At 47.9% G+C, this 144,179-nt stretch overlaps 2 protein-coding genes, 1 long non-coding RNA gene and 1 other non-coding gene across 4 annotated transcripts; 2 read left to right on the forward strand and 2 right to left on the reverse strand.

Annotated features, from left to right (window-relative positions):
- Positions 1-19,446: 19,446 nt before the first annotated feature.
- Positions 19,447-23,777, forward strand: LOC141063238 (oocyte zinc finger protein XlCOF29-like). The gene is made up of 2 exons (XM_073557305.1): positions 19,447-19,591; positions 19,721-23,777. The coding sequence occupies exons 1-2, from the start codon at positions 19,514-19,516 to the stop codon at positions 19,952-19,954; spliced, it is 312 nt and encodes a 103-aa protein (XP_073413406.1). The 5' UTR covers positions 19,447-19,513; the 3' UTR covers positions 19,955-23,777.
- Positions 23,778-28,531: 4,754 nt separating this feature from the next.
- Positions 28,532-82,813, forward strand: LOC141063239 (uncharacterized). Its single transcript, XM_073557306.1, has 4 exons — positions 28,532-28,631; positions 28,715-28,809; positions 29,008-29,098; positions 79,041-82,813. Exons 1-4 carry the CDS (start codon positions 28,547-28,549, stop codon positions 80,393-80,395), a joined length of 1,626 nt encoding a protein of 541 aa, XP_073413407.1. The 5' UTR covers positions 28,532-28,546; the 3' UTR covers positions 80,396-82,813.
- A 5,938-nt stretch (positions 82,814-88,751) lies between these two features.
- LOC141063240 (uncharacterized) lies at positions 88,752-100,215 on the reverse strand. Its single transcript, XR_012224848.1, has 3 exons — positions 99,805-100,215; positions 90,366-90,519; positions 88,752-90,277 (listed from the first exon to the last, which is right to left on the reverse strand). It is a non-coding gene; the product is annotated as an uncharacterized lncRNA (long non-coding RNA).
- A 20,263-nt stretch (positions 100,216-120,478) lies between these two features.
- On the reverse strand, positions 120,479-120,561 carry TRNAL-CAG (transfer RNA leucine (anticodon CAG)). The gene has a single exon. It is a non-coding gene; the product is annotated as a tRNA-Leu (tRNA).
- Positions 120,562-144,179: the final 23,618 nt, after the last annotated feature.

Here is a 144,179-nt window from a genome sequence, read left to right on the forward strand (position 1 = left end):
AATGCTGAATAACAGTCTACACTGCATCACTAGAGCCTTATACAGGGGTATAATGAGGCCTCACTGTACAGGAGAGACCGGAGCGAGGAGCAGAGGCCTGATCACAAGAGCTGACAATCTGAGGAGACAGGAATGCTGAATAACAGTCTACACTGCGTCACTAGATCCTTATACAGGGGTATAATGAGGCCTCACTGTACAGGAGAGACCGGAGCGAGGAGCAGGGGTCTGATCACAAGAGCTGACAATCTGAGGAAACAGCAATGCTGAATAACAGTCTACACTGCGTCACTAGATCCTTATAAAGGGGTATAATGAGGCCTCACTGTACAGGAGAGACCGGAGCGAGGAGCCGGGGCCTGATCACAAGAGCTGACAATCTGAGGAGACAGCAATGCTGAATAACAGTCTACACTGCGTCACTAGATCCTTATACAGGGGTATAATGAGGCCTCACTGTACAGGAGAGACCGGAGCGAGGAGCAGGGGCCTGATCACAAGAGCTGACAATCTGAGGAGACAGCAATGCTGAATAACAGTCTACACTGCGTCACTAGATCCTTATACAGGGGTATAATGAGGCCTCACTGTACAGGAGAGACCGGAGCGAGGAGGAGGGGCCTGATCACAAGAGCTGACAATCTGAGGAGACAGCAATGCTGAATAACAGTCTACACTGCGTCACTAGATCCTTATACAGGGGTATAATGAGGACTCACTGTACAGGAGAGACCGGAGCGAGGAGCAGAGGCCTGATCACAAGAGCTGACAATCTGAGGAAACAGCAATGCTGAATAACAGTCTACACTGCGTCACTAGATCCTTATAAAGGGGTATAATGAGGCCTCACTGTACAGGAGAGACCGGAGCGAGGAGCAGGGGCCTGATCACAAGAGCTGACAATCTGAGGAGACAGCAATGCTGAATAACAGTCTACACTGCGTCACTAGCTCCTTATACAGGGGTATAATGAGGCCTCACTGTACAGGAGAGACCGGAGCGAGGAGCAGGGGCCTGATCACAAGAGCTGACAATCTGAGGAGACAGCAATGCTGAATAACAGTCTACACTGCGTCACTAGATCCTTATACAGGGGTATAATGAGGCCTCACTGTACAGGAGAGACCGGAGCGAGGAGCAGAGGCCTGATCACAAGAGCTGACAATCTGAGGAGACAGCAATGCTGAATAACAGTCTACACTGCGTCACTAGATCCTTATACAGGGGTATAATGAGGCCTCACTGTACAGGAGAGACCGGAGTGAGGAGCAGAGGCCTGATCACAAGAGCTGACAATCTGAGGACACAGCAATGCTGAATAACAGTCTACACTGCGTCACTAGATCCTTATACAGGGGTATAATGAGGCCTCACTGTACAGGAGAGACCGGAGCGATGAGCAGAGGCCTGATCACAAGAGCTGACAATCTGAGGAGACAGCAATGCTGAATAACAGTCTACAATGCGTCACTAGATCCTTATACAGGGGTATAATGAGGCCTCACTGTACAGGAGAGACCGGAGCGAGGAGCAGGGGCCTGATCACAAGAGCTGACAATCTGAGGACACAGCAATGCTGAATAACAGTCTACACTGCGTCACTAGATCCTTATACAGGGGTATAATGAGGCCTCACTGTACAGGAGAGACCGGAGCGAGGAGCAGGGGCCTGATCACAAGAGCTGACAATCTGAGGACACAGCAATGCTGAATAACAGTCTACACTGCGTCACTAGATCCTTATACAGGGGTATAATGAGGACTCACTGTACAGGAGAGACCGGAGCGAGGAGCAGGGGCCTGATCACAAGAGCTGACAATCTGAGGACACAGCAATGCTGAATAACAGTCTACACTGCGTCACTAGATCCTTATACAGGGGTATAATGAGGCCTCACTGTACAGGAGAGACCGGAGCGAGGAGCAGGGGCCTGATCACAAGAGCTGACAATCTGAGGAGACAGCAATGCTGAATAACAGTCTACACTGCGTCACTAGCTCCTTATACAGGGGTATAATGAGGCCTCACTGTACAGGAGAGACCGAAGCGAGGAGCAGGGGCCTGATCACAAGAGCTGACAATCTGAGGAGACAGCAATGCTGAATAACAGTCTACACTGCGTCACTAGCTCCTTATACAGGGGTATAATGAGGACTCACTGTACAGGAGAGACCGAAGCGAGGAGCAGGGGCCTGATCACAAGAGCTGACAATCTGAGGAGACAGCAATGCTGAATAACAGTCTACACTGCGTCACTAGCTCCTTATACAGGGGTATAATGAGGCCTCACTGTACAGGAGAGACCGGAGCGAGGAGCAGGGGCCTGATCACAAGAGCTGACAATCTGAGGAGACAGCAATGCTGAATAACAGTCTACACTGCGTCACTAGCTCCTTATACAGGGGTATAATGAGGACTCACTGTACAGGAGAGACCGAAGCGAGGAGCAGGGGCCTGATCACAAGAGCTGACAATCTGAGGAGACAGCAATGCTGAATAACAGTCTACACTGCGTCACTAGATCCTTATACAGGGGTATAATGAGGCCTCACTGTACAGGAGAGACCGGAGCGAGGAGCAGGGGCCTGATCACAAGAGCTGACAATCTGAGGAGACAGCAATGCTGAATAACAGTCTACACTGCGTCACTAGCTCCTTATACAGGGGTATAATGAGGACTCACTGTACAGGAGAGACCGGAGCGAGGAGCAGGGGCCTGATCACAAGAGCTGACAATCTGAGGAGACAGCAATGCTGAATAACAGTCTACACTGCGTCACTAGCTCCTTATACAGGGGTATAATGAGACCTCACAGTACAGGAGAGACCGGAGCGAGGAGCAGGGGCCTGATCACAAGAGCTGACAATCTGAGGAGACAGCAATGCTGAATAACAGTCAACACTGCGTCACTAGATCCTTATACAGGAGTATAATGAGGCCTCACTGTACAGGAGAGACCGGAGCGAGGAGCAGGGGCCTGATCACAAGAGCTGACAATCTGAGGAGACAGCAATGCTGAATAACAGTCTACACTGCGTCACTAGCTCCTTATACAGGGGTATAATGAGGACTCACTGTACAGGAGAGACCGAAGCGAGGAGCAGGGGCCTGATCACAAGAGCTGACAATCTGAGGAGACAGCAATGCTGAATAACAGTCTACACTGCGTCACTAGATCCTTATACAGGGGTATAATGAGGCCTCACTGTACAGGAGAGACCGAAGCGAGGAGCAGGGGCCTGATCACAAGAACTGACAATCTGAGGACACAGCAATGCTGAATAACAGTCTACACTGCGTCACTAGATCCTTATACAGGGGTATAATGAGGCCTCACTGTACAGGAGAGACCGAAGCGAGGAGCAGAGGCCTGATCACAAGAGCTGACAATCTGAGGAGACAGCAATGCTGAATAACAGTCTACACTGCGTCACTAGATCCTTATACAGGGGTATAATGAGGCCTCACTGTACAGGAGAGACCGGAGCGAGGAGCAGGGGCCTGATCACAAGAGCTGACAATCTGAGGAGACAGCAATGCTGAATAACAGTCTACACTGCATCACTAGATCCTTATACAGGGGTATAATGAGACCTCACTGTACAGGAGAGACCGGAGCGAGGAGCAGAGGCCTGATCACAAGAGCTGACAATCTGAGGACACAGCAATGCTGAATAACAGTCTACACTGCGTCACTAGATCCTTATACAGGGGTATAATGAGGACTCACTGTACAGGAGAGACCGGAGCGAGGAGCAGGGGCCTGATCACAAGAGCTGACAATCTGAGGACACAGCAATGCTGAATAACAGTCTACACAGCGTCACTAGATCCTTATACAGGGGTATAATGAGGCCTCACTGTACAGGAGAGACCGGAGCGAGGAGCAGGGGCCTGATCACAAGAGCTGACAATCTGAGGAGACAGCAATGCTGAATAACAGTCTACACTGCGTCACTAGCTCCTTATACAGGGGTATAATGAGGACTCACTGTACAGGAGAGACCGAAGCGAGGAGCAGGGGCCTGATCACAAGAGCTGACAATCTGAGGAGACAGCAATGCTGAATAACAGTCTACACTGCGTCACTAGCTCCTTATACAGGGGTATAATGAGGACTCACTGTACAGGAGAGACCGAAGCGAGGAGCAGGGGCCTGATCACAAGAGCTGACAATCTGAGGAGACAGCAATGCTGAATAACAGTCTACACTGCGTCACTAGATCCTTATACAGGGGTATAATGAGGCCTCACTGTACAGGAGAGACCGGAGCGAGGAGCAGAGGCCTGATCACAAGAGCTGACAATCTGAGGACACAGCAATGCTGAATAACAGTCTACACTGCGTCACTAGATCCTTATACAGGGGTATAATGAGGCCTCACTGTACAGGAGAGACCGGAGCGAGGAGCAGAGGCCTGATCACAAGAGCTGACAATCTGAGGACACAGCAATGCTGAATAACAGTCTACACTGCATCACTAGATCCTTATACAGGGGTATAATGAGGCCTCACTGTACAGGAGAGACCGGAGCGAGGAGCAGGGGCCTGATCACAAGAGCTGACAATCTGAGGACACAGCAATGCTGAATAACAGTCTACACTGCATCACTAGATCCTTATACAGGGGTATAATGAGGCCTCACTGTACAGGAGAGACCGGAGCGAGGAGCAGGGACCTGATCACAAGAGCTGACATTCTGAGGACACAGCAATGCTGAATAACAGTCTACACTGCGTCACTAGATCCTTATACAGGGGTATAATGAGGCCTCACTGTACAGGAGAGACCGGAGCGAGGAGCCGGGGCCTGATCACAAGAGCTGACAATCTGAGGAGACAGCAATGCTGAATAACAGTCTACACTGCGTCACTAGATCCTTATACAGGGGTATAATGAGGCCTCACTGTACAGGAGAGACCGGAGCGGGGAGCAGGGGCCTGATCACAAGAGCTGACAATCTGAGGAGACAGCAATGCTGAATAACAGTCTACACTGCGTCACTAGCTCCTTATACAGGGGTATAATGAGGACTCACTGTACAGGAGAGACCGAAGCGAGGAGCAGGGGCCTGATCACAAGAGCTGACAATCTGAGGACACAGCAATGCTGAATAACAGTCTACACTGCGTCACTAGATCCTTATACAGGGGTATAATGAGACCTCACTGTACAGGAGAGACCGGAGCGAGGAGCAGGGACCTGATCACAAGAGCTGACAATCTGAGGAAACAGGAATGCTGAATAACAGTCTACACTGCGTCACTAGATCCTTATACAAGGGTATAATGAGGACTCACTGTACAGGAGAGACCGGAGCGAGGAGCGGGGGCCTGGTCACAAGAGCTGACAATCTGAGGACACAGCAATGCTGAATAACAGTCTACACTGCGTCACTAGATCCTTATACAGGGGTATAATGAGGCCTCACTGTACAGGAGAGACCGGAGCGAGGAGCAGGGGCCTGATCACAAGAGCTGACAATCTGAGGAAACAGCAATGCTGAATAACAGTCTACACTGCGTCACTAGATCCTTATACAGGGGTATAATGAGGCCTCACTGTACAGGAGAGACCGGAGCGAGGAGCAGGGGCCTGATCACAAGAGCTGACAATCTGAGGAAACAGCAATGCTGAATAACAGTCTACACTGCGTCACTAGATCCTTATACAGGGGTATAATGAGGCCTCACTGTACAGGAGAGACCGGAGCGAGGAGCAGAGGCCTGATCACAAGAGCTGACAATCTGAGGAAACAGCAATGCTGAATAACAGTCTAAACTGCGTCACTAGATCCTTATACAGGGGTTTAATGAGGCCTCACTGTACAGGAGAGACCGGAGCGAGGAGCAGAGGCCTGATCACAAGAGCTGACAATCTGAGGACACAGCAATGCTGAATAACAGTCTACACTGCGTCACTAGATCCTTATACAGGGGTATAATGAGGCCTCACTGTACAGGAGAGACCGGAGCGAGGAGCAGGGGCCTGATCACAAGAGCTGACAATCTGAGGACACAGCAATGCTGAATAACAGTCTACACTGCGTCACTAGATCCTTATACAGGGGTATAATGAGGACTCACTGTACAGGAGAGACCGGAGCGAGGAGCGGGGGCCTGGTCACAAGAGCTGACAATCTGAGGACACAGCAATGCTGAATAACAGTCTACACTGCGTCACTAGATCCTTATACAGGGGTATAATGAGGCCTCACTTTACAGGAGAGACCGGAGCGAGGAGCAGGGGCCTGATCACAAGAGCTGACAATCTGAGGAAACAGCAATGCTGAATAACAGTCTACACTGCGTCACTAGATCCTTATACAGGGGTATAATGAGGCCTCACTGTACAGGAGAGACCGGAGCGAGGAGCAGAGGCCTGATCACAAGAGCTGACAATCTGAGGAAACAGCAATGCTGAATAACAGTCTACACTGCGTCACTAGATCCTTATACAGGGGTATAATGAGGTACCACTGTACAGGAGAGACCGGAGCGAGGAGCAGAGGCCTGATCACAAGAGCTGACAATCTGAGGAAACAGCAATGCTGAATAACAGTCTACACTGCATCACTAGATCCTTATACAGGGGTATAATGAGGCCTCACTGTACAGGAGAGACCGGAGCGAGGAGCGGGGGCCTGGTCACAAGAGCTGACAATCTGAGGAAACAGCAATGCTGAATAACAGTCTACACTGCGTCACTAGATCCTTATACAGGGGTATAATGAGGCCTCACTGTACAGGAGAGACCGGAGCGAGGAACAGAGGCCTGATCACAAGAGCTGACAATCTGAGGAAACAGCAATGCTGAATAACAGTCTACACTGCGTCACTAGATCCTTATACAGGGGTATAATGAGGCCTGACTGTACAGGAGAGACCGGAGCGAGGAGCAGGAGCCTGATCACAAGAGCTGACAATCTGAGGAGACAGCAATGCTGAATAACAGTCTACACTGCGTCACTAGATCTTTATACAGGGGTATAATGAGGCCTCACTGTACAGGAGAGACCGGAGCGAGGAGCAGAGGCCTGATCACAAGAGCTGACAATCTGAGAACACAGCAATGCTGAATAACAGTCTACACTGCGTCACTAGATCCTTATACAGGGGTATAATGAGGCCTCACTGTACAGGAGAGACCGGAGCGAGGAGCAGAGGCCTGATCACAAGAGCTGACAATCTGAGGAAACAGCAATGCTGAATAACAGTCTACACTGCGTCACTAGATCCTTATACAGGGGTATAATGAGGCCTCACTGTACAGGAGATAACGGAGCGAGGAGCAGGGGCCTGATCACAAGAGCTGACAATCTGAGGACACAGCAATGCTGAATAACAGTCTACACTGCGTCACTAGATCCTTATACAGGGGTATAATGAGGCCTCACTGTACAGGAGAGACCGGAGCGAAGAGCAGAGGCCTGATCACAAGAGCTGACAATCTGAGGACACAGCAATGCTGAATAACAGTCTACACTGCATCACTAGATCCTTATACAGGGGTATAATGAGGCCTCACTGTACAGGAGAGACCGGAGCGAGGAGCAGGGGCCTGATCACAAGAGCTGACAATCTGAGGACACAGCAATGCTGAATAACAGTCTACACTGCATCACTAGATCCTTATACAGGGGTATAATGAGGCCTCACTGTACAGGAGAGACCGGAGCGAGGAGCAGGGACCTGATCACAAGAGCTGACATTCTGAGGACACAGCAATGCTGAATAACAGTCTACACTGCGTCACTAGATCCTTATACAGGGGTATAATGAGGCCTCACTGTACAGGAGAGACCGAAGCGAGGAGCAGGGGCCTGATCACAAGAGCTGACAATCTGAGGACACAGCAATGCTGAATAACAGTCTACACTGCGTCACTAGATCCTTATACAGGGGTATAATGAGACCTCACTGTACAGGAGAGACCGGAGCGAGGAGCAGGGACCTGATCACAAGAGCTGACAATCTGAGGAAACAGGAATGCTGAATAACAGTCTACACTGCGTCACTAGATCCTTATACAAGGGTATAATGAGGACTCACTGTACAGGAGAGACCGGAGCGAGGAGCGGGGGCCTGGTCACAAGAGCTGACAATCTGAGGACACAGCAATGCTGAATAACAGTCTACACTGCGTCACTAGATCCTTATACAGGGGTATAATGAGGCCTCACTGTACAGGAGAGACCGGAGCGAGGAACAGGGGCCTGATCACAAGAGCTGACAATCTGAGGAAACAGCAATGCTGAATAACAGTCTACACTGCGTCACTAGATCCTTATACAGGGGTATAATGAGGCCTCACTGTACAGGAGATAACGGAGCGAGGAGCAGGGGCCTGATCACAAGAGCTGACAATCTGAGGACACAGCAATGCTGAATAACAGTCTACACTGCGTCACTAGATCCTTATACAGGGGTATAATGAGGCCTCACTGTACAGGAGAGACCGGAGCGAGGAGCAGAGGCCTGATCACAAGAGCTGACAATCTGAGGACACAGCAATGCTGAATAACAGTCTACACTGCATCACTAGATCCTTATACAGGGGTATAATGAGGCCTCACTGTACAGGAGAGACCGGAGCGAGGAGCAGGGGCCTGATCACAAGAGCTGACAATCTGAGGACACAGCAATGCTGAATAACAGTCTACACTGCGTCACTAGAGCCTTATACAGGGGTATAATGAGGCCTCACTGTACAGGAGAGACCGGAGCGAGGAGCAGGGACCTGATCACAAGAGCTGACATTCTGAGGACACAGCAATGCTGAATAACAGTCTACACTGCGTCACTAGATCCTTATACAGGGGTATAATGAGGCCTCACTGTACAGGAGAGACCGGAGCGAGGAGCAGGGGCCTGATCACAAGAGCTGACAATCTGAGGACACAGCAATGCTGAATAACAGTCTACACTGCGTCACTAGATCCTTATACAGGGGTATAATGAGGCCTCACTGTACAGGAGAGACCGGAGCGAGGAGCAGGGGCCTGATCACAAGAGCTGACAATCTGAGGAAACAGCAATGCTGAATAACAGTCTACACTGCGTCACTAGATCCTTATACAGGGGTATAATGAGGACTCACTGTACAGGAGAGACCGGAGCGAGGATCAGGGGCCTGATCACAAGAGCTGACAATCTGAGGAAGCAGCAATGCTGAATAACAGTCTACAATGCGTCACTAGTTCCTTATACAGGGGTATAATGAGGCCTCACTGTACAAGAGAGACCGGAGCGAGGAGCCGGGGCCTGATCACAAGAGCTGACAATCTGAGGAAACAGCAATGCTGATTAACAGTCTACACTGCGTCACTAGATCCTTATACAGAGGTATAATGAGGCCTCACTGTACAGGAGAGACCGGAGCAGGGGACTGATCACAAGAGCTGACAATCTGAGGAAACAGCAATTCTGAAAAACAGTCTACACTGCGTCACTAGATCCTTATACAGGGGTATAATGAGGCCTCACTGTACAGGAGAGACCGGAGCGAGGAGCAAGGGCCTGATCACAAGAGCTGACAATCTGAGGAAACAGCAATTCTGAAAAACAGTCTACACTGTGTCACTAGATCCTTATACAGGGGTATAATGAGGCCTCACTGTACAGGAGAGACTGGAGCGAGGAGCAAGGGCCTGATCACAAGAGCTGACAATCTGAGGAGACAACAATGCTGAATAACAGTCTACACTGCGTCACTAGATCCTTATACAGGGGTATAATGAGGCCTCACTGTACAGGAGAGACTGGAGCGAGGAGCAAGGGCCTGATCACAAGAGCTGACAACCTGAGGAAACAGCAATGCTGAATAACAGTCTACACTGCGTCACTAGATCCTTATACAGGGGTATAATGAGGCCTCACTGTACAAGAGAGACCGGAGCGAGGAGCCGGGGCCTGATCACAAGAGCTGACAATCTGAGGAAACAGCAATGCTGATTAACAGTCTACACTGCGTCACTAGATCCTTATACAGGGGTATAATGAGGCCTCACTGTACAGGAGAGACCGGAGCGAGGAGCGGGGGCCTGATCACAAGAGCTGACAATCTGAGGAAGCAGCAATGCTGAATAACAGTCTACACTGCGTCACTAGATCCTTATACAGGGGTATAATGAGGCCTCACTGTACAGGAGAGACTGGAGCGAGGAGCAAGGGCCTGATCAAAAGAGCTGACAACCTGAGGAAACAGCAATGCTGAATAACAGTCTACACTGCGTCACTAGATCCTTATACAGGGGTATAATGAGGCCTCACTGTACAGGAGAGACCGGAGCGAGGAGCAGGGGCCTGATCACAAGAGCTGACAATCTGAGGAAACAGCAATGCTGAATAACAATCTACACTGCGTCACTAGATCCTTATACAGGGGTATAATGAGGCCTCACTGTACAGGAGAGACCGGAGCGAGGAGCAAGGGCCTGATCACAAGAGCTGACAATCTGAGGAAACAGCAATGCAGAATAACAGTCTACACTGCGTCACTAGATCCTTATACAGGGGTATAATGAGGCCTCACTGTACAGGAGAGACCGGAGCGAGGAGCAGAGGCCTGATCACAATAGCTGACAATCTGAGGAAACAGCAATGCTGGATAACAGTCTACACTGCGTCACTAGATCCTTATACAGGGGTATAATGAGGCCTCACTGTACAGGAGAGACCGGAGCGAGGAGCAGGGGCCTGATCACAAGAGCTGACAATCTGAGGAGACAGCAATGCAGAATAACAGTCTACACTGCGTCACTAGATCCTTATACAGGGGTATAATGAGGCCTCACTGTACAGGAGAGACCGGAGCGAGGAGCCGGGGCCTGATCACAAGAGCTGACAATCTGAGGAAACAGCAATGCTGAATAACAGTCTACACTGCGTCACTAGATCCTTATACAGGGGTATAATGAGGCCTCACTGTACAGGAGAGACCGGAGCGAGGAGCAAGGGCCTGATCACAAGAGCTGACAATCTGAGGAGACAGCAATGCAGAATAACAGTCTACACTGTGTCACTAGATCCTTATACAGGGGTATAATGAGGCCTCACTGTACAGGAGAGACCGGAGCGAGGAGCAGAGGCCTGATCACAAGAGCTGACAATCTGAGGAAACAGCAATGCTGGATAACAGTCTACACTGCGTCACTAGATCCTTATACAGGGGTATAATGAGGCCTCACTGTACAGGAGAGACCGGAGCGAGGAGCAAGGGCCTGATCACAAGAGCTGACAATCTGAGGAGACAGCAATGCAGAATAACAGTCTACACTGCGTCACTAGATCCTTATACAGGGGTATAATGAGGCCTCACTGTACAGGAGAGACCGGAGCGAGGAGCAGGGGCCTGAGCACAAGAGCTGACAATCTGAGGAAACAGCAATGCTGAATAACAGTCTACACTGCGTCACTAGATCCTTATACAAGGGTATAATGAGGCCTCACTGTACAGGAGAGACCGGAGCGAGGAGCAAGGGCCTGATCACAAGAGCTGACAATCTGAGGAGACAGCAATGCAGAATAACAGTCTACACTGCGTCACTAGATCCTTATACAGGGGTATAATGAGGCCTCACTGTACAGGAGAGACCGGAGCGAGGAGCAGGGGCCTGATCACAAGAGCTGACAATCTGAGGAAACAGCAATGCTGGATAACAGTCTACACTGCGTCACTAGATCCTTATACAAGGGTATAATGAGGCCTCACTGTACAGGAGAGACCGGAGCGAGGAGCAAGGGCCTGATCACAAGAGCTGACAATCTGAGGAGACAGCAATGCAGAATAACAGTCTACACTGCGTCACTAGATCCTTATACAGGGGTATAATGAGGCCTCACTGTACAGGAGAGACCGGAGCAGGGGACTGATCACAAGAGCTGACAATCTGAGGAAACAGCAATGCTGAATAACAGTCTACACTGCGTCACTAGATCCTTATACAGGGGTATAATGAGGCCTCACTGTACAGGAGAGACCGGAGCGAGGAGCAGGGGCCTGATCACAAGAGCTGACAATCTGAGGAGACAGCAATGCTGAATAACAGTCTACACTGCGTCACTAGATCCTTATACAGGGGTATAATGAGGCCTCACTGTACAGGAGAGACCAGAGCGAGGAGCAGGGGCCTGATCACAAGAGCTGACAATCTGAGGACACAGCAATGCTGAATAACAGTCTACACTGCGTCACTAGATCCTTATACAGGGGTAAAATGAGGCCTCACTGTACAGGAGATACCGGAGCGAGGAGCAGGGGCCTGATCACAAGAGCTGACAATCTGAGGAGACAGCAATGCTGAATAACAGTCTACACTGCGTCACTAGATCCTTATATAGGGGTATAATGAGGCCTCACTGTACAGGAGAGACCGGAGCGAGGAGAAGGGGCCTGATCACAAGAGCTGACAATCTGAGGAGACAGCAATGCTGAATAACAGTCTACACTGCGTCACTAGATCCTTATACAGGGGTATAATGAGGCCTCACTGTACAGGAGAGACCGAAGCGAGGAGCAGGGGCCTGATCACAAGAGCTGACAATCTGAGGACACAGCAATGCTGAATAACAGTCTACACTGCGTCACTAGATCCTTATACAGGGGAAAAAATGAGGCCTCACTGTACAGGAGAGACCGGAGCGAGGAGCAGGGGCCTGATCACAACAGCTGACAATCTGAGGAGACAGCAATGCTGAATAACAGTCCACACTGCGTCACTAGATCCTTATACAGGGGTATAATGAGGACTCACTGTACAGGAGAGACCGGAGCGAGGAGCAGAGGCCTGATCACAAGAGCTGACAATCTAAGGAGACAGCAATGCTGAATAACAGTCTACACTGCGTCACTAGATCCTTATACAGGAGTATAATGAGGCCTCACTGTACAGGAGAGACCGGAGCGAGGAGCGGGGGCCTGATCACAAGAGCTGACAATATGAGGACACAGCAATGCTGAATAACAGTCTACAATGCGTCACTAGTTCCTTATACAGGGGTATAATGAGGCCTCACTGTACAAGAGAGACCGGAGCGAGGAGCCGGGGCCTGATCACAAGAGCTGACAATCTGAGGAAACAGCAATGCTGATTAACAGTCTACACTGCGTCACTAGATCCTTATACAGGGGTATAATGAGGCCTCACTGTACAGGAGAGACCGGAGCAGGGGACTGATCACAAGAGCTGACAATCTGAGGAAACAGCAATTCTGAAAAACAGTCTACACTGCGTCACTAGATCCTTATACAGGGGTATAATGAGGCCTCACTGTACAGGAGAGACTGGAGCGAGGAGCAAGGGCCTGATCACAAGAGCTGACAATCTGAGGAGACAGCAATGCTGAATAACAGTCTACACTGCGTCACTAGATCCTTATACAGGGGTATAATGAGGCCTCACTGTACAAGAGAGACCGGAGCGAGGAGCTGGGGCCTGATCACAAGAGCTGACAATCTGAGGAAGCAGCAATGCTGAATAACAGTCTACACTGCGTCACTAGATCCTTATACAGGGGTATAATGAGGCCTCACTGTACAGGAGAGACTGGAGCGAGGAGCAAGGGCCTGATCACAAGAGCTGACAATCTGAGGACACAGCAATGCTGAATAACAGTCTACAATGCGTCACTAGATCCTTATACAGGGGTATAATGAGGCCTCACTGTACAGGAGAGACCGGAGCGAGGAGCCGGGGCCTGATCACAAGAGCTGACAATCTGAGGAAACAGCAATGCTGAATAACAGTCTACACTGCGTCACTAGATCCTTATACAGGGGTATAATGAGGCCTCACTGTACAGGAGAGACCGGAGCGAGGAGCCGGGGCCTGATCACAAGAGCTGACAATCTGAGGAAACAGCAATGCTGAATAACAGTCTACACTGCGTCACTAGATCCTTATACAGGGGTATAATGAGGCCTCACTGTACAGGAGAGACCGGAGCGAGGAGCAAGGGCCTGATCACAAGAGCTGACAATCTGAGGAGACAGCAATGCAGAATAACAGTCTACACTGCGTCACTAGATCCTTATACAGGGGTATAATGAGGCCTCACTGTACAGGAGAGACCGGAGCAGGGGACTGATCACAAGAGCTGACAATCTGAGGAAACAGCAATGCTGAATAACAGTCTACACTGCGTCACTAGATCCTTATACAGGGGTATAATGAGGCCTCACTGTACAGGAGAGACCGGAGCGAGGATCAGGGGCCTGATCACAAGAGCTGACAATCTGAGGAAGCAGCAATGCTGAATAACAGTCTACAATGCGTCACTAGATCCTTATACAGGGGTATAATGAGGCCTCACTGTACAAGAGAGACCGGAGCGAGGAGCCGGGGCCTGATCACAAGAGCTGACAATCTGAGGAAACAGCAATGCTGATTAACAGTCTACAATGCGTCACTAGATCCTTATACAGGGGTATAATGAGGCCTCACTGTACAAGAGAGACCGGAGCGAGGAGCAGAGGCCTGATCACAAGAGCTGACAATCTGAGGAAACAGCAATGCTGAATAACAGTCTACACTGCGTCACTAGATCCTTATACAGGGGTATAATGAGGCCTCACTGTACAGGAGAGACCGGAGCGAGGAGCAAGGGCCTGATCACAAGAGCTGACAATCTGAGGAGACAGCAATGCAGAATAACAGTCTACACTGCGTCACTAGATCCTTATACAGGGGTATAATGAGGCCTCACTGTACAGGAGAGACCGGAGCGAGGAGCAGAGGCCTGATCACAAGAGCTGACAATCTGAGGAAACAGCAATGCTGAATAACAGTCTACACTGCGTCACTAGATCCTTATACAGGGGTATAATGAGGCCTCACTGTACAGGAGAGACCGGAGCGAGGAGCAAGGGCCTGATCACAAGAGCTGACAATCTGAGGAGACAGCAATGCAGAATAACAGTCTACACTGCGTCACTAGATCCTTATACAGGGGTATAATGAGGCCTCACTGTACAGGAGAGACCGGAGCGAGGAGCAGAGGCCTGATCACAAGAGCTGACAATCTGAGGAAACAGCAATGCTGGATAACAGTCTACACTGCGTCACTAGATCCTTATACAGGGGTATAATGAGGCCTCACTGTACAGGAGAGACCGGAGCGAGGAGCAAGGGCCTGATCACAAGAGCTGACAATCTGAGGAGACAGCAATGCAGAATAACAGTCTACACTGCGTCACTAGATCCTTATACAGGGGTATAATGAGGCCTCACTGTACAGGAGAGACCGGAGCAGGGGACTGATCACAAGAGCTGACAATCTGAGGAAACAGTAATGCTGAATAACAGTCTACACTGCGTCACTAGATCCTTATACAGGGGTATAATGAGGCCTCACTGTACAGGAGAGACCGGAGCGAGGATCAGGGGCCTGATCACAAGAGCTGACAATCTGAGGAAGCAGCAATGCTGAATAACAGTCTACAATGCGTCACTAGATCCTTATACAGGGGTATAATGAGGCCTCACTGTACAAGAGAGACCGGAGCGAGGAGCCGGGGCCTGATCACAAGAGCTGACAATCTGAGGAAGCAGCAATGCTGAATAACAGTCTACAATGCGTCACTAGATCCTTATACAGGGGTATAATGAGGCCTCACTGTACAAGAGAGACCGGAGCGAGGAGCCGGGGCCTGATCACAAGAGCTGACAATCTGAGGACACAGCAATGCTGATTAACAGTCTACACTGCGTCACTAGATCCTTATACAGGGGTATAATGAGGCCTCACTGTACAGGAGAGACCGGAGCAGGGGACTGATCACAAGAGCTGACAATCTGAGGAGACAGCAATGCAGAATAACAGTCTACACTGCGTCACTAGATCCTTATACAGGGGTATAATGAGGCCTCACTGTACAGGAGAGACCGGAGCGAGGAGCCGGGGCCTGATCACAAGAGCTGACAATCTGAGGAGACAGCAATGCTGATTAACAGTCTACACTGCGTCACTAGATCCTTATACAGGGGTATAATGAGACCTCACTGTACAGGAGAGACCGGAGCGAGGAGCAGGGGCCTGATCACAAGAGCTGACAATCTGAGGAGACAGCAATGCTGATTAACAGTCTACACTGCGTCACTAGATCCTTATGCAGGGGTATAATGAGGCCTCACTGTACAGGAGAGACCGGAGCGAGGAGCAGGGGCCTGATCACAAGAGCTGACAATCTGAGGAGACAGCAATGCTGAATAACAGTCTACACTGCGTCACTAGATCCTTATACATTGGTATAATGAGGCCTCACTGTACAGGCAAAGACCTAGAACAGATTTCTATTTAAAAAAAGAGCCGTCTCTTTATGGTGAGCACTGCCAAATGAGAGGGATCACCAAAAAGAGCCGAACTTCCCATCACTACCACTGAGAGTCTTCACTTCGGATATCATGTGACCCCTGACTCCTCCCCTCCTGTGCCCTCATCACAGGTCCTGTGCACAGAGCAGTCATATATGTGGCGGACACTCCTGGATCTTCTGCTTTCTGGGCCGGTTCCTCCTGTGAGTCCTATTAACCCTTTCGCCCCCTGTATTCTCCTTTCTGACAGGACAATATCTGAATTCGGATAGTGTGACAGGAATTTAAGCAATGTGGAAGGAAAAAATGACAATTTTACTTTTTTCCTCACAAAAATGTGACTTTACCACAAAATTGGCAGCGTAACAAATCCTTATTTTCCCCACTGTAGTTTGTAGACTCCATATACAGATCCCTTAAGTTCGAAAAGAGCTGAATTCCCCACTTAAGTTATTGCATTTTGGAAATTGCCCCCACTGGGAATTTATCTACAGGTAAAGGCCCAATTGTGTCTCCATGGGGGTTGTGCTCACAGCCCAACATCGTGTCGCATCCAAAGAAATGCCACCCCACACCATTACTGACCACTGCCAAACCGGTCATGCTGAAGGATGTTGCAGGCAGCAGATCGCTCTCCACGGCGTCTCCAGACTCTGTCACGGCTGTCACATGTGCTCAGTGTGAACCTGCTTCCATCTGTGAAGAGCACAGGGCGCCAGTGGTGAATTTGCCAATCCTGGTGTTCTGTGGCAAATGCCAAGCGTCCTGTATGGTGTTGGGCTGTGCGCACAACCCCCATCTGTGGATGTCGAGACCTCAGACCATCCTCATGGAGTCAGTTTCTAACCATTTGTGCAGACACATGAACATTTGTGGCCTGCTGAAGATCATTTTGCAGGTCTCTGGCAGTGCTCCTCCTGTCTCTCCTTGCACTAAGGTTGAGGTAGCGGTCCTGCTGCTGGGTTGTTGCCCTCATACGGCCCCCTCCACATCTCCTGGTGTACTGGCCTGTCTCCTGGTAGCGCCTCCAGCCTCTGGACACTACGCTGACAGACACAGCAAACCTTCTTGCCACAGCTCGCATTGATGTGCCATCCTGGTTGAGCTGCACTACCTGAGCCACTTGTGTGTGTTGTAGAGTCCGTCTCATGTTACTACGAGTATGAAAGCACAACCAACATTCAAAAGTGACCGAAACATCAGCCAGAAAGCATTGGTACTGAGATGTGGTCTGTGGTCCCCACCTGCAGAACCACTCCTTTATTGAGGGTGCCTTGATAATTGCCAATAATTTCCATCTGTTGTCTATTCCATTTGCACAACAGCATGTGAAATTGATTGTCAATCAGTGTTGCTTCCTAAGTGGACAGTTTGATTTCACAGAAGTTTGATTTACTTGGAGTTATATTCTGTTGTTTAAGTGTTCCCTTTATTTTTTTGAACAGGGTATATAGATAGAGAGAGAGAGAGTTTTTTTTTTCTTTGTGTTGGAGGGTCCAATTCCAGCTATTGTTGTGGGATCTGTGATTTCTATCTACTCCACTGTGTACAGGATAATAGAGTATAATAAAGTAGTTATGGACGTGACGTAACTAACATTGTGCAGTGACTCTGCTTTCCATATAGTGATGGATATTTCTTGTTGCTGAAACTGATTTTTTTTCACTTTAAACCTTTTTTAAACCCCTCTGATCAGTGCGATCACACAACATACAAGCCTCTGATGGCTCAGGTGATGCCCTGTACTACTGTAGTGCCGTGTATCATCACTGCCTGTCAGTGTAATACTAACGGCCCCATACGCATGAGATCAGAGTTGGCTGAACGGTCATTTGGCAGACGGCGATCTCTCCCGACTCCCCCAGCTTTCCTGTGGTCTGTATGAGAGAGTCGCCTCCAGACTCCTCTAGCGGAGGATTATCTACAGGAAGAACAAATGGATTATCCTCTGAAATTCAGGATGCCAGATCCTTCTCTGCCCTGACATCATCTGTCGGGAGGCCCCCAAATACATTATATGGTCGGCCAAATCCTCCGAAATCAGTGCTTTCATGGAAAATTAGTCTACTGTGTATTGGTGGGTTATAAGGTAACTTATTGGACGCTGCCTCTGGCCCGGCCTAATAGACCTTCATACATTGCAGCCCAGACCCCATTATTAGGCATGTAAGTATCGGAGTAACTAGGCCGCCCCATACTATCGAGTACTTGGAGGCGGGGGCATTCAGCCAAACTCTGTCACACCTTCCTAGATGCCATGTTTGCTTTTCACTGCAGTAAGTGGTTAAACTGTCAGGGTTTTTGTTGCAGCCTCATCTGTGCCGTCCCTGCGGTGTACATCTATGTTCTGGGGCCCAAAAGAGTTAATTTGTAAAAAAAAATGTTTCACTTGTTAAAATATATTAAAATGTGTCTTCTGCATTTTTATGTTTTTATTTTTATTTTTACAAGAATTGTTGGAGCCAATTTTCTTGAGAAACATTTTAATATCGGCTTTTTCTGGAGTTTTTCTTGTAATATAGGAAAGCCTAAGGCCAGAAATAATCCCCATAAATCACTGTACATGGAGACTTTGGGATCAGATCATTTCTGTCCGTTGTGATTGTGGAAACTAAAAATCTCTTCTAAAAGCCTCAAACTTCTGTGTGTGACTCAGAGCTGAGATCTAACGTGAGAGAAGATTCCAGTGCGGGGAAGACGGGAAACCTTCATATAGACGGCCGGTGGGGATGGAGGCAGTGACCGACTCTGGTCAAATCTGTCTCTAGAGCCGCAGTAGAAGATGAAGATGTCGTCCTCATCATGAAGGAGTTATTTCTCATGTCGCGTGTAATGAATATCTCCTGCAGTATTGCTAATGCCGATTCCAGTGTCGGTAATGAGACGAGAATTCACGTTATGGAAGATGAGTCTATGAGGAACGTGTTCAGCTGCCGACTCCGAGGAGGAAACTGCTTGTTGTCTGTGGCCTAAATATATAGGTTTTATTAGTAGATGTCAGGGAAGAAAACTAAACCCTGTAAGATAATAAATCTCCTCATATGTTTCCCTTATTATCTCCAGTAATTGTATTATTACACCAGATTCTTATGATGTTACATCGGATCATCTTCTTCTCATTCAGGTCTCTACAATATCGGATCCTCTCAGTGAAGATCTTCTACAAAAGAGAATTTTTCCTGATTTACCCATCAAGGATGGATATGGACAGAGACAAGATGGCGGAGAGGATATTACACCTCACCCTAGAGATCCTCTTCCGTCTCACTGGAGAGGTGAGAGATTCTGATGATGTCACATAACATCATTCTTATCTATGGGAATAACAGATGGACAGAACTGGAGAGGTGAGGACTCTGGAAATGTCTGTAGTGAGATTTATTAATGTGTCTCTCCATAACCAGGATTACACAGTGGTGAAGAAGACCTCTAGTGATCGCTGTCAGGACCCTGTGTCTGAGGGATGGGGAAGACCCCTGAGCCCAATCACGGGGCCTCCACCTCACCCCCTGATCCATGAGGACATCAATCACCAGAAGAACCTAGACCTCATCTACAAGATGATTGAGCTGCTGACTGGAGAGGTGACATTGCTGGGAATGCTGCATTATTATTATTTATTTATAGAGCACCATTGATTCCATGGTGCTGTACATGAGAAGGGGTTACATACAAATTACAGATATCACTTACAGTAAGCAAACTAACAATGACAGATTGATACAGAGGGGAGAGAGAACCCTTCCCTTTCGGGCTTAAATGCTACAGTATGGTGGGGAAGGAGACAGTAGATTGGGGGGTTGCAGCAGCTCCAGTGATGGTTAGGCGGTAGCTCCAGTAGTGGTGAGGAGCCAGCATTGCAGGCTGTAGGCTTTTTTGAAGAGGTGGGTTTTCAGGTTCCGTCTGAAGGATCCGAGTGTGGATGATAGTCGGACGTGTTAGGGCAGGGAATTCCAGAGGATGGGGGCTATTCGGGAGAAGTCTTGGAAGCGGTTGGGTGAGGAGTGATTAAGCGTGGAGGAGAGAAGGAGGTCTTGGGAAGACCAGAGATTACGTGAGGGAAGGTATCGGGAGATTAGTTCAGAGATATATGTAGGAGACCGGTTATAGATGGCCTTGTAGGTCAGTATTAGTAATTTGAATTGGATATGCTGAGGGAATGGGAGCCAGTGAAGAGATTTGCAGAGGGGAGAAGCGGAGGAGTAGTGAGGAGAGAGATGAATTAGTCAGGCGGCAGAGTTAAGGATGGACTGGAGAGGTGCAAGGGTGTTAGCAGGGAAGCCACAGAAAAGGATGTTGCAATAGTCGAGGCGGGAGATGATGAGGGCATGCACAAGTAGTTTAGTAGATTGAAGGTTGAGGAAGGGACGGATTCTGAAAATATTTTTGAGCTGGAGGCGGCAGGAGGTGGAGAGAGCTTGGATGTGCGGTTTGAAGGACAGGGCAGAGTCAAGGGTTACTCCGAGGCAGCGGACCTCCGGTAGGGGGGAAAGCGTGATGTCAATTGTTATAGAAAGGTCGGGTAAGGAAGATTTGTGAGATGGGGGGAAAGATGACTAGTTCAGATTTGTCCACATTGAGTTTGAGGAAGCGAGAGGAGAAGAAGGAGACTATGGCTGATAGACACTCCGGGATTCTGTAGAGCAGAGAGGTGACGTCTGGGCCAGAGAGGTAGATCTGAGTATCATCGTCATAAAGGTGGTACTGGAATCTGTGGGACTTTATGAGTTGCCCCAGGCCAAGTGTATAGATTGAGAAGAGTAGGGGTCTTAGAGCAGAGCCTTGGGGGACTCCAACAGAGAGAGGGTGGGATGAGGAGGTAGTGTGGGAGTGGGAGATGCTGAATGTGCGGTTGGAGAGGTATGAGGAGATCCAGGATAGGGCGAGGTCTTTGATGCCGAAGGAGGAGAGGATCTGTGGTAGGAGGCAGTGGTCAACTGTGTTGAAAGCAGAGGACAGGTCTAGAAGGAGGAGTATAGAGTATTGTCCGTTAGCTTTGGCTGTAAGTAAGTCGTTAGTAATTTTGGTCAGGGCTGTCTCAGTGGAGTGATGGGGCGGAACCGACATTGTAGATTGTCAAAGAGCAAGTTAGATGAGAGGTGGGAGGAAAGTTCAGCGTGGACATGCTGCTCCAGGAGTTTAGAAGCGAATGGGAGCAGCGATATTGGGCGACAGCTGGACGTGGCTGTTGGGTCGAGGGTTGGCTTTTTAAGGATAGGCGTGATTGTGGCATGTTTGAAAGCAGAAGGGAAGGTACCAGAAGTTAATGATAGGTTGAAGAGGTGGGTTAAGGATGGGATAAGTGTGGTGGGGAGGAGGTGGGATGGCATAGGGTCAAGTGCACAAGTGGTAAGGTGTGATTTGGAGAGAAGATGAGCAAGCTCCCCTTCAGTGATGTTAGATAGGGAGGTTATGGGGTTTGGGCATTGGTCTGGTGTGCAAAGGGGTTGTGGTGGTTGAGCAATAAAGACATGCCGTGTTTGGTCTATCTTGGTTTTGAAGTGTGCGCGAAGTCCTCGGCAGAGATGAGGGAGGTTGGAGGGGGCCAACTAGCAGTAGCCATGGAGCGTACCTACGATGATTCTAGACGCCTCGACACAGCCGGAGAACTAAATAAGCCTAAAGCAAGAAAGGGGAAATCTAAACTGCCCCAGAGCAGACCCCAAAGGAATAGATAGCCCCCAAGCATACATTGTCGGTGAGACAAGATGAAAACACAAATGCAGGTAGGAAAATAGACTGAGCAAATGATGGGGCCCACACTGACTAGACAGGAAAGGAAAGACTATGTCTGCAATCACGCAAAAAACCCTGCAAAAAATGCCCAACACGTCTGATAGAAAAATACTGAAGTCACTAGACTTCGCCCACTATATCAGCACTCTGGTATATTCTGAAAGCAGAGCAAAAAGAGGCCAATCCAATAAGGGACAAAAACAAACTGGCACAAACAGTAACATAAGGATGGAAATTCAGCACAGCCCCCGCCGGGGCTGGCTGACCACAACTGTTGTGAATTTGCTTTCTGGCCTGCTTTTGAGTACCCTAGGATCTGCGGTGCCTCCTGAGGTCTTAGTTCACCAGCCTAAACCGCAGATCCTAGGGTACTCAAAAGCAGGCCAGAAAGCAAATTCACAACAGGCGACCAAGTTGATGGCGGATGCAAGAGTGGCATTGTAGAAAGTAGTGTCAGTGTCATGAAGTGAAGATATGGAGGACAGTGGTAGAATAGAGTCAGAGAGTGTGCGAGTGTCTAGATGTGTGTGGTTTCTGTGGGGGTGCGCATGCTTCTGGACATCGGTGACAGGTGAGGAGGACAGGGATGAGAAAGTGAGTAGATGGTGGTCAGATAGAAGGAGATGGGAGGTGGTGAAGTTAGAAAGAGAGCAGAGGCGGGTGAAGGCCAGGTCTAATGTATGTATGTCCGTCTGTGTGGGTGGCTGAGGAGGACCACTGAGTAAGTCCAAAAGATGAAGTAAGGGACAGGAGTTTGGAGGCTGCTGAATGGTGTGTGTCAATGGGGATGTTGAAGTCACCCATGATGATGATGGGAATGTCAGCAGAGAGAAAGTGAAGGAGCCAGGTGGAGAATTGGTCAATGAAGGCAGTGGTCGGGCCTGGAGGTCGGTATATGATGGCCACTTGGAGGTTGGAGGGAGAGTAGATGCGGACAGAGTGGACTTCAAAAGAGGGGAGGACAAGGCAGGGAAGAGGTGGGATTGGGTTGAAGGTGCAGTTGGAAGAAAGGAGAAGGCCCACTCCTCCGCCATGTCTGTTGCCAGGGCGAGGAGTATGGATGAAGTGGAGGCCGCCGTAACCTAGCACAGCAGGGGAGGCTGTGTCGGAGGGTGTCAGCCAATATTCAGTGAGGCCAAGGAAGGAAAAATTACGAGAGGTAAAGAGGTCGTGAATCACATGGAGTTTATTGCAGACGGAGCGGGCATTCCAGAGTGATCCAAAGAGTGGGAGCAGGGTGGTGGGTGTCAATGGCACGAATTTGAGGTGAGAAAGATTTCTGGTGTTTGTGTTGGTTTGGGAACGATAGAAGGGGGTAATGATGGGAGGTATGGGCTGTGGGGGTCCAGGGTTGGGAGATATGTCACCAGTAGTGAGGAGAAGCAGAGAGAGGGAGAGCATGTGGGAGAAGGAGGGTGGGTGGCTTGTTTTGTATTAGGAAAGCTCTGAGGTCGAGGGGCAGGTCAGCAGAGGAGGTCAGGTAGGGAGGCAAGAGGGAAGGAGAGATTATTATTTGGCTAGCAGGTGCTGGGGTTTGCGGATAGCGAAGGAGAGTAGGGAGTAGTAGAGTCAAAACTGTTAGTGCGTATGTCAGCATGGTGAGAGTAATTTAGAAGGCAAAAGAAATTTAGTACATGTAAACGCAGCGGTTAGGCTACTTTCACACTAGCGTCGTGTGACGTACGTCGCAATGCATAGTTTTGGAGAAAAAACGCATCCTGCAAAGTTGCCCACAGGATGTGTTTTTTCTCCATAGACTTGCATTAGCGACGCATTGCGACGTATGGCCACACGTCGCATCCATCGTGCGACGGATGCGTCGTGTTTTGGCGGCCGCGACGCACACAAAAACGTTACATGTAACTTTTTTTTCTGCGTCGTGTCCGCCATTTTCGACCACGCGTGCACGGCCGAAACTCGGCCCCCTCCTCCCTGGACATTACAATGGGGAAGCGGATGCGTTGAAAAACTGCATCCGCTGCCCCCGTTGTGCAAATCTTTCACAATGTGCATCGGTACGTCGGCCCGACGCATTGTGACGGGCCCATACCGACGCTAGTGTGAAAGTAGCCTAAGTCGCACCTTCTGGTCACTTCAGGCTCATTTCAGATGTTATCCTTAGAAAACATCCTTGCAAAGACAGACCGAGGTCAAACAGACCTCTACGTCTGAATCTAACTTAACAGCACATGAAAGGGCCCAGGTGTGATCAGAAAGGGAGGAGCAGCAGGGAGACTGGATGCAGACACAGGAGATGATTAATTAAAGTCACAAGAGGAAATGCAAAGGGAGAAGGTATTGCAGCCATAACATATACCCGTGATAGCAGACAGGTACAGGGGTGATTGGGGTTCAGGAAAGCTGGGTGATGATGGTATTGCAGCCTGAACACATACCATTGATAGCAGACAGATACAGTGGTGATTGGGGTTCAGGAAAGATGGGTGATGATGGTATTGCAGCCAGAACACATACCTGTGGATGAAGCAGATCGATTGTCAGAGTGATAGTAATAGTGAAGCATAGTAATAATAATAATGAAGCATCTATAGCAGGGAATCATTTTCAGGCATATTTCAGATGTTATCCTTAGAACGACAAAATTGGTATGACAGACCGACATTATACAGTAACAGTATGAAGGGATCGGGGGATGACGGTATCATTGTATGTGTCAGGTTCCTATAAGGTGTCAGGATGTCGCTGTCTATTTCTCCATGGAGGAGTGGGAGTATTTAGAAGGACACAGAGATCTGTACAAGAACATCATAATGGAGGTTCCCCAGCCCCTCACATCTCCAGGTAATAGACAGGACTAAATACACACGGCCTATAATTATCTGTATGTAGAGAATGAAGTCCCTGTATGTGTTTCCTCCAGATCTATCCAGTAAGAGGACAACACCAGAGAGATGTCCCCGTCCTCTTCTTCCACAGGACTGTAACCAAGAAGATCCCAGTGCTCCTCAGGATCATCAGGTAGATGGAGAGAAGGTGTCAGGAGATCTCCCCTATGATGTGTAGACGGCTGTGAAGGTCTTGTGCTCAGTCTTGTTTTATCCACCAGTATTATATGTTTTATACTTGTGTAATGAGAACGGTGGAGATGGCAGGATTAGAGCTGACACCAGTGACTGGAGATTAACTTTTTACCTCCGATCACAGCTGAGCGGTCATGCTGTGTTCTGACAGTGTGGGAACCACGGCACGGTACGCTCTGAAGGAAAGCAAAGATATAATGGCAGTAAGAATTCGGATTCCAGGCAGGGAACATAGCGGAGACACAGAGCAGGAAGAGGTCATTAGCTCAGGTTTGCTGCACTATTGTGGCTTATAGCAAAGGTTATGTACTGCCGCATGTAACCGGAAAGTTCCTGACTGCATAATGCAGAAGACGCATTCATAAAGTGTTGTGCCTGCCGTCTGATGTATATACTTCACATCAAGGTCTTGTTAAGCAAAGGAAAGTCTGTTTTTGAACTTTGGTCTCCCTCATTCATCTCCATACCATCTGGTCTGGGCCTACAACGACAGCAGCAATCTGCAGAGTCGGGAGTTAAGACTCTGCCAAATATATACAGTGGGGCAAAAAAGTATTTAGTCAGTCAGTCAGCAATAGTGCAAGTTCCACCACTTAAAAAGATGAGAGGCGTCTGTAATTTACATCATAGGTAGACCTCAACTATGGGAGACAAACAGAGAAAAAAAAATCCAGAAAATCACATTGTCTGTTTTTTTTTTCATTTTATTTGCATATTATGGTGGAAAATAAGTATTTGGTCAGAAACAAGCAATCAAGATTTCTGGCTCTCACAGACCTGTAACTTCTTCTTTAAGAGTCTCCTCTTTCCTCCACTCATTACCTGTAGTAATGGCACCTGTTTAAACTTGTTATCAGTATAAAAAGACACCTGTGCACACCCTCAAACAGTCTGACTCCAAACTCCACTATGGTGAAGACCAAAGAGCTGTCAAAGGACACCAGAAACAAAATTGTAGCCCTGCACCAGGCTGGGAAGACTGAATCTGCAATAGCCAATCAGCTTGGAGTGAAGAAATCAACTGTGGGAGCAATAATTAGAAAATGGAAGACATACAAGACCACTGATAATCTCCCTCGATCTGGTGCTCCACGCAAAATCCCACCCCGTGGGGTCAGAATGATCACAAGAACGGTGAGCAAAAATCCCAGAACCACGCGGGGGGACCTAGTGAATGAACTGCAGAGAGCTGGGACCAATGTAACAAGGCCTACCATAAGTAACACACTACGCCACCATGGACTCAGATCCTGCAGTGCCAGACGTGTCCCACTGCTTAAGCCTGTACATGTCCGGGCCCGTCTGAAGTTTGCTAGAGAGCATTTGGATGATCCAGAGGAGTTTTGGGAGAATGTCCTATGGTCTTATGAAACCAAACTGGAACTGTTTGGTAGAAACACAACTTGTCGTGTTTGGAGGAAAAAGAATACTGAGTTGCATCCATCAAACACCATACCTACTGTAAAGCATGGTGGTGGAAACATCATGCTTTGGGGCTGTTTCTCTGCAAAGGGGCCAGGACTACTGATCCGGGTACATGAAAGAATGAATGGGGCCATGTATCGTGAGATTTTGAGTGCAAACCTCCTTCCATCAGCAAGGGCATTGAATATGAAACGTGGCTGGGTCTTTCAACATGACAATGATCCAAAGCACACCGCCAGGGCAACGAAGGAGTGGCTTCGTAAGAAGCATTTCAAGGTCCTGGAGTGGCCTAGCCAGTCTCCAGATCTCAACCCTATAGAAAACCTTTGGAGGGAGTTGAAAGTCCGTGTTGCCAAGCGAAAAGCCAAAAACATCACTGCTCTAGAGGAGATCTGCATGGAGGAATGGGCCAACATACCAACAACAGTGTGTGGCAACCTTGTGAAGACTTACAGAAAACGTTTGACCTCTGTCATTGCCAACAAAGGATATATCACAAAGTATTGAGATTAAATTTCGTTTCTGACCAAATACTTATTTTCCACCATAATATGCAAATAAAATGAAAAAAAAACAGACAATGTGATTTTCTGGATTTTTTTTTTCTCAGTTTGTCTCCCATAGTTGAGGTCTAACTATGATGTAAATTACAGACGCCTCTCATCTTTTTAAATGGTGGAACTTGCACTATTGCTGACTGACTAAATACTTTTTTGCCCCACTGTATGTTCGGGCGGTGTAGAAAATTGCTTTGGAAAGGCTTCTGGGATTGACTTTGAGATTGCTCCTTGCAGACCGGGGGGGCTGGACCCTCATCTGACCTTGTTTTCCATGGGCACACCGCTGGTGAAGGTTCCGTCTCTGCCTGCTGCACGCGCCATCTTCCTACTCTGTGGTGACGTCACCGCTACCCGGTGTTCAGGCGGTGGGGAGATTTCCTTCTGAACAGCATGTGCGTCCTGCCTTAGGCTTGCCCCTTGCTGACCGGGGGGTTTTCGCCCTCCTCTGCTCAAGTTAAGGCAGGGCACATTGTTGGTGAAGTACCTGTGGAGGATTGCTGCGGGCGCCATCTTCCTCCACCTTCAGTGATGTCCCCAGGCGCGACCAATCAGCGACGCGGGATTTCCGTTACAGACAGAATTAGACGATTATATATAGCTGACCCGTGGAAGCGCTGTTAGGCCGTCGTCAGAGTTTGCTCACTCCTTTCTTCAGCCTCCCGGCCATGAAGTTTTACACTTTTACTACAAATAAACTACGGACTTTCAATCAGTGAGTACTGCAGTCCTTACTTTCTTTGGTGAAATTATATATATAGATAGATATGTGTATGTATATATATATATTTGTCAGAGTCATATCTCCCGACTCTGCAGATTGCTGCTGTCATTGTATTATTACACAGGATTCTTATGATGTTACATCGGATCATCTGCTTCTCATTCAGGTCTCTACAATATCGGATCCTCTCAGTGAAGATCTTCTACAAAAGAGAATTTTCCTGATTTTCCCATCAAAGATGGATATGGACAGAGACAAGATGGCGGAGAGGATATTACACCTCACCCTAGAGATCCTCTTCCGTCTCACTGGAGAGGTGAGAGATTCTGATGACGTCACATTACATCATTCTTATCTATGGGAATAACAGATGGACAGAACTGGAGAGGTGAGGACTCTGGAAATGTCTGTAGTGAGATTTATTAATGTGTCTCTCCATAACCAGGATTACACAGTGGTGAAGAAGACCTCTAGTGATCACTGTCAGGACCCTGTGTCTGAGGGATGGGGAAGACCCCTGAGCCCAATCACAGGGCCTCCACCTCTCCCCCTGATCCATGAGGACATCAATGACCAGAAGATTCTAGAACTCATCTACAAGATGATTGAGCTGCTGACTGGAGAGGTGACACTGCTGGGAATGCTGGGACATTACACAGTAACACTATGAAGGGATCGGGGGGATGACGGTATCATTGTATGTGTCAGGTTCCTATAAGGTGTCAGGATGTCGCTGTCTATTTCTCCATGGAGGAGTGGGAGTATTTAGAAGGACACAGAGATCTGTACAAGGACGTCATAATGGAGGTTCCCCAGCCCCTCACATCACCAGGTAATAGACAGGACTAAATACACACGGCCTATAATTATCTGTATGTAGAGAATGAATTCAGTCCCTGTATGTGTTTCCTCCAGATCTATCCAGTAAGAGGACAACACCAGAGAGATGTCCCCGTCTTCTTCCACAGGACTGTAAACAAGAAGATCCCAGTGCTCCTCAGGATCATCAGGTAGATGGAGAGAAGGTGTCAGGAGGTCTCCCCTATGATGTGTAGACGGCTGTGAAGGTCTTGTGCTCAGTCTTGTTTTATCCACCAGTATTATATGTTTTATACTTGTGTAATGAGAGCGGTGGAGATGGCAGGATTAGAGCTGATCATAGATGGGACTTCTCCATCTGTCGGTGACTTTTACAATATTTGTTTCAGGGTGAAGATCTGACCCATATTAATCCTACAGAGACATATGTGAGGGGTGATGAGTGGTGTAAAGAGGAGATTCCCACATATGACTACCCAGGTGAGTAGTAACCACTGAATGCAGAGAAGTCACAGATTCCTCTCAGTCACCGGCTGTGGCTGCTTTATCGGTGGTGTAGTCCGGCCGTATTACCATGATCACCATTTTGCCTCTAGACCACAACATTCTCCTCCACCCAAAACTGTTCACATGACTTTGGGCATTGAAAGCCCTTTTCCATGGAACTTACGACCTGGAGGATCCACCTACCCCCTGGGATTAGTGTGAGGGTGATCCCTTAAAGCGAGATCTATATGATTGCTTGTACCTGACCCAATATAGGCCGAGTGCACGCTTAAAGAGTCACACCGAACACAGTTAGGCCGTAATCACACTACCGTGTGTGATACAAGAAACGCATGAGTCTCTCGCATCAACATCCGGCGCTGCCGCCTGTACTCAGGACCGGAGCTGCGGCTGCATAGAAATACATGGCTGTTGATGCAACAGACTCGTGCGAGTTTCTCCCATCACACACAGTAGTGTGATCCCGGCCTTACATATCTGCTCTTTTCTCAGTAAAGGCTTGCACACAACTGAAGTTTATTCTCAAGACAAAGAGACAGGAATTAGCCATTCTCTCCTTCACATTAGGAGCCGCTGACCGTTACCTGCCCAGATCTGTAACTATAAAGCCAAATGACAGCGTACGTAGAATGTGCTGACAAGATAGAAAATCACTTGAAGAAAAATCTTATGCTGGGCCTATAAGAGAAAGCGGAGGGTAATGATGCTGTTGGCTTCCTAGATCCCTGAGATCTTATCGGATGAATCTTCTCTCCCTTCTGTGCTGCTGAATGTCTCATGGTCCCTACAAGACCAGGTCCAGTCTTTCTGGCCAAACTTCCCTTTTATGATTAACAACATTAAGGCTGCGTTCACACATCGCGAAAATGCGAAAAAACAGCAACCCATGCAATCCTATGGGATTCCGCAATGCTGCGCGAATGCTGTGGCTTTTCCCGCGACGGAGTCGATTCGTGGTAAAATCCGCAGCATGCTCATTAATTTGCGGAATCGCGGCGATTCCGCCCACATAGGAATGTATTGTTCTGCTTACTTTCCGCATGTGGCTGTGCCCACCATGCGAAAAGTAAGCAGAACATTTGCGGATGGTACCCACGGTCCGGAGGAGAGGAGACTGTCCTCCAGGCTCTGGGTACCATATCCCTGTAAAAAATAGAATTAAAATAAAAAAATTGGGTTATATTCACCTTCCGGCGTCCCGCGCAGCGTCCCCAGGCCTCAGCGATACACGCGGCAGCTCCCGTTCCCAGTGATGCATTGCGATGCGTTTGCTGACGTCGCGTGTCGCGATCATGTAGCGACGTCAAAGGTCATTGCCGCAATGCATCACTGGGAACGGGACCTGCCGGAGGATCGTGGAGGCCTGGGGGCGCTGCACGGGACGCCGGAAGGTGAATATGGCCGATTTTTTTTTTATATATATTTTTTTTTTTTTTTACTATTTTTAACATTAGATCTTTTACTATTGATGCCGCATAGCCTCAACAGTAAAAAGTTGGTCACGCTAGTCAAACACTATGTTTGACAAGTGTGACCAACCTGTCCATCAGTTCTCCAAGCGATGCTACATATTGCTTGGAAAACGCTAGCATTCTGCAAGCTAATTACGCTTGCAAAACGCTAGTTTTCCGTGGGAAAATCGTGGGAATTTAAAATGCGATTTTCCCGCGGAATAAAATTCCGGAATTCTCGCGGTAACTTCCGCGGGAATTCCGCAACGTGTGCACATAACCTCACTGCACATTTAGGCTAAGTGTGAATTTCTGTCCAATAACAGCAGAGTTTCCCTTTATCCTGACTTTTCAATTTGTATTAAAACCAACTAACTTCAAGGAGGATTGTGATAATCTCCAGGATAAACATTCCACCTGTGCCATGATAGATCTCTAAGCTGTGCGTGGCTGATGGCTGTAATATACATTTATTCCCGCCTGCAGGAGATGTGTTGGCTCCAGCCCTGGTGTCATGGATTCACTCCACGTCATACATTACAATGTTTTTGATCCTACGGAATTCAGATTACTGCACAATCTCTCCTGAAATGGGGAGCAATATTATTCTCTCTAATCTTCTGCTCAGGATCCATAGTAGCTCCAATGGTCCCCCATAAATGAGGGCAACTCTGGTTTACTGTTGTGTAATCTGTATTTGTAGTTTTCAGTTAATGAGATTCTCGTGCTCTGGGGCGGGGCTGTGGGCGGGGCTGTGGGAGGGGCTTTATGTGGTGCTCTGATTACATATTCATCTGTATTGGCTTATGAGAGGTCGCTGATCCCTCACTGACCTGCCCCATTATTACATAATGCATATAATAGCATTGATATTATTGTTGACTAGAGGTGTGCCCGATGTTATCGCATCGAGAGTGAAGTGTGTGTGTGTGTACATGTGGGTGTATGTGTCCCGCAGCTGCCTGCGCACCCACCTCCGTGCAGTCACAGCCGGCAGGAAAGAGGGTGGTTTGCGGCCTGTGCTGGAAATGTGTGAGTATGTGTGTGTGTGTGAGTGAGTCCGTGTGTGTGTATGTGAGTACGTGTGTGTGTATGTACATGGTGGGCAGGCAGCGGCAGGGGGTGCCAGCTGGCAGGAAAGACCGTGGCTTGCGGCCTGTGCTGGAGATGGGGTGCGGCGTCACCAGATGGCGCCCGCACCCCACCTCCAGCACAGGCCGAAAGCCGCGGTCTTTCCTGCCGGCTGTGACAGAGGTGGGTGGGCAGGCAGCGGCGGGTCCAGTGGTGGCGGGAGGGTCCCGGCGGTATCCTGCTGGTGGTACTGAGGAAGGGCCTGGTATCACCAGCGGGTGCCTTATTGGAATACCCATCACTTTGGTATTCCAATATAGCGGTTGGCTTACTTCCGGTGCGGCGCGGTGGATTGTGGGATTTGAGGACATCCAGACGGAAGTGGATGACAGACAATTTAAGGTAAATATATATATAGATAATGCCTATAATATTGTGGCTATTGTGAGGCTTAGAAGGAAAATTACATCCAGCAAAATGTCACCGGCGGCCCCTGTCCAGTAGCCTCTATCTCTTACTTATAGATGCTACTGCGCAGGCGGGTCGCCCTCCCAGGGCTGTGGGGTACTCGGTACCAGGTTGGTATCAGCAGGATGTGTCACAGCAGCGGTGACCCGGTCCGTGGTGCTGGGCGCCCAAGTAGAAGGGGGGATGAATGGTGAAATGTAGTTGATAGATGAATAGTTCGTGACACCACCTGTGGTGTTCGGCAAGTGAGGTGTTAGGCCGACGCTGCATGCAGATCCTCTGGGGCTGGTGGTGTGTTGCAGCCAAGATGGTGCAGCTCCCCACAGGTGGAGCTGTAGTCCCAGGGCAGTGTAGATCTGGGGGTAGAGGAGAGGCGCAGGCAGTGTAGAAGCTGGTACCCAGATGTAGCGGTGTGGGGTGTGTTGGCGCAGGAATAAATGGAGGACACTGGGGCATGTAGTTCTAAAGCTTTACTCACAGTCTGTTGTGCAAACAGGTGCCTGCCTACGTGCCGTGTCCTCCGGGTCAGGGGCTCAGTCAACCCCCAGGCAAGATAGGATGCTCCTTTCCAACACTCCGCCAACATGTGCCTTTCTGAACGTCTCCTCTTATAGCGCCTATAAGTGAAGTACTCCCAGGACTGAGTTACACTGGAGTTCCTCCTGGCCGATGTTCTTATGAACTTTCCTCACACGGCAGACAGCTGTAGCCTGCTTCGGGGACTCCTTGCTTCCTAGTCCCGGCTCACTATCAATGTTGCTGTTTTGCCCCCAAGTCTGAGATGGGAGTAGCGCAGACTCCTCCGGTTTCTGTTGCAGGACCATTAGTATCCAAACAACCTCGGGGACCGGGCCCCAGCCTTGCGCTTAGAACTTCTAGGAAGGGCTCTCCTCTAACCCACGTCCTCTGTTCTCTTTTACTCCTCATGTTCCGTACTAGTCTTTCCTTCTTATGAAAAGTCAGGTTTCCGTTCAATCTCTTTCTCTTTCTTTCCTTTCCCGTGCCAGTAGGCTCAGATCACTGAGGTCTGCTGCAGCACTCCTTCCTCCATCCCTCTCAGGGATCTTCTCTCTCTCACACTCTCCGACTGAATGCCTCACTGAATTCACTGAACTGAAATCCTAAACTTTCCCGCTCATTTATGTATTCTAAATCCACCCGCCTCATAGCATGTTTCGTGTTCCAACCAGGGAGCCGCAATGTGGCTTTGCTACACTACTTTGTGGTGAGGGGTGCAAGTGTTGTAGTGTGGTCAGGAGCTTCCACCTTATCTGGATGGTGGGGCACCACACCTCAGGAGGAGGTGCAGTACCTCTGTGGCGACTGAACCCTCAGGGGCGCCACACAGGCGTCGCCATCGCCGGTGACATTTTGCTGGATGTAAATATTTTTTTTCTAAGCCTCACAATAGCCACAATATTATAGGCATTATCAACAGTAATATCAATGCTATTATATGCATTATGTAATAATGGGGGCAGGTCAGTGAGGGATCAGCGACCTGTCATAAGCCAATACAGATGAATATGTAATCAGAGCACCACAGAAAGCCCCGCCCACAGCCCCACCCACAGCCCCGCCCCAGAGCACGAGAATCTCATTAACTGAAAACTACAAATACAGATTAAACAACAACCACAAGACGGATTTCATCACCAGGTATCATTGTAATCAGTATAACGGCGCTGACCTGACAGTGTCTGTTGGTTACTGAGCACAATCCTGCTGACAGGTTCACTTTAAGACCTCTCAGCTCTGCACTATTATACACAGTTCTCTATAAATGTGTAATATTTCTTCATGAAACTCCTCTGACAGAAAATATTGGAGCTTACGATAGTTTAGATTGTGACGTCACCGAGCCCCATACTCTAATTACCCCAGAGAGGTTTCACCACTAGCTGCTCATTTATTACTGATGGAGACTGTGGAGTTTGATCATCTCAGTAGTTCCTAATCAGGCCCCATTTTTAATATCTGATGTGTGTCACTTTATGTGGTGGTAAGTTTGGAATTCTTCACAAAGGATAATAGAAAACAAATGGATCTTACAAATTATTTTCCAGCTTCGCACTATAACCTACATACGATTGTACACTACTCTCTGGGCACATGGCAGTGTTCAGAAGGGAAGGAGCGCCATTTAGCTATTTGAATGCAGATCTAGCTGGAATAGTTTGCAGACACAATGTATTGGGAGCACTGTTCATGGTCACCTGGCAGCTCAAGAGATGTCCACCATGAACATGCTTGGCTCTATCTTCTCTGCTTTCCATATCCCAAGAATTGCCTTGCTCATCTAACACCCTTACATGGAATCTGGACTTACACTGGGACCCCTAGGCTTGGACCATGGTGTTACCTGCTATTCTGTGGTGTTAGATGCCTAGATGCCAAGAAGAATAGTCAGGTAGCTGGGTCAGAACCAGAAGGACAGAATACAGAATCAGAAGACACAAGAGTAGTCAGTAAACGGGCCACGGTCACAACAGGAGATAAATACACAAGCCGCAAGCTGAGCACAGAGGACTGAACCAGAGGAGAACAGCGCTGTCTCTGGCAGATTCCGGCCATGTGCTTTGTGCTTTAGTAGGGTGTGGTACTTACCAATTGGCTGAAGTAGGGAGCAGATTACTCCAGCTGGACAGCAGGAACACATCCCAGATGAGATTGGACACACCATATGCAGAAGCCCTAATATAACTAAATGACAGAAAACCAGAATAGTCGAAATCCTCATAAAGTAATTCCATTTTATAAATTAATTCACTGATGGTTATAATTAGTGTGGAGCTTTCCGATACCGCAATTATCGGGTATCGGCCGATATTAGCTGTATCGGAATTCTGATACTGACTTCCAATACTTTTTTCATATCGGATACTGGAATTGGAAGTTCCCATAATGCTATCAGCCCACTCGCTTTGATTCAGCCAATGGGAATCCTCAGAAGTGTGGGCACATCCTGTTAGGCATGTAGGCATGTTAACTATTGGCATGGCTGTGATTGGCTGCTGAAATGATGTCATGATGCACTATAAAAGCCACTGCCGCCGCCATTTCTGGTCACTCTGCTGTGAATTCAGTTAGGGACAGGCTGCTGTTGAAGACTGTGAGGGACAGTTAGAAATAGCGATTCTGAAAACAATATTGTGCTTTACCCAGGCTACATAAACCACCACTGCAGCTTTCTTTTCCCTAGCAGCAGTGTTCACAGCTGTCTGCAAGGGCTGTGTGAGTGCAGCTCACGCTGTGGAGTGGGTCCTGCAGCCACGTCTGGTTGTAGGCCGCCCAGCGTGCCTCACTGCTGCCTCATACATATTTTTCTCTTTGAGCTGCTTATTTTTAAAGAATTCTATCTAGTGTGCTTCCATCCGTATCCATATACGTTGGTTGCAAACACTAGTAGTAGACAGCGGAGCCTTTCTGCAGCCTTTCAGTGCTAGTGCCCACTTAGCTGCACTGTTCTAGGCTGTCTGAGAGGTCTCTGACTGTGTGTGAGTGCAGCTCACGCTGAGTAGTGTGTCCTGCAGCTACGTCTGGTTGTAGGCCGCTCAGCGTGTCACTGCCTCACACATTTTTCTTTTATTGCAGCTCATTTTTTCTCCTATTAGTGTGCATCCATCCATATCCATATACGGTGGTTGCAAACACTCTAGCAGTACACAGCGGAGCCTTTCTGCAGCCTTTCAGTGCTAGTGCCCACTTAGCTGCACTGTTCACGGCTGTCTGAGAGGTCTCTGACTGTGTGAGTGCAGCTCACGCTGAGTAGTGTGTCCTGCAGCTACGTCTGGTTGGAGGCCGCTCAGTGTGTCACTGCCTCACACATTTTTCTTTTATTGCAGCTCATTTTTTCCTCCTATTAGTGTGCATCCATCCGTATCCATATATGGTGGTTGCAAACACTCTAGGGGTGCACAGCGGAGCCTTTCTGCAGCCTTTCAGTGCTAGTGCCCACTTAGCTGCACTTTTCACGGCTGTCTGAGAGGTCTCTAATTGTGTGTGAGTGCAGCTCACGCTGAGTAGTGTGTCCTGCAGCAACGTCTGGTTGTAGGCCGTTCAGCGTGCGTCACTGCCTCACACATTTTTCTTTAATTGCAGCTCATTTTTCTTCTCCTATTAGTGTGCATCCATCCCTATCCATCTACATTGGTTGGTTGCAAACACTATATAGGAGTAGATAGAGGAGCCTTTTTTCTGGCTTGTGCCCTTCAGCTGCAGCCAGATTAGTATTACCCAATTTTTTTGGAGCCTCATCTTTTGCATTGTAGGTTACCTGCCTGCATTGTAATAGCTCTAGAAAGTTGGTGATACTCTGACTTTCAAATATTTGGTCACATCCTTTTAGTTTCCCCCCCCAAAAAAAAACAACAAAGTTCACCAAACACTACATTTGAAAGTTGTGTAGGCCACATTAGCTCCCATTAAAGTGTAGTCGACACACACTTCATAAAATTAGTGTTTCTTATACCTGTAACCAGCTGTTCAGGAATAAGCACACTAAGGCCCCCCTTTGTACTTTTCTGCCTATCTTTCTCAGTCTAGCAAGATGAAGAAGGCAGGGAGTAAGGCACGTGGCCATGGGCATGGAGTTTCAGCAGGGAGAGGACGTGGGGATTCTGCAGGGAGAGGACGTGGGGATTCTGTGCCTGCTGTTGGCACCAGTGAGTCAGCATCCCCCAGTTTTAGCAGGCAACAGTCCTTTATGCGCAGCTTTGTAGGACCTCACCGTACGCCACTGCTGCGGGAGGAACAAATTGAAGCCGTTGTCGGATGAATGGCAGCTAACGCATCGACTTCAATTACTTCCACATCCTCTCAGGGCCAGAGCACCGAAGAGCAATCATCTGTCTCTTCACCACCTGCCAAAGTGCCCAGGCAGCCATCACAGTCTCTACTTCTGTTCTCGGAATCTGTTGGTTTGGAAAGAGGGGGCCAGCCAAGCAGCATTCCAGAATGTGAAGAAGAGGGAGTATGCAGTGATGCGCAACTTCTTTGTCCCTCTGAATCTGAAGAGGCGGGTGGGCCAGTGCCTATGGTCAGCACACCTCAGTACGCATCAGATGATGAGTTACCACTTTCTGGTGCGTACGGTGCTGGCGAGACAACCCAGGAGAAGCAGGTGTTTGAAGAGGGGAGTGTAGATGATGAGGTCCTTGACCCATCATGGCGTGAGGAACAGGAAGGTGGTGGGAGCAGCTCTGAGGAAGAGATTCCCCGAACGGCCAAAACCGGAGGGAGAGGGAGGGGGCAGACTTGGTTGCCTGTAGCCTCCTCTTCGGCACCCGTTAGGAGCATTCCACTTTCAAAAGGCAAAACGGGCGCTCCCAAGACTTGCAGTGCGTGGTCCTTTTTTGACACAGTTGCAGATGACATTTGCTTTGTCAAATGCAAGCTGTGTCATCAGAGAGTCAAAAGAGGGGAAAATGTCAGCAACCTCAATACCACTAATATGTGGAAACATGTGCGGACCAAGCGCGAGGTGGAGTTACACAGACACACTGATGTTATGAGTTCATTTTTCCCTTCACCATTGAGGTCTGATGAACTCCCTCCTCTGGTGAAGGAAGGTAGTGAGACTGATTACCAAACACTTGGGCAGCTAGATAATAACTGGGTGGCTTGAATTGACTGGATATAAGGCTGCCGACGCCCTTCTTCCTGGCTGGTGATTTTCCTGCTGGATTCTTGGAGACCAGTCTGATTCCTGCGTCTCAAAGCTAAGTTTTTCTGCTCTGCTTTGTACTCTTCAGTTTTGTTTTTGTTTGCCTTGTTTTTTGGGAGTTCTGCCATCCCCGGCCGGGGGTGAGCTGAATTCCATTTTTGTCTCTGATCTGTTGATCTTTTGCTCTGTCTTCAGAATATACCTGAGTGCTGATATAGTCTTTTGAAGCCTAGTGACTTCAGGGCCTGTTTTTCCTATCAGTCAGTTGGCTCATTTTGATAGGGTTTTTGCGGATGGCAGACAGCAGCTTTCCTATCCTGTCCTATGTAGTTAGCTTGGGCCCCATCATTTTCTCAACCTATCTTTCTATCTGTGTTAGTGTTTTCATCTTGCTTCACCGTCATTATATGTTGGGGGCTGCCTATTGCTTTGGGGTCTGCTCTGGGGCAGTTTAGTTTTTCCCCTTTCTGTCTTTAGGCTATGTAGCTCTCCGGCTGTGATCGAGGGGTCTAGGGCACCGTAGGAACCCCCCACGGCTACTGCTAGTTGTTGTGGATAGGTTCAGGGGTCTGCAATCCGATAGCTGCCAACCTCTCTGGTTTTTCTGGGCTTAGCTGGTATTTTGTTTTTTCCTCCTTCGGTGGCTCATCATAACACACTGAAGACGTAGGCCAACGTACAGCACCACCTGCCACCTCTTCAGCTCGTGTTGGGGCTTCTTCCTCCAGCTCACACACAGCTGGTTCGGCTTCCTCACAGGATTGCCAAGGAAGAACCTCTGGCACTGTTGTCCGGAGACCCTGTGACATTACACCCACAGCACCACGTTCCAAGTCATCCTCACTCTCCCAGGCCACTCGACAGCCATCGGTTGAACAGGCATGGGAGAAAAGGCGGCCATACTCGGCAAACCATCCCCGAGCACAGGCTCTGAATGCTGGCATTGCCAAACTACTGGCACTTGAAATGCTGTCATTCAGGCTGGTGGAGACTGACACCTTCCGGGACTTCATGGCATTGGCAGTCCCACAATACACCGTGCCCAGCCGCTTTTATTTCAGCAGGTGAGCCGTCCCTGCCCTGCAGAAACATGTGGAGGCAAACATAAAACATGCGCTACTAAACACCGTCAGTAGCAAGGTCCACCTGACCACCGATGTGTGGACCAGTAACCATGGACAGGGACGATGCCTTTCCCTCACTGCCCATTGGGTCAATTTTGTGGAGCCGGGTACAGATCTGGAGAGTGGCGCTCTACGTGTTCTGCCAACTCCACGGATTGCAGGAATCCAGTCTGTACACATTGACTCCTCCTCCTACTCAAGTTCCTCTGAAACAGCGCAGCAGGAGCCTGTTATGACCGATATGAGCACAGCCGTGGCCAAACGTCAACAGGCTGTACTGAAATTAATTTATTTGGGGAATCGAAGCCACACAGCGCAGGAGCTCTGGAATGCCATCAAGCAGGAGAGCGACGTGTGGTTTCTGCCAGCGAATCTCCAGCCGGGCTTCGTAGTGTGTGACAATGGCCGGAATCTGGTGGCAGCTCTTGGCCTTGGCAACCTCACTCACATCCCATGTCTGGCACATGTGCTCAACTTGGTCGTGCAGAGCTTTCTGAGGGACTATCCGGATCTTGATGCACTGCTGCACAAGGTCCGCATAGAGTGCGCTTCCTTGCGTCGTTCCAGCACGGCAAGATCGCGCCTTGCTGCTCTGCAGCGCCGATTACGCCTTCCGGAACATCGCATCATATGTGACCTACCCACCAGGTGGAATTCAATGTTACATATGTTGGAGCGGTTGTGTGAGCAGCAGGCAGCAGTCATGGAGTACCAGCTGCATCAGGCGCAAACAAGTCGCAATGTGCGCCGGTCACACTTCAGCACCACTGAGTGGGCCTCTATGAAGGACATCTACCTCGTTTTGCGTGCCTTCGATGATTCCAGCAGATGGCGAGTGCAGATGATGCACTAGTCAGCATGACTGTCCACCTTATCTGCCTGCTTCAAAAAACACTGCAAGCACTAAGGGATGAGGTTTTGGAAGAAGTGGAGGAGGAGGAGTCCCAAATGCCATCTGCCTCTGGACAGTCTGCGCTACGTGCTTCCTCACAAAGGCCTAGGCAGGGGACACTTTGTGAGGAGGATGAGGAGGAGTCGATGGAGTAGGAAGACATCTCTCCACAGGAGGGAGGTACACAAAGCTCTAGTCAGTATGTACAGCGAGGGTGGGGTGATGCAGAGCAGGCAGAGATCATGCCTCAAGCAGGGGACAGCGGTTCTTTGGCATTTGGGAGTCTGCAGCACATGGTTGACTACATGCTGCAGTGCCTGCGAAACGACCGCCGCATCGCCCACATTCTCTACATGGCTGATTATTGGGTGTACACCCTCCTAGATCCTCGCTACCGGGACAACTTGCAAACCCTCATACCAACGTTGAACCGGGAGCGTAAACTGCGGGAGTACCAAGACACACTGGTGCAGTCCATCATGTTTTCCATTCCACCCGACAGCAGTGGTGCTAGTGCTTTACAAAGCACCTCTGTGCGTCGAGCTAGTGGAGGAAATTCGGCACAAAGAGGGAGCAGAGGCAGCGCCTCAGCACAAGGCAAGACCACTATGGCCCAAATGTGGCAAAGTTTTGTGTGTCCGCCACAATTGTCTACACCATCACTGACGGCTCCAGTCAGCAGGAGGCAACGTTTCGGTCAGATGGTGACAGACTACATGTCTTGCCCTGTGACTGTACTCCCAGATGGCTCTTCCCCCTTCAAGTTTTGGGTCTCTAAGCTGGATACATGGCCAGAGCTTAGCCAGTATGCATTGGAGGTGCTGGCTTGCCCTGCTGCCAGTGTATTATCGGAACGCGTCTTTAGTGCCGCAGGTGGTGTACTAACAGACCGTCGCACGCGACTTTCTTCCGATAATGTCGACCGGCTTACTTTTCTGAAAATGAACAAGGCCTGGATCTCCCCAGAATTTGCCAGTCCTCTTCCCGACTAAATTATTGGTTGGCAACTGTATCCTGGTCCCCTGTTGTGTTCATGTTTCTACAACCTGAACTATAATCCCTGGGCTTCAACACAGCCAGTTGTCGCTCAGATGTGTCGTCTGCACATAGAAAAACACTAGCTCCTGTGTTAGTGGGGTTCAGTAACGCCAGCTGCTCCCTTTGTTATGAATGAGTCACCGTAGGAGGCAAAAACAGAAATACTAGCTAAGTCCAGAAAACCAGAGAAGTTGGCAGCTATCGGATTGCAGACCCCTGAACCTATCAACAACAACTAGCAGTAGCCGTGGGGGGTTCCTACGGTGCCCTAGACCCCTTGATCACAGCCGGAGAACTAAATAGCCTAAAGACAGAAAGGGAAATCTAAACTGCCCCAGAGCAGACCCCAAAGCAATAGGCAGCCCCCAACATATAATGACAGTGAAGCAAGATGAAAAAACACTCACACAGCTAGAAAGATAGGCTGAGCAAATGATGGGGCCCAAGCTAACTAAATAGGACAGGATAGAAAAGCTGCTGTCTGCAATCCGCCCAAAACCCTATCAAAACAAGAGCCAACAGACTGATAGGGAAAAAAGCCCTGAAGACGCTAGGCTTCAAAAAGACTATATCAGTACTCAGGTATTTTCTGAAGACAGAGCAAAAAGGAATTCAGCTCACCCCAGCAGGGAATGGCAGAAATCCAGAAAAACAAGGCAAAACCAAAACACAAATGCAAAAAGCAGAGCAGAAAACTTAGCTTTTGAGGAGCAGGAATCAGACTGGTCTCCTAGAATCCCTCAGAGAAATCACCCGCAAGGCAGAAGGGCGTCGGCTGCCTTATATCCAGTCAGCAATTCCAGTCACCCAGTCATCATCATCCTGCACAGGTGCTTGGTAATCAGCCTCACTACCTTCCTTCACCAGAAGAGGGAGTTCATCAGACCTCAATGGTGAAAGGGAAAATGAACTCACAACAGTACCTCCCCCTTGAGGAGGGTTCACCGAACCCTCATCCACGCCACCAGGGCGATCAGGGTGAGCCCGATGAAAGGCACGCACCAATCTTTTGGCATGAATATCAGAGGCAGAGACCCAGGAATTATCCTCCTGACCATAACCCTTCCACTTAACCAAATACTGGAGTCTCCGCCTAGCCAGACGGGAATCCAGTATCTTCTCTACCTCATATTCCATGTTACCTTCAACCAATATAGGGTCCGGAGGTGCAACCCCAGGAACAACTGGTTCAACAAACCTCTTCAACAAGGACTTATGAAACACATTATGGATTTTAAATGTGACAGGAAGAGCCAAACGAAAAGAGACCGGATTAATAATCTCCAAAATCTTGTAAGGTCCAATAAATCTAGGCTTAAACTTAGGAGAAGCCACCTTCATAGCGATATTTTTTGATGATAACCAAACCAAATCACCAACCTTAATCTGGGGACCAATGGTCCTATGTCGGTTGGAAAACCGCTGGGCCTTTTCCTGGGAGAGAGATAACTTATCCACCACTTGGTCCCAGATCTGGTGCATTCTCTCCACTACAGTGTCAACACCTGGGCAGGCAGAAGGCTCCACCTGCCCTGAAGAAAATTGAGGATGAAACCCAAAGTTACAAAAAAAAGGTGACATCAAAGTGGCAGAACTAGCTCTATTATTTAAAGCAAATTCGGCCAAGGGCAAAAATGAAACCCAATCATCCTGATCAGCGGAAATAAAACATCTCAAATACGACTCCAAGGTCTGGTTTGTTCTCTGTCTGCCCATTGGTCTGAGGGCGAAAAGCAGAGGAGAAGGACAACTGAATTCCCAGCTTGGAACAGAAAGTCCTCCAAAATCTAGACACAAACTGAACTCCTCTGTCAGATACAATGTTCTCAGGAATCCCGTGCAAGCGAACCACCTGTTGCTAAACAGGGGCACCAACTCAGAGGAAGATGGCTACTTAGGGAGTGGTACAAGATGAACCATCTTAGAGAACCTATCACAAATCACCCAAATAACAGTCATTCTCTGAGAGACAGGCATATCAGAGCTGAAATCCATTGAAATATGGGTCCATGGCCACCTGGGGACCGGCAAAGGCATCAACAAGCCACTAGAGCGAGAACAAGGTTTAGACCGGGAGCAAGTCCCACAAGACTGCACAAAATTCCTGACATCACGAGACAAGGTGGGCCACCAAAAAGACCGACTCACCAGATCTCTAGTACCAAAAATACCTGGATGACCAGCCAATGCAGAGCAATGAACTTCAGACATCACTCTCTTCTTCCACTGGTCAGGAACATACAACTTTCCACTGGGACAATGCTCAGGTTTGTCCTCCTGGAACTCTTCCAGAGCACGTCTCAAATCGGGCGAGATGGCAGAAAGAACTACCCCTTCGCCTAAGATGGTAGCAGGCTTGGTCACCACAGGAGAATCAGCAAAGAAGCTCCTAGAGAGAGCGTCAGCCTTGACATTCTTAGTGCCAGGAAGAAAAGAGACCACAAAATCAAAACGTGTAAAAAACAAGGCCCACCTAGCCTGTCTAGGGTTCAAGCGTTTGGCCGACTCCAGGTAAATCAAATTCTTGTGGTCAGTGAGGACCACGACTTGATGTTTAGCTCCCTCCAACCAAGGTCTCCACTCCTCAAATGCCCATTTGATGGCTAATAGTTCCCGATTCCCCACATCATAGTTACGTTCAGATGGAGAGAACTTTCGGGAAAAGAAAGCACAGGGATTCATTTTAGATGTTACAGGATCCTTTTGGGACAAAACAGCTCCTGCACCAATCTCAGAAGCATCCACCTCTACCTGGAACGGGAGTGAGACATCAGGTTACCGCAAACCGGGGCAGAAGTGAATCTTCGCTTCAGCTCCTGAAAGGAAGAAACAGCCTCCGGAGACCAATTCAGCACATCAGCACCCTTCTTAGTCAGATCAGTTAATGGCTTGGCAATACTAGAAAATTTTGCTATAAATTTCCAATAAAAATTAGCAAAACCCAAAAACTTCTGGAGGGCCTTCAAAGAAGTGGGCTGAACCCAATCATAAATGGCCTGTACCTTGGCCGGGTCCATTTCAATAGTTGACGGAGACAAAATAAATCCCAAAAATGAAATCCTCTGTACCCCAAAAAGGCATTTCGATCCTTTGACATACAGGGAATTCTCCCTCAAGATCCGGAACACAGTCCGAACATGTTGCACATGAGAATCCCAATCCTTGGAGAAGATCAAAATATCATCCAGATAGATAATCAAAAATTTATCCACAAAGTCTCGGAAAATGTCGTTCATGAAGCACTGGAAGACAGAAGGGGCATTAGTGAGCCCAAAAGGCATCACCAGGTACTCAAAATGTCCCTCCAGAGTATTAAACGCCGTCTTCCATTCATCCCCATGCTTAATGCGGATAAGATTATACGCCCCCCTGAGGTCAAGCTTGGTAAACCAGCAAGCACCTTTAACTCTGGAGAATAGATCCGAGATCAGGGGTAACGGATACTGATATTTAATAGTAATTTTGTTGAGGGCATGATAATCAATACAAGGCCTTAATGAACCATCCTTTTTGGCCCCGAAAAAAAAACCCGGCAACTAAGGGTGAAGAGGATGGTCTAATATGACCCTTCTCCAATGCCTCCTTAATATAGGATTGCATAGCCTCGTGCTCGGGTACAGATAAATTGAAGAGCCGACCCTTGGGAAGTTTACACCCCGGGCTCCGTTCAATTGCACAGTCATAACTCCTATGAGGAGACAAAGATGCAGACTCATTCTCACTAAATAGATCATAAAAGTCCACCAAATAGTCAGGAACATCATGCGACTGAGGAGAGGTGGAAAAAACCGGAGCCTCACTAAGGGCACACCGACAACCCCAACTCACCACAGACACAGATTTCCAATCCAAAACTGGATTATGAATTTGCAACCAGGGAAACCCCAGAACAATGGTATGCAAATTGTGCAACACCAAAAATCTGCAATTTTCTTGATGGTCTGGGGCGACCCGCATTACCACATGGGTCCAAAACTGAGGCTTATTTTTCGCCAAAGGAGTAGCATCAATCCCCCTCAAAGGGATAGGAGTCCGCAGAGGCGTCATCGGAAATCCACAACGTTTAGCAAAATACAAGTCCATTAGGTTCAGGGCTGCTCCCGAATCCACAAAAGCCTTGGAGGAAAATGTGGATAGGGAGCAGATCAGAGTAATTGCCAGAAGAAACTTAGGTTGAACACCACCCACAGAAAAAGTGTGTGCAAAACGTTTCTCTCGTTTAGGACAGACAGAAATAATATGCGAGGCATCTCCACAAAAAAAAAACACAGCTTATTACGCCTTCTGAACTCCTGACGTTGCTCCCTGGACAAAACTCTATCACATTGCATAGGTTCAGACATTTGTTCAACAGGTGGCAACACCTCTCGTGCAGTCCTGCGTTTACGTAAACGCTGATCAACCTGAATGGCTAATGAATAGAATCGTCAAGACCAGAGGGAACAGGAAATCCCACCATAGTATCTTTTACGGCTTCTGACAAACCCTTCCGAAAGAGAGCTGCCATTATCATTCCTGGTAGTAAGGACCGCCCACTTTCGGAATTTTTGACAGTACAATTCTGCAGAATCTCGACCCTGGCTCAATGCCAACAGGGTCTTTTCAGCCTGATCAATAGCATTAGGTTCGTCATACAACAACCCCAAGGCTTGAAAAAATGCGTTCACATTAGTCCGAATAGGATCACCTGGTTTCAAAGAAAACGCTCAATCCTGGGGATCGCCACGCAGCAAAGAGATGACAATTTTAACCTGCTGCGCGGAGCTCCCTGACGAGTTAGGCTTCAAGGCAAAAATTAATTTACAATCATTTTTGAAATTCAAAAATTTAGAACGATCCCCAAAAAACACATCAGGAGTAGGGATCTTTGGTTCAGCAGCATGTGAATGAGCAAGGTAGGCGGAAATTCCCCGCACTTCCGCAGCGAGCTGCTCCACACGATCAGACAATTGCTTTATCTCCATTGAGAGAAAAAAAAATTCCCCCTACGGCCTCAGAGATGTAGAGGAAAAAATATACACACTTTTTTTTTTATACAATTCTTTCCTGCTATTGAGTACCCTAGGATCTGCGGTATGGCGGGTGATTCTGTTATGAATGAGTCACCGTAGAAGGGAAAAACTGAAATACTAGCTAAGTCCAGAAAACTAGAGAAGTTGGCCGCTATCGGATTGCAGACCCCTCAACCTATCAACAACAACTAGCAGTAGCCGTGGGGGGTTCCTACGGTGCCCTAGACTCCTCGAACACAGCCGGAGAACTAAATAGCCTAAAGGCAGAAAGGGAAATCTAAACTGCCCCAGAGCAGACCCCAAAGCAATAGGCAGCCCCCAACATATAATGACGGTGAGGCAAGATGAAAAAACACTCACACAGATAGAAAGATAGGCTGAGCAAATGATGGGGCCCAAGCTAACTAAATAGGACAGGATAGAAAAGCTGCTGTCTGCAATCCGCCCAAAACCCTATCAAAACAAGAGCCAACAGACTGATAGGGAAAAAAGCCCTGAAGACGCTAGGCTTCAAAAAGACTGTATCAGTACTCAGGTATTTTCTGAAGACAGAGCAAAAAGGAATTCAGCTCACCCCAGCAGGGAATGGCAGAAATCCAGAAAAACAAGGCAAAACAAAACCAAAACACAAATGCAAAAAGCAGAGCAGAAAACTTAGCTTTTGAGGAGCAGGAATCAGACTGGTCTCCTAGAATCCCTCAGAGAAATCACCCGCAAGGCAGAAGGGCGTCGGCTGCCTTATATCCAGTCAGTAATTCCAGTCACCCAGTCATCATCATCCTGCACAGGTGCTTGGTAATCAGCCTCACTACCTTCCTTCACCAGAAGAGGGAGTTCATCAGAACTCAATGGTGAAGGGGAAAATGAACTCACAACATCCCCTGCTGTGTGGACGGCAAAGTCTCCTGCTCCATCCACATTCAAACTACTACTGATTTTTAATCCTGCTCCACTTAGGCCTCTGGCTCCACTGTCTCTAGTATTTCCCCTGGCCTCCAACCCCGCCAGTGACAGCTCTTAAGTGGCGTCTGCATAATCCACACTTGTTCCAGTGTTACTTTACCTCAGTCACGTCAGTTGATCCCCTGATGTGTGTCCGGCGAGGTCTCCTGCTCTGTCCACATTCCCATTACTAGTAGTGTGAATGAGGACAGAGCAGGAGACCTTGCCGGACACACATCGGGGGATCAACTGACGTGACTGAGGCCAAGTAACACAGGAACAAGTGTGGTTTGTGCTGACGCCACTTCAGAGCTGTCACTGGCGGGGTTGGAGGCCAGGGGAAATACTAGAGACAGTGGAACCAGAGGCCATAGTGGAGCACGGTTACAATCAGTAGTAGTCTACTACCTCTATAAAACGTGCTGCAAGTTGGCTTCAGCCTGCTCCATGCCTCATCCTGGGCTCCAACAACGCCAGTTGGTGTTCAAAAGTGCCGTCTTCACAGTGAAAAACACACTCGCTACTGTGTCTGTGGGGTTCAGTAATGCCAGCTGTTCCCTTACTGTGTAGATGGCAAAGTTTCCTGCTGCCTCCACATGCCAACCCTATCAGGCCTCAGCCTGCTCCATGCCTCTTCCTGGGCTCCAACAACGCCAGTTGGTGTTCAGAAGTGCCGTCTTCACAGAGAAACACACACTAGCTACTGTGTCTGTGGGGTTCAGTAATGCCAGCTGTTCCCCTGCTGTGTAGATGGCAAAGTCTACTGCTGCCTCCATATGCCAACAACATCAGGCCTCAGCCTGCTGCATGCCTCAACCTGGGCTCCAACAATGCTAGTTGGTGTTCAGAAGTGCCATCTTCACAGATAAAAGACACTAGCTCCTGTGTTAGTGGGGTTCAGTAATGCCAGCTGTTCCCCTGCTGTGTAGACGGCAAAGTCTCCTGCTACCTCCACATGCCAACAACATCTGGCCTCAGCCTGCTCCATGCCTCAACCTGGACTCCAACAACGCCAGTTGGTGTTCAGAAGTGCCGTCTTCGCAGAGAAACACACACTAGCTACTGTGTCTGTGGGGTTCAGTAATGCCAGCTGTTCCCCTGCTGTGTAGACGGCAAAGTCTCCTGCTGCCTCCACATGCCAACAACATCAGGCCTCAGCCTGCTCCATGCCTCAACTAGGACTCCAACAAAGCTAGTTGGTGTTCAGAAGTGCCATCTTCACAGATAAAAAGACACTAGCTCCTGTGTTAGTGCGGTTCAGTAATGCCAGCTGTTCCCCTGCTGTGTAGACGGCAAAGTCTCCTGCTACCTCCACATGCCAACAACATCAGGCCTCAGCCTGCTCCATGCCTCAACCTGGGCTCCAACAATGCTAGTTGATGTTCAGAAGAGCCGTCTTCACAGATAAAAAGACACTAGCTCCTGTGTTAGTGGGGTTCAGTAATGCCAGCTGTTCCCCTGCTGTGTAGACGGCAAAGTCTCCTGCTGCCTCCACATGCCAACAACATCAGGCCTCAACCTGCTCCATGCCTCAACCTGGGCTCCAACAACTCTAGTTGGTGTTCAGAAGTGCCGTCTTCACAGAGAAAAACACACTAGCTCCTGTGTTAGTGGGGTTCAGTAATGCCAGCTGTTCCCCTGCTGTGTAGACGGCAATGTCTCCTGCTCCATCCACATGCAAACTACTACAGATTTGTAACTGTGCTCAACTTAGGCCTCTGGCTCCACTGTCTCTAGTATTTCCCCTGGCCAACAACCCCGCCAGTTACAGTTCTGAAGTGGCGTCTGCACAATCCACACTTGTTCCTGAGTTACTGTGGCTCAGTCCCGTCAGTTGATCCCACGATGTGTGTCCGGCAAGGTCTCCTGCTCTGTTCACATTACTAGTAGTGTGAATGAGGACTGAGCTGGAGAGCTTGCCAGACACACATCAGGGGATCAACAGCCGGGACTGAGCCACAGTTACACAGGAACAAGTGTGGATTGTGCAGATGCCACTTCAGAGCTGTAACTGGCGGGGTTGTTGGCCAGGGGAAATACTAGAGACAGTGGAGCCGGAGTCCATAGTGGAGCACGGTGACTATCAGTAGTAGTCTACAACCTCTATAAAACCAGCTGCAAGTTGTCCTCCGCCTGCTGCATGCTTCATCCTGGGCTACAACACAGCCAGTTTTAGCCTGGAAGTGCCGTCTGCACAGATAGAAACACTCGCTCCTGTGTCTGTGGGGTTCAGTAACGCCAGCTGTTCCCCTGCTGTGTGGATGGCAAAGTCTCCTGCTGCCTCCAAACTCACACTACAACGCTTTTTCTCCTCGCTCCAAGTAGGCCTCAGCCTGCTCGGAGCATTGATCCTGGGCTACAACACAGCCAGTTGTAGCCTGGAAGTGCCGTCCGCACAGATAGAAACACTCGCTCCTGTTTTAGTGGGGTTCAGTAATGCCAGCTGCTCCCCTGCTGTGTGGACGGCAAAGTCTCCTGCTCCATCCACATTCAAACTACTACTGATTTTTAACCCTTCTCCACTTAGGCCACTGGCTCCACTGTCTCTAGTATTTCCCCTGGCCTCCAACCCCGCCAGTGACAGCTCTGAAGTGGCGTCTGCACAATCCACACTTGTTCCTGTGTTACTTGGCCTCAGTCACGTCAGTTGATCCCCTGATGTGTGTCCGGCAAGGTCTCCTGCTCTGTCCACATTCCCATTACTAGTAGTGTGAATGAGGACAGAGCAGGAGACCTTGCCGGACACACATCGGGGGATCAACTGACGGGACTGAGGCCAAGTAACACAGGAACAAGTGTGGATTGTGCTGATGCCACTTCAGAGCTGTCACTGGCGGGGTTGGAGGCCAGGGGAAATACTAGAGACAGTGGAGCTAGAGGCCTAAGTGGAGCACGGTTACAATCAGTAGTAGTCTACAACCTCTATAAAACGTGCTGCAAGTTGGCCTCAGCCAACTCCATGCCTCATCCTGGGCTCCAACAATTCCAGTTGGTGTTCAGAAGTGCCGTCTTAACAGATAAACACACACTAGCTCCTGTGTTAGTGGGGTTCAGTAATGCCAGCTGTTCCCCTGCTGTGTAGATGGCAAAGTCTCCTACTGCCTCCACATGCCAACCCTATCAGGCCTCAGCCTGCTCCATGCCTCATCCTGGGCTCTAACAATGCCAGTTGGTGTTCAGAAGTGCCGTCTTAACAGAGAAACACACACTAGCTCCTGTGTTAGTGGGGTTCAGTAATGCCAGCTGTTCCCCTGCTGTGCGGATGGCAAAGTCTCCTGCTGCCTCCAACATCACACTACATGTTATTTTCCACTTGCTCCAAATAGGCCTCAGCCTGCTCGGAGCATTGATCCTGGGCTTCAATAAAGCCAGTTGTAGCTTGGAAGTGCCGTCCGCACAGATAGAAACACTCGCTCCTGTGTCTGTGGGGTTCAGTAACGCCAGCTGTTCCCCTGCTGCTGCCTCCAACATCACACTACTACTGACTTTTAACCGTGGTCCACTTAGGCCTCTGGCTGTACTGTCTCTAGTATTTCCCCTGGCCTCCAACCCCGCCAGTCGCTGCTCTGATGTGCCGTCTGCACAATCCACACTTGTTCCTGTGTTACTGGGGCTCAGTCACGTCAGTTGATCCCCTGATGTGTGTCCGGCAATGTCTCCTGCTCTGTCCCCATTCCCATTAATAGTTGTGGGAATGTGGAGAGAGCTGGACACCTTGCCGGACACACATCAGGGGATCAATTGACGTGACTGAGCCCCAGTAACTCAGGAACAAGTGTGGATTGTGCAGACAACACTGCAGAGCAGCAACTGGTGTGGTTGGAGGCCAGGGGAAATACTAGAGACAGTAGAGCCAGAGGCCAAAGTGGAGCACGGTTACAATCAGTAGTTGTGTACAACCAATATAAAACTCACTCCAAGTTGGCCTCAGCCTGCTGCATGATTGACCCCTGGGCTTCAACATCGCATGTTGCTGCTCAGAAGTGTGTTTGCCACAGGTACTCCCTCCTGCCCAGCAGGGTTCCAGCACCATCAGCTTTTTCTCAGCAGAGCCTTTGGCCTAGGTGCCTCCTTCTTGGTATCCGAGTTCCAGCAACGTCTGCTGGTCCTTGGTAGTGCTTTTTAGCACAGGTAACTCCTGCTTAGAGACCGTGTTCCAGCACCGTCAGCTGGTTCTCGGCAGTGTCTTTGGCACGGGCACTCCCTCCTGCCCAGCCTGGTTCCAGCACGCCTGCTGTTTCCGGGTAGTGTCAACGTCACTTTGCCACCAATACGTTGTCCTGTCGTGTTGCAATTGGGTTAGCCGAGTCTATGGTGCCTGCTGTTTTGGTGCTTCCTATGTGGGCTGCGGGTTGTGGTAATAAAGGCTGGTTCCGTAGTGCCAATAGGACAAGCACCCCCTGTAGGACTGTGGTTTTCAGTAACTGCGGCCTGCTCACGGCCTTGCCACTTTGTTTTTTTCCTGGGTACCTTCTGCTACCCATCCGGGTTCCAGCATCGTCAGCTGGTTCTCGGCAGTGCCTTTGGCCTAGGTGCCTTCTTCTTGGTATCCGAGTTCCAGCAACGTCTGCTGGTCCTTGGTAGTGCTTTGTAGCACTGGTACCTCCTGCTTAGTAACCGTGTTCCAGCACCGTCAGCTGGTCCACTGTTGTGCCATTGGCTGTTGTTCCTTCTATTGCCACTCTGGGTTCCAGCACCGTCAGCTGGTTCTCGGTAGTTCCATTGACTCTTGTAGCTAATGCTACCAATCCGGGTTCCAGCACCGTCAGCTGGTTCTCGGAAGTGTCTTTGGCACGGGCACTCCCTCCTGCCCAGCCTGGTTCCAGCACGCCTGCTGTTTCCGGGTAGTGTCAACGTCACTTTGCCACCAATACGTTGTCCTGTCGTGTTGCAATTGGGTTAGCCGAGTCTATGGTGCCTGCAGTCTTGGTGCTTCCTATGTGGGCTGCGGCTTCTGGTAATAAAGGCTGGTTCCGTAGTGCCAATAGGACAAGCACCCCCTGTAGGACTGTGGGTTTCGGTAACTGCGGCCGGCTCACGGCCTTGCAACTTTGTTTTTTTCCTGGGTACCTTGTGCTACCCATCCGGGTTCCAGCACCGTCAACTTGCTCTCGACAGAGCCTTTGGCCTAGGTGCCTCCTTCTCGGTATCCGAGTTCCAGCAATGTCTGCTGGTCCTTGATAGTGCTTTGTAGCACAGTTACCTCCTGCTTAGTAACCGTGTTCCAGCACCGTCAGCTGGTCCACGGTTGTGCCATTTGTTGTTGTTCCTTCTGCTGCCACTCTGGGTTCCAGCACCGTCAGCTAGTTCTCGGTAGTTCCATTGACTCTTGTAGCTAATGCTACCCATCCGGGTTGCAGCACCGTCAACTGGTTCTCGAAAGTGTCTTTGGCACGGGCACTCCCTCCTGCCCAGCCTGGTTCCAGCACGCCTGCTGTTTCCGGGTAGTGTCAACGTCACTTTGCCACTGATACATTGTCCTGTCGTGTTGCGGTCGGGTTAGCCAAGTCTATGGTGCCTGCAGTTTCAGTGCTTCCTATGTGGACTGCGAGTTCTGGTAACAAAGGCTGGTTCCATAGTGCCAATAGGAAAAGCACCCCCTGTCGGACTGTGGGTTTCGGTAACTGCGGCCTACTCGCGGACGCGACACTTTGTTAATCATGGGTACCTTCTGCTACCCATCCGGGTTCCAGCAACGTCAGCTGGTTCCCGGCAGAGCCTTTGGCCTAGGTGCCTACTTGTCGGTATCCGAGTTCCACCAACGTCTGCTGGTCCTTGGTAGTGCTTTGGAGCACAGGTACCTCCTGCTTAGTAACCGTGTTCCAGCACCATCAGCTGGTCCACGGTTGTGCCATTGGCTCTTGTTCATTCTGCTGCCACTCCGGGTTCCAGTACCATCAGCTGGTTCTCGCCAGTTCCTCAGCCTTCTCGTAACTTCAGCTACTTTTCAAAGTTCAAGCTTGTGAAAATGGTTTTTGATTCTCACTCTGGATCTCCCTGACAATGACCCTGAAGACGACGACCCTGAAGACCACATAGAAGAATACCTATAAGATGACCCTGAAGAAGATGACCAAGAGGACAAAGAACAGGAAGACAACCACCAAGATGCAGAACAACAAGAGACAGAAGACCAATAAGCATAAAAACCAAAAGCAGAAGAACATTAAGCATAAGACTAAAAATCTGAGCAAATGAGATTATCAAATTTATAAGCAGAAGAAGACTAAGCAGTGTATGGGAGTGAGTCCGTTCCTCCTCGTGGTGCCCCTGGAAAAGGCCTGCTGCTGCAGGCCAAACTGAACGCGGACAAATTCTGTTGTAAATCTTTTGTGACAGGCTGAACGGAAGGTGTAATCTTCAAACTTTTATAGATAACAACTACAGGAATGCCTGACACAAATAAGAATATGATGAAGAAGAATAGGAAGAAGTAGAAGAAGTAGAATATGAAGAAGAAGAAGAAGAAGAAGAAGAAGAAGAAGAAGAAGAAGATACTGCTGCTGCTGAAGATGATGAAGGAGAAAGTGTGGGAGAAGTAAAAAAGAAGGTGAAGAGCATGGAAATAGTGAAACATACATATCTGACAAAAAATTAAAGACTTTAACATAGTCAATATCTTTGTAACTATGAACGTCTTTAAAAAAAAAAAAAATTCCTGCTATTCCATTTGATTGGGCTAAACCTTGATGGCTTTAATGTCTCCTACACCTCCCACAATACATTCTACATTATTATTAGTTGTTTTTCTTCATGTAGAATTAACCGACAGGGAAAGAAAGGGGTTTTTTTTAATTCCAATATTTCTGTTCCATTGACTTGAATGGGACTTCCGGGATCGGAATCGGCGATACCCGATACTTTTTTTAGATCGGCCGATCCATTCCGATACGATATTTTTCAGTATCGGGTGGTATCGCTCAACACTAGTTATAATCTATACACACGTGGTCAAAATTGTTGGTACCCCTCGTTTAATGATAGAAAATCCCACAATGGTCACAGAAATAACTTGAATCTGACAAAACTAATAATCTATCAAAAATCTATGAAAATGATCAAATGAAAGTCAGACATTGCTTTTCAGCCATGCTTCCACAGATTTTTTAAAAAAAAATAAAATTCATGAAATAGGCCTGGATAGAAATGATGGTTCCCCTGAAAATAATGTGACAAAAGGGACATGTTACATCGCAGTGTGTTCACTAATTTGCATCACAGGTGTCTACAATCCTGGAATCAGTGAGTGGCCTGTATAGAGGCTACAGATACTCACTGTGCTGTGTGGTGACATGGTGCGTATCACACTCAACATGGACCAGAGGAAGCAAAGAAGAGAGATGTCCCAGGAGATTAGAAAGAAAATTATAGACACATGTTAAAGGTAAAAGTTATAAGACCATCTCCAAGCAGCTTGATGTTCCTGTGACTACAGTTGCACATATTATTCAGGAATGTAAGATCCATAGGACTGTAGCCAACCTCCCTGGACGTGGCCGCAGGAGGAAAATTGATGACAAATCAAAGAAACTGATAATACGAATGGTAACAAAAGAGCCCAGAATAACTTCTAAACAGATTAAAGGTGAACTTCAAGCTCAAGGAACATCAGTGTCAGATCGCACCATCCGTCATTGTATGAACCAAAGTGGACTTCATGGGAGAAGACCAGGAGGACACCATTGTTGAAAATAAATCATAAAAAACAGACTGGAATTTGCCAAACTACATGTTGAGAAGCCACAAAGCTGCTGGGAGAATGTCCTATGGACAAATGAGACAAAAACGGTACTTTTTGGCAAAGCACTTCAGCTCTATGTTCTCAGATGGAAAAATGAAGCATATCACGAAAAGAACACTGTCCCTAATGTGAAACATGGAGGAGGCTCTGTTATGTTCCGTGGATACTTTGCTGTATCTGGCACAGGGTGTCTAGAATGTGTGCAGGGAACAATGAAATCTCAAGACTATCAAGGGATTCTAGAGAAAAATGTGCTGCCCAATGTCAGAAAGCTTGGTCTCAGTGTTAGGAGTCAGATTTCTGCCCCTTCCATACTGAAATCTAGATCCTCACATTCTGCAGTCTCCTGCTCTTCATCCACTGCAGGGGAGATTGCAGAGGAGATTGCCCTGCGGCAACTCTCCCCAGAGGCTAAGTCTTTCATTCCCTCATCTGATGCCCTGCGGCAACTCTCCCCAGAGGCTAAGTCTTTCATTCCCTCATCTGAGCATGCTCATGGGACGACCTTCCATTGGAGTTCGGGAGTCAGGTGCTCAGGTCCTGTGTCGGATCCCATTGGCTCCTCTTGGAGACCTGGAGATTTCCGGAAGGTCCCGTTTGCTATAAAAAGCTGCATGGCTGTTCCGCCATGCACTAGTATAGTCATACTTGCTGCTGTGTGTATGTTGATGGATGCATGATCTGGTGAATGACTCATTTGAAACCCCCATTCCTTTGATATTACGTCTGTGTGAGAGATTGAGTTTTAGCCAGTACCTGCGCCAGCGCGCTATTGCATCTTTGCCACAGCTGCTTAGCGTCTACTTCGCGCCAGCGTCATAGCGGCGTCTTTCCAGCGGCTCAGTTCTCGCTGCGCTGCAGTTGCAGTCCTGCCGTGTGTTCGCAGTTGCGAAGCCACGCACACGATTCTCTACGGTAGGTCTAGACGGAGTTAGTACTGTCATCTAGGGCTACTCCTGTGACCAATTACCGCGTGTGCATCGCTGAGGTTCTGTGACCTTAAACAGACTCAGCGTTTCTGTGTTTTTGTTTATTTATGCAGCTCTGTGGTTATAACAGAGCGTGCTCAGTGCATCTGGGTGCTGTTTAACCCTGTGCACACTACCGCCAGATTGCTCTGCCTTCACCTAGCAGCGGTTTAAACACCTACTGCACGGTGGACCCCGAGCGGCGAACGCACTTTATTTACATTTTTTATGTAGTGCGTTCCGCCGTTCCTAACACTCATTCACAGGTCATGGGTCTTCCAACAGGATAACAACACAAAATACACAGAAAAAACATGCAAGAATGGCCTTGAGGAAAACAATGGACTATTCTGAAGTGGTCTTCTATGAGCCCTGACCTAAATCCTAATGAGCATCTTTGGAAAGAGCTGAAACATGTCGTCTGGAAAAGGCAACCTTCAAACACGAGACAACTGGAGCAGTTGCTCTTGAAGAGTGGGCCAAAATACCTGTCGAGAGGTGCAGAAGTCTCCTTGACAGGTACAGGAATCATTTGATCGCAGTGATTGCCTCAAAAGGTTGTGCAACAAAATATTAACCCTTTCACGCCAGAGCCTGTTTTTGCATTTGTGATCGGGCCAATTTTTTGAACTCTGACCAGTGTCACTCTATGAGGTCATAACTCTAAAAGGCTTCAATGAATCCTGGTGATTGTGAGAATGTTTTCTTGTGACATATTGTACTTTATGATAGCGCTAAAATTTGTTTGATATGACTTTCATTTATTTGTTAAAAAAATGGAAATCTAGCAAAAAAATTTAAAATTTTGCAATTTTTAAAATTTTAATTTTTATGCCCTTATCAAAGAGTCATATCGCACAAAATCTAATATATAAAGCTCAAAGTGTGTATGTATGTGTATGTATGTATGTGTGTATGTGTGTGTATGTATATGTGTGTGTGTATGTGTGTGTATGTATGTGTATGTATGTATGTGTGTATGTGTGTGTATGTATATGTGTGTGTGTATGTGTGTGTATGTATGTGTATTGTGATAAAACACTTCGGGATCGCCTTTGCTGGGGTCAAAGGTCACGTGCGTTCAGCATGAAACTCAGGCGCAGAGCTGGGATTCGTGTATAACTGACCCTGGGTCAGGTTTATTAACGGTGAAAGCAATGCAAAAGGAAATAAAACATAAAACAAATCCTTGCCTGTCCGGCACTAACTAAACAATGGACAACCTAACTACCAACTGGCGGGCTTCTCCCGTCCAGCCAAACCACAGTTGCAGTGGGCACTGCTTCCACTCACGTGTGTCTCTCACACAGACAGGCTCTCTGTGTTCCCAGGCTGAGACACTCACACAACCACCTTGCATCCTTTTATATCCACCTCCCATTATCCATTAGTAAGCAGGTGCGATACTGACCAGACTAGGCCACATAGGAAAGGAATCTGGGCGAGATATACCTGCCCTCATCCACTATTCCCACATGATTCTCACATATCCCCCCCCTCTGCTCAGACCACTCCTGTCGAGCAATGACACCCGCCAAACAGTGCACTCGGGACAGGGCATCTGCGTTTCCCATCTGTACTCCTGGGTGGTGCTCCACCGTAAAAGTGTAGGCCTGCAGGGCAAGGAACCACCGGGTCACCCGGCTATTCCGTTCCTTGTTCAAGTGCATCCACTTGAGAGGGGCATGGTCAGTGATCAGCCTGAACTTTCGGCCCACCAGGTAATATTTGAGGGCCTCTAGAGCCCACTTAATGGCGAGGCACTCTTTTTCTACGACTGCATACCTTTGCTCGTGTTTATTCAGCTTCCTGCTGAGATAGAGGACTGGGTGTTCCACTCCGTCCCTCACTTGTGAGAGTACGGCCCCGATACCGGTATCAGAGGCATCCGTTTGTACCACAAACTCGCTGCGGAAGTCCGGAGTCACCAGTACGGGCTGAGAGCAAAGTGCCCGTTTTAGGCTATGGAAGGCTTCTTCAGCCGCTAAACTCCATTTAATCATGACAGAGTCTTTCCCTTTTGTAAGATCCGTCAGGGGGGTAGCGATGGCTGCAAAATTGGTTATGAACCGGCGATAATAGCCAGCGATCCCCAGGAAGGCTTGTACCTGCTTCTTGTTGACAGGTTGCGGCCAGTCCTGAACTGCCTGAATCTTATCAACCTGGGGTTTAACATCACCCCTCCCAATTACATACCCCAAATACCGGGCTTCTTCTAGCACGATGTGACATTTCTTGGGGTTCGCGGTTAGACCTGCCTCCCACAGGTCGTCAATCACAGCTTGTACTTTCTGGAGATGAGTTTCCCAGTCCAAGCTGTAAATGACAATGTCGTCCAAATAGGCCGAAGCGTACCGCCTATGTGGCCTCAGGACTCGATCCATCAGTATCTGGAAGGTCGCCGGTGCTCCGTGCAGTCCAAACGGCATATACACATACTGAAATAGACCTTCTGAGGTAGCAAATGCCGTCTTTTCTCTGGCAGCCTCCGCCAGAGGGATCTGCCAATACCCCTTTGTTAGGTCTAGGGTCATAATATACCGGGCTTTTCCTAACCGATCTATTAACTCGTCGACCCGGGGCATAGGGTAGGCATCAAATTTTGAGACCGCATTCAGTTTCCTGAAGTCATTGCAGAACCGGATGGTGCCGTCCGGTTTAGGAATTAGCACAATCGGGCTGGACCAAGCACTGTGCGATTCCTCAATGACACCTAACTCTAACATTGCCTTCACTCCTCGGGAAACGGCTTCACGGCGCGCTTCCGGGATTCGGTAGGGCTTTACGTGAACTGTGACACCAGGTTCCGTTACAATGTCATGTTTCATTAGCGTAGTCTGCCCGGGTTTTTCTGAGAAAAACTTTTGGTTGTAAAGTAGAAACTGCCTGACCTCAGTCTTTTGCCACTCCGAGAGAGTCTCTGCAACCCGTACCTCCGGTACAGTATGTGAGCAGACGGGACGGGCCAGCTCCGCTGATAAGGCAGACCGATCTTTCCAGGGTTTTATCAGATTTACATGATAAATCTGTTCAGGTTTCCGTTTACCTGCCTAGTATACTTTGTAGTTTACTTCACCAACTCTTTCCTTAATCTCAAAGGGGCCCTGCCACTTTGCCAGGAACATACTGTCCACCGTGGGGACCAGGATCAACACCCTATCTCCGGGTGCAAACGTACGGATCTTGGCGCCCCTATCATAGATTCTTTTTTGGGCTCCTTGAGCCTGTATCATGTGTTCTTTGACGATAGGCATAACAGCCGCAATACGGTCCTGCATTTGTGTGACGTGATCTATCACTGTTTTAAACGGAGTGACCTGACCCTCCCAGGTTTCTTTTGCAACGTCTAACAGTCCGCGAGGACGTCGGGCGTACAATAACTCGAAAGGCGAGAATCCCGTGGAAGACTGGGGTACTTCCCTGATGGCAAAAAGCAAATATGGAAGTAAATAGTCCCAGTTCTTCCCATCCTTGTCTATCACCTTTCTCAGCATCTGCTTCAGAGTTTTATTGAACCGTTCGGCCAACCCGTCTGTTTGAGGGTGATACACGGATGTGTGTAACGGTTCGATTTGTAACAATCGGCAGAGCTCCTTCATTACCCTGGACATAAAGGGGGTCCCCTGGTCGGTGAGTATCTGTTTTGGTATACCGACCCGACTAAACACATGCACCAGTTCCTTGGCAATCGTCTTGGTGGCCGTGTTACGCAAAGGGATGGCCTCCGGGTAACGAGTGGCATAATCCAAGATGACCAGGATATGTTGGTGTCCACGTGCAGACCGTGGAAGGGGCCCAACTAAATCCATCCCAATCCTCTCAAACGGGACTTCAATAATAGGTAGGGGTACCAAAGGGCTACAGAACCGGGGCTTAGGTGCAGAGGCTTGGCAGTCAGGACAAGACTCACAATATACACGAATATCGTGATGCATGCCTGGCCAAACAAAACAGTGTAATATCCTTTCGGTGGTTTTCTGGACTCCCAGGTGACCTCCCATCACATGTCCGTGGGCCAGGTCCAGCACCTGCCGCCGGTAGGGTTTTGGCACGACTAATAGTTGCACCGTATCTTCCCCCTTTTTCTCTATCTGATAGAGTAAATCATTCTCCAGAACCATGTAAGGATATGCCAGCCTAGAGCCAGGTTCTACGGGTACCCCATTTATCACTTTTACATTCGTCCTAGCCTGAGAAAGGGTAGGATCCTTTATTTGCTCGCTTTGGAAGTCATCTTTCTGAACTTCTAAATCCGGCAAACGGGGAGGTGGACGGCTGTCAGCCTCCTCCTCTTCCCCGGTCTCTTCCGTATCACCCGCCATGACTGAAAACGGGAACTGCAGGTCATTTCCCGCAGACTCTTCCACCGAGTCTTCCGGGGAGACCTCTCCCAGGGATTCGGGACCCACATGCGCCCTGGGAGAAGAACCATGTACACTATTACCCGAGGGCATCAACTGATTCTCCCACAATTGCCAGAAGTGGGGAAAATCCCGGCCCAGGATAACATCATGCAATAACGCCGGGACGAGTCCCACTTTATGTTGCACAGACCCATAGGAAGTAGTAATGCATATGACCGTGGTGAGGTACGAACAGGTGTCTCCATGCACACACGTTACAGAAAATTTGTCTGACGGTCCTGTCAGGGCTGACACCAGACTGGCCTTCACCAGAGTCACCACACTTCCCGAGTCTAACAATGCCACCACATTTTTTCCATCAAGAGTTAAATCACACAAGTGTTTTTCCACCGCCTTTTGACCAGCATTCACACTCACTACCCGTGCAACCATAGACATGCGGTTTTTAGAGTCTGTGACGTCGCACTGCATGGGTTCAGTAGTGAGCGGACAGTTCGCAGCAATATGTCCCATCTCTTGGCAGCGGAAACACCTAACGGGCCCCTTGCTTAGACCATAGTTCGTTACTCTCGGCCTCGCAGTGCGGGCAGTCCCGTTTTACTCCCCCACTGTCTTAGGGATTTTTCCATCTCCCCTACTCCCTGGAACAGTCTTACCGGTTCCACGTGGAGATGATGAAGAACGAGGTGGGGAAGCGTCGTCTCGGAGTCCTTCCGCCACGGAGTAACGTTCAACCAGATCCACCAGTTGATCTGCCGTCGTAGGATTTCCATGGCTTACCCACTTCCTCAGGGCTGGCGGTAGAGCTCTCAAGTACTTGTCCATGACGACTCTCTGGATTATCTCTGGCGCTGTCAACACCTCGGGTTGTAGCCACTTCTTCGTCACGTGGATCAGGTCGAACATCTGTGACCGCAGTGGTTTATCCGGCTGATAAGTCCATTGATGCACTCTCTGTGCACGGACAGCGGTCATCACTCCCAGCCGGGCCAAGATCTCGGATTTCAATTTGTCAAAGTCCTGCGCAGCTTCAGGTTCCAAGTCATAATAAGCCTTTTGGGCCTCACCGGAAAGAAACGGGGCAATCAGGCCGGCCCATCGTGCCTTCGGCCATTTTTCTCGCACCGCCGTCCGTTCAAACGTGGTCAGGTATGCCTCGACGTCATCTTCGGTCGTCATCTTCTGCCAGTAACGACTCACGTGAATCACTCTCGACTCGGCTTCCAGGTTAACCTCCTGTAGGCTTGCCAGGCGCTGCGCCACCTGCTGGAGAAGCGAACGATCGGTAGCTGTCATGTCCACCAACTCCTTCAGCTGGGCCATCATCACCCGATTAGCTTCTTGCTGGACGGCGGTGGACTGTACCAGCGCTTTCACCACGTCCTCCATGCTCATGCTTGCAACGTGATGCCCGCATTCTCCACCACAATGTGATAAAACACTCCGGGATCGCCTTTGCTGGGGTCAAAGGTCACGTGCGTTCAGTATGAAACTCAGGCGCAGAGCTGGGATTCGTGTATAACTGACCCTGGGTCAGGTTTATTATCGGTGAAAGCAATGCAAAAGGAAATAAAACATAAAACAAATCCTTGCCTGTCCGGCACTAACTAAACAATGGACAACCTAACTACCAACTGGCGGGCTTCTCCCGTCCAGCCAAACCACAGTTGCAGTGGGCACTGCTTCCACTCACGTGTGTCTCTCACACAGACAGGCTCTCTGTGTTCCCAGGCTGAGACACTCACACAACCACCTTGCATCCTTTTATATCCACCTCCCATTATCCATTAGTAAGCAGGTGCGATACTGACCAGACTAGGCCACATAGGAAAGGAATCTGGGCGAGATATACCTGCCCTCATCCACTATTCCCACATGATTCTCACAGTATGTATGTATGTGTGTGTGTGTGTGTGTATGTATGTGTGTGTGTGTATGTCCGGGATTGGCATCCGCACCGTCGCAGCTACAGCCACAAAATTTGGCACAGTTACACGTCTGGACCCGAGAGCGTCCTAAGCTATGTTGTGAGGCGAAATTTTAACCCCGCGCGTTCCAATTCACCAAACAATTTTGCCCCTATCTACATACTGGGGAAAAAGTGTGTGCGTATCAAGCCCCACCCCTCATTGTGATGTCACAATGGTTGCCATGACGACGCTGATGTCATCATAGGTTGCAAGCCCCGACGCTCATTATGATGTCATAATGGTTGACTATGGGATGGAGGATGTGTGATGGGTATATGGGCATGGGACTATGGGATGGTGGATATGTATGATGGGTATATGGGCACGGGACTATGGGATGGAGGATGTGTGATGGGTATATGGGCACTGAACTATGGGATGGAGGATATGTATGATGGGTATATGGGCATGGGACTATGGGATTGAGGATATGTATGATGGGTATATGGGCACTGGACTATGTGATGGCGAATATGTATGATGGGTATATGGGCACGGGACTATGGGATGAAGGATGTGTGATGGGTATATGGGCATGGGACTATGGGATGAAGGATGTGTGATGGGTATATGGGCAGTGGACTATGGGATGGTGGATATGTATGATGGATATATGGGCACGGGCCTATGGGATCGTGGATATGTATGATGGGTATATGGGCACGGGACTATGGGATGGAGGATAATTATAATTTGCTATAACTAACCACAGTTAGTTACTATGCCCGGGCAGCGCCGGGCTCTTCAGCTAGTAGTTAATAAATAACATTTCCCACATGTCTACTTCACATCAGCACAATTTTGGAAACATTTTTTTTTGTTAGGAAGTTATAAGGGTTAAAAGTTAAACAGCGATTTATCATTTTTACAACAAAATTTACAAAACCATTTTTTAGGGACCACCTCACATTTGAAGTGAACTTGGGGGGTCAATATGACAGAAAATACCCAAAAGTGACACCATTCTGAAACCTGCACCCCTCAAGGTGCTCAAAACCACATTGAAGAAGTTTATTAACCCTTCAGGTGCTTCAAAGGAAAGAATGGAATATGGAAGGAGAAAATAAACATTTACTTTACTTTCACACAAATTTTCATTTGCACCTAATTTTTTTTTAACTTTTGCAAGGGTAACAGGAGAAAATGGACGATACATTTTGTTTTGCAATTTCTCCTGAGCATGCCGATACCCCATATGTGGGGGAAATCTACTGTTTGGGCGCACGGCAGGGCTCGGAAGGGAAGGAGCACCATTTGACTTTATTTAGGTCACTGATGTGCCTAAACAGTGGAAACCACCAACAAGTGACCCCATTTTGGAAACTAGACCCCTTAGGGAACTTATCAGATGTGTATTGATCACCTTGAACCCCCAGGTGCCTCACAGAAATTTATAATGTAGAGCCGTGGAAATAACAAAATAACATTTTTCTCAAATCTTTTTAGCTCCATATTTTGCATTTTCATAAGGGTAACGGGAGAAATTGCTCCATACAATTTGTTGTGCAATTTTTCCTGAGCTCGCCGATACCCCATATGTGGGAGAATACTACTGTTTGGGCGCATGGCAGAGCTTGGAAGGGAAGGAGCGCCATATTGGAGAGCAGATTTTGCTGGAATTGTTTGTGGGTGACATGTCACATTGTCAGAGCCCATGAGGTGGCAGAAAAGCATAAGACCCCAAAAGTGACTGCATTTTACCAAATACTTCCCTGAATGAATTCTTCTAGTGGTGCAGTGAGCATACTGACACCACCGCTGTTCCATAGGAAATTATACCATTGGGCAGTGAAGAAAAAATAATTACATTTTTACCACTAAAATGTTTTATCTCCAGATTTTACATTGGAAAATAGGTAGATAGGTAAATGGTCACTACACCCAGAGATGAATTCACAGAGGGGTGTCATTTCCAAAATGGGGTCACTTCAGGGGGGATTCTGCTGTTGTGGCACTTTGGTGAGCCGCTAAGTGCCAGAACAACAGAATCCCCCCTGAAGTGACCCCATTTTGGAAATGACACCCCTCTGGGAATTCATCTATGGATATAGTGACCATTTTCACTACATGGATGATTTCCAGAAACTCGTAGTGGAAGTTTCAGAGCAAAGATTGCAAAAATGTCATTGTAGTGCCCAATATATTGTGCCCAGCTTGTGTCTCTGGAGACCTCCCCCCACCTACACCCGGAAATTGTTAAGTCAGCTCTACTCAAATGTGTCTGTCACTAAATAAACCAAATGCTTGAGTGTCAAAACCGTTCAAAAACGTGGTTCTGTGTGGAAGATTGTAAAGCCGTCATGGAGGTATAAGGCTGGCAATGATGGGCATTGTGGGTAATAATAGCGGGGATCATGCCTCATTCCTCTCTAGGAACATACACGACATCTTCTCTGGGGGTTCTTTCTTGGTTCAAAGAATAAATGTGAATTTATACACCGGCGCTCCACCTGATATAAACTAGAGCTGCAGGTGCTGAGACAGCCTCTGTGCTAATGGCTGTCAAAAAAGAGGTTTACAAAAACTAAACAGGAAAGCAGCAAGCTAAAGTTGCTACTGTATGGGTAAAATCAGAAAAGCAATACCTAGAGATCATGGAATCATAAGGTAAATGAAGAAAACCGTCTGCCTACCTTGAGGTGAATGTATGATCCAACACGGATAGAAGGGTACTATGAAGAAAGTTTCTGGGTTACTAGCCTGCAAAATAATCCACAGAGGTAGCTGCACCAGAAGGATCCTCAACGCTGGAGCAGGGAGATGAGAGCCAGCAAGTGTACAGGTACTGGCATGAAATCACAGCGGCACGTGGAAAAGATACTGTGCACCCCAGGTGGAGGATGAGTGGGGACCGGGGAGTGTCCCCCTTCCTTAGCAATGGAGCCCACCTGAATCCTCACCGAGGATAAGAAGCACGCGGAGTGCGCCGGTGTCAGTGCCAGAGTGTCGGGGGGCATTGTCTGGGTGACGTCACCTTGAGCAGGCGAAGAAGGTCCGTGCACCTTCGAAACGTGTTGGCGATTGGCCCTTCTCAGCCTCCGTTCCCCTGCTTCTAGTCTCTGCTCTAGGTGACATCACCCAGACCATGCCCCCCGTCACTCCGGCACTGACAGCGGGGTCTCCTGGCCAGCACACGCCGCGTGCTTCTTATCCTCGTTGAGGATTCAGGTGGGTCTCATCTCCCTGCTCCAGCATTTAGGATCCTTCTGGTGCAGCTACCCCTGTGGATTATTTTGCAGGCTAGTAACCCAGAAACTTTCTTCATAGTACCCTTCTATCTGTGCTGAATCATACATTCACCTCAAGGTAGGCAGACGGTTTTCTTCATTTACCTGCATGTTATGCCTCCATGATCTCTAGGTATTGCTTATTACACTTAAGGGCAAGCAGCTCTTCATTGCGTAAAGCCCCTGACTGCCCCTTTCGGAACTTTTTGCTGACCAATGATTGTGGAAACCCCTGACGGTTTTTGCGAATGGTCCCACAAGCCCCTATGCTATGTTCAGCCAGACTTTTAAATAAGGGTATGCTGATGTAGTAGTTGTCAATATACACTCACTGGCCACTTTATTAGGTACACCTGTCCAACTGTGTGTTAAGACTTAATTTCTAATCAGCCAATCACATGGCGGCAACTCAGTGCATTTAGGCATGTAGACATGGTCAAGACAATCTCCTGCAGTTCAAACCGAGCATCAGTATGGGGAAGAAAGGTGATTTGAGTGCCTTTGAACGTGGCATGATTGTTGGTGCCAGAAGGGCTGGTCTGAGAATTTCAGAAACTGCTGATCTACTGGGATTTTCACACACAACCATCTCTAGGGTTTACAGAGAATGGTCCGAAAAAGAAAAAAAATCCAGTGAGCGGCAGTTCTGTGGCCGGAAATGCCATGTTGATGCCAGAGGTCAGAGGAGAATGGGCAGACTGGTTCGAGCTGATAGAAAGGCAACAGTGACTCAAATTGCCACCCGTTACAACCAAGGTAGGCAGAAGAGCATCTCTGAACGCACGGTGCGTCGAACTTTGAGGCAGATGGGCTACAGCAGCAGAAGACCACACTGGGTACCACTCCTCTCAGCTAAGAACAGGAAACTGAGGCTACAATTTGCACAAGCTCATCGAAATTGGACAGTAGAAGATTGGAAAAACGTTGCCTGGTCTGATGAGTCTCGATTTCTGCTGCGACATTCGGATGGTAGGGTCAGAATTTGGCGTAAACAACATGAAAGCATGGATCGATCCTGCCTTGTATCAACGGTTCAGGCTGGTGGTGGTGGTGTCATGGTGTGGGGAATTTTTTCTGGGCACTCTTTGGGCCCCTTGGTACCAATTGAGCATCGTTGCAACGCCACAGCCTACCTGAGTATTGTTGCTGACCATGTCCATCCCTTTATGACCACAATGTACCCAACATCTGATGGCTACTTTCAGCAGGATAATGCGCCATGTCATAAAGCTCGAATCATCTCAGATTGATTTCTTGAACATGACAATGAGTTTACTGTACTCAAATGGCCTCCTCAGTCACCAGATCTCAATCCAATAGAGCATCTTTGGGATGTGGTGGAACGGGAGATTCGCATCAGGGATGTGCAGCCGACAAATCTGCGCCAACTGTGTGATGCCATCATGTCAATATGGTCCAAAATCTCTGAGGAATGCTTCCAGCACCTTGTTGAATCTCTGCCACGAAGAATTGAGGCAGTTCTGAAGGCAAAAGGGGGTCGAACCCCTTACTAGCATGGTGTACCTAATAAAGTGGCCAGTGAGTGTACAGATTGTAGCCTTTTTGTAAAAATTGAGTTTTTACCCTTCGCCACGACAGCACCCACTGGAGATATCGGATCCGCCCCATTTGGAACAGGAAACCCTACAGGAAAGATAAAAGGGGCGGTCCGCCTTTCCTCCTCAGTTTTGGTTTCCTGTTCCAAAAGGAGCCTCACGATCCTTCAGGAAAGCATACCTGGGCTATGCATGCTGCCTGTGCGGACTCCACAGGAACGGCAGGGGCTGCGGTTCGGAGGCAGCGTCGGGGGAGACTCCGTTAGACGGCTCCCCCCTCATCTGATGCATGGAGCGTGATGACCGGGTCCGGGGAGGGCCGCCCGGTCTCACCTAGGAGCGCGCCGGGTGGCACCACGACGCGCAGGCTGCCGCTGCTAGGAGTGGTAAGTGCGCCAGTGGCGCGAAGAAAGAGAAGAAAAAAAATTTTTTGAAAGCACAGCAGCGGTGGCGGTGGCGTGGAGAGCGCGGGCCGCAGGCAGAAGCGGAGGCACGGTAGCCGGCCGGCGCAGAGGCACTGACCGCCGGAAGTAATGATTGAGCTTCCGGGGCAGGATGGCTGAGAGTGCGACGGCGCATGCGCGGTGATCCCGGGGAGGAGGAGTGACTTCTGGGGGCAGACACAAGGAAGAAAGGAAAAAAAAAAGAGGCAATCTATTTAAACAGCGCCGCAGCTGAGCGGTGGTGAGCCATGTCGTCCCCAACAGAAGTGCATGCTCCAGCAGGAGACTCTGTGGGGGGCAGCTCCTCCAGGGACTGCAACACCAGGACAGACACCGCCTGCAGGAGTGAGGCAGGAGAGTCAAGGCCTAGGATTGGATCTCAGCCATCCGATCCGGTAATATAAGGTGTGGTGTAGTTACCACTATGTCAGCTAGGGGGCGCTGTGTGGGTGTCCCAGGACGGGTGTACAGGCACATTCAGTGTGGTAACAGGAGCAGGGTCCTAAATGACCATTATGGGTCTCAAGGTGGGTGGCCTTGGTATGCAGGCTCCAGGATGTATTGATCAGCAGAGGTACTGCTGATCTTTCTGTTACACTGGGTCAGGGAAGCCTGTGTGTGTCTATACAACCTTTAATGATGTCATAGCCATGTGATCACCTGTGGGTGTGGTTACAGGGCTATGTAATTGAGGTGTTTGGCACATGTGAGAGAGCGTGAGAGTGAGTCTGTCTGAGTGTGGACAGACTTCCATGTGTCCAGGTGGGACACTACAGAGAGTGTATATGGGGAGGACTACAGCTCCCAGCATGTGCTGAGACTCTCAGTCCGAGTCTGAAGCCACAGACATTTCTGTTCCTTTACCTGAAGTGAAGGTTACATTTCAGTGTTATGCTGTCTATGGTTTATGGAGTAATAAACCTGGTGAAATTTTAAAGGAACGTGCCTCATGTTTGTCTCCCGCTGCACCTAAGCGAGTCGAATCCCTACAGTTGGTGACAGACTGCGGGCAGCGACTCCCAGAAGCACGTGTGGCAGCGCTGGCGGTTCTGAGCCAGGAGAGCAGACGGTCTGACAACCGTGAGTAATACTGACCGAGGTCAGAGAAAGTGACTGTATTAATATTTGTGGGATACCTCTGAGGAGAAGAGGCGTCCAGGAACCTGTGTGGCCGACACAGGTAACAGACAGGAGTCTGTGTTGCACTGACCAGGGTCAGTGAGAGACTGTGTTCCTGGAGGGGTCAGTGAGCAAGGTCCTGGAGGGTCAGTGTTGGGAGGTTCTGGGAGAGGAATCGGATCCCTGGAACACGTGTTATGACCTTGGACCTGGTGAGGTGTGTGTTGGGCAGTCTCAGGCGGAGACGGATGTCCTGAAGAGCACTTGCTGAGCCCCTGGACCTGGTGAGGCCGGTGTGTTGGGAGACCCTGGGAGGAAGGTCGGCTCCCTGAATAGCACCCGGTGTGCCCTGTGTGTTGGACGTTCTCAGGTGGAGGCGGTACGTCCTGAACAGCACACGGACAGGACACGTGAGAGACTGTGCATGTGTTTTTTTTTGTTTTGTTTTTTTTTTTCTCTTTTCCTCTGCAAAACCTGAAGGCAGATTGCTGTGGCTCAGAGCAGTCACGAAGGTATTTTTTGCAAGGCAGATTGCTGTGGCTCAGAGCAGTCACGAAGGTTTTTTTGCAAGGCAGATTGCTGTGGCTCAGAGTGGTCACGAAGGTTTTTTTGCAAGGCAGATTGCTGTGGCTCAGAGTGGTCACGAAGGTTTTTTTGCAAGGCAGATTGCTGTGGCTCAGAGTGGTCACGAAGGTCTCGCAGCACAGGGACCTGGTGTTTTTCCTCTTTGAGCATTGGTAGCAGACGCTGTCTGTCTACACCATCCTGCTGCAGCTTTATTGCATGTAACTAAGCGGATACAGTAGTTGTGGCTTTACACAACTATTAAGGGTGAGTACCCTGTATTATTGCTTCATAACCGATTATACCTGCACTGGTAAGGCCCTATGGGCGCGCTTTTGTGGTTTTTTTATCTTTGAGGGTGACAAGCGGCTTCCGGTAACCCGGCGGGGTTAAGAAGGGGACAAGCGGCTTCTGGTGGATCGGTGGGTCCACGAAGATGGCGCAGCAGGAGCTGCAGTGACACCAGCCGCTGTGTGTGTGTGTGAACAGCAGCCGGAGGTGCCAGTGATCAGTGACAGCAGGAGCTGTGGTGGTGCCAACAAAGACTTGTGTGGTATCGTTAAAAGACAAACTGTACTGTGTGAACTGTGGCATAAGAAGTTCTGCAGAACGGACATGGGGAAATCCCAAAAGGGGGCGGTGACCCAAAAGGGAGTGGTAACCAAAAAAGGGGTGGAGTCCCGAAAGGGGGCGGTGACACAAATTGGAGTGGTAACCCAAAAAGGGGTGGAGTCACAAAAGGGGGCGGTGACCCAAATTGGAGTGGTAACCCAAAAAGGGGTGGGGTCACAAAAGGGGGCGGTGACCCAAATTGGAGTGGCAACCCAAAGTGGGGTGGTGGTCCAGAAAGTGGCCAAGTGTGAAGAAGTGACAGCACTGGGTGACTCAGTAGGTATGTCTGGAGTACCGCAGTGTATGTGCAGGTCTTTTTCAGAATGTGGAATATCCTTTCCAGGTAGTAATGATGGGCCACAGATGTGTACAGTGATGCTGCATCGGGAAGGAGCCTTTGGTCGGCTGGACTCAGAGAGTCAGGTGACTCTGACAGGAACGCCTCTCGTTTTCTCTCTGACCGAGAAAAACGTCAGGGTTTGCTGTAAACACGGGGTCACGGTGAACTACGCAGTAGACACAGTAGTGTTTGAGGGGACCAAAGGTGGTGAGTGCCAAGATAGAGGAATACCACGGGACATAGTCTATGCCTGGGAGAGGGGCCGGGACTTTCTTTTGTTTGATGACGTTTGGTCTGACGATGGAGATGCTTCGACTGTGGGACAAGCAGACACTGAGACAGTGACGGCTCCTGACATGGACAGGTCAGAGGTAGAACTGACCAGAGGAAGAAGTACATCTGCCCAACTGACGGACCTGACGTCTCGTGATAAGACAGATGGTGGGCTGGGAGATGAGACTACTGGACTAGACACATTGGTGCTGGACGGTAACTGGAGGGTTCACTCGACTGGGGTGACTGACCCAGTGGTACCCTTTAACGATATAATTAAAGAGGTAGTGGTGCGACACGTGATGGACAAAAAAGAACAAGATCGTGAGATACAGCTGATAAAGGAGACTGTAACAGAACATGTCGAACGGGAAAGAGTCCTAAGGCAAGCAGCTGAGCACAGAGTGGATGAGCTGGAGAAGGAAGTCTCTGAGCTCAGAGGTCACCTGTCAGCGTGTAAAACCATGAACAAGACCCTGTTGGAAGATATGGAGGTGCTCAGAGAGGCCCAAGAGAAGCATCAACAGGAGATTCTCAGGAGAGAGGATGAGCGTCGCTACCTGGCAGAGGAGAAAGATAAGGTTCTGCAAGAACTCAGTGGAGTAGTAAAAGGTCTTCTGCAGGAGAAGTGGAGGGGCGAAGACGTACAGCGGCCTTGCCCGACTGATAGCAAGGCAGAACTGCCAAAGCCCATCTTGGAAAAGGGTGCTGAAGACTGTAAATCTCAGGAAGATGGTGAGCCAAGAGCTGCACAAGACAGTCACCCGGTCTTGGCAGATACCTTGAGGGAAGTGTCCGTGGGGAACCCAGAGCCATCTGTCCAGGATGAGAGCAAGTCCATGACCTTCAAGTGTGTGATGGAGGTACCCGAAGACGTGCGAGAAGCGTGTGCCAGCGAAGGTGTGCATGAGACCTTTAAAAAGGCAGTAAAGGCCTATAGTGTGAGCTGGGCACCAGAAACAGACCAGTTGGTGATACTGGCAGAAACGGAAGACACAGAGAGAAGGGTGGCTGTCCTGAAGGAGATGCACCTACAATGTCTCCGCACGAAACAGATGCTCGTGAAGCGTAATTGGAAAGCCGCTCGACGTCTGGAGCTTGCAAGGGAAGCACAAAGTCGGCTGGGCTTTGTGGAAGACAGAATTCCGGTGCCCAGAAATCTGGTGGGGAAAGTCGTTGGCAGACTTGGAAAGGTGATGCAGGAGATGGTGAATCGATCCTGTGTGAAGAGAGTGAGGATCCCACCTGCTGGTGAAATCCAAGTCGTTATTGAAGATGACATGGTTCCTGTCATTGTGGTTGGTTCGGTGGAAAGCATTGGGAAGCTTCGCATGCTCCTGGAATATCGGGTAGCGTACCTGAAGGAGATTGAGCAGCTAAGACAGGATCGACTGCAGATGAATGAGCAGATAGAGAACGTCAGGTGGCGTCCCCCTCCAACCCAAGGTGTAAGGACCCGAAGGGATCCTCCAAGGAATGAAAGGACAGGTAGTCGAAGGCAAGAACGTCGAGAGTCCGCAAGTGGCCGTTCTAATCTTAGTAACATAGGCACGAGACTCGGTGGTGGACATAGCGACAGAGGGTCAGACTCAGACCAGCCAGTTGGCCCAGCTGGACGTGGGACTCATGACCGTGCGAACTGGGAGAGCCAGCCAGTGAGAGAAAGGTCGCGTGATGAAGCACACTGCAGACAGGTGGAGACTAAAGAGTGTCTGGTCACACTGACGGACGTTGACGGGAAGGCCAAAGCCCAAGGCCGAGATACTGACCGCTGGGGGCAGGGGAGGCCTAACGTAAATATGCAGTATGACTACCGAAACATACGGAGATGGTCCTCCTGACTGGTAGGGCAAGGTGACATGGGTGCCAGGTCTCAAGATCCCTGGGTGATGTCATGTGTTCAACCCCACAAGTTTGAACAGAGGGGGGAGGTATGTGGTGTAGTTACCACTATGTCAGCTAGGGGGCGCTGTGTGGGTGTCCCAGGACGGGTGTACAGGCACATTCAGTGTGGTAACAGGAGCAGGGTCCTAAATGACCATTATGGGTCTCAAGGTGGGTGGCCTTGGGATGCAGGCTCCAGGGTGTATTGATCAGCAGAGGTACTGCTGATCTTTCTGTTACACTGTGTCAGGGAAGCCTGTGTGTGTCTATACAACCTTTAGTGATGTCATAGCCATGTGATCACCTGTGGGTGTGGTTACAGGGCTATGTAATTGAGGTGTTTGGCACATGTGAGAGAGTGTGGAGGGAGTCTGTCTGAGTGTGGACAGACTTCCATGTGTCCAGGTGGGACACTACAGAGAGTGTATATGGGGAGGACTACAGCTCCCAGCATGTGCTGAGACTCTCAGTCCGAGTCTGAAGCCACGGACATTTCTGTTCCTTTGCCTGAAGTGAAGGTTACATTTCAGTGTTATGCTGTCTATGGTTTATGGAGTAATAAACCTGGTGAAATTTTAAAGGAACGTGCCTCATGTTTGTCTCCCGCTGCACCTAAGCGAGTCAAATCCCTACAAAGGCTTCACTGGGTGAGTGTGCAATGTATATACTCTGCCTATTAAGCTGACCTCTCCTCCCCCCTCTCCTTTCGCCATGTCTCCCCTCTCCAGGCGAAGAAAAAAGAAAAATCTAAGCATAAGGAATATGCGTTATGCGCTTAACCTCTCCCTGACTCCTACCCCAAAAAGCTCTGTAAGCAGTGCACCAGGGAGACTAGGCAGGGGTCCACAGTGTCATCAAAGGACATTCGAGTCATAATCAGGGAGGAAATACAGGCTATCACCCGCGCCAGTACTCCCTCTAGGAAGTCTAGGAGCAAAAAACAGGTGACCCTCAGCTCAGAGTCAGAGGAAGAACAGGGGTTAATCTCCGACTCCTCACTCACATCCTCGTCATCATCATCAGACATGGAGGGACGGTCATGTTTTCCTCTGGATAGTGTGGATAACCTGGTCAAATCTGTGAAGAATACTATGGGGTGTGAGGAAGCAAGGGGTGCCCAAACTGCACAAGAAATAATGTTTGAGGGGTTGGCGGAAAAGAAAAGGAGAGCGTTCCCAGTAATACTGGCAGTTAAGGCCCTAATAAAAAGAGAGTGGGAAAAACACGATCAAAGAAGTTTTCTCCCATCGGCCTCAAAGAGGAAATATCCATTTAGCAATGACGAGCTATTAAAATGGACCAAAGTGCCAAAGGTTGATGCCGTTGTAGCCTCTACCTCGAAACAATCTACTATTCCGGTAGAGGACGCAGGCTTGTTGGCAGACCCGCTAGACCGTAAGGCAGAGTCATCTTTGAAAAGATCTTGGGAGTCTACCACGGGGATTTTTAAGCCAGCAGTAGCCAGAACGTGCACCGCTAGATCTATGCTCGTATGGTTGGATCAAGTGGATCAACAAATCGAGCAGAAGGTGTCAAGAGAAAAACTACGGGCCGCTATTCCATTGATCAGAGGGGCAGCAGCCTTTATGGCCGATGCTTCGGCAGACACTCTGCGGCTGGCAGCGAGATCGGCGGCTCTGGTGAACAACGCCAGGCGGGCTCTGTGGATGAAGAGCTGGAAGGGGGACGTGCAATCAAAATCTAAGATTTGTGCAACCCCGTGCGAGGGTGAGTTTCTCTTTGGGAAAGCCCTAGATGACATACTCGCCAAAGCGAAGGAGAGGAAGAAGGCCTTCCCTGATTCTTCTGTCCTTTTCTATAGGAGAACCTTTAAAAGACGACCGTTTGGAAGGAGGCAAACGGATAGATCAAATAGATGGCCCATAAAGGAAGAAAAACAAAAGGGTAACATGTTCAGGGGTTCAACGTTCCGGAAGGAAAATAAATATTAAAAAATCAGACCCACCAGTAGGGGGTAGATTAAATTTTTTTTATTCAAAATGGGAACAAATAATTTCGAGCCCATGGATCCTAAGTATAATTAAAGAGGGAATGAAAATAGAATTCCTTCAAATCCCTTATGATTTCTTTATCATAACCCGCCTTAACTCTATAGTTCAACAAAAGGCCCTCGAAGAAGAAATTCGGAGCCTACTATCCAAGGGCGTTTTAGTAGAGGTCCCAGAGGGACAGGAAGGTAGAGGATTTTACTGACCTTTATTTTTAATTTCCAAACCAGATGGTACGTTTAGGACAATTATCAATTTAAGGAAGCTTAATACGTTTATAAAAAATTATAAGTTTAAGATGGAATCAATCAGATCCACCATAAAGCTTCTCTTTCCAAACTGTGTAATGGCGGGGATTGACTTAAAAGATGCTTACTATCATCTTCATATCCATGATAGATACCAAAAATACCTAAGAGTCGCAGTGGTGTTCGAAGGCAAGATCCGTCATTTTCAGTATACAGCCATGCCTTTCGGCCTCTCTACAGCGCCAAGAATCTTCACCAAGGTGATGGCAGAGGTGATGGCCTATCTTCGTCAAAAAGACACTCTAGTCGTACCTTACCTAGACGACTTCCTAATAATCGGGAACTCTGTCACCCAATGTACCAAACGTGTGGCTGACGCAATCTCATCTTTGCAGGATCTAGGCTGGATCATCAATGTACAGAAGTCTAGACTCGTTCCACATTCCCTCCAGATGTTTTTAGGGTTCCAGTTAGACTCCACAACCCAGAGATGTCTACTTCCTCAGGTAAAGATTGCACTCACAAAAGAGAAAGTGGAGGCAGCAATAGGTAGACCACGCATGTCTCTGAGAGGGGCAATGTCGCTATTGGGGTCGCTAAATTCTTGTGCCCCGGCAGTCCAGTGGGCCCATTATCATGTCCGCATCAGATCCTCCAAGAGGACAGGCGACATGGTGGTCACCTCGAGAGCAAGATAACCTTAACACAAGAGGTCTTGACTTCTCTAGAGTGGTGACTAGATGATGACCATCTATCCTCAGGAGTCCCATGGGTTATAGTACCATCTTGTATCCTAACCACCGATGCTAGCCCCCATGGCTGGGGAGCCCATATGGGGAATAGCTTTTGTCAAGGAAGGTGGAATAGAGAGGAATGGGAATACTCGTCTAATTTAAAAGAGCTGACAGTGGTATATTATGCTCTATACCATTTTCTTCCACAGCTCCAACAGAAACATGTCAGGATCTTGTTGGACAACACCACTACAGTGGCCTACATAAACAGACAGGGAGGTACTCGATCAGAGACTCTGATGTCTTCTGCGGGAAGAATCTTAAACTTAGCCGAAAGCTATTTGCTGTCCCTCTCGGCTCTTCATATCAGGGGAGAGAACAACCGAGAAGCAGACTTCTTAAGCCGACACACACTTCGGCAAGGGGAGTGGTGCCTCAATCGCCGAGTCTTCAAGGACATAGTAGCCTTATGGGGGCAACCTCAGGTGGACCTCTTTGCCATGAAAGAGAACAGACAGATAAAGATGTTTGCTTCCCTGTCCCCTTCAGATCACCCAGACATACTGGATGCCCTCCAGACCTCATGGAAGTTCAAACTGGCATACGCCTTCCCTCCGTTGATTCTCCTGCCACTGATTCGGAAGATCAGAGAGGACAAGGCGAGAGTAATCTTGATAGCACCATTCTGGCCCAAGAGACCGTGGTTCTCGTGGCTACGAATTATGTCAGTGACAGATCCTTGGGTCCTTCCTTCGATTCCCAATCTACTCTCCCAAGGCCCTTTTTTCCACCCCCAAGTGGACAGCTTACCCTTGACAGCATGGAATTTGAAAGGCAGCTACTAAGATCAAGAGGCTATTCTGAAACACTAATTGCTACGCTCCTACAGAGCAGGAAGCAGTCCACGACCCAGATTTATACAAGAATATGGAAGAAATTCCTACAGTTTCATACAGCACCTCATACAACAGAAGTCCCGATAGTTCCTATCCTAGAATTTCTACAGAGAGGGAAGGACTTGGGCCTGGCAGTAAACACACTGAAAGTTCAGGTGTCCGTGTTAGGGGCACTGTACGGCCATAATATAGCAGGAAATAAGTGGATATCACGATTCATTACAGCTTGCGAACGGATAACTCCAGTTCACATACCTGCAATCCCCGCATGGGACTTAAATCTGGTCTTAGATGCCCTGACGGAAGAACCCTTTGAGCCAATAGACACGATATCCCTCAAATACTTGTCACTCAAGACAGTCCTCTCAGTAGCACTGACATCTGCTAGAAGAGTGGGTGATATCCAGGCCCTGTCCATAGATCCATCCTTTTTTCAGGTATACCAGGATAGATTAATATTAAAGCCAGACCCCTCATACCTGCCTAAGGTATCAACAAAATACCATAGATCTCAAGAGATACTTCTTCCAACCTTCTTTGAAGATCCCTCCACTCTAGAGGAGCGGAAATTCCACACTTTGGACGTCAGAAGAACTGTCCTAAAATATATTGCGAGGTCCAGGAGTTGGATGCTGTGTAGGGCTCTGTTCGTATCTTTTCAGGGCTGTAAAAAAGGGTATGGAGTCACGAAGAGCACCATTTCCCGATGGATCAGGGATGCCATTCGCTTAGCCTACTCCGCAAAAAATGAAGATCCTCTGGAAGGCATCAGAGCTCATTCCACTAGAGCAATGGCGACCTCCTGGGCCGAGAGGGGAGACGTTCCAATTGAAACCATATGTAAGGCGACAATTTGGTCATCTCCTTCTACCTTCTATAATCACTATAGACTTGACCTTTCATCAACTTCTGACCTAAGCTTTGGCAGGACTGTCCTTGGCACGGTGGTCCCACCCAGGTGATGGTCTCTGGAATCTCTCCAGTGGGTGCTGTCATGGCGAAGGGTAAAAAGCCGGATTACTTACCGGTAATGCTCTTTTAATGAGTCCTCGACAGCACCCGCTCACTTCCCCCCCTGTTAAATATATCGATAATAAAGTATATCTGCTAAAGATGAATAAAAGACATTGCCTAATCCTTGGCAGTCCTCCTGGTACTCTGAAATGCAAAACTGAGGAGGAAAGGCGGACCGCCCCTTTTATCTTTCCTGTAGGGTTTCCTGTTCCAAATGGGGCGGATCTGATACCTCCAGTGGGTGCTGTCGCGGACTCATTAAAAGAGCATTACCGGTAAGTAATTCGGCTTATCAGCTCCCAAACGATTTTTCCCGATGTCCCCAGATAAGTAGGGCATCCTGGTGGGTTTAGTTGGCTATCTTTCCCCTCATAAATGCGAAAAACTAATGTGTATCCGGTTGAAGTCTCGCACATTTTATAGAGCTTTATTCCGAACCTTGCCCTCTTAGTAATAAATTACTTGAGGTGCAGTCCTCCTTTGAATTTTACAAGGGAAATGTTATCTGCTGGGGTGTAAAGCTTTAAGAACTTTTCTGTCAAGTCTTCGATGATGGGTGTGATTTTGAATAGTCTGTCATGTTCAGGGACATTTCTGGGCAAGCATTGACTATTGTTGTTAAAATGCCAAAATCTCATGAGCATTTCATAACGGGTCCTAGGAAGAACAGCAGAAAACATAGGGGTGGCTTGAACAGGGCGGTTGGACCAATAGGACAGAATGCTCGTTTTTTTAACAAGCCCCATAGCGAATGTAAATCCTAAAAATGTTTTCCATTCTAGGACATTAGTTGGTGTCCATAAATTTGACCTAGCACAATAGGATCGTGGATTCTGGCTGATGAATTGGGATGATGATTATTATTATTTATTTATATAGCACCATTGGTTCCATGGTGCTGTACATGAGAAGGTGTTACATACAAATTACAGATATCACTTACAGTAAACAAACTTACAATGACAGACTGATACAGAGGCAAGAGGACCCGGCCCTTTCGTGCTTACATACTACGGGATGGTGGGGAAGGAGACAGTAGGTTGGTGGGTTGCAGCAGTTCTGGTGTTGGTTGAGGCGATATCTCCGGTAGTGGTGAGGAGGTAGCGGGGTCATTGCAGGCTGTAAGCTTTATTGAAGAGGTGGGTTTTCAGGTTCCGTCTGAAGAATCCGAATGTGGTTGATAGTCGGATATGTTGGGGCAAAGAATTCCAGAGGATGGGGGATATTCAGGAGAAGTCTTGGAGGCGGTTGGGTGAGGAGGAGCGACATAAATATATAAATTTGTAGACTAATATGCTCTAGCAAGCTATCTGTCACAAACAAATTAAAAAAAGAATTGGTCCAAAATTTTCCAACTCCACATTTATACCAGGAATGACCTTAAAATTAGGGATGAATGGATTAGCCAAATCTGAAGCCTCCTATCTAGGAAATGCTACATCAAGAGGCAAAGCCCCTTGGACTTTGGTGTGCGCCAATTCACGAGCACTAGGGACAGCGCTAGTACTGAGCATTGTTCCCTGAGTTGGAGACATTTCTCCAGAAGCGCTATTTGTCCTTCTTGTTGTACTGGTCCTTGTGTGTGAGGATGGACCAGAATCACTGCTCATTTCTGAGCTATCACTGTCGCTGCTACTACAGTAAAGCCCTCGAAATCCAAATCGCCATCTGACACTGCACTTTCTTCGCTGTCCGAACATAAAAGTGCATAAGCCTCCTCTGCACTATAATACTGATGGGCCATTTTATTCATTTTTATTTTTATTTTACGGAAATAGAAAACTCTGACATGACCAAATTATTGGGGAGACAATTGAGAAAAGCCTAATTCTTTAGAATAAACCCTAACTTTAGCCTTACATTAACCCTAACTTTAGCCTAACAGTAACCCTAACCCTAATTTTAGCCTAACAGTAACCATTACTTTAGCCCCTAACCGTAACTAGCATTATATGTAACCTGCCCTATTTGTTTTTCTATTGACAGATGATGGACCTGATTGAGGACTTGTTTTTTGTGAGATGAGAATTGGTATTATTTTCACCTACATAACATTGATTGGTTTCTTTATATTTTACATTTGGGAGGCAGAATTAACAAACAGTTGAACACCACACACTACTGGCTCATCCAACAAGGTTTTCTATTAGACTGTGAACTGTCATTGTCTTGGTAAATAATTAAAGTTCTTTACATAGCTTGCCATTTTTATCGTCAGTTTAAGTAGAAATGTTCAAAAATATAAAACTCAAGGTTATTTTATTAAAAAAATTGTTTTTTATCTTAGCAGAGGACTGCACCAGGAGATCAGAGGGACAGCTGACATCTTCAATTTTTAATTCTGATGATCTTGAGATCCTACAAGATACAACGGAAGTGATTGCTATTACTCCAGATATATCATCATCCATTCACAGCAAAGATCTGTCATCCGATCCTATGAAACAGGTCCCATCTTCTGATTCTTTACTTACTACTAAGGAAAATCAAAGTCACAAAAGAGGCATTAAAAAACAAACTGCTCCTAAAGCAAAGAAGTCATTTTCATGTTCAGAATGTGAGAAATGTTTTAACCGGAAATCCGATTTGGTTAATCACCATGCAACTCACACAGGGGAGAAGCTTTTTTCCTGTTCAGAATGTGGGAAATGTTTTAACCAGAAAGGGAATCTTGATAAACACCAGAGAATCCACACAGGAGAGAAGCCTTTTTCCTGTTCAGAATGTGGGAAATGTTTTAACCGGAAAGAGCATCTTACTAGTCACCAGAGAACTCACACAGGAGAGAAGCCTTTTTCCTGTTCAGAATGTGGCAAATGTTTTAACCGGAAAGAGCATCTTATTAGTCACCAGAGAACTCACACTGCAGAGAGGCCATATTCATGTTCAGAATGTGGGAAATGTTTTAAATTGAAAATAAGTCTTAATATCCATAAAAAAACCCACACAGGGGAGAAGCCTTTTCCCTGTTCAGAATGTGGGAAATGTTTTAACCGGAAATCACAATTGGTTTATCACTATAGAACTCACACAGGGGAGAAGCCTTTTCCCTGTTCAGAATGTGGGAAATGTTTTATCCGGAAATCAGATTTGGTTATTCACCATAGAACTCACACAGGGGAGAAGCCTTTTTCATGTTCAGAATGTGGGAAATGTTTTAAAAGGAAAATAAGTCTTGATAGCCATCAAATAACCCACACAGGGGAGAAGCCTTTTTCCTGTTCAGAATGTGGGAAATGTTTTAACAATAAATCAGCTTGTGTTAAGCACCAGGGAATCCACACAGGAGTAAAACCTTTTTCATGTTCAGAATGTGGGAAATGTTTTAACAATAAATCAAATTGTGTTAATCACCAGAGAATCCACACAGGAGTAAAACCTTTTTCATGTTCAGAATGTGGGAAATGTTATAACAATAAATCAGATTGTGTTAAGCACCAGAGAACTCACTCAGCAGAGAAGCCATATTCATGTTCGGAATGTGGGAAATGTTTTAAATGGAAAATAAGTCTTGATAGCCATCAAAGAACTCACACAGGGGAGAAGCCTTTTTCCTGTTCAGAATGTGGGAAATGTTTTAACAATAAATCAGATTATGTTACGCACCAGAGAACTCACACAGCAGAGAAGACTTTTTCCTGTTAATGTGGGAAATATTTTAACCAGAAAGCGCTTCTTGATCGCCATCAGAGCAGTGAGCAGTCACACAGAGGAGAAACCTTTTTCATGTTCAGAATGTGGGAAATGTTTTAACAATAAATCAGATTGTGTTAAGCACCAGAGAACTCACACAGCAGAGAAGCCATATTCATGTTCAGAATGTGGGAAATGTTTTAAATGGAAAATAAGTCTTGATAGCCATCAAAGAACTCACACAGGGGAGAAGCCTTTTTCCTGTTAATGTGGGAAATATTTTAAACAGAAAGCGCTTCTTGTTAGACATCAGAGCAGTCACACAGAGGGGGCCATAACTTTTATGGAGCAGCATATGGGGCATATTATTCTATGGAGCATCTTATGGGACCTTTATTAACCTTTGTGCAGCATTATATGGGGCGTATTTTGTATGGAGCATCTTAAGAGGCCATCATGAACTGTATGGAGCATTATACGGGGCTCCTGATTCAATATGGATATTCAAAAACATTTAACCTACTGATGTCTCAATTAATTTTACTTTTATTGGTATATATTTTTATTTTTGAAATTTACCAGTAGCTGCTGCATTTTCCACCCTAGGCTTATACGCAAGTCAATAAGTTTTCCCAGTTTTTTGTGGCAAAGTTAGGGGGGTCGACTTATACTCGGGTCGGCTTATACTCAAGTATACAGTATATGGTAATTAGCCGTGCAGGCAAATTGTCCTAGACTAAACTCAGTTTTCAGATGGCCCTGTATATACTACTCAGGGAAAACTTACCTGCTCCAAAGATCATTAGCAGCTTCTAACTAATGGCCATGCTGCGGTCTGTCAAGGAATGAGTGCAATATCGTTATAAAGACTAGAGATATGTGCAGTCATAATGTCTGGGAGATCTGTGCCATTATTTAGTATGAATATGGAAATTATCTCTGAAAGGTAAGTGTTCCCTGAGCGGTATATACTGTATTTTCACATACTATCTATTCCTGACACTGGAGGGGCTTATAAACTTGCAAAGTATATAGTTTGAAGTCTGGGGTCGGCCAATATGGGGCTAGTTTTCTGACTGTTTCGGATAACATGATACATGATTTTAGGGTTTTCTTCATCTAGTCCCACTTGAATATACTTCAGTATTAAATAGTCTCCTGATGAATGAATGAATCCAATGAATATTCATTTCTCTTGAGTAGCGGCACAAGTGACCGCCGGCAGCAGCAGGAAGCCGGTGGCTGACACTGCGTGCTACTGAAGAGGAAGGAATACTCGCTGCTCTCTGTGCGCACAGTCCTGGTGAGTACTCCGGCAGCTGTGCTCTGCTTGTGATCAACGCATGACATCCCTGCCAAGCACTGCTTACAAGCATAAAGCAGTTGCTGAAACCGGAGCAGGACGCAGCGAGGGAGCGCCGGGTAGGTAAGTGTAATTTTTTTTATGTTTTCTGATTGGGGCCAGAATACGGATGGGGCCCTGCATACCAGGATAGGGATGAGGGGGCCAAGTGTATCAGGATGGGGGTGAGGATACCATAGATACCAGGATAGGGGTTATTAAGTACAGAGTTGACCACATTTTTTGCTTTAATTTTGTTCCTAATTTCCTGCTCTAAAACCTAGGTGTGTCTTATAGTCCATACGGAATATTTTTTTTTTCTCAGTGAACTCATTCCTCATGTTTGGCCTCATTAAAATAAAAACACTCATACTCCGCTGGCGTGCCGGCTCCACTTCAGCGGTGTTGAGACTCACTGTCCCGGGGCTTATGTGAGGTTCTCACATCACACGAGCCCTGCACCCAATCAGCGGCAGCTTCACTGTTCCTTCGGATGTATTGAACATGAAGCCAGGGCTGCGGCTGCTCTCTGATGGCCAGATGATGCTTGATTTGTCCTAAGGTGGGGACAGTGACGTCAGCGCTGATTGGGCACAGGGCTCACATGACGTAACAACCTCAAAAGAGCCAAGAACACAAGTGCCGACACCACTGAAACGGTGCCAGCATGGGAGGTTTGTATAAGTGTTTTAATTCTAACAGGACCAAACATGAGGAATGAGAAGGGGTTGTCCAACTAGTTGTCAACCTTTTTATCAAAAATCCCACACAGGGAAAAGTGTCATTATTATACCGAGAGTGTGAGAAATGAATTACAGGAAAATCGTATTTCATTGACCTTCAAAAATAAATCAGACGAGGAGAACCTATATATATTATTCACAAATTGTACAAAAACATGATGCACGCGGCGTGCATTCAAGGATGGAATATTATATGGAAGTTTTATAGGATAAATTCAAGGTGAGAATATTATATGGGAGTTTTATAGAATAAATTCAAGGTGAGAATATTATATGGGAGTTTTATAGAATAAATTCAAGGTGAGAATATTATATGGGAGTTTTATAGGATAAATTCAAGGTGAGAATATTATATGCGAGTTTTATAGGATAAATTCAAGGTGAGAATATTATATGGGAGTTTTATAGAATAAATTCAAGGTGAGAATATTATACGGGAGTTTTATAGGATAAATTCAAGGTGAGAATATTATATGGGAGTTTTATAGGATAAATTCAAGGTGAGAATATTATATGGGAGTTTTATAGAATAAATTCAAGGTGAGAATATTATATGGGAGTTTTATAGGATAAACCAAATACCAACAGAAAATAAACGACCCAAAACAAACATCAGTAAAAATAACTCCTCTTTATTAGGTAAAGTATAAAAGAATTGCGCCATTTTCCGATACCCGTCATATCTACATTTTTCATGATCTTGGGTTGGGTGAAGGCTTATTTTTTGTGTGCCGAGCTGACGTTTTTAATGATACCATTTTGAAGCAGATACAATCTTTTGATCACCCGTTATTGCATTTTAATGCAATGTTGCGGCGATCATAAAGACGTAATTCTGGCGTTTTGGATTTTTCTCGTTACGCCGTTTAGCGATCGGGTTAATTCTTTTTTTATATTGATAGATCAAGCGATTCTGAATTAGGTGATACCAAATACAAGTATGTGTATGTTTTTTCTTTGTATTGTTTTGTTTTGAATGGGGCGAAAGGGGGGTGATTCGAACTTTTATATATTTTTAATATATTTTTAAAAACATTTTTTTACTTTTGTCATTGTGAAGACATACAGCATTGTATCTTAATTAGCCAGACGACTATTTTTAGCAAATGAAGAATAATAGAATGTACCTGTATGTTGGCTTTCAAATTTAAGTGTTGATTTCTGGTTGGTCAAGAAAACAGAGTTTTGTTTGTGTAAGCCGGTAATATTGAGTTTTGTTGTGCCCTTATCCTTGATCACTAGTGATGATGGCTGATATGCTAATTATACATTGTGTTATGGAGCCAGTTTCTTGACTTATAAAGCAAAGAGGGAAAAACTATGCAAATATTTTAAATAATCAAGTAATGCTACTTGATCTCACCTCCATTCTTACCCTTTATGTAAATACTGAATGAGGGACACTTCTTAAGTCTAAAAATAGGTTACATGCCTCTGTATAAAGAGTAAAGAGACAGAGAGAAACAGCCAAAGAGATTCTGCCAAGACATCCATGCATCCCAAAAGGACAAGAGACAGGATGGCAGCCATTTATCATCATGGCTCCATTATGAGGGACACGGATCTATGATTCTACAGGAAACAACCTAGGGGTTTTCAACCTCGGTTGGAAGAATACAGATCTGCTCCATTGACCATCGCTGAAACATGGATACGTTTGGAGACAGGTTGTGGACCTCAGATCAACTGGCCTTGTACCTTATGTGGACTCAATAACCTGTCATCTTCCTACACTTGTCATTACCTCCTCTCTGAGTGTGTGCCACAGGTGGAGTAGCGCCCCTGGAAGATCTGAAGTCACAGCAGCTATTAACCCGACAGGTCAGTGGAAGGGTGAGAGTCTGTAATGTGCCCCATCTTGGGTATTTTGATGGGACTGTTCTATGTGTTATTTGCCTGTTTTGTGGTACAATAAAGCATTGTCACACTTTTACCCTCCCCTTGTGTTGTCTGAGTAGCGTTTTGCCCACGTTAAAAGGATAGCAGGAATTCGTCAGGACGATCCCTGTGCCATGCGGTTTTGGCTAGCAGTCCAGACCGCCTGCTGACCCCCCCATGTCTCCACAGGCATGCTTCAATAGTGTCCATGGGAGACTAGAAGCTGTCATAACCCAATCGGCTCTGCTACATAGAGGCGATGACCAGATCTCCTGTATGTAGCAGAGTTGCTCACTTGCTATGAGCACCGACCAATGGGCAGCACTCATAGGATCTGGCAGTGACAACCATAGAGGTCTGTTGGAGACCTCTGGCTGTCATGCCAACCCAATGGTGACCCGCGATCATGTGACAGGGTCACCGATGGGTGGAATTTCCGGTCCATCATGTGCCGGAAAAAATGTGGGCTCAGTGCCGGGGCCCACATCAAAGGGAGGGAGTCCGACATCAGCGTACATTTACACCCCATGTCAGAAAGGGGTTAAATGGGATTGTTTTTACAGAGACAGAAGTGGTAATCAATCATGTATACATACAAATAATTACAGAAATACACAGCTTCTAATGGTAAATAGTATAGAGTTACCACAAGAAAATATAATTTGTGTAAACCAGGTGTAGATATAAAAATTCAGGCAAATGTCAGATGTAGCGCCATCTAGTGGCCATGTGCAGAAGTGCCATCATAGAGTAACATGTATCCTAAGAGAGCGTCACTATCAAGGTGGAGATAAGTGCACCGTATTTATTGAGTGTAAGATAAATCCATACATAGATATATGTAACCGGATTGTAGATCTATCACTGGATATCAGTGTATAAGGGGAATAGATCCTGTGCACTTATAGATGAATAGCTTATATAATGAGAGGACACAGAGCAAAGGGTATAAATAGTGAGAGAATAAAGAGCTGACAGCACATTACATCCCTGGAGTACAGAGAGGAGATATAAAGTGCAGCCAGTGCTATATGGGATATCCCAGGAATACAGCACAGCCCATATAGTGTAAAGGAGGAACCATCCTAACAAGAGATGGAGATTACAGATCCTACAGACGACATGCCGGGAGTGTACAGAGAAAGATGGCAGATTCACCACTATTCCCTCTTACCGGCGTTTCGCCCCGTCAGCTTCCTCAGAGGGTACGGATAAGTGTTTCCAACACACCAAGGTCCTGCACTAATCCAGGCAAGGGGAGTAACTCTGGGGTAAAGTGGGGGTGTTCCTAAAGGAATTGGGGCTGTTCCCTGGTCACATCTATGGACCACATGATTGAGTCGGCCATTGTCAGCCAATCACATTGGTGGTTATTGTTTATACCGGCCCTTTCCTGTCCAGGGTCGTGTTATTGGCGTGACACCTAATAGTGGTGGGGACATACCCCTGATGGCTTATTGGTGTAAACCGAACGACCTGGGGCAAATGCCAATCAGAGGTCACAGGGAGCGAGTATACCCCACGTGGGTACAGGCATATGTGACACCCCCGGGTGGTGTGTCACGTGCGGGATCCAGGAAACAGCGTCACATGCCATCCCGGGTAACTCCGCCTCTGGGCACCTCTGATTGGATGGTGTCACCGAGGGGAGTGACCGGAATGACGCTGGATGGACTCGTTGCCATGGAGACCGGATGGGCCCACACCACGTGAGCATTCAGCATCCCCAGTGAAGCAGAAGGATCAGGATGAAAACCTGTTGGTAAGACCAAGATGAATAATGCTGCATAGAGCCACCTGGTAGCGATCAGTCAGGTGAAGTGATAGTGAGGGGGGTCCGGAAACAGAACAATGCAGGTGAAAAGAGCCAAATGTGACCCCACCAAGTGACCAGTGAGAGTGCAACTGTGCAACGGGTAAGAAAAGAGAATAAAAGTGATATGGTAAAGATATAAAGAGAGAAGCAGCTTAATAACAGTGATGGATAATAAAATCTATGGGAAGTGTTTGTGGTGAAGTGTATACACTCCTAGAAATGTTTCCTCTACAATATAGAGATATAAATGATCAGTATTAGGACGTGTAACAAAGAGGAATCTGTTATTTTATAGAGAAAATGTAACGAGCGATAAATGACGGGAATAATGCCGACAAAAGGAGATTGGATCCTCCACCGTATCATGTTGGGGACAAAGTCTAGCTCTCCTCCAAATTCATCCGGTTGAAACTGCCCTCCTACAAGTTGGGACCACGCTACATCAGTCCGTTTGAAATTCTTGGACGTATCAACGAAGTCGCCTACAAATTGAGGTTGCCTGCTTCGCTCCGGGTCCCGAACACCTTTCACGTCTCCCTCCTGAAACCTGTGGCACTGAATCGTTTCCATTCCTTGCCTGATCCTGGTCCTCAGCCGGTGGGTGCCGATGATGTCTTTGAAGTGCAGGACATTCTCGCTATGAAGAGGGTTAGAGGTAGGACATTCTTTCTTGTTGATTGGAAGGGCTTTGGTCCTGAGGAGAGATCCTGGGAGCCTCGGGAGAATATCAATGCTCCCCGTATCCGCAAGAGATTTCTTGCTAATCTCCGGGAGGGCGGCTTAGGGGAGGGGGTACTGTTACACCGCTCCATCATACCCGGCCTCCGCTCCCATGCCGCAGCCGGCCTCCGATCCCATGCCGCAGCCTCTCTCCTCCCGACGGCCACGGCGGTCACTTCTGACGGGCGTGCGGCCGACACCATCTCTGTATGCAATGCGCATGCGCCATAGGCCACGGCCGCGCCTCCCTTCTGCTTCTTGTGCTCCCGCTGTGCCCTGACCCGGATGCACCTTCGGACCAATGGCAGACCAGACGGGGCCATATAAGGCTGCTTCCCCCTGAGGGAGGCGCCTGATCGTTGTGTTACCTTGCACACTGGGCCCTGCTTCCTCCTGTGCTCTCTGCATCCTCTCAGTTCCGTCCCCGATGTTTCCTGCAGCAGCCTCGCAGCTCTGTCTCTCGTGTTCCCTGCATTATACTCCAGTCCTGCTCCTGTGTTCCAGTTCCATCCCACTCCAGTCCTGCTCCAGCGTTCCTGTTCCATCCCACTCCAGTCCTGTTCCAGCGTTCCTGTTCCTTCCTACTCCAGTCCTGCTCCTGTGTTCCAGTTCCATCCTACTCCAGTCCTGTTCCTGTGTTCCTGTTCCATCCTACTCCAGTCCTGTTCCTGTGTTCCAGTCCCATCCTACTCCAGTCCTGCACCAGCGTTCCTGTAACATCCTACTCCAGTCCTGCCTCCGGTGTTCCTGCTCCATCCAACTATCCATAATCCTACAGTCCTACTTCAGTCCTGTCTCCTGTGTTCCGCTCCAGATATCTCTCCATATTCCAGCCTTATAGCCTACGCTTCAGTCCCGCACTCCTACTCCAGTCCATTCTGAGCCGCCCCTCTCGGTACCGGCTACCGTGGCACTTGAACCCCTGGGCCTGCTCCTAACGGTCCCTGTATAGGGGTCGGTTCAACCTGGCAGCTCGCCCGGGACCCCTCGGTGCCACGGTCCAGAGGGTCCACTCCTGGAGATTCCGGCTCCTGACCATCCACGCTAACATATGTACTGAATATCACTTAGTCATTGTGCGACCAAATATATGTGTGTTAGTAGATCTGAATCACTAACAAGTTTGGTATGTATGTACCTGGTCTTTTGTTAATTTGTGCATTCTAAAATGTTCCATTTCTGTTGTTCTTCAGCTTCCTGTCCACTGGCCTGTCTTATGCCGCCCTCCACCATGACTTTCTCATTGGAAGATCTACCATTTCTGGCATAGTCAGGTCGACATGTAGTCAAATATGGTCAAGACTACATCAACTCGTCATGCCCTAGCCCAGGATGGAAGACTGGTTGAGGATATCAAGGGACTTTGAGGAGGAATGCCAGTTTCCTAATTGTATTGGGGCCCTTGATGGCAAACATATCCGGGTGCGTAAGCCGCCGAACTCTGGCTCCCAATTCTTCAATTATAAACAATACTTTTCTGTTGTATTGTTGGCTCTGGCCGACCCTCAATGCAAGTTTATAATTCTTGACATTGGGGCCTATGGAAAGACGGGAGACTCTAGAGTCTTCAATACTTCCATTATGGGTCGGCGGCTATGCACCAACCAGTTGGATCTACCACCAGTATGCCAGCTACCAGGCTCCACTCAAGAATCAGTCCCTTATGTCCTTTTGGCAGATGAGGCATTTCAGTTAAGGCGCAATATCATGAGGCCATATCCCCGGCGCAACCTGGACCACGGCGCATAATTTTTAACTTGCGCCTATCACGTGCTCGGCGACTGGTGGAGTGTTCCTTTGGCATTCTTTGTGCCAAATGGCGGGTACTCCAGTCTGCCATTCAGCTGAGTGAACAAAATGTTAATGAAGTAGTTAAAGCCTGTGTCATTCTTCATAACTTCACCAGGATACATGATTGTTCCTCCTCTGCTGGGGTTGTGCGTAGGCCGGACAATGTGCGTAGGGCGAGACCACATATCACCCCTCAACGTAGACCACTCTCTGGGCTCAAAGTGCGTGATATTTTCACAAATTACTTTATGTCACCTGAGGGGGAATCTTCTTGGCAAGAGCATGCTGTGACTATGTTATAATTTTTTGGTTTATGTCTGTCTAAATGTATATATTTAAACCCCTTATGATTCTATGACTGTTTAATTGCATTGGTAAGCGTATGTTAGTATGCTGACACCTTTTTTTAGAATTGAGACCGAGACGTAAAATGTAGTAGACAAATGTTTACTTTTGCCTTTTTTTTTTTAAAGAAAAACATATTATTGCCATATGATAAATGTGGCAATGGGCCAAATTGGCCTTTGTAAAGATGTGAAAATTGGGTACAAATAACACTTTCTGACATATTAAACAACCACAAAACCATTAGGCAATACCAAAATGGCAACAATATAAATTTTGGTAGGTTGGGGTAGGAGAAGGCGGAAGACCAGCCTGTGTTTGCTGCTGGCTACTTTGCCCAACTTGGCCATCGCCCTGTGTGGGGGCATACTGTTGCCCATGATGTGGGTAGTGTACTGCCTCCTGGGATTGTGGTTGGTACTGGCCAGAGTGATACTGGAGAGGGGCCTCTTGTTGGGGCTGGTAGGCCCGTGTCTCATACCCACCAAAATAGCCATGTCGTACCCAACCAGGTTGGGACCAGCCTCCAACACTGGGTGGGAACAAGTGGCCATATTGGTGAGGTTGGCTAGAGCCAGACATATGTGGCTGCTGTTGGAAAGGTTGGGTAGGGGGAGGAAGGGGGTGAGGTGTAGGCCCATGTATTTGAGGATCATCAGAGCCTGCTTGAGCAAGCATGTGTGTGGGGTGTCTAAGGCACATCAGATTTCTGGGTGAAAGCTGCCACCTCTCCAGATATTCAAATAACTCATATGGGGTGTGTGCTTGCATCAAGCAGGATCTGAAAACATCCTCGAATACATAGCCTCACCTCACGGGAAAAGGCACGAAGATAAAGGGCTAGGCTGCATGAGTATGCCTCCTCGCCATCATCATTATTGAATCAAGCCAGATAGTTCAGTGCCCCTGTGTCAACATTGGTACGGGTATCTTGGGCAGAGATATGGCGCCTTCTTCTTCCTCGCTGGGATGGTCCAGCAGGCTGTGGGGAGCCCCGGATCTGGGCAGTTGGGCTGCTGCTGATGTTGCCCTGCTCCTCCTGTATGGCTGATGGTGCAGCAGCAGACGGTCCTGCTTGTGGATGTGGTCCTGGTGGTGGGGTTTGTGGTGCAGGCACTGGGTTTTCCTGAGAGGAATCTTCACCCATGCTTCTTCGAGGGGGAGAAGATGGGCCAGCCACCTCATCCCCTACAGACCGAGGATCTATGATGGGCTCGGTATCTGAGCCAGTTCCTCTCTCCGTAAGGTTGGACCGAGTTCTGTTATGAAATAGAACAGAGCCATAAATAAATCATTTTTTTGGCCCTGTAAAGTATCTGTGTAATGTGGTGTGAGGTATCTACTTACGGTCTCAGATCCAGAATAGGGGCGAGGAAGGAGAGGCGGTCATAATAGATATATTTCCTCTTTATGTGGCCCGCATCACCACTCCTAGACCGCTGCTGACGTTCCCGCCTGTATTGGTCGCGGATGCTGCGCCAGCGTCTCATCACATCTTCTACTGCAATGTGACAGGAAATATTCTCAATTTCACATATTTGCTAGGTCAAATTTGCTACCAGTAGCCTAGGCATGTGGCCTTCTAGGGTGTGCGTTCTACCCAGGGTGGCATATATAATTGGGGCATCCTGGCCAGATACACAGGGTCACAATAGTTCAGGTATCAAGTAATTACACTTAATAACTTGGTTGGCTAGGAGGATGAGGAGCTTGTGGTCTGGGCCAAATTATGGCAGTGTGTAAAATAATGCGTATTCTTGTAAAATACTCAGGACTAGTTACCAGATAAAAATATAGTGGTTTATTTGGATTCTTCCATCAAAGAAAAGATTATTACAGAAAAACATAAAAAATAGGTGAAAGAGAGATTGTCCATTAGTTCATAGCAAAGCAACATGTATTCTTTATCTGGGATCCCACAGGCAAATGGCGTCTGTCTCTGTTCGGCTTCTCACGTAGCAAAGTTACATTCCAGCTGTTCGTAATGTCATGGCCCAGCACAATGACTTCCACACGTCTGTGTCTCATGATGGGGAGGGAGCAAGCAAGCACGACCTCTAGAGTTAGCCATGAATTATATACGTCTCTTAAAGCACGTGGTCTCTATAAATGGAGTTGTCCTCTACCATGAGCCAAGCTTACAAAAATAACCTATGTCGTGTCAGCTAAAGCAATGTACAGAACTGGGTGTAATAAGAAATTAACAGATTATTAATATTTAACAATTCCCCCTTTTGAGGGAGACAGACATTAATTGGAACCCTCAAAATATAACAAGATCTTCTTTCTTCTTTGACAAAATAATTTAATATCAATATCAGATTATTGTTATACGTACTCAATGACATAATTCATGTGAATTCATGTTATGGTAAGCCGTGAACAATATTCATATACAATATGTATAATTATACTTCCCTAAGTCTAAATTGAAGCATCTCAGGTCCACTCATCATCATCTGATGTCATCTGGTCTTCATTTTGATGTTCTTCTGTCTTCTTCTTGATTCTTTTAAAAATACAGTTTTTCTATAGCATATAGATGTTGTAGAAATCGTGTTGTGTAAAAATCAAAGTCCATAAATTCAAATGTTGATAAGAAAACAAAGTCTATAGATGAAATGCAGCTTTAATATCTGTGCAGTGTCACCTTTAAAAACCTGGGCTTACATTGGCTCGCCTTGGATATTTCTGGAATCCTCCATCAGTACTGGTCTTTGAACAGGTGTGACGTCTTTGGTCAGCAAAGCAAGGGTTAAAATGACTCTTCCTTGCTAAACATAGCACCATAACCAGTCCTCAGTCCTAATGCACAGGACACGTCAGGGTTGTAGCTTCCTGACAATTACCTTATTGTTCACCAGCCTTCATCGAAGCTTTACAGGTGATTGGAAACTTCTGGAACTTGGTAAGAATGTGATAACACAGTTCATCTCAGCATCATAGGATCATTGTCCTCTGGTTGTCAGGTTAGACACTTTAATTGTGACTGTCGGTGGTGGATACTGCACTTGTAACTGTCAGTTGTGGATTCTGCACTTGTGGCTGTCAGTGGTGGATACTGCACTTGTAATTGACAGTGAATACTGCACTTGTGACTGTCAGTGGTGGATACTGCACTTGTGGCTGTCAGTGGTGGATACTGCACTTGTGGCTGTCAGTGGTGGATACTGCACTTGTGGCTGTCAGTGGTGGATACTGCACTTGTGACTGTCAGTGGTGGATACTGCACTTGTGGCTGTCAGTGGTGGATAGTGCACTTGTGACTGTCAGTGGTGGATAGTGCACATGTGACTGTCAGTGGTGGATACTGCACTTGTGACTGTCAGTGGTGGATACTGCACTTGTGACTGTCAGTGGTGGATACTGCCCTTGTGACTGTCAGTGGTGGATACTGCACTTGTGACTGTCAATGATGGATACTGCACTTGTGGCTGTCAGTGGTGGATACTGCACTTGTGGCTGTCAGTGATGGATACTGCACTTGTGACTGTCAGTGGTGGATACTGCACTTGTGGCTGTCAGTGGTGGATACTGCACTTGTGGCTGTCAGTGATGGATACTGCACTTGTGACTGTCAGTGGTGGATACTGCACTTGTGGCTGTCAGTGGTGGATACTGCACTTGTGAGTAACACAGTCTATTACTCAGAAATCATAGCTTTGTTACCTTCTGGGACTTCTGGATAGCGGCATTCTTCTTCTTGCAACTGATAAGAATCAATTTAGAAATATGAAAAGTCTTTATTAACCCCTTCACTACCAAGGGTGGTTTGCACGTTAACTACCGGGCCAATTTTTACAATTCTGACCACTGTCCCTTTATGAGGTCATAACTCTGAAACGCTTCCGTGGATCCCGGTGATTCTGACATTGTTTTCTCGTGACATATTGTACTTCATGTTAGTGGTAAAATTTCATTCATATATCTTGCGTTTATTTATGAGAAAAACAGAAATTTGGCGAAAATTTTGAAAATTCCGCAATTTTCCAACTTTGAATTTTTATGCCCTTAAATCACAGAGATATGGCACACAAAAAAGTTAATAAGTAACATTTGCCACATGTTTACTTTACATCAGCACAATTTTGGAACCAAAATTTTTATTTGTTAGTAAGATATAAGGGTTAAAAGTTGACCAGCGATCTCTCATTTTTGCAACACCATTTTAGTTTTACGGACCACATCACATTTGAAGCCACTTTGAGGGGTCTATATGATAGAAAATACCCAAAAGTGACACCATTCTAAAAACTGCACCCCTTAAGGTGCTTAAAACCACATTCAAGGAGTTTATTAACCCTTCAGGTGCGTCACAGGAATTTTTTGAATATTTAAAAAAAATTAACATTTAACTTTTTTTCACAAAAAAAATTACTTCAGGTTCAATTTTTTTTATTTTACCAAGTGTAACAGGAGAAATTGGACTGCAAAAATTATTGTGCAATTTGTCCTGAGCACGCTGATACCTGATATGTGGGGGGGAACCACTGTTTCGGTGCATGGCAGAGCTCAGAAGGGAAGGAGCGCCGTTTGACTTTTTCAATGCAAAATTGGCTGGAATTCTGATCGGACGCCATGTCGCATTTGGAGAGCCCCTGATGTACCTAAACAGTGGAAACCCCCCACAAGTGACCCCATTTTTGAAACTAGACCCCCTAAGGAACTTATCTAGATATGTGGTGAGAACTTTGAACCCACAAGGGCTTCACAGAAGTTTATAATGTACAGCGGTACAATTAAAAAATCATATTTTTTTCCACAAAATGATCTTTTCACCCCCAATTTTTATTTTCCCAAGGGTAACAGGACCCTAAAAGTTATTGTGCAATTTGTCCTGAGTACGCTGATACCCCATATGTGGGTGTAAATGACTATTTGGGCACATGGCAGAGCTCGGAAGGCAAGCAGCGCCATTTGACTTTTTTGGCTGGAATTGAGATCAGACACCATGTCGCGTTTGGAAAGCCCCTGATGTACCAAAACAGTGTAAACCCCCCACAAATGACCCCATTTTGGAAACTAGACCCCCCAAGGAACTTATCTAGATGTGTGGTGAGAACTTTGAACCCCCAAGTGCTTCACAGAAGTTTATAACGCCCAGGCGTGAAAATAACAAAAAATTTTTTTTCCACAAAAATGATATTTTTGCCCCAAAATTTTTATTTTCCTAAGGGCAACAGGAGAAATAGGACCCCAAAAGTTGTTTTGCAAATTGTCCTGAGTAGGCTGATACCCCATATGAGGGGGTAAAACACTGTTTGGGTGCATGGCAGAGCTTGGAAGGGAAGTAGCACCATTTGACTTTTTCAACGCAGAATTGGCTGGAATTGAGATCAGATGCCATGTTGCGTTTGGAGAGCACCTTATGTGCCCAAATAGTGGAAACCCCAATTCTAACCCTAGCCCTAACCCTAGCCTTAGCCCTAACCCTAATGGGAAAATGGAAATAAATACATTTTTTTAATTGTATTATTTTTCCCTAACTAAGGGGGTGATAACGGGGGGTTTGATTTACTATTTATGGCGGTTTTTATGTTTGACAGCTGTCGCACGCTAAAAGACGTTTATTGTAAAAATAGTTTTTGCATCACCACATTTTGAGAGCTATAATTTTTCCATATTTTGACCCACCGAGTCATGTGAGGTCTTATTTTTTGCGGGACGAGTTGACGCTTTTATTGGTATCATGTTCGGGCACGTGACATTTTTTGATCGCTTTTTATGTCGTTTTTTGGGACGCAGAATTTACAAAAACCAGCGTTTCATGAATTTCTTTTGGGTGGTGCGTTTACGCCGTTCCGGGTGCGGTAAAATTTATAATGCGGTTTTATTCTTCGGGTCAGTACGGTTACAGCGATACCTCATTTAGGTTGTTTTTTTATGTTTTGGCGCTTTTATGCAATGAAAACAATTTTATATAAAAAATAATTATTTTTGCATCACTTTATTCTGCGAGCTATAACTTTTTTATTTTTTCACTGATGACGCTGTATGGTGGCTCGTTTTTTGCGGGACAAGATGACGTTTTCAGTGGCACCATGGATATTTATATGCGTCTTTTTGATCGCGCGTTATTGCACTTTTTGTTCGGCGGTATGATAATAAATCATTATTTTTTGCTTTGTTTTTTATTTTTTAAGGGGTTCGCTTAAGGGGTTAACTATTGGGACAGTTTTATAGGGCGGGTCGTTACGGACGCAGCTATACCAAATATGTGTACTTTTATTGTTTTTTGTTTTTTTTATTTCCAAAAAATGAATTTATTGGGGAATATTTTTTTTTTTTTTAAATTTATTTGGCGATTTTTTTTAAAATTATTTTTACACTTTTTTTATTTTTTTTTTACTTTATTACAATGTCCCAGGGGGGACATCACTGTCCTGTGACAGATCGCTGATCTGTCACATCACAGATCACTGTGACAGATCAGCGATCTGTCACAGGCACTGCACAGGCTTCCTCATGCCTGCACTTTGCAGGCACTGAGGAAGCCAGCTTCCTGCAGGCCCCCGGAGATCCCCGTCGCCATATTGGATCCGGGGACCTGCAGGAAAGGAGTCCCCCGCAGCAGCGCTGCACATTGCGCTGCCGTGGGGGGCTCAGGGAAGCAAGGAGGGAGCCCTCTCCCTGCCGATGCTTCCCTTTAACCCCCGGTACACCGCGATCGTGTTTGATCGCGGTGTGCAAGGGGTTAACGTGTCGGGGGCGGTCCGTGACTGCCCCTGACACATTGTGCCGGGTGTCAGCTATGATAATTAGCTGACACTCGGCCGCGATCAGCGGCGCTCACCACGTGGGCGCCGCTGATCGCGATGATGTAATATTCCGTCCATGGTAATTAGGTCCATGGTCACATGGACGGAATATTACGTCATTTGTAGGTAAGGGGTTAACATAATTTCAGTATCTTGCTTGAAGTCTTCATTCCCTATTCTATACCAAATCTGGTAATTTTCCTAACCTATAATATCACAGCGTACCATAGCAATCAGTAATATCCATATAATTATTATCAGAATTTGTACCATATATGGATTTCAATGTTTGAAATAATAAAACAATAATAAGTGATAATCAGGGCTGTGGAGTCGGTAAGCCACAGTTGCGACTCCGACTCCGCCTCCTGGATTTTATCAGGCTCCGGCTCCTTCATAAATGGCCAATTCATAACAACAAATTTACTGTTGTAAAATATTAAACATCGTGCTTATTCAGTTTCTCACCATCATATAAGTAATCAGACCACTTAGAGCAAAAACTACATTTATTAGAATACAATTAGAATATAGCAAATAAGTTTTATAAACTTTTCTAAACTGTAAGTAAATATGCAATAAACACTTTTATGCAGTTAATAAGAAGAAATCTATAAATTTGTCCTCAGAAAAAGTTTTGCCTGTCAGATCCTCCTTCATGGATGCCCTCAAATCTGATCTAATTATTTTGAGAGCAGAGAACAACCTCTCTACACTAACTTGTGTTGGTGGCAAAGCAGTAACCACTCGGGCAACATCTCTGACAATGTCAGGATACAGAGGAATCGCTTGTTGCACTGTTATTTTTGATGAACGGTCAAATTTCTCAATTTCTTTTAGTGCACATGAAAAATTCTGCTGAAATGTACTGGCTGTGTTCCTTGATGGGGATGACTCTTCTTCTATGCGGGAACGCTTTGCACGGTCCTTGTGATCCAAATATTTTTCAAAATTAAATTCTTCATCAGTTGATGATGAGGGTGAAGATGTGGCAGGACGACCGAATTCTTCTTGTTCCTCCTGACTGTTCTGCAACCCTTTCATCCTTACTGCTATTTCAAACAGAGCTTCTTTTCCTTTACTTAGCTGTTGATCATCTAGAAGAATCCGATGCATTGGGTCTACATAAACAGCTGCCAAAAGAATGTTATTTTGTAATAGAAGCTCCTCTCTCCGTTTCATTGATGTAGCAATGCCACTTGCAATTAACCCTCCTCTTTGGGACAGGCGAAACATCAGGTTCTTCCACTCCTTTAAGAAAATACTTGGAGTTAAGTCCTCTGCTTGTAATTTTTTAGTCACTGTAAATGGGTGCTCTAGCAATTTTTCCAGCTCAGTCACCTGATTCCACTGACTTTCATTTAGCGCCAGTTGAGGGTTAGCCATGTCTACAAGAAAGGTTTTCAGTTCAACCAAGCGCTGAATCATTAAGTACTGCCCCATCGTGTGGCTTGATCAATAATTGCCCCTTTTCCAGCACGTCTCTTCAAAATTGAGTCAACTTTAGGGGTTCTGGCAACAGTAGCCAATTTTGTCACCTTGCCAATCAGTGCAGCAGCATGTCCTTCTTGCAGACTGTCTCTTATAGCCAGCTGTAGCGTATGCACAACACAGCGCATGTGATGAATGAAAGAACATATTGACACAGTTTCAACAAGATCATCTAAACTATCATGTTGCTGTAAATCTGAAGCAACTTCAGTTTGCTCCTCAGTTATAATACTGTGTTCCTCTATTTCAAACATTTCTGTCTCTGTGGACCCAGAATGTTCTTCTAGCTGCTGGTCACCATCATTACTCTCATTCATTAGCTCGGCACGGTGGCTCAGTGGTTAGCGCTGCAGCTTTGCAGCGCTGGGGTCCTGGGTTCGAATCCCACCAAGGACAACATCTGCAAGGAGTTTGTATGTTCTCCCCGTGTTTGCGTGGGTTTCCTCCGGGCACTTTGGTTTCCTCCCACATTCTAAAGACATACTAATAGGGAATTTAGATTGTGAGCCGCATCGGGGACAGTGATGATGATGTGTGCAAAATGTAAAGCGCTGCGGAATATGTTAGCGCTAAATAAAGATTATTATTATTATTAATAGTACTTATCATATTTGAAGCATTGTCAGTTACGACAGAAAGAACTTGCTCTTTTTTAAGTTCATAGTCTTGCAGAACCTTTTCCACCAAGACCTGGAGAAACTCACTGGTGTGATGAGCTTTGGTGTCTTTTACTGCCAATGTCTTGGTAACTATTTCATTTTTGTCACAAACAAATCGGACATTGATGGCAAAATAGTTCACTCTGTGACATGTGCAGGCAACCATTTTAACAAACAGAAAGCGTCCCTTGAGAGTTTTCTTAAGTTCTTCCTTTTGTTTAAAAGCTTCTTCGATTACTAATTTTCTAATACTCTCTCTCTCTCCAGAGAAACACCAAGCTTGCGGGCCATTTCCCCATTCAGACACATAAAAGCTGGTCGTGAAAATAATGAAATAGGCACACTATCCTTTACAACAAGCTCTATGATCTGTTTTTTAAATGTATCTACTGTCATTGTCACAGTAACTTTGTCACTGACAAAATATCTTGCAACTGATGGCTGCAAAGTTCTCTGCTCCTTTGTTTGGCTGGAAGAGCTGGGCACTGGTTCATTGGTTTGGATGCAGTCTTTCTCATCCACTGCTTTCAGTACTTCTGGATGAAAGCGCTGTAAATGTCTCTTTAGAGTAGAAGCTCTGGTAGAAGCATTTTTATCTTTGCCTGAATATGCACTCATCTTGGTTTCACAGCATGTTTTCGTCTGGATCATTTGTCATACACTGACAGACATAATGTTTTCTATCTTGAGTGATGGTGAAATGTTCAAATACAGCTGATTTAATGTGATGCTTCTTTGACATTCTCAGGTTTTTAATTCTGCATTCCTAATCCAAATGACAATTGTTTTTCCTAAAAACAATTGTACAAAATTATTGCCAGGTCGTACAACTGATATAGTGGTCAGTAATACTGTTATTATTCCTCATGTACTCACAGTTAACTGATGCAAAATTTGTTGAAAGGATAATACTTCTTACAGTCTTGCTCTTCTGAGTAGCAGGCAGCTGTGAGATGCTTGGAAGATGCACACCTAGTATGATCTAGTCTAGAGGAGGAGCTTTACTACTAAGAATTTGCAACACATTTTCACTTTCAGTTTCATACATTGTAAGTAGGGGGGTTGGGGCAGCATGAGGTTAACCAAGTATAAGATTAGATAAGGGCAGTGGAGAACAGTGACACACAAGAAGTAAGAAATGTCTCTATCTCCAGCAGAACTGCTTATCACTGTTGTTCATAGTTTGATAGAACATATATATTTGAGTAACATTTATAAAATTCATATGAAAGTTCAATTATGAAATATTAATACATTTTTTTTAAAGCTGGAGTCGGAGTCGGTACATTTCTACCGATTCCGACTCCAACCAAAACTAACTCCAACTCCACGACTCCGACTCCACAGCCCTGCTTAGGACGGGTCATCAATGTCTGATCGGTGGGTGCAACACCGCCACTCCCATCACTCGCCTGTCACTGGAGGCTGGAAATGCACACACCCTGCAGCCCTCCAGCACCCGCACCCGCTTACAGCCCTCCATCTCCCACACACCCTGCTCCCCTCTATCACACCCCCCCGCACCCTCCCGCTCCCCTCTTTCACACCCCCCCACACCCCTTTATCACACCCCCCTGCACCCTCTCGCTCCCCTCTATCACACACCCCCTGCACCCTCTCGCTCCCCTCTATCACACACCCCCTGCACCCTCTCGCTCCCCTCTATCACACACCCCCTGCACTCTCTTGCTCCCCTCTATCACACACCCCCTGCACCCTCTTGCTCCTCTCTATCACACACCCCCAGCGCCCTCTTGCTCCCCTCTATCACACACCCCCTGCGCCCTCTTGCTCCCCTCTATCGCACACCCCCTGCGCCCTCTCGCTCCCCTCTATCACACCCCCTGTCCTCCCCATGTTCCCTGTTCCCGCCATTACCTCTCACAAGTTTCCGATCTCCTGCAGCTTCCAGCCTGCAAACTCTCTGGCTCCTCCCCCATTGCGCCACATGGTCATGACGTCACCGCAGGTCCTGTACCATCCAGTCACATGTAATGTCTTCCGGTTAGGTGGGGATGTGGCAGACACTGAGGCCCCTGATCATGTGACTCCTGACTCCTCCCCTTCTGTGACCTCATCACAGGTCCTGTGCACACAGAGCAGCCATATATGTGGCAGACGCTCCTGGACCTTCTGCTTTCTGGGTCGGTTCCTCCTGTGAGTCCTATTAACCCTTTCGCTCCCTGTCTTCTCCTTTCTGACAGGACAATATCTGAATTCGGACAGTGTGACCGGAATTTCAGCAATGTGGAAGGAAGAAATGACAATTTTACTGTTTTCCTCACAGAAATGTGACTTTCCCCCAATGTATCATTGTCCTAAAGGTGACAGGAGCGCTGAGGCCGCACAGTGCGCCGTGTCTCCTGAGTGCCGATACCCCACAGGCTCGGGAGGGAAGGGGCGCCATTGTGGCTGGGATAGACGGCGGACGCCGTGTGACGTGTGAAGAGCTCTGACACCAGAACAGCAGAGACCCCACAAGTGGCCCCATGTTACCCCCTCCACCTCTGGGGGCTCATCTAGGGGGCAGGGAGGATTATTAACCCTCAGGGGGTCACAGAATTGTGTAACATTGAGCGGAGGAATGAAATGTTCCCACTAAAATGTCGCTCTGACCCCGAGTCTGTAATTATCACACGGGAGAAGAGGAGAAAACAGAAACCACTTGTTCCACAATTTCCCCTGAGCGCCGATACCCCATAAGGGGCCGGACACTCCTCAGGAGGGAAGGAGCGCCGTCTGACAGGGCAGAGTCTGCTCTTATGGTGTTAGGGGCCATGTCACATTATCAGAGCCCCCAATAAGAGGCGCCATGTTACACCTGCCACCTCTCAATTACTCATCTTTCTCCCAGAATTTTATACCATTGGGCGATGAGGAAAAAATAATTACATTTTACCACAAAAAATAGTTTTCTCCCCAGAGTTTACCTATATACAAGGGGAAATAGGTAAAAACGGCTGCAAAATGTGTCCGACAATTCCCGATGACTGTCCAGCGCTTCATGCCCACCCGGCGAGGCTTGGGAGGGAAGACGCTATTGGATTCCTGGAGAACACATTTTCTCAGGATACAGTGGGGAGAATAAGTCTTTGATGTTCTTCCGATTTTCGAGGTTTCCCCCTACAGAGAATGGAGAGGTCGGTAATTGTTATTGTAGGAATACTTCACCTGTGAGAGACAGAATCTAACAATAAATAACAGAAGATCACATCCTATGATTTCTAAGGAATTAATGTGAATTTTATTGCATGAAATAAGTATTTGACACAATAGAGAAACAGGATTTTTGGCCCCCTCCTCCATACAGATCTCCATATATTTCAGTTTTTGGAGCTGTCGCTTGGCAACATTGAGTTTCCGCTCCTCCAAAGATTTTCTGCTGGGTTCAGGTCTGGAGACCGGCTAGACTACTCCAGGACCCTGACATTCTTCTTTAGTGGCCACTCCTTACTTTCCCTGTCTGTGTGTTTTGGGTCATTGTTCTGCTCGAAGACCCAGCCTCCACCCATCTTCAATGCTGTTACTGAGAGGAGGTTGTTAGCCAAAATCTTCCGATACATGACCCCATCCATCCTTCAATACGTTGCAGTTGTCCTGTCCCCTTTGCAGAAAAGCACCCCCAAAGTATGATGTTTCCCCCACTAGGCTTCACGGTTGGGACTGTGTTCTTGGGGTTGTATTCATCCTTCTTGTTCCTCCTCACATATGTATGGAGTTGACACCCAAAAATTCTCTTTTGGTCTCATCTGACCACTTGACCTTCTCCCATGCCTCCTCTGGATCATCCAGATGGTCATTGGCGACCTTCAAATAGGCCTGGACATGTGCTGGCGTGAGCAGGGGAACCTTGCGTGCCTTGCAGGATTTTAATCCATGACCGCGTCATGTATTACTAACTGTAATGTTTGAGACTGTGGTCCCAGCTCTCTTCAAGTCATTGACCAGGTCCTCATCCCATGTAGTTCTGGCCTGATTCCTGACCTTTCTCAGAATCATCCTTACTCTACAAGGCGAGATCTTTCATGGAGCCGCGGACTGAGGAAGATCAGTCATCTTGTATTTCTTCAATGTTTGTAATAATTGCACCAACAGTTGCCTTCTCACCTAGCTGCTTGCCTATTGTCCTGTAGCTCATCCCAGCCTTGTACAGGTCTACAATTTTTTCCCTGGTGTCCTTAGACAGCGCTTTGGTCTTGGCCATTGTGGAGAGGTTGGGAGTGTGATTGAGTGTGTGGACAGGTGTCTAGTATACAGGTAATGAGATTAAACAGATGCAATTAATACAGGTAATGAGTGCAGAGTAGGAGGCTTCATAAAGAAAAACTAACAGGTCTGTGAGAGGCAGAATTCTGGCTAATTGGTCGGTGATCAAATACTTTTTTCATGCAATAAAATGTAATTTAATTATTTAGAAAATATAAAATGCGATTTTCTGTTTTTTATTTTTACATTTAGTCTCTCACAGTTGAAGTGTACCTGCAATAAAAATTACAGACCTCTTCATTCTTGTAGGTGGGAAAACTTGCAAAATTGGCAGCATAACAAATACTTATTTTCCCCACTGTAGTTTGTGGACTCCATATACAGTATGTGGGCCGTGCTATATACTATGTGGGCCGTGCTATATACTATGTGGGCCGTGCTATATACTATGTGGGCCGTGCTATATACTATGTGGGCCGTGCTATATACTATGTGGGCCGTGCTATATACTATGTGGCTGTGCTATATACTATGTGGCTGTGCTATATACTATGTGGACTGTGCTATATACTATGTGGACTGTGTTATATACTATGTGGGCTGTGCTACATAATAATAATAATAATACATTTTATTTTTATAGCGCCGACATATTCCGCAGCACTTTACATTTCAGAGGGGATTTGTACAGACAATAGACATTACAGCATAACAATAATCACATACAGTAGATTATAACAAATACCAAGAGGAAAGAGGCAGGGTGGATTGATTTAAATCACGCCGATTTAAATCATGATTTAAATCACGATTTAAATCAAAAGATTTTTTTCTATTTAAATCGGATCGATTTAAATCATGATTTTAATCATGATTTAAATCACTGATTTAAATCAAAAGGTTTTTTTTTTAATATAAATCACGATTAAAATGAGAAGTGAGAGCAGTGTGCATGTGCGCCCATAGTTACACGGACGAAACTAGGGGCAACGATCTAACGCCAGGGTGAGGGGGGGACCCCAAAGTAAGTAAAAATCTTTTTTGTTTTACTATATGGCAATAGGTAGGTGTTTAAAAGCAGCATGTCTTCATTGTATAAACTATTAATAGCCTCCACATTTTGTTCATACTGCCCCTTTAATTCCACACTTCTAGCTTGGTTTCAGTTTTGGTTTAGTTTCTTTTTCCCTGCATTCAGTTGACATGCCCAAACTTGTTGGATAGTCAGCAGTACTTGGCTCAGGCTGTAGTAACATCAGCAGTGCTTGGCTCAGGCTGTAGTAACAATCAAACTTCATAAGTGATCTGTGTGAGCCATGGCAGCAGGTCGTAAGAGAGACCCTATTTGGGTTCATTTTGTTGAGATGCCAGCAGCAGATCTTGGAAAGAAAGGTGCAAGAGCAAAGTGCAAATACTGTCAAAAGGATATCCAAGGACTTGTTTGCCGTTTGAAATCACATTATGAAAACTGCAACCAGAAGGGAAATGAAGATGTTGATAGTGATACAACTAATGTCAATGAACCCCCACAGCTTCTTATGCACCAGGAGCCTAGTACTAGTGGTGTCTGGCAATTAATTTACAACCTATTTTTTTAACAGACATTTTACTGGGATGGTTAAAGTCTATGAAAAGAAAAATTTCTAGCACTGGTAGTTCTGGAGTATAGAATTTAAATTTATGTTAAGGCAATATTTCACAGAAAATTAACGCTAAAGGACATGTGCACCTTTATTTTTTTTAAGGTGCACATGTCCTCCCCCCGCAGCGCTCTTACCTCCGATCCCCGCAGCGCTGAGATCCGTGGCTTCGTTTTGACCGTCCGCCTCCCGTCCTCCGGTTGCGGCCTACTCGCAGTGATCCAGCGGCGTGACGTCAGCGGGCCGCACGCTCCATTGAAATGAATGGAGGCGCGCTCGCGGACGGGCAGAACGAAGCCACGGATCCCCGCAGCGCTGACATCGGAGGTAAGAGAGCTGCGGGGGGAGGACATGTGCACACTGTGACTGGCTGCACCTTAAAAAATAAAGGTGCACATGTCCTTTAAGTAAAAATAAAGTGTGTATACGCTTATTTTTTTTTTATTGTAGGCTGCAATTCACTTTTGAAGTCTGCCAAATTGACCATTTTAAAAAAAAAAAACATTTTTAAAACTTTTGTGACATAATTTTTTTCAGTTGCTGAGGCTCTGATATTAGTTACCAGTATTACAGCAACCTCACCGGAAAACTTGAGTAGCATAACTTTTGAGACAGCCCTTATAGGACGAGGACCATTACATTGTTCAAAAAGTTTGTTTCAATATTTTCGTTATATTTCTTCAAATACGCAGTCGATTTATATTTTTAATTTCTGTGCTTTCAGGGTCAAATATGGCTTGTGCTGCACGTGACAATCAATATCTGGGTACAACTTCAACAAAGCAGCCCAAAAAAAAACTTTGCGTGCAAAGTGTAGAAAAATTCATCTTAAAGACTACGACGAGCCAGAAAGAACATTTTGATGAATTAATTGCTAAATTCATATTTGCAACCAATTCTTCTTTCCGACTAGTTGAGCACCCATTGTTTGTACAAATGATCGAAGGAATTAGACCAGGCTACAAACCACCAAGTAGATTTGATATCTCAGGAAAACATCTTCAGGCTGTATACGACATAGAAAGAGCGGCTTGTACAAAATATTTGAAAGACAAGGTTGTTAACATGAGCTTGGATGGTTGGAGCAACATCCACAACGACCCCATAATTTGCACTTGTGTCACAACAGAAGATGGTGAAACTTACCTTACAGACACAATCGACACATCTGGAAATTCACATACTGCTGAATATTTACTTGAAATTGCTAAGAACTCAATTCACCAATGCCAAGAACAGTTTGGATGTAAAGTAAGGAGCTTAGTTACTGATAACGCAAGCAATGTGGCAAAAATGCGAGCGGAACTGGCACAGGATGACACAAATGTCATTACATACGGTTGTTCTGCCCATTTGTTGCATCTTTTGGCAAAAGACCTGCATATTTTTGGTGTCAAGGAACATGTTGTAGAAATTGTTAAATATTTCCGCAATAATCATTTTGCACATGCAACCTACAAGGAAATGGGAGGACTGAAGTTGGTTCTACCACAAGATGTTAGATGGAATACCTTGGCTGACTGCTTGGAACTGTTTATTAACAACTGGTCAAAATTACTGTCCATTTGCGAAACACATCGGGATAAAATTGATGCTAATATACGAAGCAAAGTATTAAATCTTGGTGTGAAGAGAAATGCCGAGGACCTTTTGGAAAGGTTAAAGCCAATATCGATTGCGTTGGATAAAATGCAGAAAGATACTGCAACCATAGCTGATGCCACAGAAGTTTGGAAAGATTTAGAAGGTTCTCTAGATCTCTTGAACCTCTCAAACAATGTAAAGGTTGCAATACAGCACCGCAAGGACCAAGCATTAAAAGAAGAACACTATTTAGCCAATATCTTGCATCCCATCTACAGAGGGAAAAAATTATCTGAGGCGGAAATCAACTCTGCAATGGAGTGGCTCGCCAATACTAACCATGACATTGTGGCAACTGTGCTGAAATTGAAGTGTGAATCTGCACCATTTCAAAAATACATGTTTGCTGATAACGTCGTTAATGAACTAAAACCACTGGACTGGTGGAAGTCGCAATCACTTGTTCTTCCAGCAAAGATAATAAATCTAGCTACTCAGCTACTGACTGCATCGGCTTCATCCGCAGGAGTAGAGAGATTGTTTTCTTCATTTGGTTTTGTGCACACAACAGTCCGAAACCGCTTAGGAACTGCTAAAGCAGGACAACTGGTTTTCCTATAAAAAGTCCTAAATAAACAGTAGGCTTAAAGGACTGATGTATTCACTGAAGATGTTTGCTTACTTCAAACGTTAGAGATAGGCTATTGTTAAAAAGTACTTACTCTCTGTAGTTCAATTCTGAGTGTTTAATAGTGCAAATAAAAATTATTAGGTTTCATAATCAACTGTTTTAATATTTTTATTTGTGTAAAACAATTAGATTTGCAAAAAGACAAAGTTTTGCTTGTGTACAACTTGATTTAAAAATCTGATTTAAATCAAATGATTTAAATCAAAAAAATCTGATTTAAATCAAAAAAATCTGATTTTTTTGATTTTTTTAAAAAAATCAAGATTTTTATCCACCCTGGATGGCAGAAAGAACTACCCCCTCGCCTAAGATGGTAGCAGGCTTAGTCACAACAGGAGAATCAGCAAGGAAACTCCTAGAGAGGGCGTCTGCCTTGACATTCTTAGTGCCCGGAAGAAAAGAGACCACAAAATCAAAACGTGTGAAAAACAAGGCCCACCTAGCCTGTCTAGGGTTCAAGCACTTGGCCGATTCAAGATAAATCAAATTCTTGTGGTCGGTGAGGACCACAACTTGATGTCTAGCTCCCTCCAACCAATGTCTCCACTCTTCAAATGCCCATTTCATGGCCAACAATTCCCGATTCCCCACGACATAGTTACGTTCAGATGGGGAGAACTTTCGAGAAAAGAAGGCACAAGGATTAATTTTAGAAGTCACCGGATCTTTTTGGGACAAAACAGCTCCTGCACCAATCTCAGAAGCATCTACCTCCACCTAAAATGGAAGTGAGACATCAGGTTGCCGTAGAACCGGAGCAGAAGTGAATCTCCGCTTAAGCTCCTGAAATGCCGAGACAGCCTCTGGAGACCATTTCAGCACATCAGCGCCCTTCTTGGTCAGATCAGTCAGTGGTTTGACAATACCAGAAAAATTACCTATAAATTTACGATAAAAATTAGCAAACCCCAAAAACTTCTGGAGAGCCTTCAAAGAAGTGGGCTGAACCCAATCATAAATGGCCTGTAGCTTGGCCGGGTCCATTTCAATAGTCGACGAAGACAAAATAAATCCCAAAAATGAAATCCTCTGTACACCAAAGAGGCATTTCGATTCCTTAACATACAGGGAATTTTCCCTCAAAATCCGGAACACAGTCCGGACATGTTCCACATGAGAATCCCAATCACTGGAAAAGATCAAAATATCATCCAGATAGATGATCAAAAACTTATCCACAAAGTCCAGAAAAATATCATTCATAAAGGATTGGAAGACAGAAGGGGCATTAGTGAGCCCAAAAGGCATCACCAGGTACTCAAAATGTCCCTCAGGAGTATTAAACGCTGTCTTCCATTCATCCCCGTGCTTGATGTGAACAAGATTATACGCCCTCCTGAGGTCAAGCTTGGTAAACCAGCAGGCACTTTTAACTCTGGAAAATAAATCAGAAATCAGGGGTAACGGGTACTGATATTTAACTGTAACTTTGTTAAGGGAACGATAGTCAATACAAGGTCTTAATGAACCATCTTTCTTGGTAACAAAAAAACCCCAGCACCTAAGGGTGAAGAGGATGGTCTAATATGACCCTTCTCCAACGACTCCTTGATATAAGATCGCATAGCATCATGTTCGGGTACAGATAAGTTGAAAAGCCGACCCTTGGGAAAATTACACCCGAGCATCAACTCAATTGCACAGTCAGAACTCCTATGAGGAGGCAAAAATGCAGACTTACTCTCACTAAATACATCAGAAAAATCAGCCAAATAATCAGGAATATCATGAGACTGAGGAGAGGTGGAGAAAACATGAGTGTCACTAAGAACACACTGACAACGCCAACTCACCACAGACACAGATGTCCAATCCAAAACTGGATTATGAGTTTGCAACCAGGGAAAACCCAGAACAATAGTATCATGCAAATTGTGCAGCACCAAAAATTTACAATTTTCTTGGTGTTCTGGGGCGACCCGCATTATCACCTTGGTCCAAAACTGAGGTTTATTCTCCGCCAAAGGAGTAGCATCAATACCCCTCAAAGGAATAGGCGTCCGCAGAGGTATCATGGGAAAACCATAACGTTTAGCAAAGTCCAAATCCATCAGATTCAAAGCTGCTCCTGAATCTACAAAAGCCTTAGCGGAAAATGTGGATAAGGAGCAGATCAGAGTAGTTGCCAAAAGGAACTTAGGTTGTACACTGCCCACAGCAAATGTGTGTGCAAAATGTTTCTCTCGTTTAGGGCAGACAGAAATAGTATGAGAGGCATCTCCACAGAAAAAACACAGCTTATTACGCCTTCTAAACTCCTGATGTTGCGCCCTAGACAAAACCCTATCACATTGCACAGGTTCAGACGTTTGTTCAAAAGGCTGCAATGCCTCTCGTGTAGTTTTATGTTCACGTAAACGCCGATCAACTTGAATGGCCAATGACATAGAATCATCTAGACCAGAGGGAACAGGAAATCGCACCATAACATCTTTTACGGTTTCTGATAAACCCTTCCGAAAGAGAACTGCCAAGGCACCATCATTCCATGTAGTAAGGACCACCCACTTTTGGAATTTTTGACAGTATAACTCTGCAGAATCCTGACCTTGGTTCAATGCCAATAGGGTTTTCTCAGCTTGATGAATAGCATTAGGTTCATCATACAACAACCCCAAGGCTTGAAAAAATGCATCCACATTAGTCAGAATAGGATTTCCAGGTGTCAGAGAAAAAGCCCAATCCTGGGGATCACCGCACAGCAAGGAGATGACAATTTTAACCTGCTGCAAAGAGCTCCCCGATGAGTTAGGCTTCAAGGCAAGAAATAATTTACAATTATTCTTAAAATTCAAAAATATATACCGATCCCCAGAAAACACATCAGGAGTAGGGATTTTTGGTTCAACAGCATGTGATTGAGCGAGATAGGTGGAAATTCCCCGCACTTCAGCAGCGAGCTGCTCAACACGATCAGACAATTGCTTTATCTCCATTAAGGAAGAAATCCTCCCATGGCCCCAGAGAAAAAGAGGAAAAAATACATATAAAGAAAAAATTCTGACACTTTTTTTTTTTTCTACAATTCTTTCCTGCTTTTGAGTACCCTAGAATCTGCGGTTTAGGCTGGTGATTCTGTTAAGATTGGGTCACCGAGGAGGAAAACAAGCCCAGGCTAAGCCACAGAAAACCAGAGGTTGGTAACTAAGCAGATTGCAGACCCCTGATCCTACCCACACAACTAGCAGCAGCCGTGGAGCGTACCTACGATGATTCTAGATGCCTCGACACAGCCAGAGGACTAAATAAGCCTAAAGCAAGAAAAGGGGAAATGTAAACTGCCCCAGAGCAGACTCCAAAGGAATAGATAGCCCCCAAACATATATTGTCGGTGAGACAAGATGAAAACACAAGCACAGGCTGAGCAAACGATGGGGCCCACACTAACTAGAAAGGACAGGAAAGGAAAGATACTGTCTGCAATCATGCCAAAAAACCCTTCAAAAATGTCCAACACTTCAGATAGCAAAAAATACCCTGAAGTCACTAGACTTCTCCCACTATATCAGCACTCTGGCATATTCTGAAAACAGAGCAAAAAGAGGCCAATCTAATAAGGGACAAAAAGCAAACTGGCACAAACAGTAACATAAGAATGGAAATTCAGCACAGCCCCAGTCGGGGCTGACTGACCACACAAAACTGAATAGACAAAACCAAATCGATGTGAACAATAGCAAAGAACACTTAGCATGAGAATGCAGGGACTGAACTGGAAACTAAGACCTCAGGAGGCAGGAAAAATCACCAGCATGGAAAGAGGGAGTCGGCTGTCTTAAATCCAGTCAGAGACTCCAGATGTCTAATCGTCGTCCTCATTATCAGGCGCCAGGTCTCTGTTAATTAGATAAGCTTCATTACCTCCTGCAACCACCAGAGGGAGCCCAGAAAGAGAACTCATGACTCCTCTGTCAATACAACCAGCTCCACCACCCCCACCAGCAACCAGAGGCAGACCAGAAAGTGAATTCACAACACCGAGCCTTCCCTTATAATGGACTAAGGACTCATCCACGCAGATGTCCATTTTGGGCATGTACACTTCAGCAAATTTTTTGTTGAAGCGTTCGATGACCGGCCGAACTTTGAACACACGGTCAAAGTTGGGGTCATCTCGCGGGGGACACTGCATTATCAGTATAGTGAAACACAAGAGAACACAAAAAGACAAATTTGCAAAAATACTCTGCAGTAAAAAACATAACAGTGATCAGCAAGTGCTGTATAACAAATACAGGGTATTTAGTTGATACGTTTTTTGCAAAAAATGTATGCCAAGCCGCATACCGCTTCACCACGTCACAGTAACCCTTCATGAAGCAGTCCCTATTTAATGTATTTAAAACCTTATTATCAGTATAGTGCAGAAATTTGTGGATGGTCTCAAAACGCTTCCGGGCCATGACCATTCTGAACACTGAAGTGTTATATAAAATATCAACACTCTAATATTACCGAATTTCTGGCTTCTTCAGGATCCCCATGTGAAGGACCAGGCCCCAAATATGCATCATTTCAACTGCGTCTACAGGAGACACTAAATGTGATTCCTGATTCTGCCACAAAATCAGGAATCAGTGGCTCGTAATTTTTCGGGGGGGCGAGGTCCATACGGGGTCCACAGTGGAGTGCGCTGGTTCATCATCATCTGGAATGGTGGGCGCTGCCTTATCTTCTGTCCTGGGACATCTGCGTGGCGGTTCCGAGGACCTGAGGAGGAAGATGAAGAATCAGAAAAGTTTAGAAATGTGGGATCCTCTCCCTCGCTATCAGTGGCGGAGGCAAGAAAAACATATGCCTCCTCCAATGAATAGCACTGTTGGGACAAATGTGACAGGTGGGACATTTTTTTATGAGTATGGTGCTTGGGTGTACTTTATTTATAACTGTATGTGTATGTATGGGGGGATAGTGATTGGTGCAAACTATTCTGAAAAGAAAAAGCTAAAAGAAAAAAGCAAATAAGGAGAAAAAAATGCCTGTGAAAAGAAAAGTGTAAAACAGCAGGCCCTCGCTCTGATAAGTGAACTGTGTCACTTATCAAAGTTCGGTGGCTGCTGGATGTGCCCATGGAGGTCGCGAAAATAAAGTGTCTAAAACAGTAGGCATGTGCTCTGATAAGTGAACTGTTTCACTTATAGAAGTTCGGCAGCTGCCTTATGTGCGCACGGGGTGGCGCAAGGGGGGTGAAAAAAATGGAAAACGGCAGGAACGAGCTCTGATAAGTGAACTGCGTCACTAATCAAAGTTTGGCGGCTGCATGATATATGTACAGATTTGGCGCAAAGAGGGTTGAGAAAAAAGCGAGCACGAGTGTTGATTTGTGAACTACGTCACCAATCAACGCTCGGCAGCTGCTAAATGTGCGCACGGAGGTGGCGCAAAGGGGGTGGAGGGGGTAAAAAGAAGGGGATGGGGAATTGGGGTGGATGAAGAGAGATTGGGCAGGGGGCCGCTTCAGGGATCAACACTTAAGGTTGTAGTCTCTCTTCTTTCTTCTGTCTTCTTTCTTCAGCAGGAATTGTGGTGTCACAGGTTTCAGTGGCACAACAAGACCCAGCACAGGAGGGGCTCTGGCAGTGTAATTGATCTGCAGGAATCCTCAGCTAGTATGAGGACCTGCAGTGCGGTCACAGACAAGTCAGAGACAGGTCACAGAGCGGTCATACCGCTGCTGTGAGCTGTCATTGGAGGGGTCGATGATAAAATCAATCCCACCAATCAGTGCTGGTCCTGGTGATGCCGGTGTTTCTAGGCACCGGCCTAGGATCGGAGCTTACAGCTTCAATTCTAGGCCAGGTCTCCGGCAGGTCACCAGCAGGGCACAACGCGGTCACACGGCAGCTGTGCCCTGTGATTGGCACGATCGATTACATTGATCGTGCTAAGCTTCAGCTGCAGGCCATACCAGACCTTTCCTAGGCACTGGCCTAGGATTGGTGCTATTACAGCACTGATCCAGGCAGATACCGGCAGGGTACAGCGCGGTAACACCGCTACTGTGCCCTGCGATTGGTGCTATTGATTGTGCCAATCTAAGCAGTTTTGGCCAATGCCTGGCGTTGCCAGGCACCGGCCTGGGATCTAATACATCAGCACTCGATCCTAGCCTGGGACCTCACTGTTTCAGCCAATCTGATTGGGGGAAACAATGAGAAAGGCTGTGATTGGCTATTCAGAATTGAACCGCCAATCACAGTGATCGGGAGGCCGGATGGAGGAGGACGCAGCCCAGGATGCCGACACCATCTTCCTACAGGTAAGATGACGTCGGAATTTTAGTATCGCATTAAAGTGCATGATGTACTATTCTGTCCATGGGAATTAAGTCCCAGGTCATATAGACGGAATAGTACATCTGAGGTCAGAGAGAGGTTAAACAGCTCTGGTGAAATGAAAGATGCTTAGTGTTTGGTTGCTATGTGGAGTGGGCATGGATATATATATATATATATATATATATATATATATATGTATATATATATATATATATATATATATACATACACACACACACACACACACACACTCACTGGCCACTTTATTAGGTACACCTGTCCAACTGTGTGTTAAGACTTAATTTCTAATCAGCCAATCACATGGCGGCAACTCAGTGCATTTAGGCATGTAGACATGGTCAAGACAATCTCCTGCAGTTCAAACCGAGCATCAGTATGGGGAAGAAAGGTGATTTGAGTGCCTTTGAACGTGGCATGATTGTTGGTGCCAGAAGGGCTGGTCTGAGTATTTCAGAAACTGCTGATCTACTGGGATTTTCACGCACAACCATCTCTAGGGTTTACAGAGAATGGTCCGAAAAAGAAAAAAAATCCAGTGAGCGGCAGTTCTGTGGCCGGAAATGCCTTGTTGATGCCAGAGGTCAGAGGAGAATGGGCATACTGGTTCGAGCTGATAGAAAGGCAACAGTGACTCAAATTGCCACCCGTTACAACCAAGGTAGGCAGAAGAGCATCTCTGAACGCACAGTGCGTCGAACTTTGAGGCAGATGGGCTACAGCAGCAGAAGACCACACTGGGTACCACTCCTCTCAGCTAAGAACAGGAAACTGAGGCTACAATTTGCACAAGCTCATCGAAATTGGACAGTAGAAGATTGGAAAAACGTTGCCTGGTCTGATGAGTCTCGATTTCTGCTGCGACATTCGGATGGTAGGGTCAGAATTTGGCGTAAACAACATGAAAGCATGGATCCATCCTGCCTTGTATCAACGGTTCAGGCTGGTGGTGGTGGTGTCATGGTGTGGGGAATTTTTTCTTGGCACTCTTTGGGCCCCTTGGTACCAATTGAGCATCGTTGCAACGCCACAGCCTACCTGAGTATTGTTGCTGACCATGTCCATCCCTTTATGACCACAATGTACCCAACATCTGATGGCTACTTTCAGCAGGATAATGCGCCATGTCATAAAGCTCGAATCATCTCAGATTGGTTTCTTGAACATGACAATGAGTTCACTGTACTCAAATGGCCTCCTCAGTCACCAGATCTCAATCCAATAGAGCATCTTTGGGATGTGGTGGAACGGGAGATTCGCATCAGGGATGTGCAGCCGACAAATCTGCGCCAACTGTGTGATGCCATCATGTCAATATGGTCCAAAATCTCTGAGGAATGCTTCCAGCACCTTGTTGAATCTCTGCCACGAAGAATTGAGGCAGTTCTGAAGGCAAAAGGGGGTCCAACCCCTTACTAGCATGGTGTACCTAATAAAGTGGCCAGTGAGTGTGTATATATATATATATATATATATATATATATATATATATATATATATATATATATATATATATATATATATATATATGTCTGTTGTCCCTGGAAGACAGCTCCTGCTGATGAACACTAATAATGGTCCCTCCTCTAGATACCATTGATAAGATACATGGTGCTTCACGTCCAGCAGTTATGGTGAATAGCATATATTATTATGGGCAGTTGTTCTTTGAGATCGGTAGATTTAACATATGTCAAACTAAAAAGCGGGTCTGTAATATCCAGAAGTTTCAAAGGTCCCGGTTACAATTGATAACTTCCTTGTCAATTCCTGAACCTTAATGGTGTGAAAATTATATTGCCTCCTTATTAAAACCAAGCCAGGTATATATTGAGCCTAATATGAAAAACATACCCCTTTTTCTTTCCGTCCCAATTTTTTCTTTTCTTTTTTCCATAAATTCCTTGATATTCGTGATTTCTAGTTTTTTAACAGGACTTTGGGGGCCGATATGTCCTGGAACCCATGTTTCTCTCTGTGGCCCTGTTACACTGTGGTTCTGGTCTCCTGTCAATACTGTTTGTGAGCAGAATGGATTCCCACAATATTGAACTATGTTCACTTTCTGAACTCAGTAGGAGCGGATTCCCAGCTCTAACGCAGAATTCGGCTCATTCTGGTGGATCAAGGAAATGCTGTAGATATAGTATATCTTGACTTCAGCAAAGCATTTGACAAAGTGTCTCATACAATCCTTATTGAAAAAATGACTAAGTATGGAATGGACAAGGCAACTGTTAGGTGGATTCATAACTGGCTTAGTGATCGGACCCAAAGAGTGGTCGTAAATGGCTGCACATCCAGTTGGAAGAATGTCTCAAGTGGGGTACCACAGGGCTCTGTCCTGGGCCCTGTATTGTTCAACATCTTTATCAACGATTTAGATGAAGGAATTGAGGGTAAACTGATTAAATTTGCTGATGACACAAAGCTAGGAGGGATAGCTAATACTAGAGAAGAGAGAGAGAGGATTCAAAAAGATTTAAATAAACTGGAGAAGTGGGCAGCAACTAACAGAATGGTTTTTAACAGGGAGAAATGCAAAGTACTACATCTGGGCAATAAAAATGAAAAAAGCATATATAGAATGGGAGGAATAGGGCTAAGTGACAGCACATGTGAAAAAGACTTGGGTATACTAATAGATCACAGACTGAATAGGAGTCAACAGTGTGATGCAGCAGCAAAAAAGGCAAATGCAATTCTAGGATGTATTAACAGAAGCATACAGTCTAGATCACGTGAAGTCATTATTTCCCTCTACTCCTCTTTGGTCAGACCTCATCTGGAATATTGTGTCCAGTTTTGGGCACCACATCTTAAATAAGACATCAACAAACTGGAGCAAGTTCAGAAAAGAGCGACCAGAATGGTGACCGGTCTGCAAACCCTGTCTTATGAGGAAAGGTTGCAGGATTTGGGAATGTTTAGTTTGCAAAAGAGAAGACTGAGAGGAGACTTAATAGCTGTCTACAAATATCTAAAGGGCTGTCACATTGTAGAAGGATCAACTTTATTCTCATTTGCACAAGGAAAGACTAGAAGCAATGGGATGAAACTGAATGGGAAGAGACACAGATTAGATATTAGAAAAAACTTTTTGACAGTTAGAGTGATCAATGAGTGGAACAGGCTGCCACGAGAAGTGGTGAGTTCTCCTTCAATGGAAGTCTTCAAACAGAGGCTGGACAGACATCTGACTGGGATGATTTAGCGAATCCTGCTTTGAGCAGGGGGTTGGACCAGATGGCCCAGGAGGTCCCTTCCAACTCTACGATTCTATGATTCTATATTGCTGTAAAGTCACCGATTTTGTGACGTTGCAGCGATATTGATAGCGATATCCCTGCATGTGATACTTACCTCCGACCGGCTCCCCCGCTGGTTATCACTGATCGCGCGAGAAGCTCCTGGTCCATTCCTCGTCGGCCACTTCCTGCTGGGCTTCCTGTGGCGCCCAGGGCGGGAGGACGCAGGATCGCCGCGTCTGACAGGTAAGTAGCGATCCCCGTCCCCAGCAATGTCGCTGGTGAGATCTGCCTGTGTAGCAGCTCACTAGCGACCACCTAGCGATGTACCAGCGATCCTGACCGCGTCATATCGCTAGTCGGGATCGCTGGTGCATCGCTAGGTGTAACGGTACCCTAAGTGTTACAATGAGTCACTTCTAACTGGCTAGATAGAAAAGTTGCAGACTCTGTAATCTCAGGATAAATTACCGTATTTTTCGGACTATAAGATGCAACGGACCATAAGAACACCCCAATTTTCAGTAGGAAAATAGGGGGAAAAAAAATAATGTGTCAAATGGGGGTCCGTCTTACAGTCCGAATTCAGCTTACCTGGGAAGGGATCTGGCACAGGTGAAGTAGTCACAGGGGTCATTCAGTGGTCCAGGCTCGTGCGGTGGCTGCGCTGAGGCAGGGGCAGCAGCAGCGCTGAGGCAGGGGCAGCAGCAGCGCTGAGGCAGGGGCAGCAGCAGCGCTGAGGCAGGGGCAGCAGCAGCGCTGAGGCAGGGGCAGCAGCAGCGCTGAGGCAGGGGCAGCAGCAGCGCTGAGGCAGGGGCAGCAGCAGCGCTGAGGCAGGGGCAGCAGCAGCGCTGAGGCAGGGGCAGCAGCAGCGCTGAGGCAGGGGCAGCAGCAGCGCTGAGGCAGGGGCAGCAGCAGCGCTGAGGCAGGGGCAGCAGCAGCGCTGAGGCAGGGGCAGCAGCAGCGCTGAGGCAGGGGCAGCAGCAGCGCTGAGGCAGGGGCAGCAGCAGCGCTGAGGCAGGGGCAGCAGCAGCGCTGAGGCAGGGGCAGCAGCAGCGCTGAGGCAGGGGCAGCAGCAGCGCTGAGGCAGGGGCAGCAGCAGCGCTGAGGCAGGGGCAGCAGCAGCGCTGAGGCAGGGGCAGCAGCAGCGCTGAGGCAGGGGCAGCAGCAGCGCTGAGGCAGGGGCAGCAGCAGCGCTGAGGCAGGGGCAGCAGCAGCAGCAGCGCTGAGGCAGGGGCAGCAGCAGCGCTGAGGCAGGGGCAGCAGCAGCGCTGAGGCAGGGGCAGCTGTGCTGGGGCAGGTGGGCTCTGTGGTGGTGGCAGCGGGCGGCGCTCTGCGGTGCGGTGGTGGCAGCGGGCTGTGCTCCGGTACAGGGACGGCGGCTCCGCCGCGATTTCTTCGCAGCCCGGAGGCCCCCGCACTTCCCTTGCTGGCCGCCGCCATGTTGCAGTGGCCTCCGGGAGCATGGACGCCGGAAAGAATCTGCCGCAGACCTCAAAATTTGAAATCTCATTTTCAAAAGTGAGAGCCGGCTAATGGTGCCAAAAATGAGAGCAATAGCTTTAACAACCGGTTCCACCGAACCGGGGAGAACCCGCTGAATCCCACCCCTGGCTGCGCCCCGAGGGCTCATAGTGCTGCGCTGTGTGGAGTGGGATTCGAACCCACGCCTCCACGTGGTGACTGCAGACGCTGAACACGCTCCCTGGTGCACAACAGCTTGCACCTCCAGGGACCAGTACTGCTGCTGTCAGGAGTGGGATTCGAACCCACGCCTCTACGGGAGACTGCCCCGAGGGCTCATAGTGCTGCGCTGTGTGGTGCGGGGTGGGCAGGGTCAGCGCTGCGCCCCCAAGGCTCATAGTGCTCCGCTGTGTGGTGCGGGGTGGGTGGGGTCAGCGCTGCGCCCCCAGGGCTTATAGTGCTGCGTGGTGCGGCGTGGGCGGGGTCAGCGCTGCACCCCCAGGGCTCATAGTGCTCCGCTGTGTGGTGCGGGGTCATCTCCCATCTCCTCCCTGGCTCTGTGCTGCTGTGTAAGATCGCTTAGTGGTGGGGGAGGGGCGGCAGTGACTGGCCGGTGGGCAGGGTCACTGTGCTATGGGAACCAAGATCCGGCCTGCATAGAAGGTGGAAGAGGGAGGAGTCGTGTGACACGCCGAGCTGCCTGTGACTCATCCCCTGGCTCAGGGGGCGGAGTCAGCGCCGTGCAGCACACAAACAGTCTCTCCCTGGCTTGCAGTACAGTGAGGCTGGGGGATGGGCGGCCGGGCTCTGTGTCACGTGGCTCCGAGCCCACCCCCTGCTTTCTCGGTCTAACTGCAGCAACAATGACGTCACCTGAGCGCCAGATTTGAACCTTGGAGCTGCCGGCCGGTAACTGTATGCCTGTATGGGGTCAGCTGTGGGGGGAGGCAGGGGGTCCCTGCAGAGTGTATGGGGTCAGCTGTGGGGGGCACTGCGGGTAGACAGGGGGTCCCTGCAGAGTGTATGGGGTCAGCTGTGGGGGGCACTGCGGGTAGACAGGGGGTCCCTGCAGAGTGTATGGGGTCAGCTGTGGGGGGCACTGCGTGGGAGACAGGGGGTCCCTGCAGAGTGTTTGGGGTCAGCTGTGGGGGGCACTGCGTGGGAGACAGGTGGTCCCTGCAGGGGGAGGCGAGGACAGTGTATGGGCACAGCTGTGGGGGGCATGGCGGGGTACAGGCGTTCCCTGTGGGGTAGGGGAGGGTTAGGGGGGCTGTGTTGTCACTCTGCTGTGAACACTAATTATGAATGCAATATTTCCCTTATTAATTATTGTTTTTTTATTTCTCTGTCTCTCAGTAGGTAACACTTGGGGCAGTCGCCCGCTCTCTGTGTGTCTGCTGGCAATATACGCTCGTAGAAAAAGGGGTTAATGTACCAGTACAATTCATAGGACTTAATTTTTATTCTATGTCAAAATTCAATAATTTCCTTTTCCCTTTTTTTTCCAATAGGTAACAAGGCATCGTGGACACTAAACTGGCTCAAGAACTGGCGGGACAAGGACACCAAGTTTGCCTAATGGACGACATCGCTATGGAGGAACACAGCTCTCCGGCCACCATCATCATGTGGAGCAGCTAAGCCTCTTCATCCTCGGTTTGGGTAAGTGACAATCCATGTATGTATGGTCTAAGGAGCGGTCATGGCACATGTACATACACGTATGTGTAAACATGTATATACAGTCAGCTGTCATGGCACTCAGGAAGTCACACCAGGGGGCTGTGTGGCCCTGTAGGCCTCTACACCACCACACAGCCTCCCGCAACCCGCTCTACAGCACCACACAGCCTCCCGCAGCCCCGTCTACACCACCACACTTCCTCCTCCAGCCTCTGTCTCCCCCCTCCAGTCCCTGACGCCCCCCCCTCCAGCCTCCTTCCTAATTTAGAGCTTTTGGTTTTTTTTATCAGCATAAATTGTCATTTAAGAAACGATTGTCCATTCAAGAAGAGATTTGTGTTGGCAGATTATCCTAGGAAAGCGTGTTAGATGATAATAATCGTGCTGCCCATCTCACCCGACGAGCAAGCAGCACCAGGGTGGATAAAAATCTTGAATTTTTTAAAAAAATCAAAAAAATCAGATTTTTTTGATTTAAATCAGATTTTTTTGATTTAAATCATTTGATTGCAGTTTTCATAATGTGATTTCAAACGGCAAACAAGTCCTTGGATATCCTTTTGACAGTATTTGCACTTTGCTCTTGCACCTTTCTTTCCAAGATCTGCTGCTGGCATCTCAACAAAATGAACCCAAATAGGGTCTCTCTTACGACCTGCTGCCATGGCTCACACAGATCACTTATGAAGTTTGATTGTTACTACAGCCTGAGCCAAGCACTGCTGATGTTACTACAGCCTGAGCCAAGTACTGCTGACTATCCAACAAGTTTGGGCATGTCAACTGAATGCAGGGAAAAAGAAACTAAACCAAAACTGAAACCAAGCTAGAAGTGTGGAATTAAAGGGGCAGTATGAACAAAATGTGGAGGCTATTAATAGTTTATACAATGAAGACATGCTGCTTTTAAACACCTACCTATTGCCATATAGTAAAACAAAAAAGATTTTTACTTACTTTGGGGTCCCCCCCTCACCCTGGCGTTAGATCGTTGCCCCTAGTTTCGTCCGTGTAACTATGGGCGCACATGCACACTGCTCTCACTTCTCATTTTAATCGTGATTTATATTAAAAAAAAACCTTTTGATTTAAATCATGATTAAAATCATGATTTAAATCGATCCGATTTAAATGGAAAAAAATCTTTTGATTTAAATCGTGATTTAAATCATGATTTAAATCGGCGTGATTTAAATCAATCCACCCTGAGCAGCACCCTTGTTCGTTGGGTGAATTGACCTTTTAAGGGAGCCCGACGTACTCACTAAATTGTCCCTATCCCTAAGTTTTTTTGGATGCAGATTGCTCTCACACGAGTGTTTTTTTGATTTGGAAAAGAAAGAAATGAGGATGGAGAATCAAAACTTTAAGGCTAAAAAATATACTCACACATATATACACCAACTGTATAGACACACATATAAATATTTATGGTGTATACATTAGGCTATAAGACCTGGAGACTGTTATTACACATGCTGCCACTAGGTTTATTTTCTTTTCTTTAAAAAAAAAAAAAACTGTCGCTGTCAGGAGTGGGATTCGAACCCACGCCTCCACGTGGTGACTGCAGACGCTGAACACGCTCCCTGGTGCACAACAGCTTGCACCTCCAGGGACCAGTACTGCTGCTGTCAAGGAGTGGGATTTGAACCCACGCCTCCACATGTGGTGACTGCAGACGCTTAACACGCTCCCTGGTGCACAACAGCTTGCACCTCCAGGGACCAGTACTGCTGCTGTCAGGAGTGGGATTCGAACCCACGCCTCCACGGGAGACTGCAACCTGAACACAGTGCCTTAGACCACTAGGCCATCCTGACTGCTGACATTGACATGCTCCCTGGTGACACAAGAGTTTGCACCACCAGGGACTTCAGTACAGATCTGCTGTCCAAATCAGACATTGGGGCCCCTGGTGGGACTTCTGGCAAAGCCAGAGGGGACATTGGGATGTCATTTGAAAGCTAATTACCAGACTGAGGTGAGGGAGCAGTTCTTGGGGCTGTGTGGTGCTCTGTTGGGCATTTGTGCACCCTCAAGCCTGCACCACAAGGACCACTTTTATCCATGGACAGCCAGGCTCTGACCCCCTGAATTCAAATTCCATTTGGAGCAGGGGGACAAGTGATGTTGCTGTATGTAGGTGGCCTCCTGGATGATGTTCCTGCCAAGCTTGATTTGCCTGACCCCTTCTGCAGAGTAGTTAAGGGGATTGAGAACCCCCAAGACTGCCCCAGACTGAAAATGTCTTTTCAAATCTGCTGTCCAAATCAGACATTGGGGCCTCTGGTAAAGCCAGAGGGGACATTGGGATGTCATTTGAAAGCTAATTACCAGCTTCTTTTTCATTACTTTAGTTCTGCAGACAGATGGTAAACGCCATTGTCTGTAAAGACCCCGTTACACACTGCGATATCGCTAGCAATATTTTTGAACCCCTCTCCATAATCTTTGAAAATTCTTGGAGAACAGGAGAAGTGCCAGAAGACTGGAGAAGAGCAAATGTTGTTCCTATCTTCAAAAAGGGGAAGAAGGTGGACCCAGGCAACTATAGGCCGGTGAGTCTGACTTCTATACCAGGAAAGATCTTTGAACAAATTATTAAACAACATGTATGTCAATACCTGGATAAGAATGAAGTGATTAAACAGAGTCAGCATGGGTTTCTAACTAATAAGTCATGTCAGACTAACTTAATTTCCTTCTATGACGGTATCACTGATTGGGTGGATCAAGGAAATGCTGTAGATATAGTATATCTTGACTTCAGCAAAGCATTTGACAAAGTCTCTCATACAATCCTTATTGAAAAAATGACTAAGTATGGAATGGACAAGGCAACTGTTAGGTGGATTCATAACTGGCTTAGTGATCGGACCCAAAGAGTGGTCGTAAATGGCTGCACATCCAGTTGGAAGAATGTCTCAAGTGGGGTACCACAGGGCTCTGTCCTGGGCCCTGTATTGTTCAACATCTTTATCAACGATTTAGATGAAGGCATTGAGGGTAAACTGATTAAATTTGCTGATGACACAAAGCTAGGAGGGATAGCAAATACTAGAGAAGAGAGAGAGAGGATTCAAAAAGATTTAAATAAACTGGAGAAGTGGGCAGCAACAAACAGAATGGTTTTTAACAGGGAGAAATGCAAAGTACTACATCTGGGCAATAAAAATGGAAAAAGCATATATAGAATGGGAGGAATAGGGCTAAGTGACAGCACATGTGAAAAAGACTTGGGTATACTAATAGATCACAGACTGAATATGAGTCAACAGTGTGATGCAGCAGCAAAAAAGGCAAATGCAATTCTAGGATGTATTAACAGAAGCATACAGTCTAGATCACGTGAAGTCATTATTTCCCTCTACTCCTCTTTGGTCAGACCTCATCTGGAATATTGTGTCCAGTTTTGGGCACCACATTTTAAAAAAGACATCAACAAACTGGAGCAAGTTCAGAAAAGAGCGACCAGAATGGTGACCGGTCTGCAAACCCTGTCTTATGAGGAAAGGTTGCAGGATTTGGGAATGTTTAGTTTGCAAAAGAGAAGACTGAGAGGAGACTTAATAGCTGTCTACAAATATCTAAAGGGCTGTCACATTGTAGAAGGATCAACTTTATTCTCATTTGCACAAGGAAAGACTAGAAGCAATGGGATGAAACTGAATGGGAAGAGACACAGATTAGATATTAGAAAAAACTTTTTGACAGTTAGAGTGATCAATGAGTGGAACAGGCTGCCACGAGAAGTGGTGAGTTCTCCTTCAATGGAAGCCTTCAAACAGAGGCTGGACAGACATCTGACTGGGATGATTTAGCGAATCCTGCTTTGAGCAGGGGGTTGGACCAGATGGCCCAGGAGGTCCCTTCCAACTCTACGATTCTATGATTCTATATTGCTGTAAAGTCACCGATTTTGTGACGTTGCAGCGATATTGCTAGCGATATCCCTGCATGTGATACTTACCTCCGACCGGCTCCCCCGCTGGTTATCACTGATCGCGCGAGAAGCTCCTGGTCCATTCCTCGTCGGCCACTTCCTGCTGGGCTTCCTGTGGCGCCCAGGGCGGGAGGACGCAGGATCGCCGCGTCTGACAGGTAAGTAGCGATCCCCGTCCCCAGCAATGTCGCTGGTGAGATCTGCCTGTGTAGCAGCTCACTAGCGACCACCTAGCGATGCACCAGCGATCCTGACCGCGTCATATCGCTAGTCGGGATCGCTGGTGCATCGCTAGGTGTAACGGTACCCCAAGTGTTACAATGAGTCACTTCTAACTGGCTAGATAGAAAAGTTGCAGACTCTGTAATCTCAGGATAAATTACCGTATTTTTCGGACTATAAGATGCAACGGACCATAAGAACACCCCAATTTTCAGTAGGAAAATAGGGGGAAAAAAAAATAATGTGTCAAATGGGGGTCCGTCTTACAGTCCGAATTCAGCTTACCTGGGAAGGGATCTGGCACAGGTGAAGTAGTCACAGGGGTCATTCAGTGGTCCAGGCTCGTGCGGTGGCGGCTCTGTGCTAGGGCAGGTTGGTTGTGCTGGGGCAGCTGCGCTGGGGGAGAGGCAGCTGCGCTGAGGCAGGGGCAGCAGCAGCGCTGGGGCAGGGGCAGCAGCAGCGCTGAGGCAGGGGCAGCAGCAGCGCTGAGGCAGGGGCAGCAGCAGCGCTGAGGCAGGGGCAGCAGCAGCGCTGAGGCAGGGGCAGCAGCAGCGCTGAGGCAGGGGCAGCAGCAGCGCTGAGGCAGGGGCAGCAGCAGCGCTGAGGCAGGGGCAGCAGCAGCGCTGAGGCAGGGGCAGCAGCAGCGCTGAGGCAGGGGCAGCAGCAGCGCTGAGGCAGGGGCAGCAGCAGCGCTGAGGCAGGGGCAGGGGCAGCTGCGCTGGGGCAGGTGGGCTCTGTGGTGGTGGCAGCCAGCGGCGCTCTGCGGTGCGGTGGTGGCAGCGGGCTGTGCTCCGGTACAGGGACGGCGGCTCCGCCGCGATTTCTTCGCAGCCCGGAGGCCCCCGCACTTCCCTTGCTGGCCGCCGCCATGTTGCAGTGGCCTCCGGGAGCATGGACGCCGGAAAGAATCTGCCGCAGACCTCAAAATTTGAAATCTCATTTTCAAAAGTGAGAGCCGGCTAATGGTGCCAAAAATGAGAGCAATAGCTTTAACAACCGGTTCCACCGAACCGGGGAGAACCCGCTGAATCCCACCCCTGGCTGCGCCCCGAGGGCTCATAGTGCTGCGCTGTGTGGAGTGGGATTCGAACCCACGCCTCCACGTGGTGACTGCAGACGCTGAACACGCTCCCTGGTGCACAACAGCTTGCACCTCCAGGGACCAGTACTGCTGCTGTCAGGAGTGGGATTCGAACCCACGCCTCTACGGGAGACTGCCCCGAGGGCTCATAGTGCTGCGCTGTGTGGTGCGGGGTGGGCAGGGTCAGCGCTGCGCCCCCAGGGCTCATAGTGCTCCGCTGTGTGGTGCGGGGTGGGTGGGGTCAGCGCTGCGCCCCCAGGGCTTATAGCGCTGCGCTGTGTGGTGCGGCGTGGGCGGGGTCAGCGCTGCACCCCCAGGGCTCATAGTGCTCCGCTGTGTGGTGCGGGGTCATCTCCCATCTCCTCCCTGGCTCTGTGCTGCTGTGTAAGATCGCTTAGTGGTGGGGGAGGGGCGGCAGTGACTGGCCGGTGGGCAGGGTCACTGTGCTATGGGAACCAAGATCCGGCCTGCATAGAAGGTGGAAGAGGGAGGAGTCGTGTGACACGCCGAGCTGCCTGTGACTCATCCCCTGGCTCGGGGGGGCGGAGTCAGCGCCGTGCAGCACACAAACAGTCTCTCCCTGGCTTGCAGTACAGTGAGGCTGGGGGATGGGCGGCCGGGCTCTGTGTCACGTGGCTCCGAGCCCACCCCCTGCTTTCTCGGTCTAACTGCAGCAACAATGACGTCACCTGAGCGCCAGATTTGAACCTTGGAGCTGCCGGCCGGTAACTGTATGCCTGTATGGGGTCAGCTGTGGGGGGAGGCAGGGGGTCCCTGCAGAGTGTATGGGGTCAGCTGTAAGGGGCACTGCGGGTAGACAGGGGGTCCCTGCAGAGTGTATGGGGTCAGCTGTGGGGGGCACTGCGGGTAGACAGGGGGTCCCTGCAGAGTGTATGGGGTCAGCTGTGGGGGGCACTGCGTGGGAGACAGGGGGTCCCTGCAGAGTGTTTGGGGTCAGCTGTGGGGGGCACTGCGTGGGAGACAGGTGGTCCCTGCAGGGGGAGGTGAGGACAGTGTATGGGCACAGCTGTGGGGGGCATGGCGGGGTACAGGCGTTCCCTGTGGGGTAGGGGAGGGTTAGGGGGGCTGTGTTGTCACTCTGCTGTGAACACTAATTATGAATGCAATATTTCCCTTATTAATTATTGTTTTTTTATTTCTCTGTCTCTCAGTAGGTAACACTTGGGGCAGTCGCCCGCTCTCTGTGTGTCTGCTGGCAATATACGCTCGTAGAAAAAGGGGTTAATGTACCAGTACAATTCATAGGACTTAATTTTTATTCTATGTCAAAATTCAATAATTTCCTTTTCCCTTTTTTTTCCAATAGGTAACAAGGCATCGTGGACACTAAACTGGCTCAAGAACTGGCGGGACAAGGACACCAAGTTTGCCTAATGGACGACATCGCTATGGAGGAACACAGCTCTCCGGCCACCATCATCATGTGGAGCAGCTAAGCCTCTTCATCCTCGGTTTGGGTAAGTGACAATCCATGTATGTATGGTCTAAGGAGCGGTCATGGCACATGTACATACATGTATGTGTAAACATGTATATACAGTCAGCTGTCATGGCACTTGGGAAGTCACACCAGGGGGCTGTGTGGCCCTGTAGGCCTCTACACCACCACACAGCCTCCCGCAACCCGCTCTACAGCACCACACAGCCTCCCGCAGCCCCGTCTACACCACCACACTTCCTCCTCCAGCCTCTGTCTCCCCCCTCCAGTCCCTGACGCCCCCCCCTCCAGCCTCCTTCCTAATTTAGAGCTTTTGGTTTTTTTTATCAGCATAAATTGTCATTTAAGAAACGATTGTCCATTCAAGAAGAGATTTGTGTTGGCAGATTATCCTAGGAAAGCGTGTTAGATGATAATAATCGTGCTGCCCATCTCACCCGACGAGCAAGCAGCACCCTTGTTCGTTGGGTGAATTGACCTTTTAAGGGAGCCCGACGTACTCACTAAATTGTCCCTATCCCTAAGTTTTTTTGGATGCAGATTGCTCTCACACGAGTGTTTTTTTGATTTGGAAAAGAAAGGAAATGAGGATGGAGAATCAAAACTTTAAGGCTAAAAAATATACTCACACATATATACACCAACTGTATAGACACACATATAAATATTTATGGTGTATACATTAGGCTATAAGACCTGGAGACTGTTATTACACATGCTGCCACTAGGTTTATTTTCTTTTCTTAAAAAAAAAAAAAAAAAAAAACTGTCGCTGTCAGGAGTGGGATTCGAACCCACGCCTCCACGTGGTGACTGCAGACGCTGAACACGCTCCCTGGTGCGCAACAGCTTGCACCTCCAGGGACCAGTACTGCTGCTGTCAGGAGTGGGATTCGAACCCACGCCTCCACGGGAGACTGTTATTACACATGCTGCCACTAGGTTTATTTTCTTTTCTTTAAAAGAAAAAAAAAAAAAAAACTGTCGCTGTCAGGAGTGGGATTCGAACCCACGCCTCCACGTGGTGACTGCAGACGCTGAACACGCTCCCTGGTGCACAACAGCTTGCACCTCCAGGGACCAGTACTGCTGCTGTCAAGGAGTGGGATTTGAACCCACGCCTCCACATGTGGTGACTGCAGACGCTTAACACGCTCCCTGGTGCACAACAGCTTGCACCTCCAGGGACCAGTACTGCTGCTGTCAGGAGTGGGATTCGAACCCACGCCTCCACGGGAGACTGCAACCTGGACACAGTGCCTTAGACCACTAGGCCATCCTGACTGCTGACACTGACATGCTCCCTGGTGACACAAGAGTTTGCACCACCAGGGACTTCAGTACAAATCTGCTGTCCAAAGACATTGGGGCCCCTGGTGGGACTTCTGGCAAAGCCAGAGGGGACATTGAGATGTCATTTGAAAGCTAATTACCAGACTGAGGTGAGGGAGCAGTTCTTGGGGCTGTGTGGTGCTCTGTTGGGCATTTGTGCACCCTCAAGCCTGCACCACAAGGACCACTTTTATCCATGGACAGCCAGGCTCTGACCCCCTGAATTCAAATTCCATTTGAATTCAAATACAACATAAAAAACACAAAAAGTTGTGCATACAACTTATACCACAATGAACAGATTACTAATAAAACAATCCACCAGGAGTTAACAGTGGACATGTGGAGCTTTCATGTAGCCTCACTGTGCCCAGTAACATTGGCTGGTCACCCTACATGAGAAAAAATTGTAATATTCCAATATTCTAAACTCTGTCCCTGTCTAATTTCTTTGTAACAAGACATCAGATGATCGTAGATAAAGGCATTTTATTCAACTTTTCACAAAGTTAACAGAGAGGCTGTAAAAACATCAAGAGACATTTTTTGGCTTAAAAAAAAAAAAAAATTTAAACTGATGAATCAGCTGGTAAGTTTTTTTGGATGTACAGTGGTCAGATGGATTTGAGAAGGACGTTCTCTCGGCAGACGGGTGCCTGTTATACCCTATAGAATATATTCAGTGTACACGTCCTGGTGTGAAAAGAACCTAATATATATATTTTTTTTTTTTACTCCAAAAACAGAAAAAAAAAACAGAGTGAAGGCAATCAGTTTCCACCAGACACAAACAAACCTAAGTTTGCTTCGGCCAGAAATCACTCGAAATAAAAGGGTTTCCAGGAGCTTCAGGCCCCTGAAGCTTAAAACTAGTGAAGAGACTGGGGGGGGTGAAAACTAAAATATATATATATATACACACACCACCTGCCCAGACTGGACTGATGACGACCCGACCAGAACCCATGTGAGGCCTAGTCGGCCCCGGTAACTGAAAAGGCCACTACTGTTATGCTTTTAATCCTTTCCCAGTCATATAAAAGAATTTAAAAAAAAATGGCCGGAGAGTTGCTATATGGCGCAAGTTCCCACCCAAAAAAAGTTTCTAACACATTCAGTTACAAATGTGTAATTTTCCTACATCTGAGGGGGAAAAGGCCACCATGGAGGTGTGTGTAAGAAGGTATGGCCGCTCCCAGGGTCCTCCATCACACACAGAGGCCTAGAGACATCACCGGCCTCACACGGCCCCGAACTACGCGCACAGACTGAAGAAGAAGGGGCTCCGCCATTACCTGAGGAGATTGTGCGCCTCCATGCTGCGGTTCTGGAGCACACCGCGGCCACACGGAGCGGGGTGGACGGCATTATGGTATCAGGCCGCCGAGATCTCCCCCTCACGAAAACCTCCTGACTCGGCGGAGACACGGTGAGGAGGACCGCAGCCGCTGCTACAGATGGCGGCACTTCCGCCTGTGCTCCGCCACCACAGGAACTAAAATGGCGGCCGGGCGGGGAAGTGACGTGTGGTGAGGAGACGTGGGAGGCCGGACTGAGTCATGGAGGAGGCGACGGTGGTGTCGTAATGTTTGCTGTGGAGAGCGCGCAGCAGAGGAGCGGAGCTGTCAGCGGGGAAGAGCGCGGCACAACACAAAGCCCGGAGGAGGGAGCGGCGACACCCCGCAGAGGACAGAAGGGAGACGGTGTGTGGGGGGAGAGAGTGGGGGGAGCAGAGGCTGAGCATGGGGGGGGGGAGCAGAGGCTGAGCATGGGGGGGGGGGAGCAGAGGCTGAGCATGGGGGGGGGGGAGCAGAGGCTGAGCATGGGGGGGGGGAGCAGAGGCTGAGCATGGGGGGGGGAGCAGAGGCTGAGCATGGGGGGGGGGGAGCAGAGGCTGAGCATGGGGGGGGGGGAGCAGAGGCTGAGCATGGGGGGGAGCAGAGGCTGAGCATGGGGGGGGGGAGCAGAGGCTGAGCATGGGGGGGGGGGAGCAGAGGCTGAGCATGGGGGGGGGGGGGAGCAGAGGCTGAGCATGGGGGGGAGCAGAGGCTGAGCATGGGGGGGGAGCAGAGGCTGAGCATGGGAGGGGGAGCAGAGGCTGAGCATGGGGGGGAGCAGAGGCTGAGCATGGGGAGGAGCAGAGGCTGAGCATGGGGGGGGAGCAGAGGACAGAAGGGAGACGGTGTGTGGAGAGAGAGTGTGGGGGGAGCAGAGGCTGAGCATGGAGGGGGGAGCAGAGGCTGAGCATGGGGGAGGAGCAGAGGCTGAGCATGGGGGGGGGAGCAGAGGCTGAGCATGGGGGGGAGCAGAGGCTGAGCATGGGGAGGAGCAGAGGCTGAGCATGGGGGGGAGCAGAGGCTGAGCATGGGGAGGAGCAGAGGCTGAGCATGGGGAGGAGCAGAGGCTGAGCATGGGGGAGCAGAGGCTGAGCATGGGGGGGGGAGCAGAGGCTGAGCATGGGGGGGGAGCAGAGGCTGAGCATGGGGGGGAGCAGAGGCTGAGCATGGGGGGGGGAGCAGAGGCTGAGCATGGGGGGGAACAGAGGCTGAGCATGGGGGGAACAGAGGCTGAGCATGGGGGGGAGCAGAGGCTGAGCATGGGGGGGAACAGAGGCTGAGCATGGAGGGGGAGCAGAGGCTGAGCATGGGGGGGGAGCAGAGGCTGAGCATGGAGGGGAGCAGAGGCTGAGCATGGGGGGGGAGCAGAGGCTGAGCATGGGGGGGAGCAGAGGCTGAGCATGGAGGGGGAGCAGAGGCTGAGCATGGAGGGGGAGCAGAGGACAGAAGGGAGACGGTGTGTGGAGAGAGAGTGTGGGGGGAGCAGAGGCTGAGCATGGGGGAGGAGCAAGAGGCTGGAGCATGGGGGGGGAGCAGAGGCTGAGCATGGGGGGGAGCAGAGGCTGAGCATGGGGAGGAGCAGAGGCTGAGCATGGGGGGGGAGCAGAGGCTGAGCATGGGGAGCAGAGGCTGAGCATGGGGAGGGGAGCAGAGGCTGAGCATGGGGGGGAGCAGAGGCTGAGCATGGGGGGGAGCAGAGCTGAGCATGGGGGGGAGCAGAGGCTGAGCATGGGGGGGAGCAGAGGCTGAGCATGGGGGGAGCAGAGGCTGAGCATGGGGGGGAGCAGAGGCTGAGCATGGGGAGGAGCAGAGGCTGGAGCATGGGAGGAGCAGAGGCTGAGCATGGGGGGGGAGCAGAGGCTGAGCATGGGGGGGGGAGCAGAGGCTGAGCATGGAGGGGCGGGAGCAGAGGCTGAGCATGGGGGGGGGAGCAGAGGCTGAGCATGAGGGGGGGGGAGCAGAGGCTGAGCATGGGGGGGGAGCAGAGGCCTGAGCATGGGGGGGAGCAGAGGCTGAGCATGGGGGGGGAGCAGAGGCTGAGCATGGGGGGGGAGCAGAGGCTGAGCATGGGGGGGAGCAGAGGCTGAGCATGGGGGGGAGCAGAGGCTGAGCATGGGGGGGAGCAGAGGCTGAGCATGGGGGGAGCAGAGGCTGAGCATGGGGGGGAGCAGAGGCTGAGCATGGGAGGAGCAGAGGCTGAGCATGGGGAGGAGCAGAGGCTGAGCATGGGGGGGGAGCAGAGGCTGAGCATGGGGGGGGGGGAGCAGAGGCTGAGCATGGGGGGGGAGCAGAGGCTGAGCATGGGGGGGGAGCAGAGGCTGAGCATGGGGGGGGGGAGCAGAGGCTGAGCATGGGGGGGGAGCAGAGGCTGAGCATGGGGGGGGCGAGCAGAGGCTGAGCATGGGGGGGGAGCAGAGGCTGAGCATGGGGGGGGAGCAGAGGCTGAGCATGGGGGGGGAGCAGAGGCTGAGCATGGGAGGGGAGCAGAGGCTGAGCATGGGGGGGGAGCAGAGGCTGAGCATGGGGAGGAGCAGAGGCTGAGCATGGGGGGGGAGCAGAGGACAGAAGGGAGACGGGTGTGTGGAGAGAGAGTGTGGGGGGAGCAGAGGCTGAGCATGGAGGGGGGAGCAGAGGCTGAGCATGGGGGAGGAGCAGAGGCTGAGCATGGGGGAGGAGCAGAGGCTGAGCATGGGGGGGGAGCAGAGGCTGAGCATGGGGAGGAGCAGAGGCTGAGCATGGGGGGGGAGCAGAGGCTGAGCATGGGGGAGCAGAGGCTGAGCATGGGGGGGGCGCGAGCAGAGGCTGAGCATGGGGGGGAGCAGAGGCTGAGCATGGGGGGGAACAGAGGCTGAGCATGGGGGGGAACAGAGGCTGAGCATGGAGGGGGAGCAGAGGCTGAGCATGGGGGGGGAGCAGAGGCTGAGCATGGGGGGGAGCAGAGGCTGAGCATGGAGGGGGAGCAGAGGCTGAGCATGGGGGGGGAGCAGAGGCTGAGCATGGGAGGGGGAGCAGAGGCTGAGCATGGGGGGGAGCAGAGGCTGAGCATGGGGGGGAACAGAGGCTGAGCATGGAGGGGGAGGCAGAGGCTGAGCATGGAGGGGGAGCAGAGGCTGAGCATGGGGGGGAGCAGAGGCTGAGCATGGGGGGGAGCAGAGACAGAAGGGAGACGGGTGTGTGGAGAGAGAGTGTGGGGGGAGCAGAGGCTGAGCATGGAGGGGGGAGCAGAGGCTGAGCATGGGGGGGGAGCAGAGGCTGAGCATGGGGGGGAGCAGAGGCTGAGCATGGTGGGGGAGCAGAGGCTGAGCATGGGAGCAGAGGCTGAGCATGGGGGGGGAGCAGAGGCTGAGCATGGGGGGGGGAGCAGAGTCTGAGCATGGGGGGGAAACAGAGGCTGAGCATGGGGGGGAACAGAGGCTGAGCATGGGGGGAACAGAGGCTGAGCATGGAGGGTGGAGCAGAGGCTGAGCATGGGGGGAACAGAGGCTGAGCATGGAGGGGGAGCAGAGGCTGAGCATGGGGGGGGAGCAGAGGCTGAGCATGGAGGGGGAGCAGAGGCTGAGCATGGGGGGGGAGCAGAGGCTGAGCATGGGGGGGGACAGAGGCTGAGCATGGAGGGGGAGCAGAGGCTGAGCTGGAGGGGGAGCAGAGGCTGAGCATGGGGGGGGGGAGCAGAGGCTGAGCATGGGGGGGGAGCAGAGGCTGAGCATGGGGGGGGAGCAGAGGCTGAGCATGGGGGGGGAGCAGAGGCTGAGCATGGGGGGGGAGCAGAGGCTGAGCATGGGGGGGGAGCAGAGGCTGAGCATGGGGGGGAGCAGAGGCTGAGCATGGAGGGGAGCAGAGGCTGAGCATGGGGGGGGGAGCAGAGGCTGAGCATGGGGGGGGAGCAGAGGCTGAGCATGGGGGGGAGCAGAGGCTGAGCATGGAGGGGAGCAGAGGCTGAGCATGGGGGGGGAGCAGAGGCTGAGCATGGGGGGGGAGCAGAGGCTGAGCATGGGGGGGGAGCAGAGGCTGAGCATGGGGGGGGAGCAGAGGCTGAGCATGGGGGGGGAGCAGAGGCTGAGCATGGGGGGGGAGCAGAGGCTGAGCATGGGGGGGGAGCAGAGGCTGAGCATGGGGGGGAGCAGAGGCTGAGCATGGGGGGGGAGCAGAGGCTGAGCATGGGGGAGCAGAGGATGGTGCTTGGGGGGCGGAGCCGGAGCTGGAGTGTGGTGGACGGGAGATAAAAAACAACCTTAGTATGTAGGGCTGTGGAGTCGGAGTCGGAGCTCATTTTGGTGGAGTCGGAGTTGGTATAAAATGGACCGATTCCGACTCCTAAAATATATAATAAATTGGGTACAGTAGTTTAATGCAGAATGTGCTGAATATTTTTTCATAGGAATTTGGGAAAGTTATGAAATGTCCTATAAATGGCTGTTTCTATTCCTGATCTAAGGCTACATTCACACACAGCGTTTTTGCTGCGTTTTTGAGGATACGTTTTTCAGTTGCAAAAGCAGATCAGCTTTTTAAAAACTGCATCACCTGAAAGGTTTTTGAGCTCATAGATAATGTTTTCAATATCAGAGCAGATTTCTAATCTGCTTTTATTTATATATCTGTCTATCCATATCATATCTGTACCAAAAAGAATGAAAGCCGGATAGCACACAGACTAACACTCCTTTTTTTTAGCACCAGTCAGGTCCACCTCATAGCTGCCCAAAAGGACGCCCAGGACAGGCATTGCTCGTCTTCAGTAACATCAACTGATAGTTGGAATAAATATACTGCATTCACCACCACACCACATCTTTTTAAGGTGCAGGCTTTATTTTCAAGTGTAGGGGTGTGCAGTATGAGGTTCTGCCCCCCCCAGGTTTGATCCTGGCTACGCCCATGATGTGGATGTAGCCTGAGGATCTAGGCTTTGTCTTAGCCGAGATAAGTCATAGTGTGTGTGTGTGTGTATATATATATATATATATATATATATATATATATATATATATATATATACATACACACACACACACACTACAGACCAAAGGTTTGGAAACACCTCAATCAAAGCGTATTCTTTATTTTCATGACTATGGTTTAATAAGTGGGATTTCTTGCCTTATAAATGGGGTTGGGACCATCAGTTGTGCAGAAGTCTGGTGGATACACAGCTGATAGTCCTACTGAATAGACTATTAGAATTTGTATTATGGCAAGAAAAAAGCAGCTGAGTAAAGAAAAACGAGTGGCCATTATTACTTTAAGAAATGAAGGTAAGTCAGTCCGAAAAATTGGGAAAACTTTGAAAGTGTCCCCACGTGCAGTGGCAAAAACCATCAAGTGCTACAAAGAAACTGGCTCACATGAGGACCGCTCCAGGAAAGGAAGACCAAGAGTCACCTCTGCTGCGGAGGATAAGTTCATCCGAGTCACCAGCCTCAGAAATCGCAGGTTAACAGCAGCTCAGATCAGAGACCAGGTCAATGCCACACAGAGTTCTAGCAGCAGACACATCTCTACAACAACTGCTAAGAGGAGACTTTGTGCAGCAGGCCTTCATGGTAAAATAGCTGCTAGGAAACCACTGCTAAGGACAGGCAACAAGCAGAAGAGACTTGTTTGGGCTAAAGAACTCAAGGAATGGACATTAGACCAGTGGAAATCTGTGCTTTGGTCTGATGAGTCCAAATTTGAGATCTTTGGTTCCAACCACCTTGTCTTTGTGCGACGCAGAAAAGGTGAACGGATGGACTCTACATACCTGGTTCCCACCGTGAAGCATGGAGGAGGAGGTGTGATGGTGTGGGGGTGCTTTACTGGTGACACTGTTGGGGATTTATTCAAAATTGAAGGCATACTGAACCAGCATGGCCACCACAGCATCTTGCAGCGGCATGCTATTCCATCCGGTTTGTGTTTAGCTGGACCATCATTTATTTTTCAACAGGACAATGACCTCAAACACACCTCCAGGCTGTGTAAGGGCTATTTGACCAAGAAGGAGAGTGATCGGGTGCTACGCCAGATGACCTGGCCTCCACAGTCACCAGACCTGAACCCAATCGAGATGGTTTGGGGTGAGCTGGACCGCAGAGTGAAGGCCAAAGGGCCAACAAGTGCTAAGCATCTCTGGGAACTCCTTCAAGACTGTTGGAAGTCCATTTCCAGTGACTACCTCTTGAAGCTCATCAATAGAATGCCAAGAGTGTGCAAAGCAGTAATCAAAGCAAAAGGTGGCTACTTTGAAGAACCTAGAATATAAGACACATTTTCAGTTGTTTCACACTTTTTTGTTAATTATATAATTCCACATGTGTTAATTCATAGCTTTGATGCCTTCAGAGTGAATCTACAATTTTCATAGTCATGAAAATAAAGCAAACTCTTTGAATGAGAAGGTGTGTCCAAACTTTGGTCTGTACAGCCATGGCTAAAAATTTTGAGAATGACACAAATAATAATTTTTACAAAGTCTACTGCTTCATTTTTTCTAATGGCAATTTGCATATACTCCAGAATGTTATAAAGAGTGATCAGCTTAACAGCAATTACTTGCAAAGTCAATATTTGCCTAGAAAATTAACTTTATCCCCCAAAATACATTTCAACATCATTGCAGCCCTGCCTTAAAAGGACCAGCTAACATCGTTTCAGTGATTGCTCCATTAACACAGGTGTGGGTGTTGATGAGGACAGGGCTGGAGATCAATCTGTCATGATTAAGTAAGAATGACACCACTGGACACTTTAAAAGGAGGCTGGTGCTTGGCATCATTGTTTCCCTTCTGTTAACCATGGTTATCTCTAAAGAAACACGTGCAGTCATCATTGCACTGCACAAAAATGGCCTAACAGGGAAGAGTATCGCAGCTAGAAAGAATGCACCTCAGTCAACAATCTATCGCATCATCAAGAACTTCAAGGAGAGAGGTTCCCTTGTTGCCAAAAAGGCTCCAGGGCGCCCAAGAAAGACCAGCAAGCGCCAGGACCGTCTCTTAAAAGTGCTTCAGCTGTGGGATCGGACTACCAGCAGTGCAGAGCTTGCTCAGGAATGGCAGCAGGCAGGTGTGAGTGCTTCTGCACACGCTGTGAGGCGGAGACTCTTGGAGCAAGGCCTGGTCTCGAGGACAGCAAAGAAGCCACTTCTCTCCAGAAAAAACATCATGGACAGACTGATATTCTGCAAGAGGTACAGGGAGTGGACTGCTGAGGACTGGGGTAAAGTCATTTTCTCTGATGAATCCCCTTTTCGATTGTTTGGGACATCTGGAAAACGGCTTATTCGGAGAAGACCAGGTGAGCGCTACCACCAGTCTTGTCTCATGCCAACTGTCAAGCATCCTGAAACCAGGGCCGCCATCAGGGCATGACAGGCCTTACATGTGTATGGGGCCCGGTGATTAGGGGGGCCCGACCATGCTGGCAGCCCGATCCGCGCTGGGGCCCCCCTACATTTTATACAGGCTTCTGCAGCTATATTTTAAATTCAGACTCAGCGCCTGCCGGGCCCCTCGGGCAGGCCCCCCCCCCCCCCCCCCCCCCCCCCCGCACCATGGTCCAGCCAGCGCCGAAATCCCCCCCTGCACAATGGTCCAGCCACAGCTCCGCCCTCACCTGACGTCACACACTGCTCTGCTCCTCCACTTCCTCATTCAGTCAGTGTGCCACGTGGGACTGGGAGAGGGAGGGAGCCTCGCCGCTGGAGCACAGCCAGATAACAAGGTAAGAAGAATTTTTTTTTTTTTTTTTATTTTTTTTTTTTTTTTGAGAGCGGCTATCCAGGGAGCCTGGGGCAGAATGCTGGACATGGGGCAGAATGCTGGACATGGGGCATAATGCTGGACACTGGGGGCAGAATGGACATGGGGCAGAATGCTGGACGCTGGGGACAGAATGCTGGACGCTGGTGGCAGAATGCTGGATATGAGGGCAGACTGTGAGACGGGGCAGAATGCTGGACATGGGGCAGAAGAATGCTGGACGCTGGGGCAGAATTCTGGACATGGGGCAGAATGCTCGAAGCTGGGGCAGAATGCTGGAGACTGAGGCAGAATGCTGGACATGGGGGCAGGCTGTGAGCTGGGGCAGAATGTTGGATACAGATACTGCACAGTACCACTCATCCTGTATATATATACACTGCACAGTACCACTCCTGTATACGTATATACTGCACAGTACCACTCCTCCTGTATATATACACTGCACAGTACCACTCCTGTATATGTATATACTGCACAGTACCACTCCTATATATACACTGCACAGTACCCCTCCTCCTGTATATATACACTGCACAGTACCCCTCCTCCTGTATATATACACTGCACAGTATCACTCCTCCTGTATATATACACTGCACAGTACCCCTCCTGTATATATACCCTGCACAGCACCACTCCTATATATACACTGCACAGTACCCCTCCTCCTGCATATATGCACTGCACAGTACTACTGTCCTGTATATATACACTGCACAGTACCACTCCTGTTCTGCATATATGCACTGCACAGTACCACTCCTGTCCTGTCTATATACACTGCACAGTCCCACTCCTGTCTATATACACTGCACAGTCCCACTCCTGTATATATACACTGCACAGTACCACTCCTGTATATGTATATACACAGCACAGTACCACTCCTGTCTATATACACTGCACAGTCCCACTCCTGTATATATACACTGCACAGTACCACTCCTGTCCTGCATATACACACTGCACAGTACCACTCCTGTACATATACACTGCACAGTACCACTCCTGTATATACACTACACAGTACCACTCCTGTCCTGTATATATACACTGCACAGCACCACTCCTCCTGTCCTGTATATATACACTGCACAGTACCACTCCTGCATATACACACTGCACAGTACCACTCCTCCTGTATATATACACTGCACAGTACCACTCCTGTCCTGTATATATACACTGCACAGCACCACTCCTCCTGTCCTGTATATATGCACTGCACAGCACCACTCCTGTATATATACATTGCACAGCACCACTCCTCCTGTCCTGTATATATACACTGCACAGCACCACTCCTCCTGTCCTGTATATATACACTGCACAGTACCACTCCTATATATACACTGCACAGTAACCCTCCTCCTGCATATATGCACTGCACAGTACCACTCCTGTCCTGTATATATACACTGCACAGTACCACTCCTCCTTTCCTGTATATATACACTGCACAGTACCACTCCTCCTGTCCTGTATATATACCCTGCACAGCACCACTCCTGTCCTGTATATATACACTGCACAGTACCACTCCTGTCCTGTATATATACACTGCACAGTACCACTCCTGTCCTGCATATATGCACTGCACAGTACCACTCCTGTCCTGTATATATACACTGCACAGTACCACTCCTGTCCTGCATATATGCACTGCACAGTACCACTCCTGTCCTGTATATATACACACTGCACAGTACCACTCCTGTCTATATACACTGCACAGTTCCACTCCTGTATATATACAATGCACAGTACCACTCCTGTCCTGCATATACACACTGCACAGTACCACTCCTCCTGTATATATACACTGCACAGTACCACTCCTGTCCTGTATATATACACTCCACAGCACCACTCCGCCTGTCCTGTATACATACACTGCACAGTACCACTCCTGTCCTGTATATATACACTGCACAGCACCACTCCTCCTGTCCTGTATATATGCACTGCACAGTACCACTCCTGTATATATACACTGCGCAGTACCACTCCTGTCCTGCATATACACACAGCACAGTACCACTCCTCCTGTATATATACACTGCAAAGTACCACTCCTCCTGTCCTGTATATATGCACTGCACAGTACCACTCCTCCTGTATATATACACTGCACAGTACCACTCCTGTCCTGCATATACACAGCACAGTACCACTCCTCCTGTATATATACACTGCACAGTACCACTCCTCCTGTCCTGTATATATGCACTGCACAGTACCACTCCTCCTGTATATATACACTGCACAGTACCACTCCTGTCTATACACACTGCACAGTCCCACTCCTGTATATATACACTGCACAGTACCACTCCTGTCCTGTATATATACATTGCACAGTACCACTCCTCCTGTATATATACACTGCACAGCACCACTCCTCCTATATATACACTGCACAGTACCCCTCCTCCTGTATATATACACTGCACAGTACCACTCGTGTCTTGTATATATACACTGCACAGCACCACTCCTCCTGTCCTGCATATATGCACTGCACAGTACCACTCATGCCCTGTATATATACACTGCACAGTACCACTCCTGTCTATATACACTGCACAGTCCCACTCCTGTATATATACACTGCACAGTCCCACTCCTGTCCATATACACACTGCACAGTACCACTCCTGCATATATACATTGCACAGCACCACTCCTGTATATACACTGCACAGTACCACTCCTGTCCTGTATATATACACTGCACAGCACCACTCCTCCTGTCCTGCATATATGCACTGCACAGTACCACTCATGTCCTGTCTATATACACTGCACAGTACCACTCCTGTCTATATACACTGCACAGTACCACTCCTGTCTATATACACTGCACAGTACCACTCCTGTCTATATACACTGCACAGTCCCACTCCTGTCTATATACACTGCACAGTCCCACTCCTGTCCTGCATATATACACTGCACAGCACCACTCCTCCTGCGATGTATATATACACTGCACAGCACCACTCCTGTCTTGTATATATACACTCCACAGTACCACTCTTCCTGTATATATACACTGCACAGTACCACTCCTGTCCTGTATATATTCACTGCACAGTACCACTCCTGTCCTGTATATGTACACTGCACAGTACCACTCCTGTCCTGCATATGTACACTGCACAGTACCACTCCTCCTTTATCTATACACTGCACAGCGCCACTCCTGTATATATACACTGCACAGTACCACTCCTGTCCTGTATATATGCACTGCACAGTACCTCTCCTCCTGTCCCGTATATATGCACCGCACAGTACCACTCCTATATATATACACTGCACAGTACCACTACTCCTGTCCTGTGTATATACGCTGCACAGTACCAATCCTGTATATATACACTGCACAGTACCACTCCTGTATACATACACTCCACAGTACCACTCCAGTCCTGTATATATGCACTGCACAGTACCAATCCTGTATATCTACACTGCACGACATCACTCCTCCTTTCCTGTATATATACACTGCACAGTACCACTCCTATATATACACTGCACAGTACCACTCCTGTATATATACACTCCACAGTACCACTCCAGTCCTGTATATATACACTGCACAGTACCAGTCCTGTATATATACACTGCACGACATCACTCCTCCTTTCCTGTATATATACACTGCACAGTACCACTCCTATATATACACTGCACAGTACCACTCCTGTCCTGCATATATGCACTGCACAGTACCACTCCTGTCCTCTATATATACACACTGCACAGTACCACTCCTGTCTATATACACGGCACAGTCCCACTCCTGTATATATACACTGCACAGCACCACTCCTCCTGTCCTGTATATATACACTGCACAGCACCACTCCTCCTGTCCTGTATATATACACTGCACAGTACCACTCCTCCTGCATATATGCACTGCACAGTACCACTCCTGTCCTGTATATATGCAATGCACAGTACCACTCCTGTCCTGCATATATGCATTGCACAGAACCACTCCTGTCCTGTATATATACACACTGCACAGTACCACTCCTGCCTATATACACTGCACAGTTCCACTCCTGTATATATACACTGCACAGTACCACTCCTGTCCTGCATATACACACTGCACAGTAACACTCCTGTATTTATACACTGCACAGTACCACTCCTGTATATACACTGCACAGTACCACTCCTGTCCTGTATATATACACTCCACAGCACCACTCCTCCTGTCCTGTATATATACACTGCACAGCACCACTCCTCCTGTCCTGTATATATACACTGCACAGCACCACTCCTCCTGTCCTGTATATATACACTGCACAGCACCACTCCTGTCCTGTATATATACACTGCACAGCACCACTCCTCCTGTCCTGTATATATACACTGCACAGCACCACTCCTGTCCTGTATATACACACTGCACAGTACCACTCCTGTCCTGCATATACACACAGCACAGTACCACTTTTCCTGTATATATACACTGCACAGTACCACTCCTCCTGTCCTGTATATATGCACTGCACAGTACCACTCCTCCTGTCTATACACACTGCACAGTCCCACTCCTGTCTATACACACTGCACAGTCCCACTCCTGTATATATACACTGCACAGTACCACTCCTGTATATATACACTGCACAGTACCACTCCTGTCCTGTATATATACACTGCACAGTACCACTCCTCCTGTCCTGTATATATGCACTGCACAGTACCACTCCTCCTGTCTATACACACTGCACAGTCCCACTCCTGTCTATACACACTGCACAGTCCCACTCCTGTCTATACACACTGCACAGTCCCACTCCTGTATATATACACTGCACAGTACCACTCCTGTCCTGTATATATACACTGCACAGCACCACTCCTCCTGTCCTGCATATATGCACTGCACAGTACCACTCCTCCTGTATATATACACTGCACAGCACCACTCCTGTCCTGTATATATACACTGCACAGCACCACTCCTGTCCTGTATATATGCACTGCACAGTACCACTCCTGTCCTGTATATATGCACTGCACAGTACCACTCCTGTCCTGTATATATACACTGCACAGCACCACTCCTGTCCTGTATATATACACTCCACAGTACCACTCCTCCTGTATATATACACTGCACAGTACCACTCCTGTATATATACACTGCACAGCACCAATCCTGTCCTGTATATATGCACTGCACAGTACCACTCCTGTCCTGTATATATACACTGCACAGTACCACTCCTGTCCTGCATATGTACACTGCACAGTACCACTCCTCCTTTATCTATACACTGCACAGTGCCACTCCTGTATATATACACTGCACAGTACCACTCCTGTCCTGTATATATGCACTGCACAGTACCTCTCCTCCTGTCCCGTATATATGCACCGCACAGTACCACTCCTATATATATACACTGCACAGTACCACTACTCCTGTCCTGTGTATATACGCTGCACAGTACCAATCCTGTATATATACACTGCACAGTACCACTCCTGTATATATACACTCCACAGTACCACTCCAGTCCTGTATATATGCACTGCACAGTACCAATCCTGTATATATACACTGCACGACATCACTCCTCCTTTCCTGTATATATACACTGCACAGTACCACTCCTATATATACACTGCACAGTACCACTCCTGTATATATACACTCCACAGTACCACTCCAGTCCTGTATATATACACTGCACAGTACCAATCCTGTATATATACACTGCACGACATCACTCCTCCTTTCCTGTATATATACACTGCACAGTACCACTCCTATATATACACTGCACAGTACCCCTCCTCCTGCATATATGCACTGCACAGTACCACTCCTGTCCTGTATATATACACTGCACAGTACCACTCCTGTCCTGCATATATACACTGCACAGTACCACTCCTGTCCTGCATATATGCACTGCACAGTACCACTCCTGTCCTGTATATATACACTGCACAGTACCACTCCTGTCTATATACACGGCACAGTCCCACTCCTGTATATATACACTGCACAGCACCACTCCTCCTGTCCTGTATATATACACTGCACAGTACCACTCGTGTCCTGTATATACACACTGCATAGTACCACTCATATCCTGCATATACACACTGCACAGTACAACTCCTCCTGTGTATATATACACTGCACAGTACCACTCCTCCTGTCCTGTATATATGCACTGCACAGTACCACTCCTCCTGTATATATACACTGCACAGTACCCCTCCTCCAGTCCTGTATATATACACTGCACAGCACCACTCCTCCTGGCCTGTATATATGCACTGCACAGTACCACTCCTGTCCTGTATATTTACACTGCACAGCACCACTCCTGTCCTGTATATATACAATGCACAGTACCACTCCTGTCCTGCATATACACACTGCACAGTACCACTCCTCCTGTCCTGTATATATATGCACTGCACAGTACCACTCCTCCTGTATATATATACACTGCGCAGTACCACTCCTGTATTTACACTGCACAGTACCACTCATGTCCTGTATATATACACTCCACAGCACCACTCCTCCTGTCCTGTATACATACACTGCACAGCATCACTCCTCCTGTCCTGTATATATACACTGCACAGTACCACTCCTGTCCTGTATATATACACTGCACAGCACCACTCCTCCTGTCCTGTATATATACACTGCACAGCACCACTCCTGTCCTGTATATACACACTGCACAGTACCACTCCTGTCCTGCATATACACAGCATAGTACCACTCCTCCTGTATATATACACTGCACAGTACCACTCCTCCTGTCCTGTGTATATTCACTGTACAGTACCACTCCTCCTGTATATATACACTGCACAGTACCACTCCTGTCTATACACACTGCACAGTCCCACTCCTGTATATATACACTGCACAGTACCACTCCTGTCCTGTATATATACACTGCACAGTACCACTCCTCCTGTATATATACACTGCACAGTACCACTCCTCCTGTATATATACACTGCACAGCACCACTCCTCCTATATATACACTGCACAGTACCCCATCCTCCTGTATATATACACTGCACAGTACCACTCGTGTCCTGTATATATACACTGCACAGCGCCACTCCTCCTGTCCTGCATATATGCACTGCACTGTACCACTCATGCCCTGTATATATATACACTGCACAGTACCACTCCTGTCTATATACACTGCACAGTCCCACTCCTGTATATATACACTGCACAGTCCCACTCCTGTCCTGCATATGCACACTGCACAGTACCACTCCTGCATATATACATTGCACAGCACCACTCCTGTATATACACTGCACAGTACCACTCCTGTCCTGTATATATACACTGCACAGCACCATTCCTCCTGTCCTGCATATATGCACAGTACCACTCATGTCCTGTATATATACACTGCACAGTACCACTCCTGTCCTGCATATATACACTGCACAGCACCACTCCTCCTGTGATGTATATATACACTGCACAGCACCACTCCTGTCCTGTATATATACACTCCACAGTACCACTCCTCCTGTATATATACACTGCACAGTACCACTCCTGTATATATACACTGCACAGCACCACTCCTGTCCTGTATATATGCACTGCACAATACCACTCCTGTCCTGTATATATACACTGCACAGTGCCACTCCTGTCCTGCATATGTACACTGCACAGTACCACTCCTCCTTTATCTATACACTGCACAGCGCCACTCCTGTATATATACACTGCACAGTACCACTCCTGTCCTGTATATATGCACTGCACAGTACCTCTCCTCCTGTCCCGTATATATGCACCGCACAGTACCACTCCTATATATATACACTGCACAGTACCACTACTCCTGTCCTGTGTATATACGCTGCACAGTACCAATCCTGTATATATACACTGCACAGTACCACTCCTGTATATATACACTCCACAGTACCACTCCAGTCCTGTATATATGCACTGCACAGTACCAATCCTGTATATATACACTGCACGACATCACTCCTCCTTTCCTGTGTATATACACTGCACAGTACCACTCCTATATATACACTGCACAGTACCACTCCTGTATATATACACTCCACAGTACCACTCCAGTCCTGTATATATACACTGCACAGTACCACTCCTCCTGTGATGTATATATACACTGCACAGCACCACTCCTGTCCTGTATATATACACTGCACAGTACCACTCCTGTCCTGCATATATGCACTGCACAGTACCACTCCTGTCCTGCATATATGCACTGCACAGTACCACTCC

This window comes from Dendrobates tinctorius, unplaced genomic scaffold (assembly GCF_039654945.1).
Source record: "Dendrobates tinctorius isolate UK_male_01 unplaced genomic scaffold, ASM3965494v1 ptg000249l, whole genome shotgun sequence".
Lineage (NCBI taxonomy): Eukaryota > Metazoa > Chordata > Amphibia > Anura > Dendrobatidae > Dendrobates > Dendrobates tinctorius.

What these genes read in the sequence shown, in the direction of transcription:
- LOC141063238 (XM_073557305.1), top strand. Translation starts at nt 19,514, where the DNA reads ATGGATATGGACAGAGACAAGATGGCGGAGAGGATATTACACCTCACC. An exon ending in TCTTCCGTCTCACTGGAGAG is followed by an intron (nt 19,592 to 19,720) that starts GTGAGAGATTCT and finishes CTCCATAACCAG; the next exon opens with GATTACACAGTGGTGAAGAA.
- LOC141063239 (XM_073557306.1), top strand. Translation starts at nt 28,547, where the DNA reads ATGGAGGAGTGGGAGTATTTAGAAGGACACAGAGATCTGTACAAGGAC. An exon ending in GTGCTCCTCAGGATCATCAG is followed by an intron (nt 28,810 to 29,007) that starts GTAGATGGAGAG and finishes TATTTGTTTCAG; the next exon opens with GGTGAAGATCTGACCCATAT. An exon ending in TCCCACATATGACTACCCAG is followed by an intron (nt 29,099 to 79,040) that starts GTGAGTAGTAAC and finishes TTATCTTAGCAG; the next exon opens with AGGACTGCACCAGGAGATCA.